Source organism: Ovis canadensis, chromosome 13 (assembly GCF_042477335.2).
Source record: "Ovis canadensis isolate MfBH-ARS-UI-01 breed Bighorn chromosome 13, ARS-UI_OviCan_v2, whole genome shotgun sequence".
NCBI classification, from domain to species: Eukaryota; Metazoa; Chordata; class Mammalia; order Artiodactyla; family Bovidae; genus Ovis; species Ovis canadensis.
The window spans coordinates 72,194,526-72,338,704 of NC_091257.1; the positions used below are offsets into that span (position 1 = coordinate 72,194,526).

General features: G+C 45.1%; 1 protein-coding gene across 2 annotated transcripts; it reads right to left on the reverse strand.

Annotated features, from left to right (window-relative positions):
• Nucleotides 1-16,506: 16,506 nt before the first annotated feature.
• On the reverse strand, nt 16,507-107,070 carry ZNF831 (zinc finger protein 831). 2 transcript variants are annotated; one of them, XM_069546804.1, is made up of 6 exons: nt 106,740-106,819; nt 84,696-88,255; nt 83,471-83,610; nt 71,075-71,226; nt 19,376-19,536; nt 16,507-18,596 (listed from the first exon to the last, which is right to left on the reverse strand). In XM_069546804.1, exons 2-6 carry the CDS (start codon nt 88,218-88,220, stop codon nt 17,760-17,762), a joined length of 4,815 nt encoding a protein of 1,604 aa, XP_069402905.1. In that variant the 5' UTR covers nt 88,221-88,255; nt 106,740-106,819; the 3' UTR covers nt 16,507-17,759. The 2 variants fall into 2 exon arrangements, with proteins under 2 accessions (XP_069402905.1, XP_069402906.1); XM_069546805.1 differs by lacking the exons at nt 16,507-18,596; nt 19,376-19,536 and adding an exon at nt 63,050-63,367 and having other exon boundaries at nt 106,740-107,070.
• Nucleotides 107,071-144,179: the final 37,109 nt, after the last annotated feature.

Genomic DNA, 144,179 nt, shown 5'->3' on the forward strand with positions numbered 1-144,179 from the left:
AGACTGGGGCTTTTTGGTCTCTGTGTCTCCCTGTACCCAAAGTCTCACCAACCTATGTTGGAGAGGACCTGGAGAGAAAGAACGCTCCCCTAGGACTGCCCCTGTTTTCGCATTCAAGGAAATCAACAATGGCCATTTTGGAAGAGTGCTTCCAAGGTTAAGGTGAAAATCAATGTAAAACACCCTACAGGTGTTCCTCTCGGCCTCTGGATTCCACTGAGAGCTCTTTCAGAAGGATCCCCTCCCTTCTTCTACTTGTCTCCACTGCATGGTGAGCGGCGGCTGTGTAAGTTGCCATTCCTTTGTCTGTGGGGCTGTTCATCCCAACCAGAAATTGCTGTGTTGGTTCATGTTCTGGTTTCACACACACTCCAGTTGCCAGCAGTTACAGCCCTAACTCAGAAATAGCTGAAGAAAGGCATTGTGAACAAAGCATTATGGATGGGAGTTGGAGGTGGCTGTCTACATTCGTGACTGGAGTGTCCTGGAGGGTAGGAACGGGGGCTGGTTTGTCTTTGAAACAGACACACAAACCGACAAAGTGAAAATCCTCAGTAACCACTTGGTCCATTGTTAGTTCATTTGTCTAATCATCACAGATTTTCTAGGGGCCAGGAACTCTTCCAAGCAACTTACAAGCATGATATCATTGAATCCTCACAGTGACGTTCCATGATCAAACTACAGGATGGCATTAACTCCTAATATGATGTGATGAGAAGGGCCCTTCACCTATGTGATCCCCTCCACAAAGCCCACCACCGCAGCTTAATCCCTAGGAAAACACCAGGGAAGCCCCCCAAAAGTATTAGTCACTCAATCATGTCTGACTCTTCGTGACCCCATGGACTGTAGCCCACCTATCCATGGAATTCTCCAGGCAAGAATACTGGAGTAGGTAGCCAGCTGTTCCCTTCTCCAGGGATCTTCCTGACCCAGGGATCAAACTCGGGTCTCCTGCATTACAGGGAGATTTTTTTTTTTTTTCTTAACCATCTGAGCCACCAGGGACGTCAATCATGAGGAAAACATCAGACAAACCCAAATGGAGGGACAAGCCACAAAACAGCTGACCAATCCTCCTCCAAACTGTCAAGGTTATCACAGCCCAGAGGAGCCTAAGGAGACATGATGATGACCAAATGCAAAGGGGCAATCAGGATGGGGTCTTGGACATGCAAAGGGACACTAGGTGAAAACTAGTGACATCTGAATAAACTGTGGAGTTTCATACATAGTCCCATGTCAGACCTGTCACTGTCACCAAAGTACTACAGAAATGAAAGATGTGAAAAATAGGGGACATTGGGTAAAGGTTTATGGACACTGTCTATACTATCTTTGCAACTTTTCTGTAAATCTGAAACTATATTAAAATAGAAAACATGTTTAAATTAGAAAGCTTGCTTAACAAAAAAATAGAACCCTTTAAGGTAGGGATTTTTAACTTCCCCAATTTGACGGTGAGACTACTACCCAAGGGAGTCAAAACTCATTGTCTCCTAACATACTTAACATTCTAGCTGCTTGTCCCACCCTGCTCTGAGGCTCCTGTTAACACCACAGAAACCTTCCCAAGGCTCCTGAGAATTAAATGTGAGAGCAGATCTTGAAGGGGTCATTTCTCTGCTTGAAAAGCTGAGTCACCCAGGTTGCTCTGAAGGGCAGAGAGCAAGCCGACAAGGTCTGGGAGCTCAGGAAAACATCGCCAGATTGATTTAAAGGGATGTTCAGAGACCTCCTCAGAACTCCTGGGAAGTCTTGGATGTCTGAGGAGGTTGAAAAATCATTTCAATTCTGTGAGGCCTGGGCAGCAGGAAATCATCCAGAGTAACCTCTCACACCATCGAAACACCAACTTTTCTGCCTCTCTGCGAAGTCTAAGACCCACAGCTGCTTCCAATCAGGATAAGCAAACCCTCCTTCCGGAGCATCTCACTCCACGGTCCCCATGGCCAGCTCTTCAAAGCATACTCCGTCGCCCCATGCAAACAAGAAAACACACACCCTTTCACCACCTGGGGCCCGTGGTCCCTTCCCTCTTTTCCCTCTTCACCATGTTATTTCTTTTCTGAGTCCTCAGCAGCTCCAGCCTTATCCACTGGGATTTCTTGGAAGGTCCCCTTGCTTCTGGTGTTTGTGTCATTCCAGTGAATTTCTCCCAATGACATTCAGATCTATAAACTTCCAGTGCTGCAAAAACACGCCATGGACCATGCTGGGACTATGGGTTCTGCTTCCTCAGCATCCAGTCTCCCTCTTCTCCCATGACAGCTTGGGAGGTACTTCATCCCCACAGCTGGCTCCTTACCTGCAAGGTCCTTTGGGAGAGGCCTTCCCTCCCTTGTTCAGGCCTGGCTTAATCACAGTCCCAGTGAATATGGGTTTGTGGGAGGGGGATGTGAACCAAGAAGATTTGCCTGGGATTTTGTCACCAGCAATGAGGGTCCTGAGCGCTCTTCAACGCCAAGGAAAGTCCCCTATGATACCCCAGGGAGCTTCTGTCAGCTGCTGAATGATATGACCCTGCTCCTTATGACACCACCCTCCCCCGAAAAAGTCAACCTTTCAACTTACCAACTGCTGTGCGATACATTGTCCTGTGTATTCCACTGTTTTCCTCTAGGCTCTGTTCCAACGCATTATTCCTTCTTGTTTGTTTTTATAAAAATGGGGACATCTGATAAACACTCTTATGCTAAACTCGGTGGCCCTTCCCTACCATATTTATCAATTGACTCATTCTTTTGGACCCTGAAACATGTCTTGAATGGATGTACTCTGGTTTATTGAACTTTTTACTTGCTGGTGGGCATTTATGCTGCATTCTACTAAAACTGCCTTGGTGCTCCTGTCAATGTACTTTTTTAAGACAAAGTCTAGAAGTAGACATGTTAGTTGAAAGGGAAAATGTCAGTGACCACGCCACGGATGGACCTCAAGGGCCCTGCCGTCGCACACCTTGACCCTGCCCCTCTGTGGCCACCACCTGATGGTGCCCTGAGTCTTGTTCTGTGAAATTTGAGGAGAGGGCTCATGGTAAGAACCTTCTGTGTGTCAGGCTCTGAGCATTTAGAATTTTATGTGCATTTAACCCTGTGAAGCCAAAACAATTACTATCCCCATTTACTTTGTAACTCTATGGACAGTAGCCTACCAGGGTCCTCTGTCCATGGGATTCTCCAGGCAAAAATACTGGAGTGGGTTGCCATGCCCTTCTCCAGGAAATCAACCCAGGGATGAACTCACGTCTCTTGCATCTCCTGCCCTGGTCGATGGGTTCTTAACCATTAGTGCTGCCTGGGAAGCCCACATTTACAGATGAGAAAACTGAGGCTCAGGGAAAGTCAGTAAGTTGCCCCAAATCATAGATCTGATATATGCGGGAAAAATGGAATTTGGCTCCAGTCTTGCCTGACTTTGTAGCCTGTGCTCAGCACCCCCACCTCCCCTTCCCAGAGGCTGTTGGTGGATGCATGGATGATGGAAGGGTGGGTGATGGATGGATTACCTCCACAATAACTGATTAGAAATCAGAGAAATTGGTGTGGGGTAGGTGTGAAGTTCTCTTCATCTGGTTTGAATTATTATGAAATCAGGATTATGTTGTTATTTTTCAGACTACATTCTGAAAGACAGTGATTACTTTCTTTTATTCATTTATTTTCTTTTTCTATCCGCATTAGCTACTAAATCCTCCTCAGTATAACCTTCTGGATCTTCCCAGAACTGCACAGGAAGAGGAGGCTTACTGTGTTCTAAGCCGTCGACTTCTAGGGTGGGTCAGACGTCCTCACAGACAGACGGGCCCTTCTGAGGTCATTGCCTTTGGGGCTGTTTTGTCCACAAACTTCTGGCTTCTCAGGGAAAACACATTTCTATATGTGGAGAAAAAGGAACCCTCGTGTACTGTTGATGGGAATGTAAATTGGTGCATCCACTGTAGAGATCATTATGGAGGTTTCTCAAAAAAACAAAAACCAGAACTACCATGTGACCCAGCAATCCCACTCCTGGGTAGGTGTCTGAAAAACAGAAAACCACTAATTTGAAAAGATCCATGCACCCCAATGTTCATAGCAGCATTATTTACAATAACCAAGACATAGAAGCAATCTAAGTGTTCATCAGCATATGAGTGGATAAAGATATATAAATATGTACTGTTAGTCACTCAGTCAAGTCCAACTTTTAGTGACCCCATGGACTGTAGGCCACCAGACTCCTCTGTCGTTGGGATTCTCCAGGCAAGAATACTGAAGTGGCTTGCCATTTCCTCCTCCAGGGTATCTTCCCCACCTAGGAATGGAACCCGGGTCTTCAGCATTGTGGGAAAGGGCCATAATGGGCACAACGTGTGTGATATCAGAGACTTGGCAAATGCAGGATGACCAATCTTCCTATTTTGCCCAGAACTGAGGAGGACCCTGGGATGTTACACTTCCAGTCCTAAAATTGGGGAAGTCCCAGGCAAACCAAGACAAGCTGGTCATTGTGGCAAACATCTCTATCCTGTTAGGGATAAAAGAATGGATGGAGCTCATGAAGGCTCAGACTGGACCACTCCCCAAAGCTGGACCACGTCCCTTGAGTCTCAAAGGCACATTCTAGAAAAGTTTGGTGGAGTTTGGGAATGCAAAAAGAAAAAAAAAGAAGAAGCTAAATATTAATGACTTTCCTCCCTGCCTAGGTGCTTCTGATTGAATCTAGGGTGCTTATGTCTGATAGGGGGCTTGATGGTAATGAAGTCATATCACCCTGCTATCCTGTATGGGGCAAAACTCCATTCCAGGCAACCACCAGAGCTAAACCCACTAGCCACCACAGTATATGGCAGGGCCTCAGAAATTGCAAAGCATTATGCAAATATAAGTAAGATATTATTTTCATCCTAGTTTGTGAAGGTCCCTTGTGGTATTGGCAATTCTTATATGACAAAGATCTATGTTCCTTTTATGCTGAATTAATAATTCACTTATGCTAATAAAACAAAAGAAATCCATTTGCCAGGGTCTCAGAACAACCCCATGTCCTCCCATGAATTCTAATATGCTGGTTTTTCCTTTTTTTTTTTTTTCCTTTGAACCAGCAAATGGGAACAGGTGAGTCGCAAACTCTTGGCATATTTTGAGCCAAAAGTGGTCCACAGATTTTTTTTTTTTTTTAAACGTGAGACACATGCCTCTGCTTTTGCTTGGCCTCAGAGCATACCGCCAGCTGCAAGTCATTTGAATCAACTACCTACGTTTTTGGTCAAAGCATGAGAGACCTGTGCTGATGTGACCTTTCACCCCTCTCCCTTACATGTGTATGTTTTGTTTGTTCTCCACAGATGTGCAAGCCGGGTGGGCCCCATCACAACATTAGCATTCCAACTCAGGTGGATATAACTGAACATATCTTATTTTGAGCCTTCCCGTTAGCAGAAATAGGTCTAACTTGGTCTTGGAATCTCGGATGTCCAGAAAAAGGCTGGACCCACAGTAGTTACTTGGAAGCAAATCAGACATGCCTGATGATTTTGAGGGGTCTCTTCTCCATGAAAGCCCAAAGACTTTCTTGTTCAAAGAATCAACCCTATCACAAAATCCTTGTCTTTTGAATACCAGAAGAAATACCTGGAAGCTTAACAGAAAACCATCTTTCAAACTTGGATGCTAAAGAATTCATATTAATTCAGAAAAACCTTCTCTCGTTGACCTTCATCTTATCTCGACATTTAGTGAACCCCTGAAAGATCATTTAAATACAGACACAATCTGCCTTTTGTCTCTCTGACTTGCAGGGTAGAAAATGGCTGGATGCCCCCAGAGGTATTTCATATTCAAGGCAGATCTGCAGTCTATTCAGGCCAGGGCTACGGCAAAGGCTTTGCAGGAAGGACATGGCTCTAAGAGAGAGATGACCAGGTGGGGTTCTTACAGATGGGGGCTTTTCACCACCTGCCTGAGCCCACCCCTGATGCTCTATAATTGCACTATTTTATCGGGTGATGTGGTTCTGCCCAAGTGCATCCAGAGATGGGCTGTAACTGTCTATCCACACAAATCTTTCTCTCTGGTACACCAGGTGTCATCTGAAATTCATATGTACGTAATTGAAAATGACATTTCCTCCCACTAGGCAGGAAAACACCAAGCATTGACCTTAGGAGTGATTAATAACATAGCTCCTCCCATCTCACCCCCTAGCTCCTAGGTTTAGGGTAGAAATCAATTAGACTTCCACCTTGAAGCTCCCTGCTGCTCCAAAGCATATTATTTTATTCAATCTGTCAGTAATTTCCAACAATCTGGTTATAAAATCAAAGTACAACCCATAGGAATTTTTCCCCTCCATTCATACTCTTAGAAGCTCTTTCTCCCTCAGATGAAATTGTGTTGAAATCTGTGTAGTGAGGCTCTGATCCTTAGTCCTATATGCCCTTTGCACATTCCCAGGTCTGTGGGAATCTCTAGGCAGAGAACCGCTATTTCTCCTGCTCTGTTAATGTTTTGTGGCAGACGTGTTCCGCAGGAGGGGGACTACAGCTTTGCTTCCTGCACCGCTGGTGAAAATTGAGTTGTCACAGCACAGCGAGTCCACGATCATTTCTAATCACCCCAACCCCTGGTGGGAAGCATTTAGCTTTGGGTCAGTTGCACAGACCAAGGCAGGTGTGAGGACAACCAGGGCAACAAGCGCATCTTCGCCACCCAGGTGCTTCATGTGGCCGTGAAGCCACCGGGAGATAAAATGTTAAATGTCCTTCCTTCTCAACAGTTCTCTTAATTAAAGACCAATATGTGCCTTCTGTTCCCTTAGTCCTGAAGGGTTCTCTTCTGACACTTTGAACGTAGCACATTTTGAAGTGCTTTTTCCCGATGCCTTCCTCATTGGATGCAGACCATTTTTATAAGCATCAAACAAAAGATGACTCATGTACACTGACCCAGGAACTGGTTTTTTTTAATTGGGTGATCTCTATGGGGGATGGGGGAGGACTCAGCCACTAATGGAAAAGGTTAAGCTTTTCAAACTTTATGTGAAATCAGAATGAAACTGGCTGAACAAAATAAAGCACCTCAGTGGGCGGGGTATTCTGAGTGAGTCCTGGGTGAGACCACACGTCAGGTAGAACCACTCCTTCTCAAGCCAAAAACAGGCTTGTTTTTCAAATGCTTCCCCATCTCAATCAAGAGAGAATGAGAGAGAAAGAGGAAGACTCCAAATACAAACCTAAGCCTCTTGAATTTTATCAGATCCCAGTGTGTCTCACTTCTGTCCCTACATAAGTGAGAAGAGATCGTCTCGCTCCATATATCTCACAAGATTCAACACTGGACAGCAGGCATTTGGATTCTTCTGTTATTGCAGGGACTTTTCCCCTTTCATCTTTTCATCCAGATGACTGTAAAAACTGCAAGGCGATTAAAGTCATCTACTCCTTTATCAGAGGGTTTATGGACAGCAGTTCTCAAGCCTTGGGGTCAATGGACCCTTTAAGGATTTTGTTTTAAGGCTTAGATTATTCACATATTAACAGTTGGGGAGAGCAGTTGTGAAAATTAAAGAAGGCGGGGGGAAAGTCAGGTTAAACCAGATGCCTACACAAAACCCTAAATGGGTCCATATAGAGTTTTGCGCAGTTCTACACATCTCCTTGAGCTGGTTGGAAGATGCTACTTTCATCTTAGGTACCTCCCATTCTCAGGAACAGTATACACCTTGTAGACAGGAGTGTGCGTTTACATTTTAGGTCAATTTTCAGCTTTTCAGTTCCAGAAGAACCTCCTTCTTGGATTCACCAAGCATGGTGTGGATTTCTTGTTCATAGCATTTAGGATAAAATATACTCTAACTCTGCCCATAAAATCCTCCAGGTCCAGCCTTGCCCCCTGCAGTCTCACTTCCTGCTCCCCAGTCCACTCACCTGTCCCCCTCTGTGCCCGGGGCCATACCGTTGTCTTTTCAGTTCCTGCCCCTCAAAGCTCCCTCCACCTGGAACATCCATTTCCCTCTCATGCTAATTCATCTTTCAGCATTCAGTCTCAAGGTACCCTGATTCTGTGGGTTCCCCCAGTTCTTTTCTCACCTGGTATGGCCCCTTTTAGCATTTGAAAAATGGTAAGTAAATAATGTGTAATATTTTGTTTCACGACATCTTCTCTACCAGGTTGTGCCTGGCAGATGGCAGGCGTTCAATAAATAGTTTGTTGGATGCATGGAAAGAAGGAAGAAGGGGAGGGAGGATGGAAAGGAGGGAGGAAGGGAGGCTGGGGGAGGGAGGGAAGGAGAGAGCGTAGATGCACCTGCAGTGGAACCTCACTGTGGCTGCTGTGAAGTACCACCAGATCTGCTCCAGTGAAGGACTGTTGCCCCGGCCCCTGGAAGCACTATCGGCACTGTTGGTCCCTATGGCAACTGCCTCAGCTGCATAGAGCTGCCTCCCCAAGATCACACCCCTTCTCCAGAGTGTTCCACAGGTTGGCCAAGGCTGTCATAGTCTGTGTTAGAGTTCAGCTTCTCCGTCTGCCCAACGTGTTTCCTCATTCTCCTTTGCACAGGGCTGGACCTTAAGAGCATTTCCTGGTAGACCTCAGGCACTAAACTCTGTTTCAGAGTCTGCTTACGGGAAAAGCTAACCTGAGACTCATAAGCCTCTCCTAGAAAATGGATGCCCCTTAAGGCTAGGGTGGACCAAGCCCTAAAATTCAGGCTCCTGGTGGCGGTGGACAGGGGGACACTCAGTGAAATTCCCAGCTGCATCTCTAAAGCTGACAGTTTAGGCAAAAACCTGAGAAGAAGGGCCTTTCTAGAGCTGTTGGAATCAGCAATGAGGCACTTGAAGTTCTCTACTGAAAGTAATTTTAAAAGTAGAAAAAGTCACAGAAAGTCCTGGTGCCTGGCAACATACTAAGTACTCAGCAAATGTTTGTTGAAACAGTGAAAGCTTCTCTTTTTTCCTCCTGTTCTCTCTTTCTCCCCTAAGAATTTAAAACCGGAGAAAGATAATAAGACTAAAACATTCAGCTCTATCAGTAGTTTTCTCTAAGTCACTTGTTTTTAGCATGAAAGTGATAACTATTTGTAATGTATTTTTCCATTATCTTCTTTGTGCAGGAGGTTTTTAAATTAATTTATTCTCTCCCTGCATCAGGTTGTCTTATAATTGAAGGCGTGAAGTGTTTGTCTTCCAGATGCTTTTGGTGATGTCTTTTTTGCTGTTAACATCTTCTTTGTCTACGCTTGTGAACCCTGGCAAATTGTCCACAGAACAGCAACTCAAGTACATAAATTATGGGACCACATAGGCACCAATCACATCTATTTGAGTCCAAATGTCTTGAGAGAGTTTTCTTTTTGCAAAACCAGCACAATCACACCTAGATTAACTGGAACATTTGGAGGATGAGTTAGTCTGGATAATATATTTTTCTGACTGATTTCCAGTTAACCAGAACTCCATTGATATTTCCCAACCCTGATGCAGAAAAACTTGATAAAATGTATTGATCCTCTTGACGCTCTTATAGAGGAGAGTGGAGATAATGGACAATTTCAGAGGCAGAATCTGGTCATGTCATGGCAAGCATGTTGGACTTTGAGGCTTTGATATCAGTCATATCCTTGCTTCTGACTCAAGCCAGGACCACATCCTCAGGTTCTCAATTTCCTCTACAAAGAAGAAGATGCAAAACAACCTTTCAGATTTGGTGCATCCCCATCAATCCCAAAGGAAATCAACCCTGAATATTCACTGAAAGGACTGATGCTGAAGATGAAGCTCCAATACTTTGTCCACCTGATTCGAAGAGCTGACTCATTGGAAAAGATCCTGATGCTGCAAAAGATTGAAGGCAGGAGGAGAAGGGGCAGCAGAGGATGAGACGGTTGGATGGTATCACCAACTCATGGTGATGAATCTGAGAAAACTCCAGGAGATAGTGGAGGTCAGAAGAGCCTAGCGTGCTGTAGTCCATGGGACTGCAAAGAGTTGGACACGACTTAGTGACTAAATAAGAACAAAACCATATCTGAAAACTCCTTGGTTCCCAGCAGCAGTATTCATGCTCTTTCATTCCATTTGGTTATAGAGGTCAATGAAGACTGTTTGGGACTCTGAGTTGCATCTACCCTCACAGTAAAAGCTGATCTTTATATCTATATTTGCTGGATGTCTAGTCAATATTCAAACATCTGTTCACATGGACTTAAGTTCCCATGTCTTAGTTCTTTCTCCTCAAAGTGGAATGAAGACTGAAAAAAAAATGAAGTTAATTGGACCATAACCCATAGATGGTCTACAGTGTATGGATTCAAAATGCATGTCCTAATGCCTCTTGATGAAAGTGAAAGAGGAGAGTGAAAAAACTGGCTTAAAATTCAACATTCAAAAACTAAGATCATGGCATCTGATCCCATCACTTCATGGCAAATAGATGGGGAAACAATGACAGACTTTATTTTCTTGGGCTCTAAAATCACTGCAAATGATGATTGCAGCCATGAAATTAAAAGACTCTTGCTTTGAATTTAAAAGATGCTATGATCAACCCAGACAGCATATTAAAAAGCAGAGACATTACTTTGCCAATAAAGGTCCATCTAGTCAAAGCTATGGTTTTTCCAGTAGTCACATATGGATGTGAGAGCTGGACCATAAAGAAAACTGAGTGCCAAAGAATTGATGCTTTTGAAGTGTGGTATTAGAGAAGATTCTTGAGAGTCCCTTAGGCTGCAAGGAGATCAAACCAGTCAATCCTAAAGGAAATCAGTCCTGAATTTTCATTGGAAGGACTGATGCTGAAGCTGAAGCTCCAATACTTTGGTCACCTGATGCAAAGAGCTGACTCATTGGGAAAGACCCTGATGCTGGGAAAGATTGAAGGCAGGAGGTGAAGGGGATGACAGAGGATGAGTTGGTTGGATGGCATCACCGACTCAATGGACATGCATTTGAGTAAGCTCCAGGAGCTGGTGATGGACAGGGAAACCTGGCATGCTGGAGTCCATGGGGTCACAAAGAGTCAGACAGGACTAAGTGACTGACCTGAACTGAACTGAACACAACTGGGGAAGTTCCAGAGGTAATGTAACAGAAAGCATCAGGACTGGGATATGGAGACTAGACTCTGCTTCTGGTCCTGCCAAGGCAAGTTTTTCTCCCCATTCTAGTCTTGTCATCCAGTCCAAGTATAAGGCTGCTCTGGGATCTCTAACAGACTGTGACCTCACCTTCTTAGACCAGAGTTTCTGAACCTCAGCAGTATCGGCCCTGAGACTGGATACTTCTTGGTGGGGACCATTCTGTGCCTCATAGGATATTGAACAGCATCTCTAGATGACTTTGTCTCTGATAATGAGGCGATAATCAGAAAAGGGGTGGAGCCAAGTCATGCAACTTAGACTCTTTCTTTTTTCCCCTTGATGCCTAGTGAGCCATTTCTGTTCCTTCACTTAGCAGATGTACATTAATACTTGCTATGAACTAGGCATTGTCCCAGTTGCTAAGAACCTCAAGACACCATGCCCTGCCTCCAAGGGCATATCTTTGGGGCTGTTTGTGTGGCTGTCTCATTATGTACTTCATGGACCTCTACCACCCAGCTCTTTATTTTAACAAGAGGGGACTTTCTGAGTAGAGTATGGCTTACGTGTGCACACATGGGCATAGGGTGAGACTCCTTAGAGCAAACATGTCTAATGGGAACTCTAACATATAGAAAAAAAACAAGCCTAGATACCTGACCTTTTATTTATGATGAAGTCTAGGGACTGTGTCTGAATTTCTGCTGAATTCTAATAAATTCTTGCCAGTTTCATGCAACATACACATAGAAGACAACTCGACTCCCACTAAGGTCAGAGACAGGACTGAGTCCCATCCACAGATACTGCACATACAAAGCTGCCAATTTCCTATTGGAAACCATTCACACCTGCATTTATCCAGAGACTAGTTCCTCTACTTATGGGTAGAAATCACATGGACTAATGCTTGATCCTCAGAGGTAAAGAGTGTTGAATTTGCCTCTGGCAGAAGCTGAGGGAGACTGAGAACAGACGTCATTCACAGCTGGGGACAAATGTCTTAGATGCTACCAAGCAGTTCCTTCTGCATTTGCAGCCTAAAGATACGCCACTGGAGACTTGTTCTCAGTAGCTGTTAGCACAGCCAAATCCATTTGCTTCAGATTCAAGAGTAAGGAAGCTGGTCTTTCATCAGAACTGAAGGGACTGCTGGTGGTTCAGCATGAATCCCTAATACACTTTTTCGTGTATCATTCTATACTCATTAACCAACCAACCAATAAAAAAACAAAACATTAAAAACTATATTGACACAACCAGCTATTATATGATTGTTCCTTTGAGACTAATAGATATGAGCGTCCTTTGACTTGGAATGTTAATTGCTCAGCTGTAAAGTTTGACTGAAGACACTTATCTGATAAGCCTACAGTGCGACTTGCCCTCACCAGTTCTGTTGGCTTGAGAGAGAGCTGAGCTTAATAAAAACTGGAATAACTCAAGAAACTAACACAAGTATCTGTTAGATTAGTTCCATGTTTCCTCCCAGAGTGTGTGTGGGGGAGGGGCTATCCTGGGTAGTACAAAGAAGATATTTAACTGGTATGCGATGACCAATCTTAATACTTTTAATTCATATCGGAAAATACACACACCTACCAAATAAAGGCTGAGATTTCACAGATACTATAATTTACAAAAAGAGTAGCTTCTTTAAACAGAGATGATTTAAATAAAAGTATTGAATGAAGAATGTACCCACGTGTGGACAAATATGGCAAAAAGCAGTAAGATGGTTCTCAAATGATGGAAGTTTGTAAAGAATAGATCAGTTTATGACTGTAAGTGTTTGATGAGTTAGCAAAAAAAAAACTATGAAAATCCATCATTCAGTATATCTGCTCTTCCCATGTTTGCATTCACACTTTTCCTCCCAATGCATTATGTCTCCATTGACTTCAAATGGCTCCGGGAGGTATAGACATAGAATACTGTGTTGGTATGTAAAAATAAGTCTACTATTCTTGCCAAGAGTACATGATTTATACTTTTAAGGAGGCATTGTTTTTGAAGTAAGGATGTTTTCTTGGTTAATGAATAATATTAAATATCCAAGTAACATCAATTCCACAGGGAAAAGTTTGGGATTATTGCACTGTGGATAGTGCCCTCATGTGGCCTTAAAATCTAGCTACATTTAAAAACACATTTCTAAGTCATGAACCTTTAAATATGGCAGACAATGACAGAAGGGACACATGAGAAAAGAGAATAACACGAGAAAATGTGATAATTTGCCATTACCCAATTCTTTCATTGAGTAGAATGGGATACCAATATGGCGGATGAAATGTCTGGTCAACTTTTCAGGAATATTCAGATATCCAACTTATCTAGGATGTATTTTTGATGGTAGTCTGAGTTAAAATGTTAACAAATCAAAAAAGACACTTTATTTTCAGTTTTATTTTTATCAAAACAAAATAATTTAACCATATAAAGAAGGAAATACATTTAAACAAACAACCAAGAAGCCAACAGCTTCTTGATTCTGAACAACGGATAGTGTAGTAAGTTCTAAAGAGTTGGCTGCATATATAAGTACTGAGTCATCCTCTAAGGCTCCAAACGACGGCAGCTAATTATTTTCCCTGGCTCTTCTTTCAGTGGTGAACTAATACACTCAATGTCCTATACTTCAGATTGAATTATGTGTATTCCCACATACATACAAAGCATGGATGAAAAGGATTGTACAGGGTACAGATCTAGCACATAGGATTTCTTGGGTCTTGCCATCTAGGTTTAATGAGTATCTGGGAAAGAAGAGCAAAAAGCTGTGCTTACAGATTGAGAAATGTAGTGTTTCAAATGCCAAAGAGTCTCCCTCACAAGAGTTCTGGGAGTCACAACTGAAGATAAAAAAAGCACATGAGCCCTGTTTGCCATCGCCGTAGAAATATGACCTCCATAGAGCCAGGCAGGTCATTTTTTTCCTCACCAGATTAAATTATGTCTGGAGATTTGAGCAGCGGTACATTCCAATAATGATGACAGCTTCCATAACTACAAAATCTGCTGCACCAGGCAGATTTTTGTGCAAAATGCAAATTTCTATGCTGGGAGGAAAAATGAATAATGTGGTCATTCTAAGTAATGAATGTAAATGCAAGGAAATACATTTTGGCATGAGACAGAAATCATTCATCTGTCATGGCAAGAGCTGTGGTCACAACACAATTGTACAAGGCCACTCTTCCCATCTGAGCTCTAGAGGCGGGATTTTAGGAGAGGGAAGTTTAACCTGCCCTTAGTTACCCATCATGCCATTGACAGGGTTTTGATTCAAACACAGAAGCACCAATCCCCTGTCTTTTTTTTTTTTTAACCTCTTGGAAGATGAACCATAGGTTCTCCTGGGTTGTGAAATGAGGGGATATTAGCTTGGTCCAGAATCTCAAAGGCCATGAATTGTCTCTATCATGAGGCATGAGTTGTCTCTATCAAGTCTTACAACAAGGAGGCATGAGCTGTCTCCATCATGCCTTACATCAAGGAAGATTCAGGTTGTCCATCAAAAAGGACATGACATTAATTAAGAGCCACTTAACAGTATAGTTTGCCAAGAGCGGGGGAATGTGAAACCTGTTTTCTCTATGCATTGTCAACAAATGAGATCTGGCAGGGTGTAGGTACAGCTGGAGGGGCATACTTGGTGGTGTCTTGAGTATCAGAGTTCATGGCATTTGTATACCTTGCTCCAAGAAAATAGGGAAGAATTCCAAGTGCACTTTATCTTTATCTATGACAGCATCCTGGGAGTTATTCTCTGTGGGAGAAGCTGAGACACTCATTGGTTAAGACTCTTACCTCAAGCTACAATGAAATTAACAGCACTGGGGAGAAAGGGGAATCCCTGATTTTTAGACTCCATTTTGCCCTGTTCTAAAATAAATTTGCTTTCCCTTAACCATTCCACGGCACACACTTGTACGGTCATAGCAGCAATGACCAATCAATAATACTGAAATTTTATTGTCAATAACCCAAACTGGGTTATATTTCACCAATAATATCCTTAAAATGTACCCTTACAGTTGCAGTTCACTTTAAGAAAATCCTTAAGAACTTGAGAAAATTAAGACATAAAATCAGAGATTGTCTGTTGCTTTATAAAAGAATTTTTCATTAAAAAAAATATTTACCTTGGGATGATTTTCAAGAGCCAAGTCCTCTAGGGTCATTCAAACTACACTTTTAAATTTTTTTTAATCCACTCAAATACAGCTTTTCACAAATTCATGTTGATATGAAGTAAGGTACACTTGTAAACATTGCCACCAACTAGTTAAAAGGACCATCGGAGAGAGGAAAATTGGTGATCTGCTCACCTTTGCATGAGAGGCACAGAGAATTAGGGATGAAATCAGCATTCTGCCATGTTTGAAGGAGGTTGGGATGTGGCAGCCAGCAATGATGGGCTGTAGAAGGATCAAGCTCCCACCTGATTCTCCCGAGGTCATGCTATTGGGAGCTGTGATGTACTGACTTCAGTACAGTGATGCAGCCAGCAACTCAGCAACCACCCAGGAAAGAAGGATCTAGACCATAGTTTTCCCCCCTGACCGGTGCCTCCCAAGACAAAGTAACTAGTTCATCCTACAGACATGCTGGCTTCCCCCTACACAGTAGTGTTCTGTTTTTGCTTCTAATTTTTACATTATAAGCCACCATGTAGAAATGGGTTGACTGCACCCCCCTAAACCTGGAACTCTGGGGGAAAAATTAGAAAGAGCTTCCCTGAGTCCACATTCTTCAAAATAATAATAATTGGGTTTAGTTCCCCACATCCGCCTTCCAAATTTCTTGGGTGCAAGACTACTTCTCATGAGGCCCTCCTCCAAGCCACGCTCATGAGAATCAGGGCCCAGAGCAGCATTCAGTGCATCTAGTCTTACTCTCTCCTTCCCAGAAGGAGAAAAAGGTGCCGAAAGGGCGTAAGTCTTCACCAAGATTCCCTAGCCAGCTCTGCACAAGGTCAGGCCTTCTCTCCCTCTTCCTCCAGGACTCAGACCACTTTGCTAGACCTTCTCTCACTACAGTGGCAAGGATAAATCAAAGGGTAGATAATTACATCACTTTTGTTTGGTTTAGAAAGTACAGGAAGCAAACGCCTAGCTTCCTTCTTATCTTTTCCTTGACTGGACTTGAAATTACTAGGCTACGTCGAAGCGCATCTGAAATGACTACAGACATAAGCTAAGTCATCGGGAGAAGCTGACCCTACCACCAAGTTTCTGTATAAACAACCCTAAAATTGGAAACTTCACTTGAAGACTCTTGAAATCTGACCGTCCTTCATCACAGACAAGGAGGCATTAAAACATCTTCGTACCATGCGAGATGTTGCCTTTGAACTATGTCGTAGGAACATCCTTACATCAAAGTGAAGCCAAAAAAGCTGGGCTATAAATTCCAAATGGTACAAAATCATACCAAAAGCAAGTATAAAATTTTATTGAAATGCAGCAGTGTAGATCTCCTGAAGTTTCTCCTCTCCCATTTAAAGAGAAGAGTGTGGTAACTTGGAGGCTTTGCTCACCGCTGACGTACATCAGCTATTTTCTCCTGCACAGCGGTGCACGGGCTTGGAATCCTGGGGAATTTTCTCTGTGCTGTTCTGACTTGCACAATACAGAGGCTGATTTAATTTGACAGCAAAGTAACACCAAGCCCCCAAAATAAAATTACCAAGATGTAAAACAGCGTCAAAACTCCAATTAGTTTTGTAACCTTGAAGCTTCTGGAGGAAATCTGAAAGGCTCCCATCACGATGAGCAGGCGTCAATTTAAGCTGCAGAGATTACTAAAATGTAACCCTCTAATTGAAATTGCTCAGAGCACAATATGACAGAGAGAACTGGAGGAAAACAAGTGAATTTTCCCCCTCAAAAATGACTCATTACAGAGTCTGTTCTATCAACTTTTAACACAATGTTCCTTTTGCAAGAGCTAGAAAAACCAAGGGTTCCAGAGGTCTCCACAGAAAAGGCACCAGGAACACAAGCTAAACATGCTGTGTCATTAAATCACACGTAAGCATTGACCATGTGTGCAACATTGACAGACACTCAGTATTTCACCAGATCATAGGCATTTTGAAGTATATTTACAACTTCCACCAAGGAGGCAAATTATTGAGCCCAAACTTCAGTTTTTGGAGGAATCCGGAATGAACAGAAGTATCTCACGGCCCAGTTCACACCCCAGATCCTTTGCAGGCTTCCCCAACCTTCCCAAGTACCATTACCCTCTTTGAAGCCAACCCCAAGCTCACTGATGGAGGAGACCTGTCACCTTGACCCTGGTTCAGAAGCAAGTCAATTGTGGCTCTCTGGGTCAATGCCAGTTTCCTGGGTAAGGCAGTGAGGAACCAAAGCAGAGGACACAGCTAGAAGTCAAGCCACAGTCCTCATACAGGTCAACCCTTCTTACACTTTGTTTCACTGCCACCTTTGTCCTGCTGGCACCTTGTGAGCAGGGCATCTGGGGAGGAGTGAGGCTGAGCTTGGGTTTCAGAGTGGGTTGGGGACATCTTAGAAAGACCCCCAGATGGCTTTCCTCTCTGCAGGGGCTTCACGAATAGAGTTCATTTCTGCCGCCCACTTGATGGCATTGACTGCAAAGCATCAACCATCTTTCCCTGGAAGTGGAGAAAAGACAGACACCATCTTTCTCTGGAAGCATCAGATTTCTATAACTAACCGATCTTCATCATCGCTGCTGGTGTCGCTGGACTCCACACGAGTTTGCTTTCTCATTCCTTCCAAACTTCTCTTCCTGAGGGTTTTCAAAGAGGCTGCAGGGATCTCTGTGGGCAGCCCTGGGTTAGAAGGGATGGCATCATCCTTTAGAGCCACGAATCCTGTTCCTTGACATTTCACGCTATCCGGTCCTACCAGAGGGCAGGGGACCAGCCCTTCCCTACACCCACATTGCCCCCCAGAAGGAAAACATGACTTGTGTTTCCCTTCCTCTTGGTGTGAACTAGCTGAACCTGGTCCTAAAGCTGGTATTTCAAGATGAATTTTTCCAATGGACCCTGGTGTAACTGAACCTGAAATTCTCTGCCCAGATGAAGGCTTCCCTGGCAAAAGGTTTGGGGACACACCCTCTGCTATCGTTTTTCTGTCTGGAGAGCTTTGTGTGAGAGTCTCCTCTTCACCCTGGCTGTGGTCTTGCTGTTCCACACTGTGAATTCCCAGGGTTGTGTGGCCTGCTCTTGCCCCCAGGGAAGGACAGACGGCAGCTGCAGAGGTAGCAAGGTCATGGCCGAGAGAGGTTCCTTTGGACACAAAGGTAGAAGGCTCTTGAGCATCTGAGAAAACGCATGGTGTGGGGTCTGCTGAGATGTGCTGCTGAGAGGGCAGCAGGTGAGTCTCCAATGATCCCACGTCGAGACTTTTGCTGCATGCTGGAAGTCTGTCATTAGCCCCTAAGGAGTCAGATGGCAGAGATAAACCTGACCCCACAGCTGTGATTAGAGGACAACCAGCCCCATGCTCACCAGCAGATGAAATCTCCTGCAACAAAGTGCAAAGGAAAGTAAATGGAGGGAAAAAAGGTTAATTGTTACCAAAAAACTTGTGATCAGAGATGTGGTCCTCAGTGAGAACAAGGTCTGGAGGTCCTGATTCTGTGAACCTCAATGCAATGTTCTCCTCAGTTTCCATTAATAACTAATAGATGCATTAACTCCAGGAGAGTTCCCTGTTGACACACAATAAGCTACTGAGACCGCTCTGTATGTTTATCTGGACTTAAGAAAACTCAATCACTCAGTTATCCAACCAGCTCTGAGCATCCGGTTTTAGATCATTACTTAATGTGTACTACTCAATGTGTGTGTGTATGCTCAGTCCTGTCTGACTCTTTGAGACCCCCTGACTGTAGCCCACCAGACTCCTCTATTTTGGGGGATTCTCCAGGTGAGAAAATGAGTGGGTTGCCATTTCCTCCTCCAGGGGATCTTCCTGACCCAAGGATCAAACCTGTATCTCCTGCATTGGCAGGTGGGTTCTTTACCACCACCACCAACTGGGCAGCATCTTTATTCAAGTATGAATTATAAAGGGACTTGGGATTTTTTTTTTTAATCGACTGTGAGATCATCCCAATGGTTCACCGTCCACTCATTCAGCACCACGACTGAGGCATCTGTTTGCCTCGAGGGGCTTTTTATGCCAGGAAACTTCTCTAGGTGTCCTGAGTGAGTTCCACCACACTGGACACTAACAAGAAAAAGAGAGGCATAAATCTAGACCACAGATGGGTACAGACAACCCCAAATTTCAATTCCCACCTTTGTGATTGGTCTGTCTGTGTCCCCGATGGTTCTTAAGCTCGTGTTAGGACAGAAACTCCGGGAGACGTGTCCGCTCTCCTCTTCCTCCTGCTCTCTGTTCTCAGGGCAAACAGATGATCCTGAGGTGACACAGGAGGGCTCCCCTGACGGAGTCACACCTGAAATGCGGGCACACAGATACACGCCTGAAATTACAAAATCAGCCAATAGCCACTTCCCAGGCGTTGACCAATGTCTTCGATACCAGCTCCGAGCTCATCAGCTGCATCCTACATGGCACATCCACCAACTTGATTTACCTTGAATCAGTTCACACGGTCAAATAAAACGTCTCCACTTCTGCTAAGGAGAGAGATGGAAAAACCAGTTCCCAAGGTAGAAAAATCCCTTGATTACAGATTTTTAAAAAATATTTCATGTGGATTTTTTTTTTCATTAGAGTCATCTTCCTTGCCACATTGGTTAATTTTGGATTGGCTCGAATTCTGTGGTCATTTAGCTGAGGCCAGAGTGGAAATATTGAGAAAGGAAATTTCCCTGTTATGTTGGATGTCTTGATCCCCATCAGAGCACTGACAGCAGGAAGGTGATGGGTTTTTGCGTTGCTGTTGTTTGTGGTGATTTTTGTGATGAGTGTGGGAAGAGGGGCGACAAAGACATGGCCTTGACTGTCCCCACAAAATATCATCTCCCTTTCAAGGGAACCTTACTCTCTCTTCCATTTTATCATTTTGGCCTGGGATACAGGTCAGAAGGATCATGGAATTTCAGAGCATGTAGATCCCATCATGAGAGCAGAGCAGAAAAGCATTCTCTAAGAACTGTGTTGCCAGAGAAAAGGGTTTAAACCACTTTTCAGTTTATGAACTTTAAAAACACTTTGCGTGCTGCAGTCCATGGGATCGCAAAGAGTCAGATATGACTAGGCAGCTGAACAACAACAACATAGCTGATTTACAGTTTTGTGCCAATCTCTGCTGTACAGCAAAGTGACTCAGTTATACACATATGCATGCTAAGTCACTTCAGTCGTGTTAGGCTCTCTGCAACCCTACGGCCCATAGCCGGCCAGGCTCCTCTGGCCATGGGATTCTCCAGGCAAGAATACTGGAGTGGGTTGCCATGCCCTCCTCCAAGGGATCTTCCTGACCCAAGGATCAGACTTGCATCTCTTATGTCTCCTGCATTGGCAGCCGGGTTCTTTACCACTGAGCCACCTGGGAGCCCTAGACATATGGACATTCTTTTTTATATTCTTTTCCATTATAGCTTATCATAGAATATTGAGTGTAGTAGAGCTCCATGTGCTCTACAGTAGGACCTTGTTGTTTATCCATCTTATATAATAGTTTACACCTGCTAATCCCAAACTTCCAGTCCTTCCCTCCCCCACCCCCTCCCCCCTTGTCAATGTACTTTTAAATCTGCTTTTATTTTGATTAACATTACACATGCACAGGGTTTTTTTTTTTTTAAGTTGTCTTTCTACTTAAGAAAAACAGCCACACCTGCCCACCCACTCATTTCTTCCCACTTGGGATTCCTTTCGTGTTTATCTCCTTCTCTCCTAAGGACAAGCATGTAGCATTACTTCTAGATTCCCATTTTCCACTTTGGAGAACAGCTGATGATGTCATGAGGGGAGAGGCGGGTTTAGAACCCTCATCCACAAGCCTTATCACCCCCGCCCCTGGGCACACATCCCTCCCCTCTCTCCTCTCTTCAGTTATATGTTATATGACTATGCTGTCAAGATTTTGTTGAGGATATACAATGTTTACATCATTATGTTCAGGAACATGCTTTTCACCACCAAGTCAGGTGGTGTACCATGATTACATTGCCTTTCTTGCCAACACTGTTTTTCCTGGAATCAATCATTATTTTGTCTTCTTCTTCTGCCTAGTTTTTTGTACGAAATTATTACCAAAATCACCTCCCATTTCCTTCCCAATTGTCTTTTATTTCATTTTATTCATTCATTTCATTGCCACTCAGAACTTTCTGACCTATTCCCAGTGGACCACTGCTCCCTAGGCCCAAAGTGGGGCTGAGCCAATGCATCTCCCTACACCCCCATCCTAACAATTTTCTTCACCTCTGGTTCCTGGACAGCCCCGCCCCCGCCAAACACACACACACACACACACACACACACACACTTCTTTTTCCTGGGTTTACTCTCTTTGCGTTCTTTCCTAATGCAAAACTTCTGGCAATTTCATGAGAAAGGGTGAAATAGAATTCTTTAGACTTCAACTAGTGGCTTGTCTGGATATAGCTGTCTGAATTAAAATTCGTCTTCCTTCAAAACTGAAGATGTGGCTCCACAGAGCTCTAGCTTTTGAGAAGTCTGGAGCCAACATGATTTACTGTTCCCAGTCCTTTGGAGGAAACGGTTTTGTTTTTCTCTCTGGAAACTCCTAAGCTCCTTTTTATGACAGTGTCACTATGATCCTGAGTCTATTTGCATTCATTGTCTGTACACTTTAAATGGGTCCTTTCAATCTGAACCATGTCTTTATGTTTTACAAAAATATATTTTTTCTTTGATATATATTTTTCCTTATGTTTTTTCTTTTTTAGCTAGAACTGCTCTTTCTAGGTTATTAGACCTCTTGAGTTAACCCTCTATTTTTCTTTTCTCTCCTATTTTCTATTTCTTCTTCTTTTCTTTTGGGAGAATTCCTTCAACTTTCTACTCCAACTTATAAGTGTCTGTGTCTGTTGTTGTTGTTCAGCTGCTGAGTCGTGCCTGACTCTGTAATTCCACAGACTGCAGCGTGCCAAGCCTCCCTGTCCTTCACTATCTCCCAGAGTTTGCTCAAACTCATGTCCATCGAGTCAGTGACACCATCCAACCACCTCATCCTCTGTTGCCACCTTCTCCTTTTGCCCTCAATCTTTCCCAGCATCAGAGTCTTTTCCAATGAGTTGGTTCTTCACATCAAGTGGCCAAAGTAGTGGAGCTTCAGCTTCAGCATCAGTCTTCCTTAAAGGAAGGATTGATATGTCTGTATCATGTTTTTAATTTCCAAGAGCCCACTCTTAGAATAATTAATTATTTCAAGATTATTAATTATTCCAACAATTAATAATAATAATTTATTATTATTATTGTCCCTTCTTTATAGCATCCTGTTACTACTTCATGGCTCCAGCATCTTCTCACCTGTCTCAGGCAAGATGTTGCCATTGTTATTGCTGAAACTTGCCTGTCCCTACACTGTCTATCTTCTAGGTTCCTTTGTTTCTGTTTGCTTTAATCTCTCTTTCATATTTAAAGGCTTCCCTGAGATATCCAGCAATCTATCCGCCCATGTTTTAGAAGTAGGTACTGAAAAGCTGGTTAGAAACTCTACAGATGTAAAGTGTCCATCATGGATCTCCCTGCAAGGTTATCTTGTTGCCTTGTTGACGTGGAAAACCCTGAAGTCATCCACTCTGGGTCTCCACACAGGCTAGTCGACTTTTGCAGAAGGAGTTCTCTGATGTCCTGCCTGGAAATTGTAAGGCAGGTGTCAGCAGCATTCTGCAGTCCGAATTGAGATTGGGCAGGGAGGGGTTCAGCATCCGGTGTCAACCTCTGGTTAAACCCTCTGTTTTCAACCTAGTCCCCTTGCTCCTCAGCATTTTGTAGGGTCTCCAGAGACTAAGCCCCAAGCATTATTTGGGGGTGAGAGTGAAGGATGTGACCAGGATCTGAGAATCAGTGGCAGGGTAGAGGTTTTGGGGGGTTGGGGAGTGGTCAACCAACAATCCTGTTTTCAGTCCCACCTGGTGCCATGAATTTCTTAATATCCAGGACTTGGCCACTGTTAAATCAGGATGAAGTTCGCTTGGGTCTGCTACTCAGTGACCATTCAGCCTCTGCATTCCAATCCCCACAACCATGGCACTCTTTCTTCTCTGCTTACCTCGTGCCTGTAGACCTGGACATTCCAAACGCATTCCTCACTAACTTCTGAGTTTTTAGAGGAAAGTGGAAGACAGTGAACATGCTCTCTCCTCCATCTTGAACCCAAAGGGACAGATCCACTTCTTGTATCTTCGGGACAGGTCCCTGGATGACCTGAGCACACTAATCTTGAGCAAATCAGCTTAAACATCCATCCAAGTTGCAATGATTTGGCAAAGGAAATTGTGATCTTCCCTTTAATACAATCTTTACTTGAGTACCATAGTACCACAATCATCTAAAAACAGCACCAGGATTTTGGTATTTCATTCATCCACTCAACAAACATGTTTTGGGCTCCTTCAAGGAACCAGGCACCATGTTCAACCCTAAGGAATCAGAGAACGAGACCAAGATGCCCTGGTTCTTATGAGACTTTGCTCAAGGAAGAGAAACAGAGGCATGTAAGGTAATTGAGGTTGTGATGGGGGTCAAGAAGGAAAGAAATGAGGGGTAGGTACTCCAGGGAGGACCAATACAGAGGAGGCTATGACAGAAATGCAGTAAACAGGGAAGGGAGAATGATACTGAGAGTAATAATAAACAGAGTATTATAGAGAGTAACAGTATCCAAGGGGCAGTTTACAGAGAGTAACTGGGGGTGGGACTGTTAACTGGCTTGCCTAGTAGAGGAAGGTATCTCTGATAAGGTGACACTTGAAATGAGACCTTCAGGATCAGGAAGAACCAGCCCTCAAAGGTCATTCCAGACAAAGGAGAAACAGAGGCAGGGGCCCTGCAGTGGGATGGAGCTCAGAGGATGGACTCAGTGGAAGGAGGCTTTGCTGGAAGCACAGTGGAGAGCAGGGGGCTCAGGTCTTGTAGGATGCAAGAAGTCCTGGGAGGGGGTTAGATTTTATTCACCATTCATTGTGAAGAAACCAGTGTTTCCATCAAGAAGTCTACATTCTCTAAAGATGCACATGGTTACTATACAGAGACTAAATTAGGGGAAAGGGCAGTGCAGTAGGAAAACCAGTTACAAGGTTCCCAGGGTCATCCAGGGGACTGGGGGGATGGCCTGGCTAGGGCAGTGGGGAGAGAAATGGAGAACATAGATTTGAGATCATTTTCATTCTCACCTATGAAAAACCATCCAAACACAATAATGATGAAAGACGTTTCTAGAGTCCCAGAGTCTACCAGGCCCACGCGCCTCACTCTAAGTGGATTAAGCCGTGTCCCCACAGTGACAAAACCACCAGGCAATTCATTCAATTCAATGAAGAATAAAAACCAATTAGTATAGAGAAAATAATCAGATTGGTCAAGCATCTTCTGAGCAGGTTGTTTGGGTTTTTAAGCTTAACGAAAAGGCCATGTGTGCCTTTGACCAATAACTTCTGACTCATCGGAGAAAGCGAGGGGAGAAAATCCATTGATTTAATTTGCTTGTGACCTACAGTCTACAGAGAAAAGAGAGTTATCTTTAATCATTGTGAAAAATGCCCAAATAATGTCACTAAAGTGTGTTAAATGAATTGAGATTCTTGGGAAAGGACAGCACCCTTGCTTTTAGATGGATGGCCCATTTCAAAAACTTTTCAGGTCCAACGTTAAAGCACAGAACCAGGTCCTGTTTATGTTCTGGCATCATTCTATGAATCACTTCATACATCTTCAGAAATCGTGGATTTCTATGTCCTATGGCAATCTTTGCAGATTCAACTGCTCTTATGCAATCATCAGCATCTTATTATTAGAGAACTCATCTCTCACCACAGCTCTGTATGCCATTCTGTTCCCCTATTGCCATTAATGGCTTCATATTTAATAATTTCCCTCAGAAATAACATGCTTCCCTGGTGGCTCAGACGGTAAAGCATCTGCCTGCAATGCAGGAGACCCAGGTTCGATTCCTGGGGGGAAGATCCTCTGGAGAAGGAAATGGCAATCCACTCCAGCACTCTTGCCTGGAAAATCCCATGAACAGAGGAGCCTGAAAGGCTACAGTCCACGGGGTGGCAAAGAATTGGACACGACTTCACTTTCACTTTCAGAAATAACTGCCAAACCACGTGGAGAGAGGAAGAGACTGATTAATGTGGCAACAAATTTAAATTTAACCAGCTTGAAACAGCAATAGGGAACTGTAAATAATTAGAAGGGAAATGGAATGAAGAAATGACACCATGAAATTTACAGCTTAACTGTTGACACCCTTAATGCCAAGCCTCCTGCCAGCTATGTCATATGAAAATGCTAATAGACATATTACTCAAATATCATTATCTGGAAATGTAAGAAATTCATTGCCTTTTCATCAGTTGCCCCAAATCACCCCAAACCTCCGTGAATTTAGAGTCCAAAGATGATGAATTATAAGAAAGGAGTAAAAAGGAGTCTTCCATGTGGGCCTCGTTAAGTAAACTGTAAGTATCAACAAGATCCTAGGAGTAATCACCAGACTACTAATTTATCTGAGATGAAATTGTTTACAAGCATCCCTGACACTGAAATATGCACAAAGTGCTAGCATTTAAAATTTGCAATTACTTCAGGAAAGCCAGGCAGAGCTCCAAATGGAGTCACTATGTGGGCAGTTATTTGCTCATATTCCAAATACTAGTTGAGCCCATATTTTTGAGTCCATATTTTTGTTTTGTTTTGTTGTTGTTGCTTTTTAAACTTGAAAAAATATTTATTTTTGGCTACACTGAGTCCTCATTGCTGCAGTTGGGCTTTCTCTAGTTGCAGTGAGCAAGGGCTACTCTTTGTTGAAGTGACTTCTCTTGTTGGGGTGGCTTCTCTTGTTGCGGAGCACAAACTGTGTACCAAGGCTCAGTACTTGTGGTCCACAGGCTTAGTCGCTCTGTGGCATGTGGAATCTTTCCAGACCAGGGATCAAACCCGTGTCCCCTGAATTGGCAGGAGGGAATCTTATCCACTGTACCACCAGGGAAGTCCTTGAGTCCCTGTTTCTTGAGCTATTTATGAGTCCATGTGACTGTGCCTAAATATTCATTACTGACCACAGTCAACACTCTGCCAGGAACTGCGCTGAACATAGGCAATTTATTCAGTGACTGAAGCAGACACCTTTATGGAAATGACAGTCTAATGGGGGAGAAATTCAGCCAGCAAATCATTACACCAAAAAAATGATCTACAATTAACAAATGCTAGAAAAGATGTGGAGAAAAGGGAACCCGCCCGCACTTGTCAGTTGAAATATAAATTGGTGCAGCCACTCAGAAGAACATTGTGGAGGTTCCTTAAAAAACTGAAAGTAGAGCTACCATATGATCCAGCAATCCCACTCCTGGGCATATATCCGGAGAACACCATAGTTCATAAGGATACATACACACCAATGTTCATTGCAGAGCTGTTTATAATAGCTAAGACATGGAAGCAACCTAACTATTCATCAAAAGATGAATGGATAAAGATGATGTGGTATATATGTACAATGGAATACTACTCAGCCATAAAAAAGAACAAAATAATGCCATATGCAGCAACATGGATGGACCTAGAGATGATCACACTAAATGCAGTCAATCAGAAAGAGAAAGAAAAACATCATATGGTACCACATATATGCAGAATCTAAAATATGACACAGATGAATTTGTCTACAAAACAGAAACAGGGTCACAGACAGAGATCAGACTTGTGGTTGCCATGGGGGGACAGGGGGTCCTTGGAGGATAGAAGGATTGGGAGTTTGAGATTAGCAGCTGCAAACTATTATATACAGGATAGATAAACAACAAGGTCCTACTGTACAGCACAGAGAACTATATCCAATATCCTGTAACAAATCATAATGGAAAAGAATGTGAAAGAAATATTTCAAAATATAAAATTTCAATTAAAAAAATCACCAAGTAGATGTAGCAAATGCTAGAAGGAAAAAGCCAAGGGGGCAATAAGATTGTGCAAGGGGGTCCTGACCCCACCTGTATCCATGAACAGGAGTAAAATCACCCACGTTGTAAAACTGTTAACCCACACCACCTGTTTGGGGCTGGTTTTCTCTCTACCTAGTCTGAATCATTCATTTGAGTAAGTTATTCAACCAATAGTTTTAAGGCTCTCAGACTGGACTAAAATTTTTTGCAAGTAAATCCATTCATTTCTGCAATTCTATTACAATTTCTGTTGTAAGGAACTCCAGAGAAAAAAAAGTACAGCTGAAAATGATGGAAGGAAGAAGCTTTATTTGCAGGCAGAGGCTGGGGACATTCATTCCAATCAGAAAGTGATCAGAAGTGGGTGGGCCATGGGCAATAGGGAGCAAGCAGTGCCCGATTCTAGTTCCATAGATGGACAGAGACTGGAGAGAGAGAACCAGGAAAAGGTATTTATCCAGAGCAGCCTTGAGCATTTTTGTGCTATCCCAGTGCAATCTTTGGAAAGTTGGCCTCTAACTAATCACAAATGAATTTTTTATTCAGAAACACTTTCCTAGTGGCTCTCATCTCTTTTCTATTCCTCTGATGAAAGGCAATCAGGACAAGAAATCTTCCCACACAGAAATTCTTTACCTAAACTATGTTTAGCGGAAATTGCTGTTTAAAATCGTGCTTGAAGTTAACAGTTGGATCCTGTCCAGACAACAAGAGAGAGACTTTATAATGGAGAGTGAAAATAGAATGATGAAATCATGTCAGGAAAAGAGATGATCAAAGAAATGGCCACCTGAGACTTTAAATGCTGAGACTGAATGCAAACCATCCATCCTCCGTATCGTTATTTTAAAAGTTTCCTGTTGCTAAATGCAATTGTTTACAAAGGTCCCTTTCAGGACCTAACTGATATACTCATGATGGCTTCTCATCTTTCCTGGAGATTTACACCTTGGAAGGAAGGAGAAATTACTCTGTTTCAGCAATTCCAGAGCTTGGTGACTTAACTATTAATAATAGCTTTAGGGAAAGAAAGGATACTTCTCTATTAATTCTAATGAGAAAAGATGTAGGAAAGTCATTAGCTTCTGTCAGAGGAGGAGAGCAAAGGCAAAGTGGGAGAAGAGCCCAGGAGAGACCCCTCCTCCTCTGCCTTCCAAATTCTTTCAGATGCTCAGGAACATGCTGAGGACTCTTGTGAGAACAGAAGGGGAGAAGGTTGCCGGCCCGAGGCCCTGAATCACAAAAAGAAACTGCTGCAGAAAACCAGGAAAAAAGGCACAGTCACCCTTTATTCTGGGGACGTATTCAAGCCTCTTCATCCAGTGTTTGGAAATTGGCCCTTTTATGTGTGTGTAATTAGAAAGAGTTTTTACTTGAGAAACCACCTGTAATCATGGCCATGTCTACACCTCTGTTCCTGAGATGAAAGCGAAGCATTTTGATCACATTCTCCATTCAGATATTTTCTTCCAACTCTGCAAACAGGGTTGGTTTTAAATCCTTCCGTGACATTAAAGCTTGGTCGTGTACAGAGTTCAACAATGTTCCTTCAGGAAGCAAGACAGATGCCTTCGGGATAAAGACAAGTAATGAAAGCAACTCAGAAACACTCTTGGAAAAGCTTTATCTGAACAACTACTCAAGAAAATGCATCTAGTAGGTCAAAGACAGTGGTTTTCAGCCAGAGGTGATGTCTAGGGACTTTCTCCAATGTGAGGTGCACAGGATAGACCCCCATCCCATTCTGGATGAACCCAACCCCAAAGGTCAACAGGGTCACCACTGGGAAACCCTGTTGAAACCAAGAATCATAAACTCAAAAGCTACAGGGCCAGATCAGTAACAGAAACGAGGGCTGTGGATGAAGAAGAAAGACTGGCCCAGTCCCAAGAGCCAGGCTGCCCCTCAACCCCCACTCACCGAGACCAGCAAGGACCAAGAGTCCAGTTTGCTGGAGCTATCGGTTTTTCATGAGAAACCAGAAATCTGAGCTTCATGGTTCCCTTTTACACACTGATAAATTAATTTTCAAACCACATCACTGTACTAACAACCAACCTATCTGTGGCCTGAATGCCACCAAGAGAGGCCAATGAGTGACCCTTTGTTGGGGAAGAGGTTCAGGGGCACCAAGGATGAAGGCAAGGCTTTAGTCTCCACTCAGCCTCTGCTCTTTTGCAGAAGAAAAGTTTCTTTTTAAAAAATACTGTCAAAAAGATATTTATGGGAGAGTAATCCTGTTTTTGAAAAGTAATTTAGTAGTGTCTTATAAAATGAAATTTATAATTATAAAACGTGCCTTGATGCAGCAATTGCTCTCTGGGAAATTGAGCAAGAATATTTACTGCAGCAATAGCTGTGGTAGGAAAACCAACAGCAATCAACAGCAACATCCATCAATAGAGGAAGAGTTGAATAAATAAATTATGATACAGCTATACTGTAGGATTTTTGTGCCATTATTAAAATGATCTATCCATCAATCTGTAATATATGCCTAGAGTTACATACAAGATATATTAAGAAGAAAAGAGTTGTAGATGACTGAATATGGTATGATCTCTTATTTTGTGTAAACAACAAAATAAAGTGTCTGTCCATATTTTTCTGTATGGATGTGTGATGGTGCATCAACCCAACTCTGGCAGCCTCTAGGGCCCACGAGGCTGGCTGGGGATTGTCAGATTTTCCTTGCATATGTCAGTGTTGCTTTCTTTGTTGCAACAAGTATGGTATGGTTTTATCAGTCTGAAAGAAAAATTAGAGGCCAATAATGTCATTGGCTTTAAAACTCAGACTGAAAGTCATGAGGAAAAACTCCAAAGTGTGCAGGGCAAATCATTTCTATCAGAACAAGGAAGACCATCATACTCTCGTAACAATAGGTCAGTTTCTCAGGCTGAGAAACACACAAGGTTGAGAGACGCACAAAAGGAAAAGGAAAATATATTTTTCCATCTTTTAACCAAATCTGAAGTACTTCTGTTCTATCCTTATTTTTTGTATGAGATTTTTCTGCTTCCAAGTAATCATTTTCCAACCTCTTTTTTTTTTCTCCCAGAAACCACTTTTCTCTATGGTTTAAATCTCTTCTCTTTCTCTGATGAAAAGCAATCAGTTTGAGAACACTTCACTTACCACTTTCTCCAGAAAAACATATTTAGTGGGAAAGTATGCTTATAATCTTTTGGTAAGTTGAAACTTTAAATCATCCTCAGACAAAAAGAGAATGCCTTAAAATAAAGAGAGGACAAATTGTAGGGAAGAGGGAAAATGAAATGAAGAACAAAAAAAAAAAAACCCCAGCTAATATTATTTGAATTACTTAATGCCAAAATTGAATCAAGAGAACCTACTTTAGAGATCATTACTTTCAAACTTTCTTAACTCTAAATGAAAATTGTAGCAGAAAAAAAAAAAAAAGAAGTTCAGGCTTTTGGAATATAATTGATGTGTTTAGGCAATTGCCTCATCATTTCTTAAGATTTACACCCTTAGAAGGAGGTGTTATCCTTGTTTCAGCGATTCCGTAAGCAATATTACTTACTAATGGCTTTAGGAAAAGAATATCTCCCCATTAAATCTGACAGGAAAAATAATGGTACGGAGCCATTAGCTCTAGTCAGAGGCGGAGAGTGAGTTGGTGGGTGAGGGAACCCTGGAGTTCAGGCTGCCATTTTGTTTCTCTCAGGGAAAATGTGGAGGTGATTTGTGACAGAGGGAGCAGGTCACGAGTGACAGGAAGTAAACCAACCCCCCCGCCATCTCCACCAGTCCCAGTTCACTCATGACTAACAGAAGCTGAAAGGGTGAAAAGATAAAAACAATTCAAATGTACTTAATTTCACAGAATTACTTCACCATCCTCATATAATATTGAGCTATCCCACCTTTTCAGTAGGATTCAGTAAACTTTTATTTCAAGAAGTACCTGTCAGAGAAGTTCTCTTTACCTTTTTTTTTTTTTTTCAATGAAAGATAGCTGCTTTGATAATGTTTGCCTCAGAAGAATTTTTCCTAAACTATGTTAATGAAAAAAAATCAGTTAAAATATTTCAGTCACTTAAAAGCTTAGGTATGGACAGAAAATTCAAAAGAAGAGATTCCAGTGAGAAAGAAAGCATAGAAGTGCCTCCTTCACCCTGGAATTAAATATGGGTTTATTGTCAATGATTTAAGCAGCTCAATTCTGCCTCTCTGATGTAGTGTGCATGTAGCTGAAGAGAAGAAAATTAAGACATAATTACATAAAGACTGGTATTGCGGTAAATGCCACAAAGGAGATGGGTTATGAATCACGGCACAAGGACATCTAATTAGGCTTGAGAGGAAGTGACCAGCCTGAGGAATCAAGAAAATGTCACCTTGCAGAACCATCCAAGGATTGCACTGCATCTGTAGATTGCCTTGGGTGGTATAGTCATTTCAACAATATTGATTCTTCCTATCCAAGAACACAGTGTCTGCTTCAGTTTCTTTCATCAGTGTCTTAGAGTTTTCAGAGTTTTGCCTCCTTTGGTAGGTTTATTCCCAAGTATTTTATTCTTTCTGATGAGATGGTAAATGGAGTTGTTTCCTTAGTTTCTCTTTCTGATCTTTCATTCTTAGCTTACGGAATTGCAACAGGTTCCTGTGTATTAATTTTGTATCTTGAAACTTGATCAAACCCATTGATGGGCTTGAGTAGTTTTCTGGTTGCATCCTCAGGATTCTCTATGTATGGTGTCATGTCATCTGCAGACACTGACAGTTTTATCTTTTCCAATCTGGATTCCTTTCTTCCTTCTCAGATTACCGTGACTAGGACTTCCAAAACTATGTTGAATGAAAGTGATGAGAACGGACATCCTTGTTTCTTTTCCAATCTTAGAGGAAATGCTTTCAGCTTTTCACCCCTGAGTGTGATGTTAGCTGTGGGCTTGTCATGTGTGCCCTCTATTTTGTTGAGGTAGATTCCCTCTGTTCGGGAAAGGAGTAGTATGAAACCTCAGCTGGGTTCTTCAGAGAGAATACAGTTGAAGGACCCACCAGAGGGACAGAAAAATACATTTACTAAAATCCCACTCCATGCCAGAGTATTTCTCTCTCCTAATGCAATTTTCTAAGCAATCATGTTTTCCTTCAGAAACTACTCTTAGCAGTACTTACTTCTCTTCTTTGATGAAAGGCAATCAATTTAAGATTTCCCTCTCAGAGATTTTTTTTTTTTCCCCTGAAAGATGTTGAGTGGAAAGCTGTGTTTAAAATCAACCCTGAAGTTGCAAGTTTGTTCCCAGACCATAAGCATGTACCTAAAATTTAGAGAGCCACTGTGGGCATGAGGTGAAGGAGAAAAAAAACCAAAAACAATCATTGAAAATTTGGAATTTGTAACACCCAGATCGAAATCAAGAGTATATCCTCTTTGAATTATGATTCTCAATGTTTCTTTATGAGCCTATAAAATGAGGCTGCAAAAGACTGTCCATTTCTTGAAATATAATTGAGATATTTGAGAAGCTCAATTTGTCCTCAAGATTTGCATTCTTAAAAAGAAGAAATTGATCCACTTCAATGATAATAACTGAGCAGAAAGAGCATTTGTTTTCTCCTTCATTAATCCTGACAAGGGGGAGAAATGGACTAATTTCTAGCTAGAAACAAAAGCAAGAAAGAAAACATTGGCATTGGCCTCAATCCGATTGGTTTTCCAATCACTTCAGGAAAGAAACATTGTAAGTTTAGCCTCTGTGAAAGATAATATCCAGGGAGAATCTCTGTCTTCTCTCAAACCTAAAATGCAGTAAAATCATTAAGACAAGAAACCCAGGAAACAGAACGAGAGAACATTTTTCTGTTTTTGTAACGTGTTTGGATACTACATCGCATGTGCTACTCGGGCATTTTTTGTCTTTCTCCAGACCACCTGCCTTTACTTTTTTTTGAGGAAAGGCAAGTATTTAGAAAGCTGAAAACTTTCTCTCAGATATTTCTTCTAAACATTAGTGAAGGAGCCAGCGTAAAATATTTCACTAATGTGAAATCCTGTACCCAGAATTCAACAGCATTTCTTAAACTCTATTATAGAGGAGCAAGGGGGCTGGGAGAAAAGGAAAGGAATAAAAGCAACTCAAAAGACTCTTTGAAAACTTTTCAGACCAAAATTTACTCAAGAATGTATGCTTTCAACCGATTTCCTAAGTGTGGTTTTCTTAATAATGAAAGAAACTTGACTGGGCGGACTTTGCCCATAATGGAAGGACTTTCAACTTGGCTTCAGCTTTTCTCAAGATTTCCACCTCAAAAGAAAAGAGCCCTCCTGCGACTGCAATTCCGAAGCAAAGAGACTCAAGGAGTGTGTTTTGAGCAAAAGCTTCGATGTGGTTTCTATGGAGGCTGGAGAAAAATAAAGGGGGACAGTCATGAGTTCTTTCAGCTGAAGCAGGAAATGAAATATCAAGGGTTGACTCTGCCCTGTGATGAAGAGGCTCCAACCTCAAGGTTACGTGGAACTTGGAAGCGTGTGTAACAAAGGGGAAAGAGTACTAACAGGAAGAAATGGACCCAATTCTTTCCGAATCCTAGGAAGTCAGTCTTTTGTCCTCCCAGCAGCTTTAGAAATTCTGCCTTTTATAACAGGAAACTTAAATTACAGGATTTTTTTTTTTTAACTTCAGAAACTCTCCCAGTCTTGGAGTCATAGACTTTGTCTTCCTCTACATTTAATCAGTCTGGTTAGAATGCCCTGGAAATGTAAAACCTCAGTTACACAACTGAAAGCATTCTTGGAAGTACAGATAGGACTCCCAAAGCAGCAGGAAGGAGAAAGAGAAAATAAAAAGGAAAGAATATCCCTCCCTAGAAATAAATGTATAGATGCTCATGCTACCAAATTCATTAAGAAATTTGATTTCTAGATTTTTAAGAACAGCAATTGACATATTAGAACCATGGAGAAAGTCAAGGCTTTCAAGCATATAAGAAATCTTTACATCATTCCTTGAAGATTTCTCCTCCATCACCCACAAAGGGAGTCTTTCACAAGTCAAGAGCACTATAGGAAGGGAGATCCAGATCTAACAGAAAGTGGGAGATGCTTCTAACTGTTGCCTGGAAAGGAGTATAAATAATGTCAGGAATCCAGAAAATTCCACGTGGGGAAGAGGTAAGGAATGGAGTGGGAGACGAGACTTGGAGCAGATACAAAATTCTGCACTATATACAAAGACGAAGGGGCTGAGGGAAAAAATAGAATTTAAAATAGGCAAATCTTGCTACAGGGAGAGAAGACAGTCTTTACAAACTCCTGTCTTCCAGCAGTCCCTGGAATCCTCCCTGGGAGTGGTCCCCGGCAGGGTTGGGTTTGGGGCACCTGTGCACCTGACCACACAGCTGGACCCTGGTTATTTTCTTTCTTTATTTTCTAAGTCTATTGAATTAGTTACAATATTACTTCTGTTTTTTTTTGTGTGTGTGTGTGTGTTTTTTTTCTTTTTTTTTTCTTTTTTTTTTAAGATAAAATATTTTAGTTTTTTATTTTTTAAAATTTTAAAATCTTTAATTCTTACATGCATTCCCAAACATGAACCCCCCTCCCACCTCCCTCCCCATAACATCTTCCTGGGTCATCCCCATGCACCAGCCCCAAGCATGCTGCATCCTGCGTCAGACATAGACTGGCGATTCAATTCACATGATAGTATACATGTTAGAATGTCATTCTCCCAAATCATCCCACCCTCTCCCTCTCCCTCTGAGTCCAAAAGTCCGTTATACACATCTGTGTCTCTTTCCCTGTCTTGCATACAGGGTCGTCATTGCCATCTTCCTAAATTCCATATATATGTGTTAGTATACTGTATTGGTGTTTTTCTTTCTGGCTTACTTCACTCTGTATAATCGGCTCCAGTTTCATCCATCTCATCAGAACTGATTCAAATGAATTCTTTTTAACGGCTGAGTAATACTCCATTGTGTATATGTACCACCGCTTTCTTATCCATTCATCTGCTGATGGACATCTAGGTTGTTTCCATGTCCTGGCTATTATAAACAGTGCTGCGATGAACATTGGGGTACATGTGTCTCTTTCAATTCTGGTTTCCTCGGTGTGTATGCCCAGAAGTGGGATTGCTGGGTCATAAGGTAGTTCTATTTGCAATTTTTTAAGGAATCTCCACACTGTTCTCCATAGTGGCTGTACTAGTTTGCATTCCCACCAACAGTGTAGGAGGGTTCCCTTTTCTCCACACCCTCTCCAGCATTTATTGCTTGCAGATTTTTGGATCGCAGCCATTCTGACTGGTGTGAAGTGGTACCTCATTGTGGTTTTGATTTGCATTTCTCTAATAATGAGTGATGTTGAGCATCTTTTCATGTGTTTGTTAGCCATCCGTATGTCTTCTTTGGAGAAATGTCTATTTAGTTCTTTGGCCCATTTTTTGATTGGGTCATTTATTTTTCTGGAGTTGAGCTGCATAAGTTGCTTGTATATTTTTGAGATTAGTTGTTTGTCAGTTGCTTCATTTGCTATTATTTTCTCCCATTCCGAAGGCTGTCTTTTCACCTTGCTTATATTTTCCTTTGTTGTGTAAAAGCTTTTAATTTTAATTAGATCCCATTTGTTTATTTTTGCTTTTATTTCCAGCATTCTGGGAGATGGATCATAGAGGATCCTGCTGTGATTTATGTCTGAGAGTGTTTTGCCTATGTTCTCCTCTAGGAGTTTTATAGTTTCTGATCTTACATTTAGATCTTTAATCCATTTTGAGTTTATTTTTGTGTGCGGTGTTAGAAAGTGATTTATGCTTTGTTTTTTTGGCTCAGAGGCATATGGGATCTTCGCTTCCAGGTCCGGGATCGAACCCGCACTCCCCGCATTGGAAGCTGGAAGTCTTTAACGCTGGTCCTCCAGGGAAGTCCCCTTGGTTATTTTTTTGAATCAGAGACAGCTGGATCGATAAGACCACCATCCCCCTCCAAAATTTTCTCCTCTTAAAAGTCCCAGAGTCTGTTTAAAATGCCCGGAGAAAGAAAGGACAGCTCATCACGTATGTAGAACTAAGGTCCAATAAAAGGAGATTAAAGAAGGAGCTGGGGGGGGTACCCAGAAACGTCAGCAGTTATCATTGAAATTTTATTCAGGAAATCTTGACTTCTGTTTAAAATATGTTATTACTAAATTCAAATCAGAAAAAAGAACACGTGGCTTAAATTATCATGGAGTAAACTAACATAATGGTTTTGAAATAAAGTAGTTTACACGGTTTCTGTGAATGCTGACAGAAAAATAATGAGAAAATTACATGAACATCCATCAAAGAACAAGGGCTAGAAGCGTGAAGAGTGGTTCTCTTGGCTTTCTCAGCCAGACCCCTCGTGGGGAGAGCAGAAGAAAGACTTGAAGTGGACTGAACCCCAGAGGATGCTGGTACCCAGAGAGACAAGATGATTGCAGACTGCCACGGAGGGAAGTCATAAAGTTCCACATCGCAGAAACTTTCTGCCCCTTCAAGGAGTTTTCAGCTTCTCTAGGCAAAAGCAACCTTCAAAACTTCTATCTTGAGAAATGATTAGTCTACCTGATCTGGAAAACAAGCCTGACCATTTTCCTTGCAGAATATCCTCCAACCCTGTATATTCACTGTGAGTGTCTGCCAAGTATACTTCATTATTATGAAAGTTCTCCCAGGGAAAGAAATCCATACCCAGCCTCTAATAAATACAAGAGGTGGGGAGGGCAGGAGGAGATGAAATAGCATGAGGGAGACAATAAAATTTAGGTTTGAGTGTAGAGATGTACCATGTCTAGAAGATCGAGGCTTGCCCCTGATTACAGCTTCTGAGTGTATTTTCTTAGCCAGAACTGACAGATTTGATGTCACCTCCCGCATGAATTTCTGAAAAAGAAATTTAACCCCTTTCCTTCCAGGGTTTGGCTTGGAAAAGAGAGAAAGTGAAGGCGGCCTGTCATCACTGGTGGAGTAACACGGCCTGGAGGATGCCTGCCCCTGCCACTGACTTCATTTGGGGTCCAGGTGACTTGATGAGTGGCCTCAGACCACAGGAGGAAAAGCCTTAACCAGGGGAAGGAGCCAGAAGGCAGAGATGGACAGAGACACAAAGGGAAGGAGAGAAAGAAAGAGAGAGCAAACAGGACCAATTGCAGGGCAAATGGGGAGATCCATGTGCCCAGGTGACCCAGAACGGGTGATCCGACCAGCTGACCCTGAACCAGCCTCTTCAGCAGTAACAGGTTAGGAGTCTGAACAACAGACAGCCCAGAAGCCAACCCATCTGCAAGAAAAGGTGGTGCCCTGCGCCCCCCAGCCTGGGCAAGGAGGACAGGGCACCACCACACCGATCAAGCTGCAGAAGTAGAATTTGAAAGAACAGTCAGGTGTATTTTCAAGTAGATGGAGCCCCCCTCCTGCAGGATGGTAGAGGCTGGAAATGGTGGTCTGAGGGCCTCAGGGAAGGGTAGTAGATGAAACGGGATGCCGAGTTAAACCGGAACATCAGGTCAACAATGGATCATTTGTAACCTAAGTGTATCCTACTGTCATGCTTGGGGGCATACTTATGCTAATATATATAACACACACATAGAGATGTGTATATGTATGTATGTGTGTTTGTGTGTGTGTGTATTTAGAGGCTTTCCTAGTGGCACAGTAGTAAAGAAGCCATCTCCCAATGCAGGAGACGTGGGTTTGATCCTTGGGTCAGGAAGATCCCCTGGAGGAAAAAATGGTAACCCACTCCAGTATTCTTGCCTGAGAAATCCGATGGACAGAGGAGCCTGGCGGGCTACCGTCCATGGGGTTGCAAAAGAGTTGGACATGACTTAGCAACTAAAAAACAACAACAACTATATATATCAGTTCAGTTCAGCTCAGCTCAGTCACTCAGTCAGGTCCACCCCTTTACAACCCCATGAATTGCAGCATGTCAGGCCTCTCTATCACCAACTCCCGGAGTTCACTCAAACTCATGTCCATCGAGTCGGTGATGCCATCCAACCATCTCATCCTCTGTCGTCCCCTTCTCCTCCTGCCACCAATCCCTCCCAGCATCAGAGTCTTTTCCAACGAGTCAACTCTTCCCATGAGGTGGCCAAAGTACTGGAGTTTCAGCTTTAGCATAATTCCTTCCAAAGAAATCCCAGGGTTGATCTCCTTCAGAATGGACTGGTTGGATCTCCTTGCAGTCTAAGGGACTCTCAAGAGTCTTCTCCAACACCACAGCTCAAGAGCATCAATTTTTCGGCACTCAGCTTTCTTCACAGTCCAACTCTCACATCCATACATGACCACTGGAAAAACCATAGCCTTGACTAGACAGACCTTTGTTGGCAAAGTAATGTCTCTGCTTTTGAATATGCTATCTAGGTTGGTCATAACTTTCCTTCCAAGGAGTAAGCGTCTTTTAATTTCATGGCTGCAATCACCATCTGCAGTGATTTTGGAGCCCCCCAAAATAAGGTCTGACACTGTTTCCACTCTTTCCCCATCTATTTTCCATGAAGTGATGGGACCAGATGCCATGATCTTCGTTTCCTGAATGTTGAGCTTTAAGTCAACTTTTTCACTCTCCTCTTTCACTTTCATCAAGAGGCTTTTTAGTTTCTCTTCACTTTTCTGCCATAAGGGTGGTGTCATCTGCATATCTGAGGGGATTGATATTTCTGCCGGCAATCTTGACTCCAGCTTGTGCTTCTTCCAGCCCAGCGTTTCTCATGATGTACTCTGTATAGAAGTTAAATAAGCAGGGTGACAATATATAGCCTTAACGTACTCCTTTTCCTATTTGGAACCAGTCTGTTGTTCCATGTCCACTTCTAACTGTTGCTTCCTGACCTGCATACAGGTTTCTCAAGAGGCAGGTCAGGTGGTCTGGTATTCCCATGTCTTTCTGAATCTTCCACAGTTTATTGTGATCCACACAGTCAAAGGCTTTGGCATAGTCAATAAAGCAGAAATAGATGTTTTTCTGGAACTCTCTTGCTTCTTCCATGATCTAGTGGATGTTGGCAATTTGATCTCTGGTTCCTCTGCCTTTTCTAAAACCAGCTTGAACATCTGGAAGTTCACAGTTCACGTATTGCTGAAGCCTGGCTTGGAGAATTTTGAGCATTACTTTACTAGCGTGTGAGATGAGTGCAATTGTGCGGTAGTTTGAGCATTCTTTGGCATTGCCTTTCTTTGGGATTGGAATGAAAACTGACCTTTTCCAGTCCTGTGGCCACTGCTGAGTTTTCCAAATTTGTTGGCATAGTGAGTGCAGCATTTCCACAGCATCATCTTTCAGGATTTGAAATAGCTCAGCTGGAATTCTATCACCTCCACTAGCTTTGTTCATAGTGATGCTTTCTAAGGCCTACTTGACTTCCCATTCCAGGTTGTCTGGCTCTAGGTGAGTGATCACACCATTGTGATTATCTGGGTCATGAAGCTCTTTTTTGTACAGTTCTTCTGTGTATTCTTGCCACCTCTTCTTATATCTTCTGCTTTTGTTAGGTCCATACCATTTCTGTCCTTTATCGAGCCCATTTTTGCATGGAATGTTCCCTTGGTATCTCTAATTTTCTTGAAGAGATCTCTAGTCTTTCCCATTCTGTTGTTTTCCTCTATTTCTTTGCATTGATCGCTGAGGAAGGCTTTCTTATCTCTCCTTGCTATTCTTTGGAACTCTGCATGCCGATGCTTATGTCTAGTTCATCTGAAATTCAGCTTTAACTAGGTGCCTTATATTTGCATCTGCTAACTATGTCCCCACCCCTACAGAGTGTGGGGAAGGGAATCTGACTGGGGACTGGCTGTGCAAAAATATTTCTCCCCCTAGATGAGGCCCCAAGGCAACCCATTTTCTACTGAAATCACCCTCCCGCACTGCCTTGCCCTTGATGGCAGAGAATCAAGTGTGTGTTACCTCATGATGAGGGTCCTCTGAGGGGAAGGAGGCTGTGCCCACCTGTGCTCATAAATTCAGGGAGAGGAGATGAGAATGGATGCAAGAGTACAGGGTAAAGGATAAAATTCGAAAGAGGTTTCAGCATGGAAATGTACCCAGTGGTTCTTCCCTTTTTTTTAATAGATAACATCACTCCTCTGATGATAGGTTCTGGGTCTATTTTCTCAGCGAGTATTCTCATGCACTTCCTATCAAATATTTTCAATGAAAATAAAAGTAATTTACTTTTCCAATCAGGTTTTGGTTTGGGTAGAGATGATAGTACTTGGTCTTTGGTCATGGCTCCGGGTTATCTTTGTTCTAGAAATAATAATGACATCATGCATCACAGGGACAGGATGGGGTGAATGGGGAGTCTTTAAGGCAGAGCTTGCAACCAGTGGTGGAACAGGGATGCAGAGGCCATCCTTGGTATAACCAGGAGAGAGAAGCAGAATTCCTGTGGGTAAAAAGTCCAACAGTGGGAGCAGGTGTGGGATAAGTTGACAAGAGAGCCTGAGAGACCTCAGCCAGGTGATCAAGGTCAACATCAGTAACGGTTAGTCATGTGATGGCACACCCTTGATAGGATGTGACAAGAAGATCAATTTACCTCCAGAGTCTTGTTCACCAAAGCCACCCCCCGACCCCAGTCTAACCATGATAAAACCATGAGACAAACCCCAGTAGAGGGACACCCTCCACAACACGAAGCAAGAGTCCTCCCAACTGTCGAGGACATCGAATGCAAGAAAAGTAGAGATGCCGTCAGACACAAGAGGCACCTAAGAACCTTCTGGAAGTCCAGACTTCTCTTATTCTTCAGATCTTAGGTCCACAATGCAGCTTTTCTCTGAGATAAGTCAGGAAAGCATTTTTCCTTCCTTGATGGGTCTTGAAGTGAAAAACAATATATGTATTTTTTCAGTTCTCCCATTTCAAACCACTTTCTCTAACAGTATCCAGGGTACTATGCTGTCTGCCCAAACTATGTAATTTGCAGAGCTCACTGAGCATGAAAATGTGGGCCCTTATTTAAAATGGTTAAGAATTTCAAGTCATACATTAGCCAAGATATGGAAGCACCAATAGATGAATGGGTAAAATGCCCATCATAGACGGATGAATGGATATTAAGATGTGGTCTATACATGCAATGGAATATTAGCCGTAAAAAGAGTGAAATCTTCCCATCTGCAACAACGTGGATGGACCTAGAGGGTATCGTGCTTAGTGAAATAAATCACACAAAAACAAATACTGCATGATATCACTTACATGTGGAATCTAAAGAAAACCGTGAACAAACCACCAAACAGATACAGTCACAGATACAGAGGACAGGGATGGGGGGGCGGTGCACAGAGAAACAGGTGAGGGAGATTACAGGCTACCAACTTCCAGCTACAAACTAAATGAGTCATGGTATGAGATGTACAGTGTGGGGGACACAGTTACTAATTATGTGATATCTTTGTATGGGGACAGATGGCAACTAGACTTATCATGATCGTTTTGAAATGTATAGAAATATTGAGTCACTATGTTGTATAATGGGAACTAACATAGTGTTGGAGGTCAATTATACTTCAGAAATAAATTCATAGGAAAAGGGATCAGTTTTGTGGTAACCAGAGGCAGGGGATGGAAGGAGGGGGAGTTAGATGAAGATGGCCAGAAGGTCCAACCTTCCAGTTATAAAATACTAGGGGTGTAATGTACAATGTGATAAATATAATGAACGCTGCTCTATGTTATATACACAGAGTTCTCTTCACAAGGAAAACATTTCTTTTAAATTTCTTAAATTTTGTATCTCCTTGAGAGGATGGATGTTTGCTAAACTTATTGTGATCTTTTCATAATGTGTGTAAGTCAACTCCTGATGCTGCCTACCTCAAACTGATACAGTGCTGTGTGTCAGCTGTATCTCAATAAAACTGGAAGGAAGAAAGAATTTCAAGTCAGCCTAGCGAAGCAAGCGTGAGGCCTTCCGAGTTTGGCCCTGCGTGCTGGGCAGCTCCCAGGCACACTAGGCTTTCCCTTAGCAGGTATTGACTGCTGCGGAACAAGCCCATCTTCACATCAACAAGGGAAAGAACCAACAGAACAATCCTTCAAGGACAGAAAGAGCTGAGGAATGGAGCTTCTGTAAAAAGGCATTACGTGGACCGAGGTGTTTCAAATCGAGGAACACACCTCTGTGTGTTGTCAGTCCCCAAAGGACCCCAAGACCCCCTGACCCCTGGCTGACCTTTCTTCTCAGGGAGGAACCCAAAGTCCATAATGGGGAGGGAGGGATTCTGTGAGAAGGAGAGGCTCAGTTGGGTTGTTTTCTCTTTTATTCATTTTCAGAAGGTCTGAATGGGTGGTGGTTGTCACACACATACACACACACACACACACTACACACACAAGGATTAACTTTTCGACAGTGGGCACATGATGAAGGCAGTTGTCAGTTTTGGCCCTCGGGAAAATTGGAAAGGCCTTGAGAGAACACTTCAAAGTCTGTCCCCAATTCCTGCCATGTGTTTGGGATAAAGCACAGGTAGGCTTTAGGTATGATAAATAAAACTGTCATCCAACCACAGTCCCTGTGTTTATGGAGTTGTGTATGTGTGTGTTCAGTAATGATCCACTATTTGCGGCCCCCCTGGACTATAGCCCACCAGGCTCCTCTGTCCATGGAATTCTCCAGTCAAGATCAAACTCGCATCTCTGGCACTGGCAAGCAGATTCTTTCCCATCTGAGCCACCAGGGAAGCCTGTTTATGGAGTTGTAGGTTCTTTAACAGATGCAGTGGAGTTCCCCTGGATTCTGGCAAGGCCACCTGCACCCTTGCTACTCAAACTCCTCCTAGCCTTGTACCCAGAGCAGCAAAAAGGCAGACGTGGGGAGGAGACCACTGGCCACAGTGGCCAACCTGTGAGACATAAAGCCAACTGTTCGGCAGTTACTGAGTCAGCCAGGAGCTATAAGGATTTACTCACCTCCATGCACAGATGCCTTCCCTCTGTGTTGCTATATCCTCGTCTGCGCAGTGCAAGGAACCCGGCACTGCCTATTGGGGTGCTTGAGTTAGATGAGTGGGTACCACACACACCATGCTCAGGACCTGGGATAAAACTCAGGTCTGTATTGTTATCTTAGTCATTAATTTGTGGTCTATAGCCCATCTCCCTCCACCTAGAACATCAGCTCCAGGAGGGAGGGGACCTGACCTGCCTCAATGGTCCCCATTTCTCCAGCACCTAAAGGGCTTGAGGGAACAGCACATATTAGCTGCTTGATGAATACCCTTGGAATGAGCTTACAGAGCGCAACCTTGTTGGCCTGACTCTGAAACTTGGGCCAGATGCTGCTTTTCACCTTCATTCCTCCCAATGGCAGCTCTCACTCCTGCACAGAGGTTTCTTGCCCTTTGTGACTGTAGATGCATCTCCAGGGAGAAGTTCTGCAAGGGTTAATATGTGTGCAGCATCTCAGCGCCTCAGGCAGGCGTCCCAGGGCGCATCCCCAGTTGGTCAGGCTTTAGAGAAAAGCTCATTTTCTGATGAATTCACAGCAGTCCTTCCATGCCACCCCCGTGAATGAGATCAGTAATGATTTGACTCTGCTCCACTATTCCCACTGATTATAATCATATTTAAAAACCCTGATCATTTTTTTAAACTGCATTTAATGTCAATTTGCATTCATCAAGAATTTTTTTTTCTTTAAAGGGGTTGTTCTCTTTAAAAGCTCCGTATGAATTTTGAAGGTAACGGGCTCTGAGCCTGAACGTAATCTGAAGAAGAAGATAAAAGGTGACCACAACCCTGTTTTCCTCAGGAAGAGAAACAGAGCCTTAAAATTTACAAGCCAGCTCACGTTTTCGCATTCCATACAGCTTCTACCCTCTCTGTTCCATCGAAATTAATTTTCTTGTCAGGGATACATAGGTATAACCACGAGCTCTCCCTGGTTGATGAGTGGGGAGGGCGGGGGTGGGAGGGAGTACCAAGAAGAAACAGTAGGATACGTGTAGATAATGGGACACCCTCACGCAGTTATGACAGTTTGATGTCTCGTTCTGGGTAAATAACAGCAAGGTGTTTTTCCTACTCTTATTACTGTAGCTCACCATATAATTTGAGATTCCATCAGTGGGCGACATTGAAAAAGCTGCAAGGACCTAACAGAAGAGAAAGGATGAAGCCAGGCACTGTTAGATGTAGGCTCTGGATCTGTGGGGACCTAGGAGGCAACCTGGTTCCTTGTTTGGCCATTGCAGGGGTGGTGGGAGCATGCCAAAGGGATTCAAAGCAGAAGCACATGAGACTGAAAGAACTTGGGGAGGAGACATACCCCCGAGCTTGTCAGCATGAACACGGGTGTTTAGTAACAAGATTCTTGAAGCGGTATCACTTGCTCTCTGGAGATAAACAAACAAAAACATGTTTTTTTCTCAAACTAGAATTTTAAAGTTCTGTCTTGTGATGGAGAGTACGATAAGGAATAAGATGTCACTGCTGCCCAGAGAGATGAGCTCAGGAACAGAGAGAAAATCTTAGCACATACACAGCACCTGGAGAATGGCATTTCTGGCATAAATATTAATTGAATTTAAAGTTTGGACTTTTACCCCATCTATATCTCTAGCCCTTGTGGCAGAACCTGAGAGTTGCCTCCTTATTTCTGATCCTTTTTCTTAGCAATGAAAACCCACTTTCTGGATGGGGTGTGCTGCTCTGCTAAAAACTACATTTTCCAGTTTTTCTTGCAGCCAAGTATGACTAGGTAACTAAACGTTGGGCAAAGAGATGTGAGAGGATATGATATATGCAACTTCCAAGGCAGGCCCTTGAAGGAAGGGCTGGTCCCCTTTCACTCCTCCTTTACCTTTCGAGTAGCTGGAGTGCAGATGTGATGGCAGGAGCTGAAGAAGCCACCCTAGACCACAAAACAAGAAAAGCAAGGAGACAAGGAGAGCAGAGCAACAAGACAGGAGGAACCTGGGTCCCTACCACGAAACCACCATCCTAGATTGTTCTAGTTACACACAATAGTCATTTGTGAGAGGAATAAAGCTTTTCATATCCCTTTAAATTCAGTTATTTTCACTTTCCAAGAGAGAAGCCAAAGCTTTATCACACTTAGTACCACAGTGATGAGAAATATTCTACTGTAGGAGTCTAATAAACTTTAGACTATCACCTAAACTTTGGTTAGAGTGTGTGTGCATCCTCAGTTATGTCCAACTCTTTGCAACCCCATGGACTGTAGCCCTCCAGGCTCCTCTGTCTGTGGGATTCTCCAGGCAAGAATACTGGAGTGGGTTGCCATTTCCTTCTCCAGGGGATCTTCCCGACCCAGGGATCGAACCCATGTCTTCTGCGTCTCCTGCATTGGTAGGCAGATTCCTTTCCACTGAGCCACCCGGCAAGCCCTAAACTTTGATTATCCCCATACAGTCTTGACAAATTTGGTTTGCCTGTTGACCAACAAATATTAAGCCTTCACCCATTTTTTCATATCTACAAATTATCTGGGCCAGGGATCAGCAAACTACAGCCTGCAGACCAATCCTGACCCTCTGTCTACTTGTATACAGTTTTATTGAAACACAACCATGCCCATTCATTTACACATTGTCTGTGGCCGTCTTCTCCCTAACATGTCAATGTTGAGTTGTTGCAACAGAGACTTTACGGTCAGCAATGTTAAAGAAACATGTATTATCTGACCTTTACGGAAGAAGACCACCAGCCCCACTCTCCCTGCTTATAGCCAACCAACTTCCAGGATGTGAGTGATGCCATCCTAGATTGGCCAGTCTCAGCCATTCCCACAAGGACCCCAGAGATGCATGACCAAACCCAGCAAGACTCGAGTGCCAATTCAGCCAAACCTGATAGCCCACTAACCCAAAGATTCATGAGCAAGAATAAATACTCATAAACTACTGAGTTTGGGGGTGTCTTGTTACACAGCAGTAGCTAACATATCACAGGTAAACCTATGTTTGACATAGATACTGCTATATAGTAAATATATGTGTCATTACATTTGATACAAGAGATACATATTTATGATGACTCATATGCATATTTTGGGATGATACAAATTCCTTCAGAATATTTGTTTATAAATATTGGATGTAAATATATTACATTTAGGGATGTCCAATGATAACTAATGAGATTGGGAATGAGAAGCATAACATTTCATAACCTTGGTCTAGTGGCAGATTGCCTACGTGTTTTAGCACTTGCTTGCTGTATAATCTTATTTCTGCATCATTAAAATGAGTGTAGGAGAGTATAATTATGGTTGATTTGCATTGTTGTATGGCAGAAACCAATACATTGTAAAAATTAAAAAACAACCCCCAAAATTTTAATGAGTATAATTTGAGCACTTTTGTATTTCCATCAAGAATTTTACAAGAGATAATAAAAGGGCTCAGAATAGCGACTAGTGATGGGGACCACCCATCAATGTTAGCTAAGATTATTCCTATTGTGGTTCTTATTAGATAATACACTGCAGACAAATTATAATATGGCTGAGCAATGAATAGAACTGAAGTCTGAGAATAAAAATGTTTATAATAAAAGACTTTGAAATGAATGACTTTTTAAAATAATGAGTGTTAGTCACTCAGTTGTGTCCCACTCTTTGCGACCCCACAGATGTAACCCACCAGGCTCCTTTGTCCCTGGGATTCTCCAGGCAAGAATACTGGAGTGGATTGCCATTCCCTTCTTCAGAGGTTCTTTCCGACCCAGGTCTCCTGGATTGGAGGCAGATTCTTTACCATTTGAGCTACAGGGAAGTCCTTTTAAAATAAGACATGGGCTTTGAAAACAAACTTACGTTTGCCAAAGAGGAGACTTGATTGGGGGGGAGGGATAAATTAAGAGTTTGGGATTAACATATACCCATCACTATATATAAAATAATCAACAAGAACCACTGTATAGCACAGGGAACTCTACTCAATATTCTATAATACCCTATATGGGAAAAGAATCTGAAACAGAATGGATATACATATATGTAAACTGAATCATTTGGTTTCGAAAAGGTGACAGGAAGGAGGACCTTGAATACACATTTAGTCATTTTTCCTGGTGGTGACGACACAGTTATAAGCATTGAGTGTTGTTGCAAACAAGTCCCTTGAAGATTGCTTTAAAAAGCAAAATAGGATGTGTTTATTTGGTGGAAATTTCAAACAGGCACCTACCTGAGAAATGAAAGTGACTGTCCTAATGTTATATAAATAGGTGCTCACGTGGTGGATAAATTTCTATGATGGCATTGTGCTCAGATTCTAAAAGTACTAAATTTCAAAGAGCTGGGTTGAATGTGAAGATGCTGTGCTCAGAAATCTCTATTAGGTGACTCAAACCAGGGGCTCTGGCGATGACAAAAGCCATCTCAAAGATTCATGCTACAAGTTCAGCTGGAATGGCTTTGTGAAATGTGAGTAAAAAACATAATGTCCCTACACCGATCTTTTATGTAATGTGTGATTTAAAGGACTGTGTGCAACTAGCTGAATACAGAAAACAGTATAAGGAGAAGTTTGCCTACTTCATCTCCATCTTGAGGTTGTATTTCACGTTGGTCCAGAAACTCCTTTGGATCTTTGTGTTGAGAAAATAGGAGACAGCCTTGTTGTTCACTTGCTAAGTTGTGTCCGACTCTTTGCGACCTGCTAGACAGCAGCACGCCAGGCTCCTTTGTCCTTCACTATCTCCCCGAGTGAGCTCAAATTCGTGTCCATTGAGTCAATGATGCTATCTAACCATATCATCCTCTACCACTCCCTTCTCCTTTTGCCTTATATTAAGGCAAAAGTGGTAAACATTAATAGCTGTGATTCACAATCTGTAGATAGTCGGTGTCTTGCACTCTTGTGTAACTGACTTATCGAGAAGTCAGTTATAGAAGAAACTTGAAAAAAGTGAGAGAATCCAGAAGTTTAGACAACAAGGATTTTGGGAGATGGCCACAGGGGGCTCTGGAGAACAAACCATAATCACAAAACTCATTCTTCCTGAAGGCAAAAAGCCTGTCCCTCCATCAATCAATCAATCAATCAATCAGGGACTGTGGACCAGCCTCCAGCAACTGTGTGTATGTTCAGTTCATTCGCTCGTGTCCAACTCTTTGCGACCCCATGGACTGCAACACACCATCACTAACTCCTAGAGTTTACTCAAACTCATGTCCATTGAGTCGGTGATGCCATCCAACCATCTCATCCTCTGTCGTCCCCTTTTCCTCCCACCTTCAATCTTTCCCAGCATCAGGGTCTTTTCCAATGAGTCAGTTCTTCCCATTAGGTGGCCAAAGTATTGGAGCTTCAGCTTCAGCATCACTCCTTCCAGTGAATATTCCAGACTGATTTTCCTGTAGGATGGATTGGTTGGATCTCCTAGCTGTCCAGGGGATTCTCAAGAGTCTTCTCCAACACCACAGTTCAAAAGCATCAATTCTTCAGCACTCAGCTTTCTTTATAGTCCAAGTCTCACATCCATACATGACTACATGTATGTTGGGGGGAAGTAATTCCCAACAGTCAAGGGCCAATCCCTTGGAGAAGGTACAGATAAAGAGGGAAGCAGCCAGGACACAGGGGTGATGGGCACCCAGCCTGAAAAGGGATCTGGGCAGGACACAAGTGGCTTTCACCAGAACAGTCACCTAATAGTACAGAGTGAAACGGTCTTGCTCTTTGCTCTCCTCTATGAGGAAACAACACTGGGCTGTGATAGACGTAGAGAACAAATGTATGAATACCAAGGTGAAAGGTGGAAGGAGAGACGGGATAAATTGAAAGACTGAGACTGACATGTATACACTACTATGTTAGGTAGCATCACCAACTCATTGGATATGAATCGGAGCAAACTCTGGGAGATAATGAAAGACAGGGGAGCCTGGAGTGCTACAGTCCATGGGGTCATAATGAGTCAGACACGACTTAGAGACTGAACAATACCAGCGATGTACAAGACAGATGACTAATGAGAACCTATTGCAGAGCACAAGGAGCTCCACTCAATGCTCTGTGGTGACCTAAAGAGGAAGGAAATCCAAAAAGGGGGGATGTATGCAGACATCTGACAGAACGTGGTTCACTGGAGAAGGGAATGGCAAACCACTTCAGTATTCTTGCCTTGAGAACCCCACGAACAGTATGAAAAGGCAAAATGATAGGATATTGAAAGAGGAACTCCCCAGGTCAGTAGTGCCCAATATGCTACTCGAGATCAGTGGAGAAATAACCCCAGAAAGAATGAAGGGATGGAGCCAAAGCAAAAACAATACCCAGTTGTGGATGTGACTGATGATAGAAGCAAGGTCCAATGCTGTAAAGAGCGATATTGCATAGAAACCTGAAATGTTAGGTCCATGAATCAAGGTAAATTGGAAGTGGTCAAACAGGAGATAGCAAGAGTGAACATCAACATTCTAGGAAACAGCAAACTAAAATGGACTTGAACGGGTGAGTTTAACTCAGATGACCATTATATCTACTACTGCGGGCAGTAATCCCTTAGAAGAAATGGAGTAGCCGTCATGGTCAACAAAAGAGTCCAAAATGCAGTACTTGAATGCAATCTCAAAAACGACAGAATGATCTCTGTTCGTTTCCAAGGCAAACCATTCAATATCACAGTAATCCAATTCTATGCCCTACCCAGTAACACTGAAGAAGCTGAAGTTGAACGGTTCTTGTTGACCTACAAGACCTTTTAGAACTAACACCCAAAAAAGATGTCCTTTTCATTATAGGGGACTGGAATGCAAAAGTAGGAAGTCAAGAAACACCTGAAGTAATAGGCAAATTTGGCCTTGGAATACAGAATGAAGCAGGGCAAAGACTTAATAGAGTTTTGCCAAGAGAATGCACTGGTCATAGCAAACACCCTCTTCCAACAACACAAGAGAAGACTCTACACATGGACATCACCAGATGGTCTACACCGAAATCAGATTGATTATATTCTTTGCAGCCAAAGATGGAGAAGCTCGATACAATCAGCAAAAACAAGACTGGGAAGCTGACTGTGGCTCAGATCATGAACTCCTTATTGCCAAATTCAGACTTAAATTGAAGAAAGTAGGGAAAACCACTAGACCATTCAGCTATGACCTAAATCAAATCCCTTATGATTATACAGTGGAAGTGAGAAATAGATTTAAGGGACTAGATCTGATAGATAGTGTGCCTGGTGAACTATGGACTGAGGTTCGTGACATTGTACAGGAGACAGGGATCAAGACAATCCCCATGGAAAAGAAATGCAAAAAAGCAAAATGGCTGTCTGCAGAGGCCTTACAAATAGCTGTGGAAAGAAGAGAAGCAAAAAGCAAAGGAGAAAAGGAAAGATATAAGTATCTAAATGCAGAGTTCCAAAGAATAGCAAGAAGAGATAAGAAAGCCTTCCTCAGCGATCAATGCAAAGAAATAGAGGAAAACAACAAAATGGGAAAGACTAGAGATCTCTTCCAGAAAATTAGAGATACCAAGGGAACATTTCATGCAAAGATAGGCTTGATAAAGGACAGAAATGGTATGGACCTAACAGAAGCAGAAGATATTAAGAAGAGGTGGCAAGAATACACAGAAGAACTGTACAAAAAAGAGCTTCATGACCCAGATAATCACGATGGTGTGATCACTCACCTAGAGCCAGACATCCTGGAATGGGAAGTCAAGTAGGCCTTAGAAAGCATCACTACAAACAAAGCTAGTGGAGGTGATGGAATTCCACCTGAGCTATTTCAAATCCTGAAAGATGATGCTGTGGAAATTCTGCACTCACTATGCCAACAAATTTGGAAAACTCAGCAGTGGCCACAGGACTGGAAAAGGTCAGTTTTCATTCCAATCCCAAAGAAAAGCAATGCCAAAAAATGCTCAAACTACCGCACAATTGCACTCATCTCACACGCTAGTAAAGTAATGCTCAAAATTCTCCAAGCCAGGCTTCAGCAATACGTGAACTGTGAACTTCCAGATGTTCAAGCTGGTTTTAGAAAAGGCAGAGGAACCAGAGATCAAATTGCCAACATCCACCGGATCATCAAAAAAGCAAAAGAGTTCCAGAAAAAAACATCTATCTCTGTTTTATTGACTATGCCAAAGCCTTTGACTGTGTGGATCACAATAAACTGTGGAAAATTCTGAAAGAGATGGGAATACCAGACCACCTGACCTGCCTCTTGAGAAACCTGTATGCAGGTCAGGAAGCAACAGTTAGAAGTGGACATGGAACAACAGACTGGTTCCAAATAGGAAAAGGAGTACGTCAAGGCTGTATATTGTCACCCTGCTTATTTAACTTCTATACAGAGTACATCATGAGAAACACTGGGCTGGAAGAAGCACAAGCTGGAGTCAAGATTGCCGGCAGAAATATCAATCCCCTCAGATATGCAGATGACACCACCCTTATGGCAGAAAAGTGAAGAGGAACTAAAAAGCCTCTTGATGAAAGGGAAAGAGGAGAGTGAAAAAGTTGGCTTAAATTAGCTCAACATTCAGAAAACGAAGATCATGGCATCTGGTCCCATCACTTCATGGGAAATAGATGGGGAAAGAGTGGACCCAGTGTCAGACTTTATTTTTGGGGGCTCCAAAATCACTGCAGATGGTGATTGCAGCCATGAAATTAAAAGACGCTTACTCCTTGGAAGGAAAGTTATGACCAACCTAGATAGCATATTCAAAAGCAGAGACATTACTTTGCCAACAAAGGTCTGTCTAATCAAGGCTATGGTTTTTCCAGTGGCCATGTATGGATGTGAAAGTTGGACTGTGAAGAAAGCTGAGCGCCGAAAAATTGATGCTTTTGAGCTGTGGTGTTGGAGAAGACTCTTGAGAGTCCCTTGGACTGCAAGGAGATCCAAACAGTCCATTCTAAAGGAGATCGGTCCTGGGTGTTCTTTGGAAAGACTTATGCTAAAGCTGAAACTCCAGTACTTTGACCACCTCATGAGAAGAGTTGACTCATTGCAAAAGACTCTGATGCTGGGAGGGATTGGGGGCAGGAGGAGAAGGGGATGACAGAGGATGAGATGGTTGGATGGCATCATCGACTCGATGGACGTGAGTCTGAGTGAACTCCGGGAGTTGGTGATGGACAGGGAGGCCTGGCGTGCTGCGATTCATGGGGTCGCAAAGAGTCGGACACGGCTGAGCGACTGAACTGAACTGAACTGAGGTAGACATTTAGCTGTTTGACTTTGCTATACAGAACAAACTGATATAACAGTGTAAAGGAACTACACTCCAATTTAAAAACAAATAAAAATAAGAACTAAAAAGAGTGGGTTGTGATCAATATCTTCTGTTCCTTGATTTCAGCAGTCCTTCCTCCACCTTCTTGGAACATCTCTTCTCAATATAAGTGGGCTGGTTTATGACCAATCACCACTTCTCATCTCCAGGAGCAAGCAAATTCCACTCATTTGGACAAACAGAAGGCTCAGGGCTAGATACATGACCCAAACCTCACTAAGTCAGAGTTGGTGCTGGACTTCAATTCAATTCAAATAGGACACTTCCTACTGCAATTGTTAAGATGGTATGATGCATGCCAGGGGGCCACCTCATGCCAGGGAACAAAGCACGCCCCACTCACCCAACCAAGAAGGCCAGCTCAGATAGGAAGAGGGATAAACAGAGCCCTGGTGATATTGTTTGAGTCTCTGGGCTTCTTGTTTCACAACCAATTGCAAATCTTTTTGAGTTGGATTTTGGTCCCATGCTACCAACAATTATATCAATAAGCCATGACAAACTGTTTTCCTGACTGTTACAGACGCTGCTTACTTTCCTTCTGCCCCAGCAAAGGAGGTGGGTGGGTGCCATGGGTATTCTCCCCCCTCCCACCCCAGCCCCTTCCTAACCATATTCAAAGTGGGATTAAGAATTTACCAAACCTCGCCTAATGACAGACTTAAAATTCAAAGCTTGATTGTCTGCTCCTAGTCCCCGGAAAACCATCCAACGTGGGACACATCATGACTTCACTGAAAGGAGCCAGTCTCTTCTATAAAGAGGCACTTCCAATGGACAGTGATTAATCTAGTTTCCCATTCTTCTAAGCAAAATAATAGAAAAATCATCATTTTCTTCCTTATCTAACTACGCAGATGACGGCTTCATGACTCCTCAAATTTATTGAGTAGCAAAACTGGAGGCAAAGAAGAAATATGTCCTCTGTCTTCAGAAGCACTGAAAGCCTCAAGCTGTCAGAACCAACACAAGTCTTACTAAACAAGCTGCAGAAAATCCAGGAAGAGATGGGAAAGGTAAACAAACACAAAACCCAAAAAGAACTTCTTCCTCTTCAAGGAAACTTCCAGACTAAACAAGGCTACGTGGTTTTACTTAGTTTTGATACAGGATGACTTAAGTCACTAAATAATGTTCCTCATTTCTTAATTTACAGAAAAATATGGATGCATTGAATCTATAATGAAATGTTACTTAAATGAATCCAAATTAATTGAAATTAAGCATCATAGAATGTAGCATTTAAAATGTATAGCAGATAGAGATTAATAAGGGAAAAATGAAGAGCTTTCCCCCTCCCTCCACTTAGCAACATGCAGTATTCTGCTCTGCAGAATGAAAAGGGAAAGAAAAAAACAAACCAAACAGACCCAGAAAGCAGTTTTAAAAGGAAAATAATTGCTTTCATATTAAAACATACAAAACGAATTTCTTTTGAACCACTAATGTGTGGATTTTAAAAAATCAATAGCATACTCTATTTAATCCATTGGAACAAAGATAAATGGGAATTCGTGTCTCTGGTTCTCAGTCGTCTTCTCTCTCATGCTTTTTGGAATCACTGTGCCATGTAATTTCTGTTGTTGTTTTGTCTATGATACTTGGAGAAGCTCAGGTCTCAACATTTTTGCAGACAAAGGGAGCTCAGTAAAATGGGCTCGGTTTACCCGTCAAACAATGTAACAGCACAGAAGATGCTCAAACAGTGGCCCTGAGTGCGTGGAGGACCGAGTGAAGGAAGCGGGGCCATGTGCAAAGAGCAACCAGCTCATCCAAGCAGTAAGAGTAGATGGGCGCTGTGTTGAGGCATCAGGGCAGAAGGGCACACCAGTCAGGAGTGGACACAGGAAACCCAGGAGGGGCTGGGCAGAGGGGAGGCCTCTCCTAGTACAGGAACACGTGGTAAGCCAGCCTGGCAGATGATGCCACCAAAACCAGGACAGAAGCCAAGAACACCTTGAAGCACCACGGTTGAAGAGCACACACATATTGGGAGGGGCCAGCGAGGTCTTCAGGGACAAGTCCCCCCTTCCTGCATCTCTGTGGTTGCCCACATGCATGCCCACATACCACATTCCACTGAAGTGCCCCTCCCACATTCTTGGGGAAGGGGGAGGAAAAGGGGTCATTTCCCTCAAATCCATTCACGCTAGAAGAACTGTGAGCACACTGGCTTCAGCATGTAGGGGTGGGGGCTGACATAGGGATGGGGGCAGCCTTCCCAAGCCCCCTGGCAGCTGGCAAAGGTCTCAAATCTCCTGACTATACTGGGGCTTAGACCAGTGTGTATGTATGAGCTTGTTTTTTTTAATGTGAATTCACTCTTGTCATGTAAAAATTGGGAGATTTAACTTAATGGAAAATTCTGGGTTTCTGGTTCCTTGGTAGAGAGAAATTAAAAGTCATGATCTGGAATGCTCATTGTCAAATAAGATATTAAGCCCTGTTTTAAATGATAGACATAAGTGATATCTCAACAGCCCTACCAAATGGATACTGTCATTTGTCGTCTTGGAGTTATAGACAGAGAAACTGAGGTAATGGTGCCGCTGAGACCAGCCGAGGACAGAGAACCGCACAGCCTCCCTCCAAGCCGATCCGGGAGATGCTGTCCCACTGGTGCCCCTGCTGGGCTGGCTGCCTCAGGCTCGCTCCTTCCCTGCATCTCTGGGTTAGAACATTTGCTTCTTTCTTTCTTTTTTTTTTTTTTCATATTTCTAATGCGTGCTTCTTAAAAACATGGTCAGCTTTGAAGGAGAACTGGTTTGTTTCCAAGCTGGGGAGGATAGAAACACTTCACATACATGACACAGAAAGACTGAAAAGTCCCCTTTGTTGTGCAAGGAGCCAGGAGTCTGCGTTTGCAGCAGAATCCTGTATCCTGCTCACATACCTTGGGACAGGGAGCCGGCAAAGGTCCTGCAGCCCACCCAAACCCCCGGCCCGCCCCGTTTAGTCCTTTATTTTACCCTCATCGTATCGCTCTTCTCTTTTCTTTCCCCTCTCCCTCCCTCCATCCTCGGCTGGCGCTTCCGCCTCCTCTCTTAGCATTGGTTTTTATTCTTGCACATCTGGGTGGCATTTCTCATTTATAATAAAAATGAGAGAACAGGAAAGAGCCGGGGTCGCCTGCATGCTGAAACAGTGGCAAGGGTCACTACTTGAGCAGGAGTGGTCCTCCCTATTTCAAAAATGGGGAGGGGAGGGGGTCCTAAGATGAAAACCTTCCTCTCCCATCCCTGCACTGTAGTCATCTAAATTTCAAAGAAAAGAAAATAAATTCGTGCCGAGGGGTCTTCTGGTAGTCAGAGCAGTCCCCCTCCCCACGTTAGTCAGGGTCTGATCCACACGGGACCCACAACTGGGCGAGATCAGAGTCCCCCACAGAGGGACCCCAAATTTGAGCTTTCAGCAGGGCTCCCGGGTGGAAAAAGTGATCCTCGGTGCCTGCTCCTCGGCGCTAGGGGGCACCCTTGAAGCTTGGAAGACAATTTCCATCAAATAAAAAGTGCCTTTTTTTTTTTTTTCCTCCCGCTTCGGTAATAAATTCACAGGGTTTGTTTTTTAACCCCCATTAGAGGTTAGAATAGTTTCATAAAAAAAGTTTTGGTAAATTCATGGGCAACTTTTGAGGTTATATGAGGTTGTTGTTTTAATAAAAAAGAAAAGAAAAAGAGAAAAACAGCTTTTCTCTGTACTCATGTAAGACTCAGCATCACCGGGCGTGAGGGCGGACGGGAGGGGGTGCTTAAGTCTTCTGTATTTTTCCACAAGGGTCCGCGCACAGCGGAGTTCTGGGGGGGCGTGAATCCCTGCTGCCCACCAGCTGGGGGGGCAGGTCCCCCGGCGAGCAGAGTCCCAGCTCTCTTGATCACCTGCTCCGGTGCCACAGAGCCGCCCGCAGCCCCAATGCCCATCAGAGGTGCCCACCCGCAGTCCGGGCGGGTGCTGGTCACTGCTCTTGCACTCTTTTCTTCCTGGCAGGGAGTCGAGAACAAAGCGAAAAAAAGTTCCAGCCCCCACCCCCACCAACCCCAACTCTCTCGAGTAGGGGTTTATAAGAATAAGAACTTTATCTCAGATTGATAAGAAAGGAGACAAGAGGAGGCAGAAGGAAAACAGCGCGGTTATGAGAGGGGGCGTCGTACATTAACTATGATTCAGAAACTGAGATGCAGTGAGTTCATTTTTCAATCTGCCTTTTGCGAAGGGGGAAAAAAAATCAGGAAATTATAGAAAATTGAGAAACAAACATCTCCGAGAGTGCTTTGCACCCGGGGGTGCTTAATGAACACTTAATAATTTCAAACGCGAGTACTTAGAGAAATAGCTTTTGTCCATTCCCGGCATGCCAGGTGCCTTGTAGCGAAAAGGGAGAGCTGCAATGACTGAAAACGATCGCTAATGTCTGTGCAGAGCGGGTGGGGGCACAAAAAGTACTTCTTCGTGTCTCTGGAAGTTAGGGAAATAAACAAGCAAAATATAGAGTTTTAGCAAAAGAAAAAAACCTTAGAATGGAACTTGTGTTTCTTTTCCTCCATGTTTGAACTTGGGCAGGACTCCTAAATAGAATGGAGAATGGCCTTGACGTCCCCCTGCTGACCCCAAAGGGCCATATTGAAAATTATTAGAAGAAATTCCAGTGCTCAAGCAGGAAGCAAAGCTTGTTGGACACGATTCCCCTGTGCTCCCTGCCAGCATCCAACCTTGGGGTAAAGGCCACAGTGAATGCATTTATTTAGAGAAAGGCAGTGTCCCTAAGCAGAACTCATAGTGCCAGGAAGGCATGAGATGGGATGGGGCCAGAACCCAAAGGATTATTCAAATAACTTTGTCCCCTCTACCTTTGGGGCCAGTCATACTCACAGGCCATCTGTACCCAGGTGCATAAATTCATGTGCCCCCAAGCATCCACTGACTCCATACCACCTAGCTCTGCATCTGAATTTCACTATTCCTTGATTCATCCCCTTGACCTGTAGAAGTCTTTCCCAGACTTCGGTGGAAGGATAACCCACAGCCCCCACTGTCAGCCAGGATAACCACTGTGACACCCACAAAGTCCTTTCAATGGGTGACACAGCCTCTTTCTAACTCACCATCTCCTGTAGCTTGAGTATCTTGACAGTCCCCTGGACAGATGAGTGGGCTATCTAGACTGGCCTCATGGGCTCTTCAAGTGCCAGGTTAGTGAGTCTCTGATACATATGGACTCAGACGTGGCCCCATTTTACAGATGAGGATCTGAGGGAAAGAGAAAGGATGACCTTGGCCATCCTTTCTAGGATGGAAGTAGCAAGAAGAAAAGTCAGGACTTGAATTCTTCAGACCCCAGAAACAAAGTTTCTTGCCCTGCACTACTACTGGCCAAATGAGGGGCTGAAAGAGAGGGAGAAAGAAGGAGTGTTTGGCACTTTTTAAATTATTTGGCTTTCCAAGGTCTATTGTAGGAAGCAAATGGGTAGGATGAAGTAGCTGCCCTGTACCTGTAAAACTACAGACCCCCCAAAAAAAACAAACCCAGAACCTAGTTCTCAAATTCTAGTTAGAGGTTGAAACCCAACCTCTCTCAAGACTTAGCCAGGCAGGTGTTAAAGACGTATTAGCATCAAAAAGGGACTTCCTTTGTGATGTAATGGAGAGGCTTACAAAGGAACTGAGATTGACCTTCTCCTTGTGACTCAACGCAGTTGGTCTCCTTATCACTTCAAAGTTGTTGACGCCATTCAGGCCTCACTTTGCTACTAATCCCTTAGTTAAAATTCACCTTTGAAATTAACCCTAAAGGCTCACCTGTCCCCCAAAGCAAAACAGCCTAGCCCCTCCAGAAGATCAGGTCCCAGATGGAGGTGAGAGAGGAAAGACCCAACTAGGCGACCGGAAACGTCCATGGTTTTGTCCCCCATTGGTAGGTCTGTTGAAATCATCACTCCTCTTGCTTCATCCTCTGATGCCATTTGTCTACCAGTCCTTCAACATAGAATATTCTAGAACAAGACTCTTTTTGAGGGTTCTGCTGAGAAGAGGCTCCCCCAACTCCAAGGTGAGGACAGTCTCCAGAAAGCCCTCCCGAAGCAGAACAGTCTCCAGTTCAGGTTTGTGATCAAAGGCATGTGCCTCTTTTATTTTAAAAGAAATTTTTTAACATAATAGTTGATCTTTCCAAATCTCAACCTCTGTAAACGACTCTATGGTCCTAACCTCTGGCCTCCCCAGTGGAGCCAGGCACGAGTGCACCACACACTCTCGTGCTCCCAACTTCTGTTGGTGCAGAAATCGGAATTCAGGATGTGTCGCTCCGTTTCTACAGGAATCTATTAGCAACTGCCAAGGGAAACACTTAGCATCTTAGATAAATAAGTAAATAGTAGTTAAGTGTTGACGCCTCCACTTCCAGCAGTTTACTGTGGATAGCAAAGATTCTTTATGATCCAAGGAGGAGAAAAAGGGATGATGCAGTGACAGGCTGCAGGTCTCTGTAGGGGGCCGCGCTCCCCCTGCTGTGGGGGCCCGGATGGAGGGGCCATGGGATGTGTGGCGGAAGCGCGGCCCCCTCCTGTTTTGTTCCTGTTTTGTTCCTGTTTACGCTAGCCCACTCTCCCTTCCCCGCTCCAGTCGGCCCTGTCAGGATCTCTCATTTGGAAGCTTAATCATATCAGCGAGCTTACCGCATTGCATGTGTAATGACTTGTTTACCAGTCTGTGCCGGCTGCCTCTGCCAGACTGGGCTCTCCCTAAGGACAGGGGCCGTGGCGTGTTCTTGTTTGCCTCTCTTCCTGCTCCCACACACTGCCTGGCACAGAGCGGACCCCACTAATTGCATATGAACTCTCATCTACTTCACAAAGGTGTCTCGGTCCACCAACCGGTCCCCAAGCTCCTTAGGAGAGTACTCACGGCATCTTCTGCTTCTCCCCACTCTAAGGGCATAACTCTGACACACAGAAGCTGAATCCCATTCAACCATGAGTAAGAGGTGGTCTGGACATCTGGGCCCCTCTCTTTTAGGAAACTGTCTCTCCTCTACTCTTAAAGGTCCCAACCCATCCTTCCTTACAAGGGCAGATGTGTGACTTAGACCTGGTCACTCAAGTCCCCAGTGATTGGTTCTGGAGAGATACCTGCTCCCAACTAGGCCACCCAGACTCAGGGATCTGGGGTTACAGAAAGGAGTCAAGCATATTCAGGCAAGGCAGGCCCTAAAGGAACCAGTGATGATGCCCCAGGAGCAGATCCAAGCGATGGACAGAAACTGAATCCGGATGACATCATTTGTACCCCTAGATCCAGCCAAGCCTGAAGCCCCTTTCTCTGTTCCCTGAGATAATGTTTCTGTCTAGACCAATTTAAATTGAGTCTCTTTCCTCACAACCCAAAGATACAGGCATCCACTGCTGGTAGCAGCATTTCAGAATAAGATAAACAAGGTGTCTGTTTGGGGATAGTCAAAGCTTGCAAAAAGAAACATTGCTATCATATTCTCTGCGAGCCTTCTCATTTTATTCCAGGAGTCTGGACTGTGGCCCCAGATCCCACAGTAAACCAGAGAAGGCTGAGACATTCATCTCTCCATACATTCATCTCACATGTCTCTCCAGACATTCATCTCATCCATAATGAGGGATGAAGATACCACTCAGGTTTTGACTAAAGCCTCACATATTGCTGTTTGCTTGGTCGAGTTCCCAGGTGGCCTGAGCATTCTGGGAGGTAGCTGAGTAATGCTCAGAGCTCAGCAGCCTGCAAATCAATTAATCTCTTCTGCAAATTGCTCACCAGGTCTAATGAATTGGCTCGGCACAGAGGAAGTCCTGTGTGGCCTTGTGTCCTCTGCAGTGACGGACTTTTCTCAGAGCAGACCGAGGCATCGTGCCTCAGCCGAGGAACAAATCTATTAATATTTGGAGAGAACATCAAATTGTACCCAGTGGACTTAAAGTTTGCTCAAGAGAAACTCACTTCTCTGTGATTTCAAAACAAGATAGTCTATTCATCCCTCCATGTTTTTTTCCACCAGATTCTGCCAGCCTTCCTCATGGTCTGTTTGGCAGTGGACCCCCTCTCCCTACAGTGAGATGCAAGATTGGGGTGGAAAGGCCCTCCTGGTAACAGGCTTTCCAGTTAGCATCTGTTACACATCTTGGGATTTTTTTAAGCTTGATAAGATCAAAGAAGGAAAAGGTACTCTAATATAGGAAAGGTACTGATGGGAATGTGAAATAGAAAGCAAGTTGGAAATATCTACTAAAACTGCGCAACATGACTAAACTACAGTGAGGTATCACCTCACACAGGTCAGACTGGCCATCATCAGAAAGTCTACAAACAATAAATGCTGGAGGGGGTGTGAAGAAAAGGAAACCCTCTTCCATGTAAACTGGGGCAGCTACTCTACAGAACATGGGCCTCCCCCGTGGCTCAGATGGTAAAGAATCTTCCTGAAGTGCAGGAGACCCAAGTTCAATCTCTAGGTCAGGAAGGTCCCCTGGAGGAGGAAATGGCAGCCACTCCACTATTCTTGCCTAGAGAATTCCATGGACAGAGGAGCCTGGCAGGCTACAATCCGTGGGGTTTAGAAGAGTCGGACATGACTGAGCAGCTAACACTTTCACTTTCACTATAGAGAACAGTATGGAAGTTCCTCGAAACACTAAAAAATAGAGCTACCATATGATCCTGCAATCCCACACTTGGGCATATACCTGGAGAAAATAATTCAAAGAAATACATGCACCCCAGTGTCCACTGCAACACTTACAACAGCCAAGACATGGAAGGAACCTCAATGTCCATCAATAGATGAATGGATAAAGAAGGTGTGGTGTATGTATACACAGTGGAATATTACTCAGCCATAAAAAGGGATGAAATAATGCCATTTGCAGTAACGTGGATGGACCTAGAGATTATCCTACAAAGTGAAATAAGTCAGACAAACATCATACAATACCATGTATATGTGAAATCTAAAAGAATGGTACAAATGAACTTATTTACAAAAGAGAAACAGACTCACAGACATAGAAAACAAACTTACAGTTACCAAAGGGGAAAGAGAGGGGAAGGGTAAGTAAGGAGATTATATATACACTACTATACGTAAGTAGTCAACGTATATATACTACTATTCATAAAGGAGATAATCAACAAGCACCTACTGTATAACACAGGGAACTGTACTTACTACTCTGTAATAACTTATGGAAAAAGAATCTGAAAAAGAATAGGTACATATATCCCTTATATATCTGTATAACAGAATTAGTTTGCTGTACACCAGAAATTAACACATTATAAATCGATATTCCAAGATAAAATAAAGTATTGTAAACGTGCAACATAACAAAGACTCAGCAATTCTTCTTGGGTCTTCCCTAGAGAAACTCCCTACCTGGGCCTGGGAGTCATGGACAGTGGGTCCCTGTAAAGTACTAGGAATAAGATGAACTATTCATTGTTAAGAGAATGACTGCCTAAAGTCACAGCAGCCCCACCCAGAGAGACTCTGTCCCTATTTACAAGGCTGAGATAGCTCTGTATGTATTAACGGTATGGGAAGACCACAAAATGGCATTGAGTAAAACGAGGCAAGTTGCACAATGAGATGGGTAGTGTTGTATAATTCCTATTAGACACACACACACACACAGAAACAATACTCTGGCAGGTCCCTTCCTATTCCAAAGTGTAGTTTCATCTGGGGGGCTGTGGGGGGCATGGGGAATGGGGGTGGTGGTCAAAGTGAACATGAGCCTCATTACCATAACTGAATGTGTTAAAAGATGTATGATTCATCATTACTCACATAATTAAAAACTAAACTTTTCTGTTCCTCTAGGTGGAGCATCCCTGTTTTCCAATTTCATTTTCAACACAAACCTGCCCAACTTGTTTCAGGAACTTCCTCATCTGCCTCCTAGCGTCCACTCTACCTGCCCCAATCATTTCTCCACATTCACCTACAATGGATGGTCTGCTCTCTGCCCTCCTCATCCTCCAATGGCCCCTCACTGTCCTCAGGAGAAGGATGAGCCCCCACCCAGGTCTCAGATGCTCCTGGTCCCTCCTTCTCCTCTCTCTGCACCCTGGGCATTTCCCATCATCCCTCCTTTGGTCACAGAAGGCTCTGGGTCAGCATCTCAGACTTATAAATGCAGAGTCTGAACCTGCCTAGGACACCTCTGACACCACTAAGCTCCCACCCCCATGAGGCAGAAAAGGTTCAGTCTCCAAGAAGGGTCTTTGCAGAATGTTGGTCCACAGCTTCTCCAGCCCAACTCTGATGAACACAGAGTTTGAGCTGATACAGGCGAAGGCCTTACAAGAGTTGAGGAAATCCTAGCTAAGACAGCAGAAGCCAAGGGGATGTTACTGACAGAGGAAAGCAGATGTGACAGCACAAGAAAGTCCAGGGAGGGACTCAGACCCCCAGTGGCGGGTTAGTCGCAAGCTTAGCATTGAATAAAATGGAATCACCCGATGAAAAGGTTGTTCTCCCTACAACCCTCTTATCAGGGAAAGAAAGTCCCAATTGGATGCTAATGTATCTCTAACGTCTCCTTAAATCTTCCAGGTCGCTTTTTAAGCAAAGAGAGTGTATCTAGGGCTCTCACCCACAACCATCTAGACAGAATTTATTTGCCAGGAAAACATGTTCATAGTGTTTTCTTTCTATAAAGTTCTCTTAATGGCATGTGATACTGGCTTTCCATTTCCAGCATTGATAAGTAGTTTCTATTGAAAATAAAAGAATTTATGGGTTTTGCCAGTGAGCTTAAGTGGATCACATAAGCAAATAATCACACAGATGACATGCAGATGGGACATTTCTGAAGATGGTCCATGAATTATTGAATTCAGGAAACACCGTGGACCCCGGATTCATCATCTGGGTGGCACTGGATGACTTGGAGACTCTGAGTCCCAGTTTCGCCCTCTGAAAATGAAAATGAATCATCTCAAGTCTGTTGGGGGGATTAGATGTGGGTGCAGCTCCTGAACTGAAAGTGCCTTCTGAATTTAGTTATTGGGAGATTTCTCTAAAATCTCACTTTGAAATGTTACCCTGAATCTCACGGTGTTTACTGCCAGAAGCCAGGCCAGCTGCAGGAAATTGCAAAACCAGAAACTCTATGGAGTTCTTATCGTTCAATAAAGCATCTCTCTCAATCAATATGACTTCAGATGTGTCATCTGGGCACAGGGCCACGCTGGGCTCCTCTTCAGCGTTCCAATTTTAGTCTGTGTACCGGCAGAAGCAGCACGACTTCCAATGTGCCCACAAAAGTCCGAATAATTAACCTCAACCACATCAGCGTTCTCCATTCAGTTCCACGAAATGCGTTTCTAAGGAAAGGTATAAGAACACTCTTTATACCAAGGAGTGTTTTAGTGTATCCGCACATCAGAGTACATAGAACAGGATTCAGTTAATGGAGCAGATCCTTTTGACACAAAGGATTTCAATAATAAAAAATAAATAAAAGCTGATATGTCATCTACTAGAGAGAAAGAAATGTGCACATAAACACAAAAACAGGACAAATCTCATTATGAGATCCTTTTTTGCAGCCCAGGGTCAATAACTGTGATATTAGGAAAAGGGTAATAGGCTGACTGCTGATGAGTTTTAAGCTCCTGGAGACTAGAATGTCCCATTTGAAATGCAAATAGAATTGAATGATGTTGAGTTCATCCCCGCTGCTCCCCATGTTCTGAAAAGTATTCTTTTGAAAAGTCTTCTTTTCAGAGCAGTGACCTCATCAGGAGAAACACATCAGGAATTGTATAACCACAACAGAAGCGAATCGGTAGGGGCTTTTGCTCAGGTAGTTTCACCCACTTTGTATGGACATGTGAGTTTTCAGTGACTTTTTCTAATGGAAAAATAACACTCCAACGTGAGAAGACAAATGTGCAAGCTGTCACACAACACACACCTGCAAAGCTTCCTTTCCTAAGTCCCTAAGACCCTAACCTGGGAAATAAACAGATCATTTTCATGACAAGGCTTAGTAGTGAACTTCTCCTTCAGGTACAAAAGATGGCCTTTTACTGACGTCAATTACATGGAATAATTGCAAAATGGAAAACAACTCCCCCAGTTCTTCAAATGGCATCAGGCAGATAGGTGCTCAGGTGAGAAGAGAAACCACTCCAGCAGGGACCTATCGCACATTTAACCTAAACCCTGATTTCTGAAACACGACCTCCCACACCACGCAGAAGACACAACTCCAATATCTTAGTTAATCCCCCAACAAGCCAATCCATTAAGATGTCGTCACAACTTCAGACAATTAACGCAGAAACTAAATGGCACACACCTCATGGGCATGCAGGGACATTTGAAAATTCCTCACTAGAAACTGCTGTTTGTTGCCAGGGCCACCTGGATGGATGGATCACCTTTCTGCTTACCCTCCTTGCCCTCAGTGGTTGTCAAACATGTTATGCGTAAGAACCTCTGTTCAGAGTTGTAGACACCATTCCTATTCTTATGCTTGATAAGTGTCTGGTAAGTCAAGGCTACTTGAAATCTACAAAGAAACTTTCAGCTCCCCTCACTCCTTTGCTGGAAACTTGGATGGTGGATCACTGAATTTAGGTTTTAAACAAGTTCATGCAACATCACTAATTATTAGAATAATGCAAACTGAAACTACAATGAGAAATCACCTCATACCAATCAGAATGACCATCATCAGAAAGTCTACAAATAATAAATGCTAGAGAGAGTGTGGAGGAAAGGAAACCCTCCTACACTGTTGGTGGGTATGTAAATTGGTGTAGCCATTATGGAGAACAGTATGGAGGTTCCTTGAAAAACTAAAAATAGAGCTGTCATATGACCCAGCAATCCCACTCCTGGGCATATATCCAGAGAAAAATCATAGTTCGAAAGATACATATACCCTGGTGTTCACTGCATCACTGTTTACAGTAACTAAGACATGGAAGTAACCAAATGTCCATCAGTAGATGAATGGATAAATAAGATGTGGTATATGTGTGTGTGTATGTGTGTGTGTGTGTATGCAATGAAATACTATGGGACCATGAAAAAGAATGAAATGTTATTATTTGCAGCAGCATGGATACAACTAGAGATTATCATACTATGTGAAGTATGTAAAAAAGAGAAAGACAAATACCCTATCATATCACCTACTTTTGGAATCTAAAATATGATGCAAATGAACCTATCTATGAAATAGAAACAGAATCAGGGACTTAGAGGATAAACTAGTGGTTGCCAAGCCACTAGTTTGGGAGGAGAGAGAGTTGGATTGGAAGTTTGGGATTAGCAGCTGCAAGCTATTACATATAGAATGGATGAACAACAAGGTCCTACTGTATAGCACAGTAAACTGTATTCAACATCCTGGGATAAACCATCACAGAAAGGAATACGAAAAAAATTTAAATAAATAAAAGGCATGTGACATTCATACCAGGAGAATGAAATAATGCCATTTGCAGCAACATGGATGGAACTGGAGATTATCATACTAGGCGAAGTCAGTCAGAGAAAGACAAATATCATATGATACCAGATACCACTTATATGTGGAATCTAAAAAAATAAAAAGATACAATATTACTAATATTTATAAAAGAGAAACAGATTCACAGACATAGAAAACAAACTTATGGTTACCAAAGGGGAAAGATGAGGGGGAGGGATAAACTGGGAGTTTGAGATTGACATAGACACACTACTATATTTAAAACAAATAACCAACAAGGACCTACTGTATGGCACAGGAGACTCTGCTCAATATACTATAATAGCCTAAATGGGGAAAGACTTTGAAAAGAATAGATATATGTACACATATAACAGAACCACTTGGCTATCTATACACCTGAAACTAACACAACATTGTAAATCAGCTATACGCACGCTAAGTCACTTCAGTCGTGTCTGACTCTTTGCAACCATATGCATTGTATAGTCCAATATAAAATAAGATTTTAAAAAAATATTATTAAATTCAGTGGTGTTGGAAAGTCAAAAAAATAAAAATAAAAAGTTCAGTTCTCAGAAGAGTCTCAAAGATGCCAATCATCATAAAATCTTATAAATTAGGTCTCCATCCTTCATAACTCCTCTGGCCTTCTGCTTGCAGAAGACTTCACTGCCAAGCCATCTGTTAATTCGAATGATTAGTCCCAAGTTATTGGAATAGTTGAAAGAGGGAAATTAAGCATCCTTTTAAAAAATATTTTTCAAAAACATCCTCTCTGTCATCTTCATAAATTATTGACAGGAAGATTCTCCAAAAATAAAAAGGAGAAAGAATCCATAACAACATCTTATTTCAGGCCCTGGACACAAGTATTCCTGGCCACTTCTTTGAAAATGTTTTGCTGATTTAGCTGACCTTCAAAGATGAGGGCCAAAGGTTTTCTTTCCCAGATTTGAATTGGGAAATTCCACCCTGCACCCCCATCAAAAGATTACTCTCCATTTCATTGCTGGGTTTCAAATTCCCCCATGTTATAGCCCCTCAGATCACCCCAAACAAACCACCCTATCATTGCCGTGCTGAGGAAACCAGGTCCTCCCCCCTCAAAAATATACATGTTTGCACACACTCACAAAATCATGTGTGCACACTTGCACGTGCACACACACACACACACACACACACACAGTGGGGTCAGCTCTCTCACCAAGAAGCCAGCTCTGATCTCTCTAACCAGGACCTGCCAGGTCAAAGAAGACAAGAAAGTTGTTTGTAAATCGTGGGTGACCAAGGCCTATCTCTAGGTTCCTTTGAAGTTATTAACGGCACTCCATCTTCAGACACCCAACACTTTCAGAGTGTCCGTCACTCTGCTGTGAAATATTGGCTTTGGGTGGTGGTGGCAGTAAGCTCTCTGAGCTCCTTTGATTCCCAGGGGGTGTTTATTTTAACGCATTCCACCCCCCCTCCAACACAACGGTGTCCATAATGGCCCATTCACCCCATGCTTGTTGGTTTATCGGACCTGACATCCGTGCTCCATCTTTGACACTTCAATCAGGAACGAGGGGTGATTAATATTCCCTGGGGCCAATGCTTAGACCACACCCCACAGACTCCCACTGCCCTTAATGGACACACTCCATGTGCTTCGTAATCGTGGGGGAGGAAGCCCTTTGAAAATGGGCACCTGTGACCTAGACCTCTGGCTCAACTGTTCCAACAACAAACACAAAAGCACAGTCATCTGTTATTACCACCTGCTCTGCTGCTGCAACATTATTACCTACATGGGGGTGGGGGTGGAAGGGGACTATGTTCCCAGTGGGCTTTGCCCTGCGTTTGGCCTCCCAATCTTAGCTCCACATTTAGATTTTGTTGCTGATTTTTCTTTTCTGTTTGGGCCTGGTTTTATCCCCCATTCCCTGGGTTTTGGTAGAACAGGCTGGTGTTGAGATCAGAAAGCTACTGAGTGTGATGTTCTCAACATGGAGTGGCAGGGCTGGTCCCTGAGGTCGAGAGAAGCTTTTGAAGGGAAGACAGGATGAGGAGGACCGTGAAAGATCAGAGACTTTCCAGCTGGTCTCTCCACTAGTACTGAGGCCCCTGGGTCACCATGAGCACACGGGGTACACGTGCATCTTAGGAAGAAGTGACCACATCCATTGGAGGACGTATGGAAGATGCCTCCACCCTCTCGGGAGGAGAGAAGAGCTCCCTGCTTTGGGCTGACAGTTCCCCCAGGCAGAGCAAAGGGCTGGACCAACAGGTGGTGACTGCATTTCAACCACATGTGGAGCCCTGCCTGCCCTCATCCAGACTGCCACCAGGTCTTTCTCCCAAAGAGAAGCTAAGGGGGCCCCCTGACCCAGCACACCGGTCTCAGGATTGAAGCTCACTTGGACCACATGCCTGCAGGTGTGAATATGTCCTACTGGGAGGTGGGCTGCATAATCCTGTTTTAATGAATGCATATTGATTTAGGTTTATAGAGAACTTTCCTGCCAAAGCCATTTGCACACAAGGAGAGCACAGACGATGAGTGTCCATGAATGCCACTGCCTTTTCCACTTAGAAACACATTTTGAGGTCCCTTCTGTTGGTTCTCAGATGGGGGAAAAATTGTTGAGGTGGTTCGTGATTGAATTGTGCCTATCCCTCCAAAACATATATATCCAAGTCCTAAACCCACAGAACCTGTGACTGTGACCTTACTTGGGAAAACATCTTTGCACATGAAATTAAATTATGAATCTCAAGGTAAGATCATCCTGGATTTCAGGTGAGCCCTAAGTCCAATGGCAAGTGTCCTTATAAGAGAAAGACTGGAGAACATTTGACCCACAGAAACACAGGAGAGAAGCTGTGTGAAGATGAAAGCAGAGACTGGAGGGGTGCAATCAAAAGCCAAGGATGCTTGGAGCCCCCAGAAACTGGGAGGCTGGGTAGGATCCCCTCTTGGAGGCTCTGGAGAGATTGGCAGCTTCTGGCATCCAGAACTGAGAGAGAATACATTGTTGTTATTTTAAACCACTGCGTTTGTGGCAATTTCTTCCGCAGCCCGAAGCAATTTACCAATCCAGAGAGCATCTGTTCTATTCCCCCTATGTCTGAACATGCAGAAGAAGCCATCTCTCTGCTGAGAAATCGCCCCCTTGGGCTCCTCCCTGAAACACTGACCTCATCCTTCACTAAACAACAGGGACACTGAGTACCATGCACCCCACGTGCTCTCAGCGCTCAGCGTATGCTCTGGGCACTCAGTGTGTGCTCTCGGCTCTCAGCGTATGCCGGACCCTACACATGTGTGCATGCTCAGTCCCTCAGTCGTGTCCAGCTCTCTGCGACCCCATGGACTGTAGGCTGCCAGGCTCCTCTGCCCATGGGATTTCCAGGCAGGAATACCGGAATGGGTTGCCATTCCCTCCTCCAGGGCATCTTCCCTCACCCAGGGATTGTACTCGTGTCCCCTGCATTGGCAGGTGGATTCTTTACCACCAAGCCACCTGGGAAGCCCCAGACCTTACACACGTATGCTTATGATGCTCCAGAGCTAAGAATCAACATTTCTCATCTACTTTAGAGTCTGAGAGTTCCTTGCTGTACGCAACCTTGCTTGACCCTCATCCTGAGCCACTGTGGGGGTAAGACCTCTATCAGCGTCCTCTCTACAGACAGAAGGTTCCCAGGAGGGAGCTTGCTGACTTCCAGTGTCACTCCCCACATGATTGAAGCAAAGGATGGACAGCGAGCCTGTCTGTCTGTCTGTCTTTACCCTGTACCTCATTCATCAAGGGCAGGCATTGTCTTCTTCTCCTTTTCAGTTCTGAGCATGGAGCTTAGGAATAGAAACATGGTGGCTGACGTGAGTTTCCAGGACCAGCTTGACTCAGCTCTCTATGGTGCTGGAAAGAGAGCTGGTGGGAAAGCACTGCCATTTGGGGCAACTGGCAAAATTCTGGTGGGTTCTGTTGGGCTTTCTTGGGGGTCGTATCACCCAAGCACACCCTAATGGGCAGGTCCCTGGATTGGATCTCCTTGAGAAGGAGGCAAGTAATGGAGTTCAACGTGAGGAATCACAGAAAATGAAGAAAGGGCAAAGCCCAATCCCCTGACTGCATTTTTGTCTGGCCCGCTGCCCAGCAACAAGGTCTTAACCCTTGATGTTCCATCAGAAGACAGTGCTTTTCCTTCCACAACTGGCCATCCATTGGAACAAATACCTACTTTGACTTAAACTCTCATTGAGGAAAAAAACGAGTCCTCATCCTTGCCTAGGAGAGGGCACGGGGATTGCAAGGGTAGGGCGAGGGGTCAAGGGGCAGCATGGAAGCACTATCTTCCTGAGGGGGTGGCGGGGCTTCACAGAGGCTGAGAAGAGGGGACCCTACCCAACTGTCCCCACCAGCAGGCAGAACCCCGGGTCAGCCCTTGTGCCAGACGGACAACAATCAGCCACGAAAGACAGTTCATTCAGTCACCACTGGCCAGATGGGACCCCACCACCTTCTCACACAGGGTCTTGGTCTGCCTCCATCAAAACACTGCCCACAAGGCTAAGGCTGGGCGCACGAATGTCCCGTGGAGGGAGGAAGGAGGGGAAACTGCAGTCCAGAGAAGTGAAGTGACTTGCCCAGTGATTGCAACTCAAAATAGCCCATTTCCAGGAAGCAATCTCCATTAGTTCAGCCTTTACTTCCGAGCATCACGAAGAGCCCCTTTTGTAAGCCTCCCATGGAAGCAATGTTCCCAGCCGCTCTCTCATTACAGCTCCTCCTGCTACTTTTATTTCACGCTCACTTGAAAGCCCATCCATTGACCCATTTAGCCTCACAGTGGCCCTGCAGAAAGAGTCCAGTGAGCTTCTTCTTCAGAGAAGAAGATGGGGGGAAGATGGAGGCACCCAGAGTTCTGACTCAGGCCCTCCATACTCAAGGATGTTTGTTGCGTCTCAATGTTTGATTCCCAATATCCCCCACTCAGGACCCTCTCCCCCAGTTTAGGGTCTTGACCGCCCCACAGAAGTAACACTTCTGTTATCACCCCATAAGTATCCATACCCTTGCTGGATGTCAGGCTTCAGACATCAAGGACAGTTGCCTCTGCTCATTTCACGTCCCCAGCAGCATGGTGCCCAGTTTGGATCCACCTCCAAGGAGAGCAAGTCTTACCTGCCATTTCTGAAGAAGCTTGCCCTTGGGTCCTGCAGGAGTCCAGGCCCTTGGCTCGGGGTGGATGGCCATCTTTTCTCAGACCCCAGTGTGGCTTCCGCAGTCTAGTGACTCTCAGCTGGACACGGCTCTGCAGGAAATTCCCTCTGTACCTGGGGAACAAGAAGCACAGGCGGCAAGAGCACCTTGGAAAGCCTGGACCCTGGGGCTCGTGGGCACAGAAATTCCAGTTGGGATGCTCGCAGGGAAAAGTCCAGGCTCCCATGGGGAGTCTGGGAGAGCACAAAGGGCATGAGGTCCAGGCAGCTCGTCAGCTCTCAGGAACCCCTCTTCCTTCCAGTCCTCATTCTCCTGCCAGGATGTGAGAATGACAACAGGACACAACTCAGGCGGCTCTGTAAGCATGAAATGAGACAGCATCTGGAAAATGCTTCCCACACCACCTAGCACACAGCATGTGCTTAATCAAGGTCAGTTGCTGTAACTAAACACTGAATATATGACCTTGACTGCTTATGTGACAGGCTGTCCCGTGGAACTTTATACAGTAATGAAAGCCTTCTGTACTCTGCATCGACCAACATGGTAGCCACTAACCACAGGCATCTCTGTAGTGACTGAAATGTAGTTCATATGTCTGAGGAACTGAGCTTTCTGGTCAATTTCATTTTAATGGGATTAAAGAGCCACAAGTGACTAGTAGCTACCATTATTGGGCTGGTTGGGTCCAAAGGGTCTCCTCTGAAAAAAATGGGCATCACGGACATTCCCCCTAGAGAAGTCCTTCCAGGTCATCTGGTCTAACCTCCAAAACAGAGCCTTCACATCCCGGGGGAGGGGGAGGTGTGTAACAAGGGCAGAGAAAGAAAATACTGAGCTTCTCAACATTGCTAACTATTAGAGAAAAGCAAATCAAAACTGCAGTGAAGTACCACCTCACACCAGTCAGAATAGCCCTCATTAAAAAGTCTACAAATAACAAATGCTTGAGAGGGTGTGGAGAAAAGGGAACCCTCCTGCACTGTTGGTGGAAATGCAAACTGGTACAGTCACTATAGAAAACAGTGTGGAGATTCCATTTTTAAAAAACTAAAAATAGAGCTACTATAAGCTCCAGCAGTCCCAATCCTCGGCATATATCCAGATGAAACCATAATTTGAAGAGATACAGGCACCGCTGTGTTCTTAGCAGCACTGTTCACAATACTCAAGACATGGAAACAACCTCAGTATCTATCAACAGATGAAGGGATTAAAAAAAAGATGTGGTGTGGGTTTATACATATAGTGGAATACTACTCAGCTGTAAAAAAGAATGAAATAATGCCATTGCCGTGACACCGATGAACCTAGAAAATGTCACACTAAGTAAAGTAAGTCATAAAGAGATACACAAAGACCATGTGATATCACTTACATGTGGAATCTGAAATAGGACACAGATAAAACTCATCTATGGAACAGACTCACAGACATAGAGAAGAGATTTGTGGTTGCCAAGACTTAGGGTGGGTGTGGGAGTTTGGAATTGGTAGATGCAAACGATTATATATAGGATGGATAAACAACAAGGTGTGACTGAAGAGCACAAGGAACTATATTCAATATCCTGTGACAAGCCATACTGGAGAAGAATAGAAAAAAGAATGCATAGAGTTCTTGTTTAGTTGCTAAGTCGTGTCCAACTCCTTTTGCCACCCCACAGACTTAGCCTGCCAGGCTCCACTGTTCATGGGATTTCCCAGACAAGAATACTGGAGTAAGTTGCCATCTCTTTCTCCAGAGGATCTTCCCCATGCACATATTGAACCCACATCTCCTGCATTGCAGGCAAATTTTTATTGCTGAGCCACAAAAGCCTATGTATATAAACTGATTCAATTTGCTGTGCAGCATAAATTAACACAACACTATAAATCAACACTACTTCAACAAATTAAAAAAAATACTGAGCTTCTGTTTACAGTTATTTTCACCTAGAGTTTCTTATATCTATTGTTGCATGCCCTTTATAATGTACATAATACTTTAGGGGAGTAGAACATATGTATAATTAACTGGTAAATAAACAGTTATGCATTTCTTGCTGCTGCTACTGCTAAGTCACTTCTGTCGTGTCCAACTCTGTGCGACCCCATAGACGGCAGCCCACCAGGCTCCTCTGTCCCTGGGATTCTCCAGGCAAGAACACTGGAGCGGGTTGCCACTTCCTTCTCCATGCATTTCTTGGGTGCAGGCTAAAGATGTTTTACCAGTAGGAATGTGCAGCCAAAAGCAGACCCGCAAGCTAGTCTAGCACCCCCTCGTGGCAGGTGAAGGAACTGAAAGACAGACCAACCACCTGTCATGTGCCCTGACTCGCAACCCTGTAGCCAGTTGGGACTCTTAACTCAGGTCCCTGCACCATTTTGACCATTATCAGTGGTCAGCTCTTTGAAAAGACATCTGCACCGCTTCTAGCTGCCTGGTCAAGCTACAAGGTCTCCCTTCCCAAGGCTCAGTTTACAAAAATTCTGTTCCCACCATGATGCTCTTAAGAACCACCTGGTGGCAGAGGAAGGTGAGGCAACCTGCTTGGCGAGTTTCCTTTCTCACTTGTCTGAGCTGTTGCCAACATCCAGCCGCAGTCCCCTCATCACCAGGGCCATTGGCAGAATTTTAAATAAGATCTGCAGAGTGCCGTATCCTCCTGGGCACTGATTTTCACGGCAGCAACAAGGACAAAGTGACTTTTTCTTCATCTTATTCATGTTTGGAAGAGGCTCCACTTGCAAGCACTACTGCCTCCCTGGCCCTGGGCAGGAGCTGTCACTCCCCATGGATGCCTGCCTGGTTCTTTGAAGCAACCCTTTCCTGTTTGTCAAGACCTCACTTTCAGGATCCTGAAAGTGTGATCTGAGCCCAGGTGAAGAGCCACAGGGCTGCTGTTCTGATAATCATAAACCCGTCAAACCAGCCTGGGCTGCTGCAGGCCCTGGGGAGAGTGACTTCCAAGTACAGAGACATAGGCAGGATGGATGGTGCAGGGATGCGGGAACCTTCCTCGCCTATGTGCCGTGGGTCCACCTTTGCCCCCAGTCAGCAGGTGATCGACACGAGCTCACAGGTGTTAAGAATGGCACAGTTTGAACTGCAGGGAGGTCTGCTTTCGGAAAACAGACAAGAGCGAAGGACTGCATTTGATGGAAATAACTAGGAGACTGCCAGGAGAGCTGCAGCCTCTGGACTCAGGTCTTGCTGCGGTGGAATCTAGACCCTTTCAGCCCTGGGGGAGAGCCCAAGTGGACCTTGACAGTATCTTCAAAGCAAGTTTTGTTTAATCGTGGGCAGGGTCAATTTCTTTCTCTCCTGGGTTCTCCAGAACATTGTGTGAGCACCCCTCCTAGCGCAGCATCCCCCCTGGGGTGGACAGCCAGGATGGGGCAGGACTGCAAGCTCACCATCACTGTCCTGTGAGGCCCCTCCTGCTCCAGCAGGTGCCAGCTACTGCCTTGGCTACTCGTCCATGTCAGCTGTTGGGGTGCCAGCTGCTAGGGACGCACTCTTACCACCTTCTCAAGAGCGCGGCCCTTGGCCAGTGGGAACCGGCTTGCCTGGAAGGCCTGGAGGAGTGTGCACACCCCCAGGAAGGGCCCTGAGCCATTGTCACCGGGTGTGAGACCCCAGTCTTTTTGCTTCAGAGCAGGACAATCTCTGTGACATATGTCACAGTCTAGCGCTCCCGTGGGGTCAAGCACGACTGGACCTCTGACCCCATATCTCTTCTGAGTTCTTCCCTCACCTGGCCTGCTTCCCTCACCCCTCACGAGCCTCCTGAGAACCCTCCCTAGGTGAACCACTTGTACCAACACCCCCATCTCAGGCCCTTCTTCTGGGGAGCCCAACCTCAGATGCAAGATTCCAGGGTCATCCCTGCTCCTCCTCCTCTCAATCCTGCCCGCCTATTTCCCCCAGCGGCACTCAGGCGCATTTACCAAATCTCCAATATGCATGTGCATGCTAAGTTGCTTCAGCCATGTCTGGACTCTGTGACCCCACGGACTGCAGCACTCCAGGCTTCCCTGTCCTTTTGCTCAAACTCATGTCATTGAGTCGGCTATTTAAGGGCCAGATTTTAAATCCAACTCATACCTGACACACCCTCTGCTCTCTTGGTCTCTCTCTGTAGGTCTTCCTTTAAGAGCTAACATAACTTACGTAAGATTAGCACAGTATCTTCACTGATAGACCTCGTGAAAGACCAATCAGAAAGAAGCCTTCTTGCTCTGGGTCAGCACCAGCTGGGGCCCTAATGACCGGGGGGCCAAGGCCACGAGTGCAATGGATACCAACTTTTCTGGAGTCCACTGGGAGGCTCACGAGAGCAGGCAAGGTAGGGCTGTCATGTATCTCGATGCTGGTTGAAAGCCACTGAACACCCCGCCTGCTCCAACCCCACCCTGGCCCTCCACTCCCACGGCCCTTTCTATCAGGCAAGTCTTAGAAGATAGATCCAAAGAGGCAGACTTGCAGGTCTGATACATGCTGATCCCAGAGAAGGAATACGTGGTCTGCCATGTGACCCTCTCTTAATCCTACAAGGAGCAATCAAGCAAACAGAAACGGTGGGAAGGTATGGCAGACCCTCAGCACCCTACCACGCAGGATCTGGAGTCGCCTCTGGTGCCGTGGGGAGCATGAGCCTCAGCACCAGGTCTGTGCCTCCACCTCACTTCAGAGTTATCTCATTGAATGAGGAGACTGTGTCATGACTAAGTGAGCAGACACACACACTTCCGCTTTACAAGGAAAAACACCATCAATTAGGAGAATTCTGCCGTCAGTGTTTTCGCCGCTTCCGTGATTAACGGGCATTTTAGGGTTTACAAAGCGCCCTTTGCCCACATAACCTCCAATCTCCTCCTTGTTCATCCCAATTCACTCAGGGCGTCACAATTCATTGTTCATTTGTCAGGAGCTTCCTAGAACCAGTCTCTGAGCGTTTCATGCTTCAGATAACACTGTACACAGTTACAAATTAATCAATAAAATCCAATTCCATGGTCCAGTGCCTGCTCTGGGCACGGCTGAGACATTTTCTGTGGACGCTCAGAATCTCTACACCTCTACTAGTTAACATCAGGGCAATTAGGTGTCCAAGTATGAATTTTTTACATTTTCCCATTTCCGCTCTGAAGACAGATCCTGTCTTTTCTAATCCCTCTCCTTTAACTCCTGTACTTTCATTAATGAAAACACCCATTTTCATTACATATTTGGAGATGGTAGCAGAGAGATGAGTGAAACAGAATAGAGGGCCCTGAAATAAACTCCAAGCATACACAGGAAGTTAAAATACAGCAAAAAAGTGAAAAAAGTGGATTAGACCAGAGGTCTATAAGCCTTTCGTGTAAAGGTCCAGATAATAAATATTTTAGACTTTACAGCCATATAAAGTCTATGTGGTCTCTACCACATATTTTTATGTGTATATATGTATATACACACACATATATTTATGGGCTTCCCAGGTGGTATTAGTGGTAAAGAATCCCCTTGCCAATGCAGGTTCAGTCCCTGAGTCAGGAAGATCCACTGGAGGAGGGCATGGCAAACTATTCCAATATTTTTGCCTTGAAAATTCCATGGACAGAGGAACCTCCTGGGCCCCCCATGGGGTCACAAAGAGTTGACACGACTGAAGCAACTTAACACATACATAAATACATATTTATATATAGGTATATGAAAGTGAAAGTGAAGTTGCTCAGTTGTATCTGACTCTTTGCAAACCTGTGGACTGTAGCCTGCCAGGCTCCACCATCCATGGGATTTTCCAAGCAAGAGCACTGGAGTGGGTTGCCACTTCCTTCTCCAGGGGATCTTCCCGACCCAGGGGTTGAACCTGGGTCTCCCACATTGCAGGCCGACCCTTTACCGTCTGAGCCACAGAGAAAGCTCATATATGTATACATTTATATATTTTTATGCAAATATCTGTGTATATACACATATATGCCTATATGCATTTTTCTAAATGTAGAAACCATGCCTTCCTCACAAGGGTATAAAGAAACAAGTCAAGAGCTAAATTTGACCCAAGGTCCATTGTTTTCTACATAAATATAAAAATAAATCCTTCTTTAATGTTAATACAGATAAAGAAAGAACATGAGAATATCATTTTACCCCGGGAGACTGAGAGTAAGGAAAAATTTCTTAGACAAGATCAGAAAGTCATAACCATGAAGGAAAAAGGAGCTCCATCTGACTATGTCAAAATATGCAACTTCTTGATGATCAGAGAGGTCTAAGTGTTGAGTGTTAGTCACTCAGTCGTGTCTAACTCTGCGACCCCACAGACTGTAGCCTGTCAGGCTCCTCTGTCCATGGAATTCTCCAGGCAAGAGTAGTGGGTTGCCATGCCTTCCTCCAGGAGATCTTCCTGACCCAGGGATCAAACCGGTGTTACCCGTGTCTCCTGCACTGCAAGCAGATTCTTCACTGCCTGAGCTACCGCAGAAGCCAGAAAGGATAAACAAGGTTAAAAAATAAGAAGTCCATTTCCACAGTACAGTGGGCTAGCTACTCTGATTGCCTACCTTCCTATTTACCCTGATACTGAAACCAACTAAAAATGCAGATTAAAATATGAAAATATTTACAACTTATTTTTAAATGTACTGGTGTTCTGATTAGGAGGTAAGATATATTTAAAAGTCAAATCGCAGCGCTGTTTATAATAGCCAGGACATGGAAACAACCTAGATGTCCATCAGCAGATGAATGGATAAGAAAGCGGTGGTACATATACACAATGGAGTATTACTCAGCCGTTAAAAAGAATTCATTTGAATCAGTTCTGATGAGATGGATGAAACTGGAGCCGATTATACAGAGTGAAGTAAGCCAGAAAGAAAAACACCAATACAGTATACTAACACATATATATGGAATTTAGGAAGATGGCAATGACGACCCTGTATGCAAGACAGGGAAAGAGACACAGATGTGTATAACGGACTTTTGGACTCAGAGGGAGAGGGAGAGGGTGGGATGATTTGGGAGAATGACATTCTAACATGTATACTATCATGTGAATTGAATCGCCAGTCTATGTCTGACGCAGGATGCAGCATGCTTGGGGCTGGTGCATGGGGATGACCCAGAAAGATGTTATGGGGAGGGAGGTGGGAGGGGGGTTCATGTTTGGGGAATGCATGTAAGAATTAAAGATTTTAAAATTTTAAAAAATAAAAAACTAAAATTAAAAAAAATAAAAAATAAAAAAAAAAAGTCAAAAACCCAAGTGAAAATAGAAACCTAAAAAAAGTGAGAATGTTTTCATTTTGAGGGCATTTGCCAAACCACAGGAGCCTGTTGTTTCATGTTCATGGTCTGGTGGGGCAGTGTGGGGTGCAGAATTCAAACCCAGAATCTACCCTGTGTGGGAGGTGGCCGGAAGACCCGAACTCTTGTCCTGCATAAAGCTGAGACCTCAGAGGTTATATCCTCAATATCTCGGTGAATTAAGAATAATACACCCTACCCCCAACACCAGCCCAGAGAACTTTTTTTTTAATTCCAATCTTATCACTGAGTAAAGGGGGCAAAAGTCTCTCCTGTTAATTTTATAACACTGAGTCTATCTTCTCATGAGTTTGCAATCTGAATTCACACTACACTGGGACATGGAAAAAACTACAAGCAAGAATTTTCTTTAAAGTAACGGTCAATGGGTGCTCCCAGGTACCTAACAGAAGCAAAACAAATTACTGGAGAAACCCACCACAAAGTTCCCAAAACCTCGGCTTACTGGCTTCCCTGGTGGCTCCGTTGGTAAATAATCTGCCTGCCAATGCAGGAGACACAAGAGATGCGGGTTCAGTCTCTGGGTAAGATCCCCTGGAGGAGGGCATAGCAACCCATTCCAGTATTCTTGCCTGGGAAATCCCCTGGACAGAAGAGTTGGACACAACTGAGCCTGCATACACACAGTGTCAAACAAGCAAACAAATATTAGAAGCCCAAGAGATTCCTAACAGAATAATTTAAAGTGACGTGTATCTGGAGACATCAAAGTAAAAGTATGAAACACCAAAGATTAAGGAAGATCTTTAAAAGTAGCCAGAGAAAAGAGACCTTCAAAAGGTAGATGAGTAGATGAATTGCTGACTTCTCTCCATAAAACGGAAACTAAATGATGATGCAGTAGGAACTTTGATGGATTAGGAGGAAATAACAGTCAACCTAAGACTGGAGACACAGCAAAAATATTTTTCAACAACAAGGATGAAATAAATGCATTTTCAGACTCATAAAAAGTGAGATTTTTCTTCTGTAAAGGAAGCTCCCAGGAATATGCTTCAGACAGAAGAAAACAATCCCAGAAGAAAGATTTGACATGCCAAAGGCAATGAAGAGGCAGAATGTTTACAATTCCATGGGTAAATAGAAATGCATGGGCTTAAACATCAGATAACAGACTTGGAAAGTACCTGTAGTTATGTATTACAGACAAAGGATATATGCAATTCTAGGATATATATATAATCCTACACATTCTGGGTGGGCAAAACATGAAGAGTCTGCTCCTGACATTAGTAAGAAGAATATAGGAGCATGCAAACTCTCACACTGTCAAGTTGAAAATGTAATTATCTTATAACCCAGTAATTCCACTTTAAGGTATATTTCTTAGAAAGCCTCTCACATTGTGTTTAAGGAGGCATGCATAAGCATGTTCACAGCAAAGTTAACACATACACAAAAAACCGAAAACAATGTAAATGTCCATAAATATGGGAATGGAAAACGCAACGTGTTATTCTCATGGGATAGAATACTCTATAGCAATTAAGATGAATAAGTTTTATCTGTATGTATCAACATGGCTATATCTTCAAAACTACAATATGAAGTTTAAACATCAGACTGCAAGATGATAAATTCAATGTGATATATATATAAATATACACATATACATATATATTTTAAAGACACTAAACAATTTATATATTAGTGGATACATTGATTATAAGGTATGAACACATGGATGGAAATAGCACCAAACATATAAAGCTACCTAATTATCTTTTTGTTCTATTTCCTTTATTTTATGTAATATTTACATACTACATAAAGTAATATTTTATTTGTTTTATTTGTTAAGGCTCAGAAGCAAATATGATAAAATGTTAACATCTGTTAATTCTGGATCATCACCCATGAATCTGTTATAGATTTTCTAAAATTTTCCGTATTTTTCTTTATTCTTATTTTTTCAAAAAAAGAGAAAAAGATGGGAATTCCTTGGCAGTCCAGTGGTTAGGACTCCACACTCACACTGCCGAGGGCCCAGGTTCAATCTCTGGCCGGGGAGCTAGGATCCCACAAACTGTGCAGCACAGCAAAGAGAGAGAAAGAGAGAGAATATGCTGATACATGAGTTTCATAATACTCTGTGAGCTGGGACCCATAGGGGAATCCGCCACAGTATTTCATTTCCTGTAGAATGTTAAAGACAAATGGAGTGAAAATGGGGGCATGAACTTAAAAATGGGCTTCTTTCTTAAGGAGAGAACACACAGGTTGATAGATAGATAGACAGCATAGCTAGGTGGATGGATGGATAGATAGATAAACAGATAGACAAGGTAGATGGATGAATGAATGGATGGACAGACAGATATCAATATATCAATAGTCAAGGTAGGTAGGTAGATGGATGGATAGATATTGATAGATAGATATAGATATGCAAGCATACATACATATGTGAGTGGGTAGATGGATATATAAATGGATACACACACCCTATAATATAGTCATTCACATCTAGGGGATGGATGGAGACAGAGAGTGTGGTAGACAGATTAATACCCACTCACCCCTGCAGAGATGGCCCTATCCTAATCCCCAGAACCTGTGTATACGCTACCTTCCATGGCTAGAGAGACTTTGCGGACGTGATCGTGATGAACATGTGTTCAACCAGTCTAGTTCAAGCGTTGGGAACAGAAGGCTATAAACGAGGCACCCCCAGCCTTGCAGCCCTCTCCACATCTCCTAGGACCCTGACTGAGGTCTGGAGATTTCAGGCTTGCCATTGTCACTTAGATGTCGTGTAGTGTGTCGTTTGCTATGTGGGAGCAAAGCCACACACCTGTGCTCCTGGGCTGTGGTCAGGGTGATGTAGCATTGCCCTCTAAGCCCACTCTCTGGACCAGCATCCTCAGCATCACTGAGGAGCATGTTAGAAGTACAGACTCTCCAAAGATCTCTCTCAATAAATGTCATATTGCACTTGAAGATATGTGAAAGTGAAGTGAAATCACTCAGTCGTGTCTGACTCTTTGCGACCCCATGGACTATACAGTCTATAGGTTTCTCCAGGCCAGAATACTGTTGTGGGTAGCCATTCCCTTCTCCAAGAGATCTTCCCAAACCAGGGATCGAACTCAGGTCTCCCGCATTGCAGGCAGATTCCCTGCAGCTAGGCTACAAGGGAAGCCCAAGAATACTGGAGTGGGTAGCCTATCCCAGAATATGTTTTGATATTGATCGCTAACATAATTTAACAGTGATGAGAACAGACTCTATATGATTTCAATACCTTTAGACCATGAAATTTTTGTACCTGGTCTTATGTCCCTGGATATGTTCCAGTGCCCCCTAGTTTACAGTCTATGGGAACTTGAATAGAATTTGTACCCTACTGTTGTATGAAAATTGTATAGATCTCAATTATGTTGAATTGGTTCATAGTGCTTTTCAGGTCTACTCTATCTTTCTACTTCTCTGTATAATCACTCTATTAATGTTTGAGAGTTTGATATGGAAAATCCAACTAAAAATTTTAATTTATCTACTTAAAAAAATAATATATCATGGAACTATATGTAACTTTGTTCTGCATTTTCCAAGTCTCCTGTAACTGTGTTATATTTTCATAATTTAAAAAAATTAAAAATAGAATTAGCATTGTAATTATCCTTCAATTAAAAACAAAGAAAAAATTAATTTAAAAAATTTTAATAAAATTAGCAAAAATAAATTAATAAAAATTTAAAAAAAAAAAGAAATGCAGACTCTTGGATAGCACTCAGACCCACTGAATTTGACACAGCATCACAAAAAATCTCCAAAAAATGCTATGCGACTTTCTTGTCTGTTATGGGCTGGGAACACCAGGGCAAGCTGTTGTTTCACACATAAGCACTGGAGGAAGGCTTGCTGGTTCAGATCTGGGTCCTTGCGGAGGCTGCCCAATCTCTCTGTGGGTCTCAGTGTCCTCATGAGAAAAATGGGGAGCCTGGCACACAGTAAACCTTCAGTGAAGCCAGCTGTGGAAACGTGGTCCTGGCAGACATGTGAAACAGGCAGGGGACTCAAAAGAGGGTTTGTCATCTCCAGCCACGGAGACTCTGAGTAGTTGAAGGCAAGCATTAGGGATTTGCGTGGCCTCTTGATGAGCACCTAGGTCTGGATCAAACACCTACAATAAGAGGAGAAGGCCAAGCACTCCTGGAAGGAGACATCGTTGGGGGGGCGAGGTATGGTGTGGAGGTGCAAGAGAGCCTCAGGGATCTGGGTTCAGAGTGTCAAATGAAGAATGGATGAGGGCTGGGACCACAAGTCACACTGAGGGGGAAGGGAACAACCATGGGAAAACGGGACAGAAAAACTTTGCAGCGGGTACAGGGCAGTGTTGCTGTTTAGCAGCTAAGTCGTGGTCCTGATTAAAGAATTTGCTTTTTAACTTGCACACAGTGGGCAATGTGAAGGGTTTTGAGCAAAGAGGCAAGACAATCAGAATGTCATGCTAAAAGAGGAGTGTTAAAATCCATCTGCCCCTACCCCCCACCTCATTTGCAGTTGGGAGTTTACGTATGCACTCAGAGCACAGAGAAAAGTCTAGAAGGGCACACACCTAAATGTGATTGTCTCTGAATGGTGAGATCACTAAGATATTTTATTGTCTTCTCCTTGTTCATGTGTATTTTCTAATTTTTCTGCAAAGGACACGCATCACTTGCATAATTAAAAAAGCAATAAAATCTGTAAATAATTAACACGCTCTCTCTTCAGGACTTACACTGAATGGATGTGTTTTCCACTCAGTTGTTTCAAATATTTGCTGGATGCCTGGCCTTGAAAAGGGCACCATTGAAAAACACAGAGCCAGTGGATTGATGGGGAAACATTTGAGTCCTATAACCATGAAACTCTACATCCCAGTTCCTAAACAGGACTCTCGCTCTCTCTGAGTTTCTCTTTCTCGCTCTGTCCCTTCCTCTCTGGGCACAGAGATGCCTTTTGAATCCCTGGTGAAGTTTTCTCTGCAGGTTTATTGAAATTGCAGTTTGCAGCGACAGTGTCACATGGGGAAGTGACAGAGGAGGCCACACGCCCTACCTTTTAGAGTGGATGCTCAGATGTTTCCACCTGCTGCTCCCACGAGGTATCTTCGCTCTTCTACGAGACCGTCGTTTCTTCCACTCTGGCTCAGACACCCGGTCCCAGGACAGCATCCCTTGGGCTGTTGGGTCAGAGAGCTGAAAATACCAGTGATGCTGGCGTCATATTGCTCACAGCCCTTGTGGTGGGAACAACACAGAGGGGTCTCCCACTGCAGACAGGATGCCTGTCTGGAGAAACCAGGCATCAAAATACTGCCTTGCTAAATGGTCTGTGCATTCCTGGGCAGAATCTTCTGGAAACTGCCTGGGCTGGATCCGCAGAGGAAAGCCCTGACCTTTGGTGATACCGTGGCTGTCTCCTTGCCCTCCTCCAGCAAAATCCACGCCCAGTAACTGATTGCCTTTTGGAGGAAGGAGGCTAACTCAGGTTCTCTCTCAGGCCCAGCACAATCTTTCCTAACCCACCACTCTTGGGATGAAGACAATACTACCAGGGAGAGCAGCCTGTAAGCTCTGCTTACAGAGAACCAGGCCCTGTTGTTCCACATGATTAAATTAGGACAGAGGCTACAGGACCCTCTTCAGTCACACTGGTCCAAGACATCCCAGGGTGGGACAGCATCCTCAGGGATACAATCCAGGTGCATGGGGTCCCTCTAATGGTGGGACTCTAAGCCTTTTTAATCACCAAGGATTAATCAACCCTCTAGAGCACTCAGCTCCTTAATCTTTCGCCACGGCTCCCAGTAAACTCGGGAATCAGTAGAATCTGATTATAACTATTTTTTCTGGAATCCCTGGAATGATAACGCTCTCCTTTGAAGAGTTTTTTTCCTGGTGTCTGTCTCTCAGTAAGGGTTTCTGATTTATAATTGTTGACTACCCAGAGACCTCCCCTGAGGAGCATTTCATTTTTACTTTTTGCCTCTGCTACCAGGAAGCTCCTAGTCAAGGTTTATGTCCTGTTATGAAAAAGATCTCACCCAGAGTGGTAGGTACAGTTATTCTTTCCTTTGAAACTTCTTTTTTTCATGATTTTCTTTCATTTTATTTTACTCTTGGGGCCTCTATTCACTCCCTTGGAAGTGGGCTGAGAAGACATTCTACAGGACAGCGGAGGCTATACCAGACAGCCTCACACTTTCTCTCCATCATCACAAGTCCTGCCTGCCAAACATCCTCCCTCGGCTCCCAGGGCCCTGGGGCAAAACTGGTATTACCTTCGATATCTGCATCTGCCCTCCATCTCCAGGGCATATCCTGGTCCATGCTCCAGACACTGTTTTGCTCACCAGCCAGGCGTCCGGACCCTCACCCTGGAGGCCACCTCCAGGCAAATGTAAGCCCAGGTACACAGAAGCATCCTTCTCCTTCTGTTCCATCGGCAGGGGGAGGCTGCGGCTCAGGCAACACCACGTGAGCCGGGGCTCGGCTCTCAGCGATGGAAAAGAGCCCTGGACCCCACGGCTCCGGGCAGGCTCTGCATTGGTGCACAAGGCCAACTCAGGCCAGTGGGGAGCCGTGCTGGCCGAGAGACAGGAGCCAGCCTGGTGGGAGCAGCAGGGGCTAAGCTCTGCTGGAGACCCCGAAGGAGGGGCTTGAGTGGCACTCTCAGAAGGTGCCCGCAGCTCCCCAGTGGGCTCCCAGGAATTGAGGACACCCCCAGAGGGCCCAGCCCTCGCCACAGTGCTGCTCCTGGAGGTTTCTAGGGTTTCATGGGTCCCACTCCTCCAGGGTTCGCACATTGGGGCAGGCAAGAAGGAGGCTGACCCTTTGAGGGCGCTGGCTGTTGGTATACCAGCATTCAAGCCGCCCCTCTCCTCTCTCTGTACCCCCTTTCTCTGGTCCCATGACCTGGACCAGCTGGGGTATTCCCAGCAGCTGTCTTCTCCAGCTAGGGCCTGGCCTGAGACAGGACAGGGAGGCAGGAGGGCCCCCTGCCCTGACTCAGCAAAAGATGTCTGTACCTCAGGCCCCCCTCTCTTGCAGATAGAGTCCTGGCCTTGGTCTAGCTTCTGGGGGACAGGCGACAGGGGGCAGGTGTCTCGCTGGGGAAACCTGAGGAGGTACTGGGGAGGAAAGGCCATGTCCACCGGGCCAGTGAGGGTGTGAGGAGCTGGAGGGTGGGAGGCCATCTGGGAGGGACACCCAGGGGGACATGGTGGAGGCTCCGTGTCTTGAGAATCCTCCCACCTCAGGGCTCCAGACATGACCCTCTCTGTGAAGTTGCCACTTCCAGGCAGCCCCCCTGGCTTTTCCCCGGGGTTAGTGTCCTGGTTCTGAGGTGGTGGTGAGGCAGTCTGCATGGGGCCACCAGGAGTCTCTCCTCCTGCTCCCAGGAGCTCCTGGCAGCTTAGCTCCTCTACCTTCAGCTTCTTCCTCTCTGAGGGGAGCTTGTCGTCCAGGGGCTTAGGCTCTCCTGAGCTCCCGCCAGGCCCTCTCAGGACCACATGGGCCTGCTGACAGGTTTCCGTGGTGCCCTCACCACCACAGGTGCCACCTTCCAGCCTGGAGTCTGGCCTGGGAGCCTCTAGATCACCCCCTTTGCGGGGACCAGGTGCTGGGAGCTGCTGACACTCCAGCTGTGGGCCCTCATGTGGGGGAAGCAGAGGGCTCCTGCTGCCTAAACAGAGGGCTTCTCCACGGCTGAGGGCGGGGGGTGAGGAGGCCCCGTCGGAGCCCAGCTGGTCAGGGCCTCCTGTTCCGGCCACTGTCTCCCCCTGCTTGTGGGGCTCAGTCACTAAGAGGCCTGCCAGGACTGGCGGACTTGCCCACGGCCCTGGCTTGGCCCCCATAACAGTGTCCCCACCACCCGTGGCCTCTTGCTGGAGAGGACGCTCCAGTGCCGCCCCACCGCCCACTGTCGCCTCGGTAGCCTTTCTGCCTCCACGGTGGCTGGCTTTTGCTCTCTGGTAGATGCTCTTGAACGTGTCCTTCCCATACACTTGCCACTTCTCCTGTGAGAACATCTTCAGCTTCCTCTGGCCGCGTTTCTTAGCAGCTGCCTGGCCCTTGCTGGCAGACACCTCCTCAGCAGCTGGTCTCTTTCCCTCTGGGTCCTCCACGGGGGCCAGGGCATCTGCAGTCAGGGGGCACGGCAGGTCCTCGACCGCTGCCTGTCTGACCAGGGCCCGAGGGTGCCCGCCTGGGGCATCGGCTGGGCGGGCGGCGGTGGGCTTGGGGCTCAGAGGTTTCTGCCTCCGGGGCCAGGGGTCCTGAGGTTCCAGCGGCTCCGGCCACGTCCCGGTGCCCTCGACGAAGGGCAGTGAGTTGCTCCTGGTGACTGGCACGCAATCGGTGCCAGTGGAGAGCTGCGTGGGGACCGAGTGGAAGAAGAGGGGTCGCGCCCTGTCTGGGGGCGTGCAGGTGGAGCGCGCGGCACGCAAGGCGGCCGGCAGCCTCCCGGGTCCCGGCGGCCGCAGATCGAAGTGGAAGGAGTCCTTGTAGGTATAAGGCATGGGCAGGTCAATGCTGCCCTGCTTGGACAGTACCGTCTTGCGGGGCCGCACGTGGGCCAGCTGGGGGTCGTCCACCACAGCCTGGTTGTGCGAGATGAGCCTGGCAATGCGTTCCTCCAGCCGCCTCTTCTCCAGCTCCAGACCCGCCACCCGCTCCGCGCGCCCGGGCCCGGGGCCGCCCTCGCCCTCGGACTCGTTGCTATGCTCCGACAGGCTGTGCAGGGGGCTGCCGGCGACCGGCGGCTGCTCAGCGCTGTCCGAACGGGACAGGTAGCCCGAGTCGGTGCTCTCGCACTTCCGCAGCCGGCCCTCCGAGGGCTTGGCGTCTCCAGGCTTCTCCACCTGCTGTTGCTGCAGCGCTGAGCTCGGCCTACTGGCCGTCGGGGACCGAGGCTCTGGCAGCTTCCACCTCGACTGCGGGCTGGCCAGCGGGAGCCCGGGAGCAGAGTCTACAGGGGCCTCCTTGATATCAAACGTGGACCCCCGGCAGGGAACAGCGTCCAACTTCCGATCCAGGTTCTTGGCAACCAGAGACACATGCGCGGTGGGCACCGCGCAGTGCCCAGCGGCGTGGGTGCCAGGAGAAAGGGGTCTTTGTGATCGCGCCCGGTCGGCCCCCGTGGGCTCAGCGGCCTTTTCGCTTTCCTCTAGGAGGCTGCTCCCCCCACCGTCGGACTCCGAGGAGAGTCTGGAGTTGTTGAGGTGTGTCTGGGTCCGTCTGTGCTTGTATAAGTTGCTCTGGGTCTTAAAGGCAATGCCACAGGTGGCGCAGGGGAAGGGCCGCTCCCCGGTGTGGGACCGAATGTGCTTCTCCAGAACGCTGGGCTTCAGGCAGTCCCGGCCGCAGTGTGGGCACAGGTACCTGCCAGCGTTGCGCACCTTGCCTGGGCTGCCCAGAGCGGGCCCCAGGCCCGGTGACAGGATGGGCAGAGCGCCCACGATGTTCACCGTGAGCCCCGGGGCCACCGGCTTCCCTGCTCGGGTGGGACCGGGCCCTTCAGGCTGCAGCAGGGGGCTGAGAACGAAGGGCAGGCTGCCCCCGTCCAGACTGCCTGTCACGAGCGGAGCACGCGGCTGGAGCCCTCCGGGAGGCACTGTGTGGTACAGCGGGATGGGCAGGGCCTTCAGGAACACGGTGGGGGCCAAGCCCTGCTCCCGAGGCAGGATGACGGGGCCCAGGGTCAAGTGAGGCGATGCTTGCCCACCCGGGGCCCCTGGGGGGGCAGAAGCAGGTGCCGGCTGGTCCCTGGCAGGCGAGGTAGGACAGGCGAGTTCTGGCACATCCATCCCACATCATCTGGGTGGCCGGGGTGCTGGGAAACCTGTGAGCAACAACCGGACTTTACTGTGGGTATCTCTCTTCTCTCATTGTACAGTACACACTTGCCTGCCCGCACTGGGCATTTCATCACCTCTACTGAAGCCACAACAATCCTCCCTCAAAAAAAAATGCCCTTACGCTCTTGTAAAAAAAGGGGGAAACTGAAGCTCAGCAAGTGGAAGTGACTTGTCGTGAAGCTGAAACATGACAGGGCAGGGTTCAGACCCAGGTCTGTCTGAATCCTGTCTTTTATTTAGTTTTCCAAAGAGAACTCTTGATTCTTGCCCTGCACACAGGTATGCGGTGGGCTTGTCACTGGCATCCCCCTACCCAGCACAGTGCCCTGTGCAGAGGAGACACTCAGAAAATGTGCTGACTTCGAGACAAAAGAAAGTCGTGCAGCTCATCAAGGGCCTCAGAGTCCACAGTGACCCCATGCACTGGGGCAAGTCCCTTTCTTCATTTGGGCCTTGGTTTTCAGATCTATAGAGTGGGCAGAGAATCAGCATCTTCCACTCTGGAGTGCTGAGTCTCTGCTGTTGGATGAGGACAACAGGGAAGAAAACCGATCTGAAGGGATGCTTACTAGACTGAACAAATGAAAATATAAAACTCCCAGCTAAATTTGAATTTCAGATAAACAATTCGTAATTCTTTAGCATGTATATATGTCTCAATTCTTGCATTGGTCTTGCTTACACTAGACAATTATGCATTATTTGTGTGTGCGCATGCTTAGTCATGACTGACTCTTTGCTATCCCATGGATTGTAGCCCGCCAGGCTCCTCTGCCCATAGAATTCTCCCAGCAAGAATACTGGAGTGGGTAGCCATTTCCTTCTCCAGGGAATCTTCCCGACCCAGGGATCAAACCCAAGTCTCCTGCTTGCAGGCAGATTCTTTACCATCTGAGCCACCAGGGAAGCCCAAATGTGCCCACAATTAAAAGTTAAATTATGTAAATCTGCAATTCAATAAAGCATGTTAAAAGCAAAGTTACTACAACTGGATATTCACATGCGAAAGAATGAAACTGAATCCTTACCTCACGCTACATATAAAAATTGACTTGAAATGGATCTAAAGCCTAAATGTAAAAACTAAAACTATGAAACTGTTAGAAGAAAACATCTTCTTGACTTTTAGAGTAAATCTTCATGACCTTGGATTTGACAATGGGCTCTTAGTTATGACACAAAATGTACAAGCAATTAAAATAAAAGGATAAATTGAACTCTTTCAAAATTAAAAGCTTTTGTACATCAAAGGACATTATCAAGAAAGTGGAAAGACAACTCACAGAATGGGAGAAAATATTTGCAAATCATATGCAGGATAAATCCAGAATATGTAAAGAACTCTTATAATTCAATAACAAAAAGACAAACAACTCAGACAAAGAGTGAGCAAAGGGTTTGAACAGACATTTCTCCAAAGAAGATATCAGTTCAGTTCAGTTGCTTAGTCGTGTCCAACTCTTTGTGACCCCATGAATCGCAGCACACCAGGCCACCCTGTCCATCACCAACTCCCAGAGTTTACCCAAACTCATGTCCATCGAGTCAGTGATGCCATCCAGCCATCTTATCCTCTGTTGTCCCCTTCTCCTCCTGCTCCCAATCCCTCCCAGCATCAGAGTCTTTTCCAACGAGTCAACTCTTCACATGAGGTGGCCAAAGTATTGGAGTTTCAGCTTCAGCATCAGTCCTTCCAATGAACACCCAGGACTGATCTCCTTCAGGATGGACTGGTTGGATCTCCTTGCAGTCCAATGGACTCTCAAGAGTCTTCTCCAACACCACAGCTCAAAAGCATCAATTCTTCGGCGCTCAGCTTTCTTCACAGTCCAACTCTCACATCCATACATGACCACTGGAAAAACAATAGTCTTGACTAGATGGACCTTTGTTGGCAAAATAATGTCTCTGCTTTTCAATATGCTATCTAGGTTGGTCATAACTTTCCTTCCAAGGAGTAAGTGTCTTTTAATTTCATGGCTGCAATCACCATCTGCAGTGATTTTGGAGCCCCAAAAAATAAAGTCTGACACTATTTCCACTGTTTCCCCATCTATTTCCCAGAAGATATACAAATGGCCAAAAACACATGTAAAGATGTTCAATATCACTGGTCATTAGAAAATGTGAATCAGAGTCACAATGAGATATGACTTCATGTCAACTAGCACACTGTTATAATAATAATGAAAATAACATGTTGCTGAGGATGTGGAGAAAATTTTAACCCTAGTGAGAATGTAAAATGATGCAGTTCAGTGCAGTTCCATTCAGTCGCTCAGTTGTGTCCGACTCTTTGCAACCCCATGAATCGCAACATGCCAGGCTTCCCTGTCCATCACCAACTCCCGGAGTTCACTCATACTCACATCCATCGAGTCACTGATGCCATCCAGCCATCTCATCCTCTGTCATCCCCTTCTCCTGCTGCCCCCAATCCCTCCCAGCATCAGAGTCTTTTCCAATGAGTCAACTCTTCGCATGAGGTGGCCAAAGTACTGGAGTTTCAGCTTTAGCATCATTCCTTCCAAAGAAATCCCAGGGTTGATCTCCTTCAGAATGGACTGGTTGGATCTCCTTGCAGTCCAAGGGACTCTGTGGAAAACAGCTTGGCAGCTCTTCAAAAAGTTAAACATAGATGTACTACCTGACCCAGAAATTCCACGTCTTCGTATATACCCAAAAGAATTAAAAATAGGTATTGAAATAAAAACATAGACATAAAATTTGATAGCCACAATTCAAAAGAGCCAAAAGGTGGCAACAACACAGGGGAAAGATACTCTGGAGAAGGAAGTGGCAAGCCACTCCAGTATTCTTGCCTGGGAAATCCTATGGAGAGAGGAGCCTGTATGATCCCTACAGTCTATGGGATCATAAGAATTGGACACAACTTCATAGCTACATGTCACATTCATAGCTTGGGATTGGCTTCAGTGGAAGTATTTATACCACAGAAATTGGAAAATGCTACAATTAATCCTTTTTCTCTTTTTTGTCCCACGACTGTCACTCCCATTCTCTGTTCCTCATAAACCTGTCTATGTTGTAGATCTCACAGATTTGAGACCTTGTAATTTTTTAAGGAAAGACTTAAAGACAGAAATCCCTAGGGAGGGGTAGGAGCTACTAGAATTTCTAAGCACTGCTATGAAGGGAAGGTGAGGCTTCCTTGAAGGTGCCATGTCCTTTCTACTAGCTGAGAAATTTCCAGGTGCTTCCCAGGAGAACCATCAGACCCGCCTTCCTATCTCTGCTCACCTGGCTCCCAGGTCACTCGAGCGCAGCTGCTGGGAGGATCGGATGAATGACGTGTATGGAAACATCGAGGGTGGCATCAGGCAGGGAGGAAGTGCTTGGTTCATCTGAGTTTCCAGTGATACGCCATAATATTTTGAACTGTTAATGAGCGAATCTTCCCCTCCCCACCTTCCCTCCTACCCCTTGTCTCTTCCCCATCAGTCAGCGCAGCCAACTCCCTTCAGAGCCTCCGGGAAGGGAGGCTGTCTCAGGTGCAGTTCCCAAGAAAGAAGGCCATGCATGATAAGGATTCAGTTTAGGAGGTGATTTCAGATAACACTGACAGGGGAGTGGGAAAGCAGGGTGAAGGAAGCTTTAAGGAGTGTACTATCCACAGATTAAGTTAACCTTAAAAATACATTCCAATATACATTAGATGCAGACACATACTGTCTGATTCCACTTGTACAGGGTACTTAGAAGAGTCAAATTCATAGAGTTAGACTGTAAACTGATAGATGCCTCAGGCTGGGGAGGTGGAGAGGAGGCAAGAGGGGAGGGGTAGTTAGTCTTTAATGGGGACAGAGTTTCAGTTTGGGAAGGTGAAAAATTCAGGAGTCGGATGATGGTGACAGTTGCATGACAATGTGAATATACTTAGTGCCACTGAACTATACAGTGAAATATGTTAAAATAGTAAAATAGTATGTTTTATATTATGTGACTTTTACCACAATAAAAAATATTTTTAAAAAATAGAGTGTATCATCAAGCAAGTCCTCACTGAGGGCCCTACGTGCCCTCACCTAACCAGGTTGGGGAACAATAGATCATATAAACATGTTACCCCACTGGGGGCTGAAGGCACAATGGCTGGCATGTCCAGCTGACCAAGGAGACACACCCAGTGGGCTCTGTGGCCCCAGAAAATCTCATCCCCAGCAAGACTGCCTGCAATTTGTTCCTAAATGGTAAATGTAGAGAAGGATGAATGGCCAAGGCTTCCAATGGAGTTATTACGGCAAAAACAGAGGACAGACTTGTAAATTCCAAAGCCTAAACCCTAAGGGGACTCTGATGAGGACCATCCTTCGGTTGGGAGGAAGTGGGAAGGAGAAAAGCCAGAGGGAGGTGATGAGACCCAAAATAGCAATAGCTGCAGCCACAAGTCCAGTGGGAGGGATGGAAGAAGCCCCCAGGGTTCTATGCCCAGAACCCTAGAGCCCAGAGGGCTACAGCCCAGAACAACTCCCAGAGTACCCAAGAGGGGTCTGAGAGTGACCCGGAAAGTGGGTCAAACCCAGGGCAATGCAGGAGAAGGGGTGACTCAGTGAGGGGGGCTGGCTTGTGAGGGGAGGTGGGGGCTGAGTGAGCACCACCTGTCTCCTGAAATAAGCCCATCATCAGGGGAGAGAGAAAAGAAGTCCAGAACTGACTGCCTTGAGGTGGGAGGAGTGAGGCTTCAAAATAGAAATTCCAGAAAAAGAGCGCTACATCTCTGACACACCTGCCACAATGATTATTTTGCTCTCCGCAGCCTGTTGCGTGATCACAGCAAAATTGACGCCTTTTAGTAGCAGCTGATCACTGCCAGGGAGGTAGCAAGCCCACCAGCACCTTCCGGAGGTTGGGGAGCAGGGACATGGCACTTTTCCCAGGAAAACTGCAAAGGACTGCGCTGATGATTCTCACTCTGAACCAAGGGGGTGGGAAGCCATCCTATCGCCATCAAGCATGTGCCCCAGGAAGGCTTTAGGAGGACCACCTGCTCAGCTAGACCCACTGCCAAGCGCTGCCCCCGCCCCCTCGCCCTCCTGAGGGTCCACCCTGCGGAGAGCTTCTCGGACTCCTCGCTTCCTCCATCTGTCACGTGTGGGCTTCCCACTCACCAAAGCTATGTTCCTCTAAGCTTGTGTGTGGCCCCACGGGGAGATGAACAGAAAGGTGGGAGGAACCTGAGGAAAGTGACTATTTCCAAAGGACCCTTTCTTCAGAGCAACCCACCAGGGGCCCTGGGCAAAAAGACAAAGTGGGCATGCTGCAAATAGGTTTTAAAAACTCACCTTCCGGGCCTGAGAGACAAGACTATGAAGATGGAATTTTCAGCAGATGGAACTTCCAGAAAGAACGTGGGTACCAAGACTGTCATTCTAGTTGCAAGTTTTCCAAACGTCAGTCCATCCTGGCTGCCTGTCACCTGCTGTGCTGTGTGGGGGAACCACTTGCTTCCCCCAATCCCTGGGCACCTGGGCTAGCATTACTATAACAGGGAACTATGTGCATAAGACTGTGAATGTACTCAGAAGCACAGAACTGCACTTTAATATGGTTGAGATAATCAGTTTTATGTTATGCATATTTTACAACTTTTGAAAAGTAAAAAGAAAGGTGATAATATATCACCGGGCTTCCCTGGTGGCTATGATGGTAAAGAATCTGCCTGCAATGCGGGAGACCCAGGTTGGATCCCTGGGTTGAAAGGATCCCCTGAAGAAGGGAATGGCCACCCACTCCAGTGTTCTTGTCTGGGAAATCCCATGGACAGAGTAGTCTGTCGGACTACAGTCCACGGGTAACAGAGTTGAATGCAACCGAGTGACTGACACTTTCATTTGTTTCACTATATCTACCCAGTTAGCCAAAAGTTTATTTTCATTCAAAAGCCTGCAAACAGGTTTAAAGCAACAAATGATTCTATTTATAACTTTCTAAATATTCTAAATAATCCATAATATTCTAAAACTTAGAAGCAACCAGGATGCCCTTCAGTAGGTGGGTGAATAAGTCAATCATGGTGCATCCAGACAGTGGAATATTATTCAACATTAAAAAGAAATTATTTTAATTAAAATTTAATTTTAATGACAAAAGACTGGAGCTATCAAATCATAAAAAGAAATGAAGACACACAAATGAATATTTTTAATCAAAAGAAGCCGATCTGAAAAGGCTATATAGTTGGACTGTATGATCCAACTATATAACATTCTGGAAAAAGCAAAGTTATGAAAACAGTAAGAAGATATGTGGTTTCCAGGGGATGAGGGGGAGAAAGGGATGAATACATGGGGCACAGAAGATTTGAAGGGCAATAAAACTGTCCGGCATAGTACTGTAGTACTGGGTACATGTCATTATGCGTGCATGTTCGACTCTCTGTGATCCCATGGACTGCAGCCCACCAGGCTCCCCTGTCTGCGGAATTTTTCAGGCAAGAACCCACTGGATGGGTTGCCATTTCCTTCCCAACCCAGGGATCGAACCTGTGTCTCTTACAGCTCCTTCATTTCAGGTGGATTCTTTACCACTGAGCCACCAGGGAAGCCCATTTATAAACTTAAACCACTCTTTTAAATTTGTCTATTAATTTTTAAAATTAAAAATAAAAGCAATTAAGTTTTTAAAGACACATGTGAAAAGACATTTATTGTCACTGGCCGAGAAGTATGAGGCATAGATCATCATGCCGTGTCTGCTATCAGTTAAAACAAAAACAACCAACAAATAAATGCTTATAATAACTGGAGGGGAAAACGAAGGAGAACTATACAATTACTCAAAAGAGAACCAGCATGCTCACCCTCAATATCAATAAGGCCATTCATACCCATGGGGTCAGCGGAAGCCTGTGAGGAGCCATAACACGGCATCCTATTTTCCAGGGAGACACCCATGACAACTGAGTGGGGAGCCAGGATGACCACCCCATGAAGCAGTAATGAGGAGCTCACCCTTGGGGGTCAGTAGAAATCAGGTGGGCAATCTGCACTTCTCTCCATTTTCTCCCCCTGCTGAGCAGCATCAAAGGAAGCCAGTAAAAACAGAAGGTTTAATCCATCCAGACTCTCATAATGTAGTACCCAAGTGACTAAGTTTTGATCAAATCACTTTCCATATCAGGAAGATGTCAAACTGAGTAAAGAAAGATAATTCCCATAAATGCCAATACCAAGATGCAACAGGTGTTGGGATTATCTGACAAAGATTTTAGAGGGCCCATCATGAAAAAAATGTCTCCATGAATACTTACAAATAGGATTGAAACAAATAAAAACAGTCTCAGGAAGGAAATCAAAAGTAAAAGAACAACCAAATAGACATTTTAGAACTGAAAAATACTATAACCCCAAATCTTAAAATTCAGTGGGTGCGCTCAACAGCACAACAGAAGGGAGGGGGAAAAAAGAAGCCATGAACTTGAAGATAGAACAATAGAGGTTTCCCAGTCTGAGCAATAGAGAGAAAATAGGCTGGAAAAATAAAAAATGAGCAGAGCCTCAGGGACCTATGAGATTAACAAAAGCTATAACATTCATATCATCTGAGTTCTGGAAGGAGCCGAGACAGAGGACTGGGATAAAAACAATATTCATCGAAATACAGCTGAAAACTTCAGTTTGACAAAAGACATATAAACCCATGGAATCAGGACACTAGTGAATCTCAAACAGAATAAACCAAAGAAATCCTCACCAAAACACATCACAGTCAAACTTCTGAACTCTTAAGACAAAGAAAAATTTCCTCAAAGCCGAAAAAGAGAAATGACAACTTTCCTATGGGGAAAAACAAATCCTAATGCCAGCAGGCTTCCTGTCTGAAACTTGAGGTCAGAAGGAAGTAGCACAACATTTTTCAAGGGCCTAAAGAAAAGAACTGTCAACCACAAATTCTATATCCAGCAAAAAGACCCTTCGAGAAGGAAGGGGAAATGAAGGCATTCTCAAATAAAACACAGAGAATTTATCATCAGCATGAATGGCTAAAGGAAGTTCTCTACATAGAAAGGAAATAATAAAGGAAGGGGGAGTTCTCTGGTGATACAGTGGTAAGGACTCCACACTCTCACTGCCAAGTTCAATACCTGGTCAGGGAACAAAGATCCCACAAGGCATGTGGTGTGGCAAAAAATTTTTCAAATAAAATAGCATAAAATAAAAAGTCATTATAAATTAATGGTGTGATCCATTCTTGTAAAAATAACATTACTACTACTAAAAGAAGGACACTTGGAACTTCAAGAAGAAGAAAGAACACTGGAGAGAGAGAAAATAGAGATAAATTCAATATTTCCTTTTGAATTTTCCAAATGATGTTTGAAACAGAAAACACTAATGCATTTAGAAGAAATATTTAAGACAGTTAAATATAAGTGGGAGAAGGTAGAGGAGGTAGTTTCTACATTTCACTTCAGCTGGTAAAGCAGTGACACCAATAGACTATGATGAGTTATGAATCTATAATGCAATACTAACAGCAACCACATAATCAATACGAGGATATCCGACAGAGCCTGCCTGAACCACAGGCCACAGATGCCATCTCTCTGCAACCATACACAGAACCTTGGGCTGGAAAGGATGTGGCTGCAGCCTTCCTGACAGTGAAACTGGGTACCCATCCAGGCAAAGCACAACTGTCTATGGCTGGGGCTCCATACAGACTGGCCAGTCCCTCTGCAAGCCCGACTTCCCTCCACACAGCCCATGAGCTCTGACTGCCTCTGTCCCCACTAGTGTCTATACTCCCAGTGCACACTCACATCTCTTGTCATTGCCTGCTTCTGACTCACACTCCAGAAGGTTACCTATTGTGTGCTCAGCAATTCCAGACCAGCTCCAGTCGGGCTAAACTAGCCAACATCTCTGCTGTTGGGTGACTAAGTCACAACTTCTTCACTGAAATCTGAACTCCATCCAAAATCTGCCCTTTTGTGGACAATCTCTCGCAATCCTAGGGACTATAAACAATGTTCTTAAGTCTTGTGCATACGTGCGTGCTAAGTCACTTCAGCTGTGTCTGACTCTTTGCAACCCTATGGACTGTAGCCCTCCAGGCTCTTCTGTCCATGGGAATCACCAGGAAAGAATACTGGTGTGGGTTGCCATGCCCTCCTCCAGGGGATCTTCCTGACCCAGGGATCAAACCCGCATCTCTCTTGTCTCCTGCACTGACAAGGCAGGTTCTTCACCACTAGCACCACCTGGGAAGCCCTCTTACATCTTATAGTTACTCTTTTATTTTAATCATCCTTATCCTAAACTTCCCCCATGTAACCAACTATGTGATGTCTATCTCCTGATTAGATATACGTACTACAGAATCAGTACTGGAAGGGGCCCCAAGAGACAGATCCCTAAAGATGGGATCATGCCCTTGAACTTAAGTGTGAGGTTAGATCCTTGCCTATGAGAAACGGGATGCTTGCAACCCATGACAAGCAGTGCCATCACAGTTAATCAAGTTATTACCTGTGGTTGCTCATGATAAAGTGCCAATGGGGGCACATGCCTTGGGAATACCAGCCACACATCAGTGACGATGACAATCAGGAATGTGGTATGAGATGAATTTTTCTGACTGCCATTGAGCACTTAGAAAACTATAAACCCGGGTCTATTAACTCCCACCTCAAGTCATGATCTGAGAATCAGACAGCTTCCACAACAGCCCTGAAAGAATTTATTTCAGGGCTGACATGACAGAAGATCAAACACAAAATTTAATGGTGCAAGTTGTACATTTAAATGGCAGCTGGATTCACAGTCTCACTAAGGGTCTAGGGTGAAAATTAGGTCAGTAATCAGGTAAGAATGAGATCCTGAAACTTGGAATAAGGCCATCTGATTGGACCTGGAGAAACTGACAGCAGCGACTCCAAGTCACTCTGAACCTCTCTGACCGGTAGCAGTAGCTTTTCCTCCAAAGTCCAAGAAGACCAATCTTCCTCAGCTTGAAAACCCCATGGTATGCTCCCTTGGGGCATTAATAGATGCCTCGAACGGGGATGCCCTCTCTTCTCAGAGCCCACCACAGCCCCCCACCCTCTTGTCAGTAACTAGAGATGCATGTTGGCATGATTCAGGGAACAGGTACAGGCTATGTTATTGTTGTTTGTTGTTATTTTATTGTTTTTATTGTATATTATTGTTGTTGTAAGTCTTGTCCGACTCTCTGTGACCCCATGGACTGCAGCACACTGGATTTCCCTGTCCTTCACTATCTCCCAGAGTTTACTCAGACTCATGTCCATTGAGTCCATAATGCCCCTGAGCTTTACCCAGGAGGAAATAGCTTATATACCAAAATAGCTGTAGATCCTTGATAACACATATCAGCAGAAACCTGGGAATCCATGTTTGGGAGTAGATCCTAAGAGTGTTATAACAGAAGGGATAGAAAGACCATCAGTGATTGGGCCACTTTCATTGATGAGGTGCTTATCAGAAGTTCTCAACTTAATGTATTCTTTGAGTGGCTGGATGTGGTTTTGTAGCTTCCTTGGTTGGTTAACAGAAACTTGGACCCAATGGTGACCTAGATTTCATGAGACTGAGATGCCAGAACTCCTCTGGTCTGATATGGAGGCAGGGATTCAGCAGCTCAGGTAACTAGGAAGGCTGGCCTGGATGTACTGTGTGCCACGTTCAGACCTACCCACCCACTCCCCAACCACAATTTTCTAGAAGACCCAAAGGCCCTCTCCTCTCTAGGGCATTGCACTCATATCCCTGAAAACCTCTGTGGTTGCTCTCTTTTGAGGTCACGTATGTCTAGGGGGTGTCAGCCTTGAGATGGGCTCCCCAATTTCACTGGGGATCCCAGGAGAGCAGAGGCCAAGTGGGAGCACTTAACTGTCCATGAGAAAGTGGGCGCATCCAGCACAGGGCCATGGGGAGGGGCCAGGAGTCAGAGTTCCTTGGATCCTAGACATCTTCCATGGTAGCTGATTGACCAGGGTGCCACTGGGGGTAAAATAGGAGGTCAGTCCCTAGGATATGGCTTGATCTGGATAACAAGAAACTCTATGCATGGTTGTGTGGTCACTAGTAACCTGACTTGGCCCTTCATCCACTCTTCAGAACTTAGTCAGTTCACAGAGCCAGAGGCCTCTGATTGAAGGGAAGCCTAAGTGCCCTTCAGAAAGAACCCTGTACTATTGCTCTATAGTCAAAGCTATGGTTTTTCCAGTAGTCATGTACAGATGTGAGAGTCAGACCATAAAGAAACCTGAGCACCGAAAAATGGATGCCTTCTAATTGTAGTGCTGGAGAAGACTCTTGAGAGTCCCTTGGACTGCAAGAAGGTCAAACCAGTCAATCCTAAAGGAAATCAACCCTGAATATTCATTGGAAGAACTGATGCTGAAGCTGAAGCTCCCATATTTTGGCCACCTGATGCGAAGTTCCAACTCATTGGAAAAGACCCTGATGTTGGGAAAGGTTCAAAGTAAAAGTAGAAGAGGGTGCCAGAGGATTAGATAGATAGCATGACCAACTCAGTGGACATGAATTTGAGCAAACTCTGATAGTGAAGGACCCAGAAGCCTAATGTGCTGCAGTGCATGGGGTTGCAAAGAGTCGGACACAACTTTGCAACTGAACAACAACAGGAGAATTTCCAAACACTTGGAAACTAAAGTGCAAACTACTAAATAACCCACAAGCCAAAAAGGAGGTGTCAAGGGAAGTCCAAAACACAGCGAATGAATGAAACTGGAAATATAACATCTCAGAACTTATGGGACACAGCTAAGGCTGTGCTGAGAGGCCATTTATAGTATTAAATGCTTATTCAAGAAAAGATAGAATCTCAAATCAATAACCAAGCTCCTGTACCAATAACCAAGTAAAGGAAACCCAAAATAAGCAGAATGAAGGAAATAATAAAGAAAAGGAAACAAAATGATTAAACTACAACAGAAAACTAATCAAGTCAATGAAAAATAAAGCTTGTTCTTTAATAATATCAATAAATTGATCTTTATGAAAACTATTATGTATAGAATGGATAAAAACCAGATCCTACTATATAGCACAAAGTACCATATTCAATATCCTGTAATAAACCATAATGGACAATAACTTGAAAATAAATGTATATACCTATATATATAACTGAATCACTTTTCTATACAGCAGAAATTAACACAACATTGTAAATCAAGTATACTTCAATAAAATAAATTTTTAATAAAATTTATCTTTAGAATCTCTACAAAGATTTAGAAAGGAAGAAAGACAGAAGACACAAATTACCAACATCAGGAATGAAACAGAATATCATGACAGACTCTGCAAGTATCAAATGGACAGCACAAGGGTTACCATGAATAACTCCATCCACATACATGTGATAACGTAAATGAGATGGATCAATTCCTCGAAAAGCACAAGTCAGCAAAAATTCACCAGATATAAAACAGATAATTTGATTAGCATTGTATTTATTATGCAGACCAAATTTGTAATTTTGTTATCTTTTTAAAATCTTCATTGAATTTATTACAGTATTTCTTCTATTCTTTGTTTTGGATTTTTGGATGCAAGGCATGTGGGATGTTAGCTCCCCAACCAGGGATCAAACCCACACCCCCTGCATTAGAAGACAAAGTCTTAACCACTGGACCACCAGAGAAGCCCCCCAAATTTGTAATTTTAAAACACCCCAAGGAGAAGTCTTAAGATCCTGATAGTATTACTGAAGAATTCTACCTAGAATTTAAAGAAAAATTAATACAAATTCTATACAACTTCTTCCAGGAAACAAAAGAGGAGGGGGCATTTCCCCATTAATTTCATGAAGCTAGGTATTACCCTGACACCAAAATCAGCAAAGACAGTCCAAAAGCAAAACAAAACAAAACCTACAGAGCACTATCCCTTCATGAATATAGATGTAAAATCCTTCATAAAATATCAGCAGCTAGATTCTGCAATATAGAAAGAATTACACAGCCCATGACCCAGGGCCCTGGGCCTGCATCTGTTTAATCTATCATATTTACAGAGGAAAGAAGGGGGGAAATCACATGTATATCAATTGCTGGAGAAAAAGCTTTTGACAAGAGTCAACACCTATTCATGATAAACTTTCTCAGAAAATAGAAATAGAGGGAAAGCTTCTCAGCTTGATGAAGTGCATCTAAAAATGTTATCCTTAATGATGGAAAACTGAATACTTCCTCCTAAACATCAGAAACAGGATTATACAGAGATCACTCAGCACTTTTATGTAACAGAGATGTAGAAATTCTGGCCAGTGCAACACAGCAAGAAAGACAATAAAAGACACAGAGGCAAGAAAGGAGGAAACGAAACTTTCTATATTTGCAGATGACATAATCATCTATGTAGAAAATCCCAAGAAATCAGAAAAAAAGAGAGAGAGAGAAAAGGAAAAAAGCTTTTTAGAACAAGTTCAGCAAAGTCACACAAGAATCAATCCCACTTCTGTATACTAGCAATGAACAATCAGAAACCCAAATTTCAAATGCAATGTCATTTACAAGCACTCAAAAAACTGAAATACTTAGATGTAAAATTAACAAAGCATAACCAGGACCTATATGCTGAACACTACAAAACACTGATGAAAAACTCAAAGAAAATCTAAAGAAATAAAGAGATAGATTGTGTTCATGGTTTGGAAGACTAGCCATAGTAGAGGTGTAAAGATATCAGTTTTCCCCAGAGTTTTAGAGAGACTTAATTCAATTCCTATCAAAATCCGCATAAGCTTTTTTTGTGGGCATAAAGAAGATTATTTGAAAATTTATTGAGAAAGGTAAAGGAACTAGGGCAACTCAGTTTGGGAAAAAGGATAATAAAATGGGAGGAATCAGTTTAAATTTTCAATAAATTTTAAAACTTATTACAGCACTACGGTAAAAAAGACTGTGCCTTACTGGTAGAGATACGGACACATAGATCAACTGAACAGAATTTTAAAAAGGAAAAAACAGAAATAGACTTGCACAAGTAGGCCCAACAGATTTTTAACAAAAGTTCAAGCAATTTGGTGAGGGGAGGGTAATCTTTGCAATAAACAGTGCTGGAGTAACTGACATCCAGAGATTAAAAAATAACCTCAACTACACCTCAGACCTTACTTATATTAACATTAACTCGAAATGTGAAGTTTAAATGGAAACTATAAAACTATAAACTCTAGAATAAAAAAACAAGAGAAAACTCTTTAGCATCCAGAGCATAGGAAAGAGTTTTCAGACTTGACACCAAGAGCATGAGCCATAGAGGGAAAATGTATAAATTGAATTCCATCAAAATTAAAAATACCTGCTTTATGAGAATCCCTGCTTTGAAGAGGATATAAAACATCAGCTATCGACCAGGAGACAGTTTTCGTAAGCTATATATTAGACCAGGGAATTAAACCTAGAGTATGAAAATCTAACATAAAAAAATTTTAAGTTTAAAAAAGATTCAAACTATATGCCAATATACAATAAAATTAAATGTAAAAAAAAAAATTCAACAACCGTCCAATCAAAGTGAGCAAAAGACATGAAGAAAGACCCATCGCCAAAGGTATACAGATGGAAACAAGCACATGAAAAGACGTTCAGCACCACTAGCCATCAGAGAAATGCAAATGAAAACCACAGTGAAATATCACTGCACACCCATCAGGATGCGGAAATGAAAAACAGTGATAACACCTAGTGCAGGCGAGAATGTGGAAAGATGACATGAATGGCTGATGTGAAAATGAAGTGATAAGGCCATTCTGGACAAAACTTTGGCAGCGTCTTAAAAAAAAAAATTAATCTGCCACTACCATTTAACCCAGGGATTACATTCCTGGCCTTTTATTCCAAAGAAATGAAAACTTAGATTCACACAGGAGACTGTGCAGAAATGGTCATGGCAGCTTTATGTGTAATAGCCGATAATCGAAATCAGCCCTGATGTCCTTCAACAGATGAACATTTAAATTAACTGTGGTCCAGCCATGTCATTATTACTCAGCAATCAAAAGGAGTGAACTATTACATGGAACAGTATTGATGAATCTCCAGAGAATTATGCTGGGTGAAAAAAGCCACACCCCAAGGCCAGACACTGTAATTTCATTTACATGACATTCTTCTTTTTTTTTTTTCTATTTTATTTTTTTTTCCATTTTAAAATGGACATGTAGTTGCTTTATAGTCTTATATAAATTACAGGTGTATAATATAGTGATTCACAATTTCTAAAGGTTACACTCCATTTCATTATTATAAAGTATTGGTTGTAGTATCCTTGTTGTAAGTATACCCTCGTAGCTTATTTTATTGCTGAGAGTTAGCACATCTTAATCTCCTAGATCTGTGTTGCCGCATCCCCCATCCCTTTCCTCACTGGTAAACCACTAGTTTGTTCCTATATCTGTGAGTCTGCTTTTTGTTGTTATATTCACTGGTTTGTTGTATTTTGTTAGATTTCACATGTAAATGATATTATACAGTATTTGTCTTTCTCTGACTTCACTTAGCTATGATCATCTCTAGGTCCATCCATGTTACTGCAAATGGCATCATTTCCTTCTTTTACGGCTAATATTCCATTCTGTGTATACACCACATTTTCTTTATTTATTCATCTCTTGGTGGACACTGAGGTTGCTGCCATACCTTGGCAATTGTAAAAAAAAAAAATGGTGCTATGAAAGTTGGGGTGCATCGATCTTCTAAAATTAATGGTTTTGTTTCTATACCCAGGAGTAGAATGGCTACCTCTTAATGGAAGTTCTTTTTTTTTTTCACTTGTATAATAGTCTTGAAATGACAGATTATGGAGCTGGAAAACAGGTGAAAGGTTACCAGGAGTTGAGAGGAGAGCGGGGAGGAAGTGGGTGTGGCCACTGGATATCCCTGCGGTGATGAAACAGTCTGTATCTTGACTAAATCAACATGCAGGCTGTGATTTGAAAGATGTTACCATGGAGGGAACCTAGCTAAAAGGTTCATGGGATCTCTTTGGATTATTTCTTACGACAGCATGAAATAAAGAAAGTGAAAGTGTTAGTTGCTCAGTTATGTCTAACTCGTTGCAACCCCATGGACTGTAGCCCGCATGGCTTCTCTGTCCATGGAATTCTCCAGGCAAGAATACTGGAGTGGGTTGCCATTCCCTTCTCCAGGGGATCTTCCTGACCCAGGGATCAAACACAGGTCTCTTGCAGTGCAGGCAGAGTCTTACTGTCTGAGCTGCCAGGGAACCCCTACAGCTGCATGGGAACCTACAATTATCTCAAAACAAAAGCCTACTTTATAAAAATAATAAATATAAATAAACAAAAAGAAAGAGCACTGAAACAGGAAGTGACCTTCGTCTCACGTGAGCCCATGTTATTTACTGCAGCATCTAGAGACCTAAAACCATATCCCTAGGCCTGGGCACCATAAGGCTGCCCTTGGAGAAACACTGACTTGATGCATATCATTTTCCTCTGCATCATTTTCTTTAGGTCAATTCACTTGTCCTCAAGTGCCCTTATATTCATTTTTACATCACTGCCGTAAACGGCAAGGCTCCACCATTATATGAGTGCAAATGATTATAATGACAATATGACATCAGTAAAGACCCTCAAAGATTTCTCACTTCATTGCAAGTCAAAGCAGAGGAAAGGCTGCCCTGACAGACTCTGTAGAGGTTCCTGACTGACCATTCAGAGAAACTCGGTCATCCTTGCTCAGCCACACCCAGAAGGACAGAACTCCCAGACCTTGGAGACCATACCTGTCTTTGACTCTTTCCTCAGCTCCCTTCAAACTCTATGATTTTGTAAACTATTTTTTAAAGCACTGTAGGGCATCACTGGCTTCCCCAGTGGCTGAGCAGTAAAGAATTCACCTGCCAGTGCAGGAGACTCAGGTTCAATCTCTGGGTCAGGAAGATCCCCTAGGGGAGGACACAGCAACCCACTACAGTATTCTTGCCTGGAGGATTCCATGGACAGAGGAGCCTGGCAGATGTAGTCCATGGGATCACAAAGGGTCAGACACGACAGCACACACGCATGCACATACAAGGCCTCGTCAGCCATGCCACACAGCTCGTGGGATCTTAGTTCCCCGACCAGGGATTGAACCCGGGCCACTGCCGTGAAAGTGACAAGTCCCAGCCACTGGTCCGCCAGGGAATTCCCAACCTCTTGTGGCTTTGGAAAAGTCACCTCGACTCTCCTTGCCATGTTTTCCTTCTCTGAAGGTCAGGGCTTATGCCCACTTGTTCAGAGGATCAGACAACTGGTAAATGTGTATGGTGGTGGGCACTCTGCGCTGGGTGTTTTTCTCTGTGTTAATCCGACACAGACCTCCCCATCCCCCTTCTACAGTCTTGGTTCTCTGCATACATGCTTGTGGTTTCTACCATGAGAAGGGCCTCTGGCTGGTACCCACTTGGCCCTCCTGGCAGCCTCATTTCCCCTCGGCAACTAAGCAGTGATTATTTAAGTTTTGGGGGGTTCCCCCTCCTCTGTCTTTCTGGTCAAAGTAAAACCAAGGAAGCAAACCTTCATCTCTTGGCTTCTCAGAATCTTCCCACAGTCCCCAAGCCTCGTGCAGAACCCAAACACTTGCTCTGATGGGTATCAGTCTTGTGATCTTAAAAGCTTACCCTTAGCTAGGGTGCTAGAATTAGTTAAAAGGCACATTATTTTAAATTGGCCCTGACGTTGATTCTGCTTTTCCCAGTCGCCCAACGTTATCGTTCTTCTAAGTTGCATCCTGTCTCCCCTTGCATTCCGGCAGATAACATCTCGGCTCTCATTCTTACAGGAAGATTTGCGACGGGAGCCCAGAGGCATGCCACCTCTCAGGACTTGGGCTCCAGGGCTTATCTGACAGACCCTCCAGCTCTTAGCTATTTTGGACGCTGGGAACCCAAATATATGTATAAATACATGGTGCCAGGTCCAGGGTCCCTTGTAAATCTCATTGAAAAATGCTCCCCTTGGGTGGTTGCTCAGTAGAGCTGCTATAAATAGTATGGCTCTCAAATACCTTGATACTTAGATTATACTGTATGTTTTCTTTTTCTAACTCTTGGGCTAATAGAACTAATGTTCCTAACCAATTCACACCTTCAGTTTAATTAGATCCATCACTAAAAAAAAAAAAAAAAGAACTGCTTACCAAGCAACAGCAACAAATTTACTTATAGGTTTTTCTATGTTCAGTAGAACACGGATTGCGGACTCAGTTTCTGACAGCCATTATGATTTGCAGTAAATATTTTGACAAAAAGAACAGTGATGGTAAGCACACAGGACAATTACTGAACTGGGTCAAGCCCAGTTTTATGTAGTATTTTCTTTTTAACTGTATGCTTGAAGATAAATACATCATTAAGAGTACAAGGTAAGGAAAAAAAAGAGTTTGTTTTTTTAAAAAACTAGCATCATCTATAGGCTTACCTCGTGAAGTATGTTACATACCTTGATGAAGAGAGATGTACCTGCAGCCAGTGGTGCTCCGACTCAAACACGAATGACCTGGCCTGAAACTGGGGAGACATCTGTGACCCCAGAAAAGAACTCAGAGCAGAGAGGCGCTGGCATGGCCTGCCTCCTACCTTCTTTGCTGAAATGGTGCCCACTCTATAGGCAGCATCTCAGAGGGCAGAGGCATCCTCTTTGTGTACTAGAAAATAAAGTAAAAGAGGATGACCTCCCGTGGCTTGGCCTTGGAGTCAACACCAGGTTTAAGTGAGAAAAGCACCATTTTGAACAACCTGGAGGAGACGCATGCAGAGATGAAACTTGGTCTGGCTCAGAAATAGGAAGTCAATTCTTTTCTATACATCACTTAATGTCACAGTAACAACGTTTAAAAAACAGGAAGAGAGAGATGCAGAGAGGGAGAGAAAAAAAAAAAATACACCCTCTGCTGAGGCCTTCAGTAATTGTGACTATTGATCTAACAGCGCATCTACTGAGCCTGCTGCTGGGAAATGGAAGTGTGGCATCCCGCATATCAGAGCCGTGTTTGTTCTATACAGGCTGGTAAGAAGTAGAGCCAGCGTGGTTGTTTTCCTGGAGGTGGGGTTGGAAGAAGCATCCAAGAACCTCCCCACAAAACACTGCAGGTTCTCAGGGCCCAGGTAGAGTATTTCCACCGCAAGTGAAGAAGGCCTGACAAGGATCTCTGTGATATTATCTTTATTTAAAATATTGCTAATTTGCTCAATTTGGAATCACTTGCATTAATTTTTTAATATTTTTTAATTTACTTTTTCAATTGGAGGATAATTGCTTTACAATATTGTGTTGGTTTCTGCTGTACCATTAATTTTTCAATACATCACATGAAAACATTATCTTGATGACTTCAGTTTGGGGCACCCCTAAATTCTGCATCCATGGTGGAGTTTTCTCTGACTCCCCACTCTAGTCCCTGCCTTGCTCTAACTTTGGAAGGAGAAAACACAGGAGTGATGAAGCATTGAAAAGTATAATAAATACAATCCATAAATATGTAAAAATACAGTATGTACAAGTTCAGTACATAAATAATAATTATTCTCAGTGGTAGAAATTGAGAGGCAAAATGAATCTCTAAGTCACATAGAAAACAAACTTACGGTTACTAAAGGGGAAAGGGTGGGGAGAGATAAATTAGAAGTTTGGAATTAACAGATACACACCACTATATATGGGTTTCCCACGTGGCTCAGTAGTAAAGAATCCTCCTGCCAATTCAGGAGCCACAGGAGACAGGTTTGATCCCTGTGTGGGGAAGATCCCCTGGAGGAGTAAATGGCAATCCACTCCAGTAGTCTTGCCTGGAAAATTCCATGGACAGAGGAACCTTGCGGGTTATAGTCCATGGGGTCTAAAAGAGTCAGACGTGACTCAGAGACTGAGCACGCATGCACCATTATGTATGAAATAAGTAACAAGGACCTATAGCACAGGGAACTATATTCAGTATCTTTAATAATCAACAATGAAAAAGGACTTTAAAAAGAATACATATATACATGTGTATATATATAAAGTTAAATCACTTTGCTGTGTACCTGAAACACAACATTGTAAATCAACTTCAATTTTTTTTTTAATTGCAGCTATTGATATGGTCAAAAAAAAAAAGTCTCAGGGCTTCCCTGGTGGTCCAGTGATTAAGACTCTGCATCTCAACCTCCAGCTGGTCATGTATCTAAGCCTCACGCTGAACTAGATTGGGCTTGGGGAGGAATTTTACCTGGGTGAGTGAACTGGTCTTTGGAAGAACCCCATCCTGCAGATTCATGTGGATTCCACTCCCTCTACCTCCAGCATCAGTGCTCAGGTACCTCCCCAGCTATGTGAGCCACCAGGTGTGCAAGTGGTCACAGGTAGTATGCAGGTAAGATGGGGAAAGCCGGAGGCAGTGTTTCAGTGGTGTAGCATGAGCACCGCTCCAACGGCCCTTCCCCTCCCCGGGACCCTCCAGCATCCCCGGATCCCAGCACTGCCACCAGCATCCAATCCAATGTATTGGTACCTACAGTTTTCCCACTGTTAAATGCCGTAGAACCACCCCCCTGACCATGACACAAAAATAAAGCATCATGGAAGCCCAGGGAAAGACAGTTTGGGGGACTTCTTGGAGAAAATAGATGATCTGGGTGTTGCAGGATGAAAAAGAATTTTCTGGGCAAGGTGTAGCAGCAAGAGGCAAGCTGGGAAGCTTGGAAACGCATGAAGGTCAAAGGTTCATGAGTGCCCGGCTGTCCCCGAAAGGGAGAGAGCGGGCCATGGGACAGCTGTGGACCAGGGAAGGGAGAGGAGAAGACTGGAAGAGCTGAAGAGCTGGGCCTGCCCCTGGAGTAAGGCAAAACTCCCAGAAGTAGAGAGCCATCGGGGAGGATGTAGAAAGGGCTGAGAAGCCGGTAGACAGTCCCCCATAACCAAGGAAGCCCTCAGAAAAGAATCTGTCTCTACATCCGGAAAGGACTTTGATTTACTTTTTCTTTTTCCTCCTAAGTTACAGTGTGAATACACTTCATGAAGACAGCTTAATGGGAAAGCTTTCCTGTACAGAAGTAACTTAAAAAATCATGACTTTGGAGTTAATTGAAAATAAACATATCAATGGATGACTAGATTAAAAATCTCACATATCTATGCCATGGAGACATGAGGCAACAGAAGAATGAAATCCCTACCCTGCAACAACGTCAGTGGACCCCCAGCTACACTGAATGGACCCGCAGCTATGCTGAGTGGATCTCAGAACTATGCTGAGTGGACCCCAGAGCTACTCTGACTGGACCCCAGAACTATGCTGAGTGGACCCCAGAGCTACACTGAATGGACCCCAGAGCTATGCTGAATGGACCCCAGAGCTACGCTGAATGGACCCCAGAGCTACGCTGAGTGGACCCCAGAACTACGCTGAGTGGACTCCAGAACTAAGCTGAGTGGACCCAGAACTATGCTGAGTGGACCCCAGAACTATGCTGAGTAGACCCCAGAACTACGCTGAGTGAACCCCAGAGCTATGCTGAGTGGCAGAAGCCAGACACCAAAGACGACATGTCGTCTGGTTCCATGTATATGAAATGTCCAGAAAAGGCAAATCTGCAGAGACAGATGGTAGAGTTATAGCTCCTTAGGGCTGGGGCTAGGGAGGGGAGTGACGGCTGCTACGTGCAGAGGTTATTTGGGATAGGGGAGTGGAATGTTCTGGAATTCGATCATAGAGATAAGTGCACAACTTTGTGAATACACTAAAAACCACTAAATCATAGACTTTGGAAAGGAAACATTATGGTATGTGAATTATATCTCAAGATAATAAACAATGGCTCCCCTTCCAATTTTTCTAAGTACTGTCACATAATTCAACTGTCCAGATTGAGCAGCAGATAACCAACCCAGTAAGCCTGTGACAACAGTCACCAAAGAAAAAGAAAAATCATTTCCGAATTATTGTGAACTTGCTTTCTTGGGCCTTTTTTTTTTTCCTCTCTCAAGGAAACAAAAAAAATATGTCACTCCCTTGCCAAGAGTAAGGCTCGTTTGGCAAAACTGCAGTCTGTAATGACAGTTCTCTAAAGTACAGCTCTCAGGTGCAGCTAAAAGGAAAGACAGCAAAACCAGGACAGGACGGCAGATGTCCCGCAGGTCTAGGAAGACTGGGTGGGAAGAGGAATTTACACAAGGGTCAATGCTGCGTGGCCCCTGTGCCCCTTGACACACATTCCCTTCCAGCAGTGGGGATGAGGGGAGTCCAATGACCCCCTGCCTCTGGGGTTCAGTGACATTCCTGTCCAGAAGTGGGGCCGGGGGAGCCTAATCACTTCTTGCCTTTGGGGTTCAGTGCCCAGAATCTTCCCCAGCCCCCAGAGATGCAGCCACATGGCACAAATCCCCAGGGTGGCTGCACCTGGCCCCCTTCTTGAAGCTCTGAGAGCAGCCCTCCCCCAAGACTGCGCAGGAGGATGAGTCTGTGCGGGAAATCTGGGGCCCGGGGACCCGGCTCAGCCTCACCAGCAAGCAGGGCGCTAAGAAGATCTCCTCGAGGCTTCGGATGAGTCAAATCTGAAGTGACTGCAAGACGCCTCCAGGTGCGGTCCTCTCTCCACATCCTGCTGCCAGCCCTTCTCTCCCCTTCCTCCAGGGGCCTCTGCAAACCCTTGAACTGGGCCTAGAGCAGATCGCAGTCCCCAGGGCATGTGTTAAACGAAAGGAAATGCGTGGATGTATCTGTTTGTTGTTTGCTTGTTTTCACTTTTGTGCGTGCAGCAGGACAACTTGTGAAGAAGAGACTACGCAAGACCAGTCAGGACAGACAGCCACCCTTCTCCTTCGACTCTCCTGAGATGGGCCCCCGCATTTCTCATCCCTCTAGGGTTGTCTTCCTGGGGTGTCCTAAGTAATTGTTTGGGCTTCCCTCTGTCACCTGATGGCCTGCATAGGGTCAGCCGGAGGACACTATCTAGCCAGAGACAAATGCCATCAAATTTCTCCAGCCTTGAGCCAAATCCAGACCTTGCATGGGGGCCCATAGACACCTACCAGCCAGGTGGGACCTGCCGGGATGGAAAACCTTCAAGTCTCCAAGCTTATCAATTGCAGAGTGTTCACAGTGGGCTTCAAGCGGGAGGCAGGGGCGCACACATGCGCTCTTGGGAACATGCAATAGGGTTTTCATTTAAGCCTCTTTGCTCTCTGGATTCTGTTCCCCTTAACATTCTCCTTATCAAAAGAGGTTTGTAACTGCAATCCCTGTGTAGTGAGAAATGAGGTTCACCTGTAGAGCTCCTTTTGAGGGGAGCCCTCCACAGGGCTGTGACGCGTGCCCACGGCTGTTGTTCTCATTTCTGTGCAGATGGAAAAGCTAACCCCCCTGAAGAGCAGTCGCAGGAGCAGCCCATGCTATTACCTGCCTCTGGGTCCTCAGGGCCACTTCAACCACGTTTTTATGTAAAACACGCAGCATCCAGCCAGTTTGTGATTATCCATGATAATGGGAGTCAAGGGTCAGCTGAACAATTGAGATGGAAACTTTATTCCCACCAGAGGATCTCTTGCACCCCCACCTCCACCTCCTGCCTTCCTCCTGCTGAGGAAGGAGGCGCTGTTGGATCGTGGAAGAGCTGCTGGCCCGGGGGTCTCCCTTGGGCCAGTTTCATAGTCGGGATTCTACAACCAGATTTCTGGGGGACCCTACACCATGCCCTCCCTTTCAGTCGGGGGGAGGGCAGTGGTGATGAAAAGGAGCCAGACCACTGCATGCCGGATCCTCATCCCCAAGCTGAGCGTCATCTTCATTTATACTTAGAACATATTTCTTCAAACTGACATGTTTTTTGTCATTTAATTGTTTACAAACTGTAATCACAGTTGATGTGGTCATGATATACTTCTGCAATACCCATTAAAATAACTCCCTTGGTAGTCACTTTTTAAAATGATATGTCAGACGATACCATTTGACCCTCGTCTGGATCCTAGAATAGAAAGCCAACATCCAGGGAAGACTGGAAGTCTAGATAAAGTCTGGAATTCAGTTACAGTCGTGCGTCAACATATTACATCTCTGTCAGTGTGCAGCCCTGTGTGCATGTCAGATGCTCACAGTGGGACAAAGGGCTAACTTTGCAACTTTCCTGTAAACAGAACATGACTCCAAGATACAAAGTTTATCTTCAAAATGTTTAATAGAGATGCAGATGTAGAGAGCAGACTTGCAGACACACCTTCTCCTGAAGACGGTGGGACGAATTGAGAGAGTAGCATTGACCTGCATACATGACCACGTGTAAACCAGAGCCAGTGGGAAGCTGCTGTCAGCACAGGGGGCTCAGCTCGGGGCTCTGTGAGGACCTACAGGGGTGGGGTGCAAGGGGAGGGGGATAGGGGAGGGAAGCCCAAGGAGGAGGGGATACCTCTGTACATGTATATAGTATAGACACAAATGTATATATGTATAGCTGATTCAGGGCTTCCCGTGTGGCGCTTGTGGTAAGGAACCCTTCTGCCAATGCAGGAGACAGAGACGTAAGAGACAACAGTTTCAATCCCTGGGTCGGAAAGATCCCCTGGAGAAGGGAATGGCAACCCATTCCAGTTTTCTTGCCTGGAGAATCCCATGGACAGAGGAGCCTGGCAGACTACGGTCCATGGGGTCACAAAGAGTCGGACACGACTGAAGTAACTTAGCATGCAAGCACGTAGCTGATTCACACTGTTGTTCAGCAGAAACCAATACAACATTGGGAAGTAATTATCCTCCAATTAAAAAATAATAATAATATTTAGTGGTTCCACCTAAATTTACAGAAGTGAGGAAATTTAAAAAAATATATATATAGTACCCCAGGTCTAGATACCAATCTTGGGAAATGTCAGGTCAGACACTGTGCCAGCCCCTTAGACTCTTCTGATACCGGGGATGGGCTGGGTTTGGGTTGGTTTCTCTGGTCCAGATCCATTCAAGGGAGGGTTGAATGAGGAAACAGGAAGATACCCCTGGCCGTGGTTCAGTGGATGGGGGCACAGGTTCATCAGGACAATGTCCTTCTGACTCTTGAGACAGTTTCCCCAAAACTGTCCTCCTCCACCCCTAGTCAGCAAACAAACGCCCCCTTCCTTTTCCAGAACAGCTCCCATCACTCCAGCTTTCCGGCTCACACCGGGCTATGATCGTACTATATCTGGGGAAAGATTCAGAGCCTCTGGGGCCCATTACTGCCTTGTTGCTGATGCTCCTGCCATAACTGCCTGAACAGTTCATTTCCCCAGACTGTAGCCCTGACTCTGCTTTCCCAGAGCTAGAGAGAACAGAAGCGCCTGAGTGGCAGACCAAAAGCCAGGCGAAGGCAATGTGCATTTCATTCTCTCCCCATAGTATCCCTATTTAGGAAGGCGTGCTGGGGCTCTTGAGCACTTGGCTGATCTGATTTTTAATCATCACCTGAAGTGATTTTTGTCGGCATCACCCACTGTTTCTGTAGATTAATTTTTTAGACCAGAAAGAATAAGCCCTACATTTCAGAGATAAAAAGAAAAACTGGTTCCCCTCTTCCACCCTCTGTCAAAAGTTTCTTATGTAAGGAGTTTGTTTTCTTATTTTTTTTTTTTTAAGGGGAAGAGTTCACTGATCCAGATGGGGAACAAAATGGCGGTGCTAAGACCCCCACCCCACCCACCCCTTGGGAGATGGATTAATCAGTGTCTTTCAGATGTATTTACAAAAATGATATGTTTAAACATTTCAATAAACAGATTAAAACCAAGATTTGTATATCAGCCTCTGCCAGCTACTTCTCCAAGCCAAGTATCCCTTTGTCCTCAAGAAACCGAATGATGACTGTTCCTCAAGTCCAAGTCCTGGCCTAGGAGACCCCAGGGATTTTGTTCTCTTGGTGGCCTCTGAGCTCATGTTCTGGCTTTCTTTTCCACCGTCCCATCCTCAGGGTGTGTCCCTTACGTGTTGTTATTGTTCAGTCACTAAGTTGTGTCCAACTCTTTGCGATCCCATGGACTGCAGCACACCTAGTTTCCTTGTCCTTCACTCAAACTCACGTCCTCTGAGTCAGTGGGTTGGCTTGTTTTCCTGTCCAGGCGAAGCTGTGCTTTGTCCAGTCTGCCCTGTCACCTCCCACTGCCCAGAGAAGGTTTTGCCATCATTGAACTGTTCTTCATTGGAAGGACTGATGCTAAAGCTGAAGCCCCAATACTTTGGCTACCTGATGCCAAGAACTGACTCATTGGAAAAGAACCTGATGCTGGGAAAGATTGAAGGCAAAAAGAGAAGAGGGCAGCAGAGGATGAGATGGTTAGACAGCATCACCGACTCAATGGGCATGAACCTGAGCAAATTCTAGGAGATAGTGGAGGGCAGGGAAGCCTGGCATGCTCCAGTCCATGGGTCACAGAGTCAGACATGACTGAGGGACTGAACTGAACAACAAACTGGTCTTCGTCTTTTCTGTGATGCATGTTCAAGATGCTGGAGGAAAAATAAGGACAAAAACCAAACAGGCAGATACCAACCAAAAAAAGCCATGAGGAAGAAAACAGACCCACTCCTGGGAAATTGCATTCCACAGCTAACTCACACATTCACCAACTATTTCTTGAACACCAAACAGGTTCCAAGTTTCTGTTCTGGTTCAAAGGATCAGGGGAAAATAAGATAAGGCCCCGGCACTTATGGGCTCACCTTTTGGAGTAGGAGACAATCATATAGAAGAAAACACATAAGTGAGTGAAGTCATTTCAGATAGAGATAAGTGATAAAGAAAAAAAAATGGAGTGCTGTGACACATGAGGATAGCTGAAATGCAAGGATGATTCAGCCAAGGGGGAATCTGAGGGTGAGTTGTTCCAAATGGAGGGAGTTTGATGTGCAAAGGTCCTGGGACAAGTACCCACTGGGCAACTTAAAACCAGCAGGAGGCTGATGGATATGCAGAACAATAGCAAAGAGGAAGATGCTACAAGATGAAGCCAAAGTCCAATCAGAGGACAAGGGGTGTAGAGCTTTTGAGGCCACAGGTGGCTCCGATGGTAAAGAATCCGCCTGCAGCACAGGAGACCCAGGCTTGATCCCTGGGTTGGGAAGATCCCCAGGAGAAGGGAACGGCAAGACTGAAGCCCCACTCCAGTATTCTTGCCTGAAGGATTCCACGAACAGAGAAGCCTGGTGGGTTACAGTCCACAGGGTCGCAAAGAGTCGGACATGACTGAGCGACAAACAGTGATGTTAAGACGTGGCAGGGACTTTGGGAAATCGGTTGAGAGAAAGAGGGTCAGGACAGAGGAACAAGCTTTTCATCAGAGTTTGGAGAAGAGGAACACTGGAGGAGGGAACGTGGACGAAAAAGAAAGAAGAAATGTTACAAGTTTTGCTGTGGATCATGAGACTCCTCCCCAGCACTGAAGAAACTCAAGCAAAGGACCTTGCTGCTTGCCTATCAGATAAATCATCTGCTGTCTCCTACAAGCCCCTGTCTGGGGCTTGTAAAGCTGCTTTGAGACTGGACCACATGAGTTCCTGTTCCAAAGTTGTTATATACTTGTTCTACAAGCTCGACCCATGTGTATGACTACATTCTGGACTCAAGATTCCTCTCCCTCGAGCAGGAAAAGGTGATCCAGCCTGTCTAGATGTTGCATCCTCTGTGAGGCGTGACCCAATCGTCCAGGCACCCCAGGGCCTTCTCCTCTCTCAGGGAGCCCCAGTAGCTTGCACATCCTTCCCCATGCACTTCAAACAGCATGTTGCAATGACTGGTTTACCCAACAGCTTCTGTCACCAGCTGCACTCCTTGAAGGTGGTGACAAATTTTTAACTTTTTAGCCCAGTTCCACAGGGCTTCCCAAGCGGCACTAGTGATAAAGAACCTGCCTGCCAATGCAAGAGATGTAAGAGACATGGGTTCGATCCCTAGGTCAGAAAGATTCTCTGTAGGAGGGCATGGCAACCCACTCCACTATTCTTGCCTGGAGAATTCCATGGACAGAGGAGCCTGGCAGGCTATGATCCATGTAGTTGCAAAGAGTGGAACACAACTGAAGTGACTTAGCACACACACATGTAGCCAGCTCCACGCAGGTACTTGATAAGCAACTGTCAGATCGACTTCCCAGCTGTGCTGGGAGAGCAAAGGTTGTTTGTAGCTTTTTTCAGAGAAAGAGTTCCCCCTGGCACGAAACAGTGGGGCAGTAACTCCCTCTCCAAGGCTGGGCTGGCCAAAGCAACTTCCTACCATGTCCTTTTCCCTCCAGGACCTTCCTGTTCTCCAGAGCTTAGCATGGCAGGGATGCTCAACCTCTGACTTGTCCTTCCTCGGGTGCACTTGGTGGGGGCAGGGGTGGCTAGAACCATCAGGTGTGTTTGTCCAGTCCCCTGATCAAGTCTGGGGGCGGCATCCTGCACCATGAAGCACTTCCCCCACTGGGCCTGGGAGCAAGACCGCTCCGTGAGGCAATCAGTTCCTCCCACCATGACTTCTGCTCCATGGGAAGCCCAGCCCAGGGAAGTGGGGGCCAAACAAAAATCAGGCCCTGACCTTCTCAAAAGTCAGGCAGCAGGGCTCAGGCATGCTTAATATTGCACTGCCTTCTTCCTGTTCTCGTGGGGTCCAGTTGTGCCGAGTTTGGCCCTGAGGGGAAGAACTCAGGGCAGTGTGGGCTGGGAGCCAGTGCACGTGTTCTCTGGAGGCGGGAAGGAGAGAGAGCCAAGAGGGGTGAACTCAGGAACACGGTCTGCAGGGGCCGCTCAGCCTGCTGGGCTGTGGGTGGAGAAGGCAGTCGAGCAGGATGGGAATGGATTGTGTGCCCACCAGCAGCAAAGGTCCAGTGATCGCCCTTCACCCCCAGGCCCCCTGTAAACACCACACTCCTCCCACAACCAGAGGGCTGATTTCCAAACAGAATCCCGTCCAGCGTCCTCACTCCGGTCACAGCTCCCTGAAGTAGCCTCCCTGCATGGTCGCCAGGGTGCTGGCCTCTGCACACCTCTGCGGCCCCGTCCCAAACTCCACTTCCTGTTTGCATCCCAGCCCACCATGGCCTTTCAGCTCCTGTTGGCATGGGGGCCCCACGGGAGCCACTCCCAGCCCTGAGGTCTGCGTCCGTCCTTCCGTCTGCACCACATCACCTTGCTCCAGACCTTCAGACCTAACTCAGATCTGGGGTCTTCTGGGGAGCCTGAGAAGAGGCTCACGTCACCATGCTTAGCCATTAACCCGAGCTCCTTTCTTCAGCAGACAAGACAGATGGGCTGGGGAAGTCCACCCCTCCATCATCGGTCCCTGGGCTCAGCTGCTTTCTTGGGAAACATCTCTCAACATATGGGGGTGCAGTTGGCACCAATATTTGAGGCCAACCCTGTTAACTCTAAAAGCACAAATCCCAAACCATCTCACTTAAAACTTGCAAATCTCCATGAAGACTTTCCCGTGAGAATTCACTCTCTCCAAAAAGTCTGTGCCCAAGATTCAGGTATCAGTCCTCAGTGGACAGGGCTCTACCAAGCTCCCAAAATCTCAGAGCAGGGGTCTTAGGGCACCTAGGGTTGGACCTGGACTCCATTCTCTCTAGTTGTGGACAAGTTCCTTTATCTTTCAAAGCCTTCATAGACTGCTCTGGCAGGGATGATAATAACCCCAGGCACTTGGGTCAATTAAGTTCATGGTGCTCCCCAAAAGGCGGGTGGACCTCTAATCCCAGTCAATGTTAATGGGAGCATTTTTGTGTGTGTGCTCAGTCATGTCCAACTCTTTGTGGCCTCATGGATTGCAGCCCGCCAGGCTCCTCTGTCCTTCTCCAGGTTTTCGTCCCAACCTGGGGACTGAGCTGCGTCTCCTGCATGTCCTGCATTGGCAGGCAGATTCTTTACCACTGAGCCACCTGGGTAGCCATGGTGGAAGCCAGTGGGAACATTACAGCTGCAACTATTTCATCAACAGCATCCATCCCAGGTGTCTTGGCAGAAGGATGACCAGAAAGAGGGACTGTCTCTTCCTCTCTGGAGAGAGATCCCAGGGGAGCCTAAGGAGGGCTTATCCTGAGAGACAGGAGCTGTGTGTCTGGCTGGGCGTGCACAGATTACAGTGGCAAGTCACGCACACATCAATGTGTTCCCCCCGAATGCATCCACCTCCACACCAGCCCCCTTGCATCCTCAGCTACACCAGAGAACACGTGTGTGTACTTGTTCACACACACACACCTCCTGCCCCAGGCCAAACATGTTCCAGGAATGTAGACCTCACCAGGTCCCAGCAGCGCTCAGCCCAGTACACCTGCCATAGCCAGAGACCCAGGACAGTAGTGGGGTGCAGGTGGGATGAGCTCATGGCCTCCCACAGGTACACACTGCCAGGCGGCCAAGTGTATTTGAATATAATTTGCATGTGTTGATACAGCCTTCCCATCTCTGCATAGAGCGTTTCCAAGCTAACCTGTTATTACTGCTCCTCCAAAGCTTGATTTTCCTAGGCGCTTGTGCTGCTTACCCACCCACTGTCAGAAAGTCGTAGGCAGGGAGGCAGAATCTGAGCACCTGGAAAGTCAGGCCAGCATCCCTGGGTCTTGGCTGCTCCCCGGGACAGCGAATTTCATCATGCCTCCCCAGGAAAATCCCAAGGAGACCACCCTGCATATAAGATGTTACTGTGTGCCCAGAGCCAGGTACCCACTACAGCACATAGGCAACTTTATTCTCCTCAGGGCCCAGGGAGCTAATCTGATGGAGAACTTGACCCCAGCTCCTCCCAGAGCAAGTTTTTCAAGTTTGCGTGGGCATACCCTGTACTATAGATACTACTACTGAGTGAGAGAGTGAGTGAGTGAGTGAAAGTCACTCAGTTTTGCCCAACTCTTTGCGACCACGTAGATAACACAGTACATGGAATTCTCCAGGCCAGAATACTGGAGTGGGTAGCCTTTTCCTTCTCCAGGGGACCTTCCCAACCCAGGAATCAAACCGGGGTCTCCTGCATTGCAGGTGGATTCATTACCAACTGAGCTATCAGGGAAGCCCATACTACTACTTGTGGCAAATATATAAAAATGCAGAATGCACTGAAAAAATATATATGTATATGGGTATATATATATATATATCTTTAAATGAATCACTGTGCTACACACTTGAAACTAATATTGTAAGTCAACTATACATCAAATTTTAAAAATGCATGATGGGGGCCTTTCCTGGTGGGCTCAGTGGGCGAGAATCCACCTGCCACAGCAGGAGACATGGGTTCAATCCCTAGTCCAAGAAGATCCCACATGCCAAGAAGCAACCAAGCCTGAGTGCCGCAACTACTGATCCTGTGCTCCGGAGCCCGGGAGCCACAACTACAGAGCCCACATGCTGCAGCTGTTGGAGCTGTAGCTCCCTAGATCCTGTGCTCTGCAGCAAGAGCAGCCCTGCATGTGAAACCTAAGAAAACTGCGCTCCTCGAGTAGCCCCTACTTGCTGCAACTAGAGAGGAGCTTGCACAGCCAAAGACTCAGCACAGCCAAAAAAAAAAAAAATAATAAAAATAAATAAATAAAATTTTTTTTTTTAAAGGAAAAGGAAAAAATGCAGAATGGTGAGTTTCCTGGTGGTCCAGTGGCTAAAACTCTGTTTTCCCAATGCAGGGAACCTAGGTTTGATCCCTGGTTGGGAAACTAGTTCCCATATGCCACAACTAAGAGTTTGCATGCCACAACCAAGACTGAATATCCTGCAGACTGCAAGTGAGAACTGGTACAGCCAAATAAATAAATAAAACTAAATGTTTTTAAAGTAAAAAATTTAAAAAAGACAGGATGCCTAGTTAAATTTGAGTCTAGAAGAAACAACAAAGAATAAGCTAGTGTATCCTGTGCAATCCTTATAGTATAAGAGAATTCACAGCATCCCTGAAGTCCAGCTGGGTGCCTGTATTCTATCGGACAGCCCTACCTAGGACCCCAGATCCACTGGTTTCTAGTATCTAGAAACTAGAAACCCATTGATTTCTAGTATCACTAATACCATGTTTTCTCCCAGCTTTTAGCTAAGACCAGAGGAACAGGGCTTTACTGCCTAATTGTCCAGCTTCCCACTGTAGGACAGAAAGCGAGAGCAGAGGCTCCACATGAGGTCAACTGAGAACTGCCAGAAGGATACACGGGGGAGGGAGAACACGTGTTTCCTAATTTAGTTAAACATCGAAAACCTGTTCCTCTTCTGTGTCTGGGAGGAGCGCGGTGGTTATCACTGTGGACGTGAGCCCACGTTTCCTGTGGCGAGAGACACATGTGTTTGCATCAGCAGGCCCTGTTTCTAGGGACCCCCCCAGGATGTGAGGCCCATGGCGGCCACAGAGGAAAAGGGGGGCAGGGAGGGCCTGTAGCTAGGGGCCCTGGAGAACCCCACCCCCTCACGTGGGACGACCGCCTCCATGCTGGACCCCTGTCTAGTTTCTGCATCGCACTGCAGACAACTGGCCCTTCCCAGGATCATAGGTGACAGTTGCCTAGCTGCAAATCTTTGCTGGGGGTGGGAACTCAGCAGGAAAGGAACGGGGCTGGGGAGCCTTTGCCCTTCACCTGCCAGTGAGCACAAACCTGCAAGGGAGGCCACCCCTCCGGCCCCCAGGCCTCCCTTCGGCGGTCTGAGCTCTGGCTTTTCCGATGAGGCCCCTGTACTTCCAGAATAGGCAGGACTTCACCTGCAGACACCACAGGTAAACACGTGCCTCACCCAGGAGTGAGGGAGCAGAAAATTCTTCATCAAGCCTTGTTTAGGGGAAAGAGTTATTTTATAGTAAGATCGGTGGGTCTACTGTGGAAGGCATTGCAAAAAATAACATACATAAGGCTCCGTTTCCTCCTCCATCAGAAGGTGATGGGATGGCTGCAGCCTCCCAGGCATTACAAGGACTAGAAAAAGAGATGCAGGCAAAGCATCTCCTTCTGGCATAACACCGGGCAGTCAGAGTCAGCAGCAGCAGTCACCTTCTCTGATCATAGTTTTGGACTTATCCCTTCAACTGGCATGGCATATCAGACCTCTCTGCACTTAAACAAATTACAAAGCTGCTAAAGACTCCAGGTTTTCAGCACCGGGGGAAGCTTTCACTTCATTTTCTAAGGGCATCCTCTGGTCAGGTCTCAAGCAGGTGACAAGAGCCTGAAGGTCTGTCATCTGCCCTGTCTGATGTGCCCAGGTGGGCACCCATCTCGTACATCAGTGGCCACACACATGGCAAACCTGGAAGGAACCAGAGGTTCCCATTAGAACGGAATTCCCGTTACCCATCCACTGGATCCCCACTCATCACCCCCTGCCAGCTAGGTGTTCCCAGCCCAGAAAAATCCAACTGTGGTTGCTGAAGAAGCTTTGGTAGAGGATGTGATGGGCCATGTTCAAGGAGCTTGGTGTGGTCAGGAGGGCATGACTCACCCAGACACACACAGCTCACATGCGTGGACTCGGGATCTTTGAGTCCGCTGCCTGGGTTGAAGGACAGAACCCAATCTTGACAAAACACCTAAGTCAGTTCCCTGCCTACTTACACCCTCTCTGTGGTCCTGACCCTCCTTCTTAAGAACTTCTCAAATTCAGTGATACTAATCTCTCTTAAGGACCCGAGCACTGAACCTGCCCAGTGGCCATCAGAGATCAGCCACACTCTTTGTATTTCTTCACTCCATAGAGAGGTCAGCCACTGCCCTGGGATGTTCCTGGGTGGGGTTGTCCATGCCCCTGTCTCAGATGGACCGACCATGAAAGACTCAGGAGCTAAATCAAGACCATACATAGGCGGCTCTGAACACCTACTCATCAATGACTGAGTCTGACTGTAGGGTCGTGGGGGGATATTTGGATTAATTTAAGAAAGGATAAGAGATGTCCTCTCGAATCAGGGGCTGGGATGCATTCGCACTTTCTTACTGACCTAATAATTGTTGCAAATGTACAAACAGTTGGCTCAATGGTTCCACTACTGCTCAGCATTGTTTCTCACACTTGCCTTTTCCTCATGCCAGCTGTTATCCTGTTTTCACCTCAGAGAGCAAGGCACCCTGCTCAGGACAGCTCTTGCATCTAAACTGCTCTTTCAGTACAGCCTGGGCTCCAAAATATGAACAGGCGTTTTCAGGGTAAGTAGCCTCAGGTGAGATTTCAGCCAACATCTGACCACTTCCAAGCCCCATGATGAGTTCCTGCTAAAATATTACACTTCGTCCTAACTACCTTGGGAGCGATTCTCTGCTTACAAAACACGCTTCGTCAATATTCACCCAGTGTGGAGATTAGGGAGCCCCGTCCTTCTTCTCTGTGGTGGTAGAGATGCCCCTAAAGCCATTTTTTTTTCCAAGCCATGATCCAACATCTTTTTCCCCCAATTTCGACTCCGTACAGCCTTTCCTTTTTGAAAAACAAAGCATAACAATTGCAATTCTCCCTTGGCCAGTGGCCAGACATCCACGGGTTGGAGCCAGGAGATGAACGGATACACCCGGAGAGGGCAAGGTCAGAGAGCGCAACATTCTGGACTCGTGTTTGTGCAGAGACCAGACCCCAAGGCCCGAGAGCACCCAGACATGAGGGTCAACACCTCCGGGTTTGAGTGACACGCTGAGGACCTTCGGAGTCTGAAACACGCCTATGACATTAATTAATGCCAGGCAAACTGTAACAGCAGATCTTAGAGACTAAAAATAAACCTATGCCAACTGATTCATCCCTCACTGCACAGAATTCGGAGCTTTTTTTCTCTGCTTCTCTTCTCCAAGTACGTTACATTATGGCCTTTTTCCTTTCCTTCCATCTTTGTCGCTCTTCTCTAATCCCTCTTCTTCTGGTCCAGAGATTGAAAGTGTCCAGAGGAGATGTCCCCACTCAGCTCCCCTCCGACCCACAAACATGCTTAATAAGCAAGGAAATCATTTCTTTTCCTGGCTCCCATGGCGGTGAGCTATGTAATTTGTCCTTAACATTTTCCATACGGATGTTGCTGCCTGTTGCCTCACACACACACAACTCTATAGCTTCATTTCCGATTACAGTCCGTTCTATTTTAAACTTTGTTGATTTCTACTGGGAAGGAAGCCTATTTCATAGAGATTAGCTGGACAGCTGGGTCTGATTGCTTCTGATTACCGGGCTTGGGGCCACTGGGCAGACAGGTTTCCCAAAGCCCCATAGGTGGAGAACCACTCTGTAGGGACCCACTTTGGGGTCAGCGCTCACTCCAAGGAGGAAGGTCAGTGGCCTCAGTCGGAAATCAACAGGTCAAGCCAAAGGCAGGGTCAGCCCTTAGTCCACGTCTCGGCTCAGGAGGCTGTGCTGAGAGGTGGAGGAGGGGGCCTGAGAAGCCCCCTGACTCCAAGGTGCTCACAGGGACCTGAGTGGGGGCTTGTGTCACAGAAAACTGTGTGTGCTTGGGAGAGAGCATCCATCATGCTTGCCTGATAGAATCACTCGGGAGGTGACAGACAAGGCTCAGTGATTAAGCTCCCTTCATCTGGCCTTGCCTCCCAGACCTCCAGGTGCACAAAGAAATCACAAAGACCTCTCTCACCTTGAAGTGGTCAGTCCACAGGCAGGTGGGGGCTGCCGCGCTCTCCGGAAAACCGGTGGCTCCGATGAGGCAAGAGTTTCCTCCCTCCTCGTCCCATGTCTGCCTTTGCTTCTCTTTCTGCCTTCTCTAGAGGAAACCGAGTGCTGGAAATTTTTTTTTAATTGTGTGTGTGGAGGATGGTGGGTGTCAGGGGTGCAGGGTGGCGGAGGGGGGGAGGTTTGGAGGGACCCAGGGGGTAGGGGTGCAGCCTGCCCTGGTGTGGGTTCGGGTGTAATGGCCGATGCTGGAGATACGGCTTGCCTGCCGATGCTCAGTGGTACTGCAGCTCTGTGTGTGGGCGGCGGCAGCTACACGGCTGGGTTTCAAACCATTACACTGAACATTTGCAAACAGATAAAAAAACAAAACCATCCGGTACAAATGGAATCTTCTGTTTTTCTTTCCCCCTGCACACTCTCCCTTGCACCTCTCTTCTGGAGTTTCAGAGAAGGTGAGCAAGGGTGGGTTTCTCTCTCTCCAGGCTCCCCCTACCCCATCACCCCATGTCTTCTGGCCACACCATTTACCCTTAGGGCCACTGAGCTGGACGGGAAGGTCAGGTCATTCAGACCAGCCCCCAGGCCACAGTGGGCATGCCCAGACATTTGGGAAGGATTTTCTCTTCTCTGGGGTCTTGCCCTGATTCCAGCCACTGAGACTCATCACACCCAAGGAGGGTTTGTACATCTGTATTTGGCCACCTGGATCCCTCCTGGTTGCAAAGCTACCTTGGAACTGGCTGACGAAGGGGAAAGAGGTGCACTTTCATATCCAGTGAACGCCTTCTCAAGGAATACTCTGAATGGTGGCATAAGATACTCCATGAAAATGGGAAAAAAAAAATCCTGTGGACAAATTACCTTGGAAACCATTGCATCCTGTATCACTCTAAGATAGTCACAGAGCATGTTGGCAAGTAAAGACTCTGAGAAGTCCTTCAGTAAAGAATCCTGTGTAATGTTGTCTAATCCAGTATTTCCAATACATGTAGACCTTAGATGAAAGAATCCCCTCTCCCCAAATACCACCATCACCCATGACAACACACTCATATGTATGCACACTTTGTACACACGTTCATGTACCCCACCCCCAGTGGAGGCCTGATCCCAAATCAACCCTTTCAGCCAAGAGAGGACAGGTAATGCGAGATCCTGGGAACCAGGCAGGTCAGAGGTCACCATCTCAGAACACTCTAAGCTTGTTACTAACATGGGTGCTCTGGCTAGTTACCCATGAACTCGAGACTGTGCTTCTAGCTGGACAAGGAACACGAGGAAAGTGGACAATTTCCCCGGGGCTGTGTGGAGCTGAGTCAGTGCAGCTTCTCTCCCCTTCCAGGGGGTCTCCACCTCACTTTTGCAGCCCAGGGGTGGGGTTTGCCTGAGGTCAGAGCTGACCCAAACTAGCAGGGTGGCAGAGGTGGGGTGGGGGCACAGACTCCCTGGGGGAGCTTTCTGACACCCTGTTCAGACCCCTGATGGACACTCTAAGGATCAGATGGCACATCTGATCCTGGACAGTGTGAGACTTAGGGAACCAGAATAGAAGAGGTGTGAAACACAGAAATTCCAGGAGAGAGACCTGCTGCATAGAGACGCTCAGGTCAGAAAGGACCATGATGGAGGGAGTTGAACAGGAGTAGGGGAGGAAAAGACGGTGCACCCTACTGGATTCGGGGGCTGCTGGGCCCATCAGTGCCAAGAGACTCTAGCTCTATGGCTCACCGTCGATGGGGGCATTGGGCATTGGGCGTTGGCCTCTTCATGTGAAAACTCCTCAGCCAAGCGTGATCTTGCCCTCATGGGCATTTGAGACTATCTGAGGACATTTCTGGTTGCCACAACTAGGGACAGTGCTACTGGTGTCCGGTAGGTAGAGGCTGGGGATACTGTCGAACAGCCTATGAAGATGGACAGGGTGGCCCGAGGCAGAGAATGATCCATCCTGAAGGTCAACAGCCCAGCAGAAGTGAAGGACCCAGTCTGAGTGAGTCCTTCAGCCCCCTTGGTAGGGCTCAAGTGAGACCATGCGCACGAGGATTCTGAGTAAAGCAGAAAGCAGTTATGTTACATTTGGTAAGAAAGAGACTTCCTTATCATTTAGGTGGCATTTCATCTCTGATTGGGGGGCAAAATGGAAACAGATGGGAAGTCGTGTAAGAGCTTTCTGCTTCAGACCAAGAAGAGAGAAAGCCTGCTGGCCTTGTAAACACTCCAAATCACATGATTAAGCAAATAAATAAATAAGAAAAAGAAAAGAAATGCTTCCTCTTGCTCAAGTACACCAGAGAACTTGAACTCCACGTGAACAAAGTGAAACGGGTGCAGAAGATCTTTAAAAAGCTCGCAAGCACTTCGACGGACAATCATTGGTAATTAGAGCATTTTACAGAATCCATTAAAGAAGCTTTAAACAAAGCTGAAATTATTTGTTGACCTTTCTCTGAAGGACGGTAACGGTTGTGCTGACAACACTAATGCATCGGGCCTGGTCGGGGGTTTTCTTTCAAAGAAATCTTGGGCCGGGCTTGCCATGCAAGCCCCAGCACACAGCAAACTATTGGAGGCTGACAAAAGGAGAGTGAAATTCAAGTTCAGATGTGTATTCCAGATGACTGCCCAACCTCGAGGAAGAAAACTGGCCGCTTCTCACTCTGCACCCCAACTCCGGTAGGACCCCGAGGGCAGGACCCAGGGCCTTGGCCCTGGAAACAGATTTTCCTGGATGATGAAGAAGTACAAGTGGGTGGGAGCCTGGGAGAGGCAGGTAGGGGCTGTCCTGCTGTGACTGGAGTGAGGGTCAGGACCAGTCAGGCTATCCCAAGAGAGAAGGAAGGGAGGATGTGGGGGTGGGGGATTCCAGGCTGAGACCAGTGCCCTCACAAAGAGGCTTTCAAGGAAAAAACAACCAGCCAGCTTTCTGATGTGGACACAGAATGGGACCCACAAGCACCAGTTACATCAGCTTCCTCCAGGAGCCAAAGCAGAGCAAGGCCGCCTGCGAGTCTGGATATCCCAGTGCCTCCCCAACCACTGAGTGTGTGTTAGTCGCTCAGTCGTGTCTGACCCCAAGGACTGTAGCCCGCCGGGATCCTCCATCCACGGGATTTTCCAGGCAACAGTACCAGAGTGGACTGCCATGTCCTTCTCCACCCTCACCACTTACCCATTCACTAACCAGAACAGGCAACGGCTGTGTATTGGAGAACTTCCCTGTGCCAGCACTTTGGCACTAGGAGCAAAACGATGATGGATAAACAAAAGCTAATCTCTGCTTTTGTTTACATGGGGTGCATAGTTAGGTAGTTTGAGATGGACATGTACACACTGGGTATGTTTGAAATGGATAATCAATAAAGACCTACCACATAGCACAGGGAACTCTGCTCAATGTCATGTGGCAGCCTGGATGGGAGGGGAGTTTTTGGGAGAATGGATATGGATATGTATGGCTGAATCCCTTTGTTGTCTACCTGAAATTATCACATTGTTAATTGGCTATACTCCAATACAAAATAAAACGCTAGGGAAAAAAAACAACAACAACAACAGAACCTAGTGCGGTTATGTTTAATGGATTTTACAGTGTGCCTGGTGGTCTAGCTCTGCCCCCCTCCCTGTGAGGACAGGCCAGAGGAGGTCCAGGATTCCCGCTCAGGCGTGTCCCACTGGGGAATCAGCTGCTCTTCACAGGAGTGGCTGCTGCTTCCTGAGTGTCTCGTTCCCTCCTATGTCCTCTCCCCCATGGCTGCCACCCTGTTCCCACCAGCAGCCCCCTTCCCCTGACACTCACGCTTTCCCAGGGAGTATCCAGTGGCCTCACTTGGTTCATAAAAGACCTTACAGTTGAGCAGAGCCTACCTTCTGGGCCAATTCCTAGGCTTCAAGCCATCCTGTAGATGACTGTGAGGTCAGCCACCACTGAGCCAGCCCTGGGTGAGGGAGCGGGGTCTTGTGTGTTTTCCCAGGGAGCACCACCGGCATTCCACAGAGAGCCCCTTTCCCAATACACAGGTGCCAGGAGGGAAGGGTCTGGGCCAATCGAGTGGCTTCTGAGATCATTTCACATGGTCTTCAGCTGATTTTTATTTATTTGGTTTTGTTGCACTGGGTTTTTGTTGCTGAGCAACAGCTTTCTCTAGTTGCATCAAGCGGGGGCTTCCCCTTGGTGTGGTGTGAAGGCTTCTTGTTCTGGTGGCTTTCTCTTATAGGCGTGGAGGCTTCAGTAGTTGCAGCACACGGCTTAGTTGCTCCATGTCATGTGAATCTTCCCAGACAGGGGATCAAACCATTGTCCCCTACACTGGCAGGTGGGTTCTCATCCACTGCACCACCAGGGAAGTCCCAGGTGAGTTTTTCAAAATTGTACTAGTTATATTTTTAATTTCAATAAAAATAACAGATCCAACTTGTGTATATCCCTTTTAAATGCATCTTAATAGCCAATTTAAATAAAAATTCTATTCTGAGACTTATATGGAAATCCAAACAAACTAGAAGACCTAAAGTGATTTTGAAAAAGAATAAAGTTGGAACAATCACATTATCAAATTTTAAGGCTCACTCTCTCGCTACAGTAATCAAGACAGTGCTGTATTGATGTAGATAAACATGAAGATCAATACAACTGAACAAAGAACCAGAAATAGAGCCACACAAATATGCTTGACTAATGTTGACAAAAGCACAAAAGCATTTAATCGAGGAAGGATAATCTTTTCAACAAATGATGTTGGAGCAATTGGATATTCTTGGCAAAAAAAAATCTATGCTAAACCCACAATTTATACAAAAAGTAACTCAAAAATGGATTGTAGATTTAAATGTAAGATATAAAACTATAAAACTTTTAGAGAAAAAAAAAATGAGAGAAAAGTTTCGGGACCTAAAGTTAAGGCAAAGAGTTCTTAGACATGACACCAAAATCACAATCCATAAAGGAAAAAAGCCAATGAAATTAGACATCATTAAATCTAAATCTTTTCCTCTGCAAAAAATGCTATTAAGAACATGAAAAACAGCTTTATTGAACAGCTGGTACTGGAACAACTGGACATCCACATGCCAGAGAAATGAATCTAGACACAAACCTTAGACTCTTCACAAAAATTAACTCAAAGTGGATCATAGACCTAAATGCAAAATGCAAAATTATCAAACTCTTAGAAAATAGCATAAAAGAAAACTCAGATGATATTCTGGAAAAGGCAAAACTACAGAGACAGTTTAAAAAAAAAAAAAAGACAAGCGATAGCAAACAGCTAAAGGCGTAGAGGGAGGGAGGAATAGCAGAGCACAGAGCATTCTCAGGGCATGTGTGATAAGGAAGCCTGTTTTAATGATGAGCACGTGTCTTTGTATATTTTTCGAAATTCAAGGAAATACAGCAGGAAGAATGAACACTAAGGAAAGCTAGAGTCTGTGAGTTGCAGTGATCTGTCAGCGTAGGTTCATCAGATGTGACAAAAGCACCGTCTGATGGGGGATATTGACCCAGAGTAGGTGGGTAGGGGGCATATGGGAACTCTCCCGACTTCTGCAGTTTTGATGTGAACATAAAACTGCTCCCCACAAAACAAAGTCTCTATTTAAAAAAAAAAAAAAGAAGAAAATATTTGCAAGCCATGTATCTGGCAAAAGACTAGTATTCGGAATATATAAAGAATTCTCAAAATTCAACAGTGAAAAAAAAAATCAAATTAGAAAATGGGCAGCAGACATGAACAGATATTCCATCAAAAGGACAGCCAGACGGCCAGAATGTATTTGAGAAGATGCTCAATGGATCTCCCACAAGGGATGCGAACTAAAACCATGATGAGACATCACTGTGCACCTGTCAGAGTGGCTAAGATGAAATTTTAAAAAATAGTACAGTGCTGGTCCAGATGTGAATAAACTGCATCACCCACCAGCGGCTGGTTTGTGTGAAAAATGGGTCAGTCACTCTGAAAAATGATTTGGCAGTTTCTTATGAAATTAAACATGCACTTATTTTTTAACTTATTTTGTATTGGAGTGTAGCCAGCCGATTAACAATGTTGTGATAGTTTCAGGTGACCAGCAAAAGAACTCAGCCATACATATACATGTATCCATTCTCCCTCAAACCCCTCTCCTGTCCAGGCTGCCACTTAACATTGAGCAGAGTTCCCTGTGCTACGCGGTAGGTCCTTGTTGGTTATCAGTTTTAAATATAGCAGTGTGGACATGTCGATCCCAAACTCCCTAACTATTGCCTCCCCCATCCTCCCCCAAGCCCAGCAACCATAGGTCCGTTCTCTGAATCAAACATGCATTTATTTAGACAACTCAGCAATTGCACTTTAGGGCATTTTGCCCAGAAAAATGAAATTTTATTTTCACATACAAATCCATCCATGTATGTTTATAGATACCTTCTTTGTAATAGCCAATAACTGGAAACAACCCAAATATCCTTCAACAGGTAAATAAATTGCAGTGTGTCTACACCATGGAATATAATTAAGCAATAAAGAAAAAGAGACTGGAGTGTTGATACACTCGAGTGTATCAAAAAGTGTATCAAAAAGTGTCGAGTGTTGATACACTCGACAACTTGGATGAATGTCAAGGGCATTATGCTAAGTGGAAAAAAATAGTTGTACATCCTGTGTGATTCAACTTAACATGACAAAATTATAGAGATGGGAGAACAGATTAGTGGACCGGGGCATTGCGGTAAGACCACGAAGGGGTCATCGTAACTGACAGTTTTATATCTTTTTTCCTTCTTTCTTTTTTAAATCATGAAAGTATGATAACACATTTACATAAGACCTGGAAAATATAGAATAGAGTTCCATATAGTCCCACTATATGTTACAATTATTTTTTAAGTAGATGAATTAAGATTTTTAGTTGGAGTTTCAATATCATACTCTCAAAATTTAGTAGAATAAATAGAAAAGTAGAAGGGTATAAGACCTGAAAAGCACTATGAACCAATTCAACATAAGATTTATGCAGTTTTCATACAACAGCAGAATACAAATTCTATTCAGTTTCCCACAGACTATAAACCAGGAGGTGACAGTTCTGTATCTTGACAGGGGCCACGTGTGATAAAATTGCATAGACTGTATTTGCACGTACAAATGAATACATGCAAAAACTGGTGAAATCTGACTAAGGTCTCCACCTTAATAAATTGTATTTTTAGCTTCCCACTTCTGATATTGTACTATGGTTATTATGATGTTACCAATGAAAGAGGGTGAAGAACCTCTCTCTACTCTTTTTGTAATTATTGAAAAAAGGTTTCCAAAGGGAAAAGTATTAACTCAATGATAGTACCAGGTGACTCATGAATTCAGTAGAAAATTTGTGATAGTAACATAAGACACACCCAAGGTCTAGGAATGGATGAATTTCCTCTAGGGGTTAAGGGTCCCAGTCCCATCCAGGGGCAAAACCTATGGGCATCCAAGCCTTAGGCACCCAGTGGACATTCAAAGCAAAATTCGAGCCCTTCTGAAGTTCTGAGGTGGTAACATTTAAAAGCAAAGTGCCTCTAAGGCCAAGTGAGCCAATTTTCTACATGGCCAGAGGTCTTGCTTAAACTCCACTGAAATGGAATTGAGTGACACAGCAGATGTGATTAAATAAGAGCAGCCCCAGCCAGAAATACCATATTTCATCAACTCTTAAGACACACAGTTGCAATAGGCACTGTTATTTTTCGTTCCACTGTGAAAGAAAAATACTCTGCCAATTAAACCATGATACAAATGCTTTCTTATCACTTAGAATTTTTTATTTTACTTATCAAAAGGGTTCTTTGAGACTTCTTTAGACAAATAAGATACATTCTGATTTTACCTATATGATCATGTGAAAAAATACCCATCTTCTAAATTGTTGCTGCTCAGTTGCTAAGTCATATCCAACTCTTTAAGACCCCATGGACTATAGCCCACCAGGCTCCACTGTCCGTGGGATTTCCCAGGCAAGAATATTAGAGTGGGTTGACATTTCCTTCTCTAGGGGCTCTTCCTGGAACAGGGATCAAACCCGTATCTCCTGCATTGGCAGGGGGATTCTTTACCACTGAGCCACCAAGGAAACCCCCCAACTTCCAAATAATGGAACACAATAAGTGGACAACTGAAATAATGTCAGTGGCTGTACATATTCTGAAGAAAACCAAGAAAAGACTTACAATCACAATTGGCTGGGAGGAGACAGACAAAGCAAAATATTCTGAGGATAAAATATTTGAGAAGAGTCTCAAAAATAAAAAGTCATTGGCCAAAGGAAAATCTGGGGAAACTGCCCCCTACTCTATCTGCAAGAGAAGTTAGGTTATGCTCAGAAAAAAACAACCTCCAAGTCTCTGTGTTGTAAGAAATAAAGATTTGTTTCCAATTTACACTTGGTGTCCATAAGCCTGTAGGCTGCAATATATCTTTCTCACTTCAAGACCCAAGGTTGATGGAGAAGACACTGTCTGGAAGATCTCCAGTTGCCATGGAAAAGAGAAAGGATGGGGGTGAATTTCATACAGATTGTGCAAGCTTCTGCCCAGAAACGACACAGGTTTCTCTGCCCATGATGTGAAAGCAAGTTACTAGGGCCACCTAGCTTCCAGGGGGTGGGGAGAGGAGTGCCATCTACCACGTGCTTCTGAGAAAAACTAAAAAGACATGGTGAACAGCAGAAATGGTGACCACACAGGCAGGCAGAGGAGCCAGCACCAAAGCAGTGGGCTGCAGAGAAGCATGGTGACTGGGGGGACAGGGGGAGGCCAGTGGACCAGTGGGGATGGAGGAACAGGGGGCAGAAGGCCACAGCACCCTAAAAAGCACAGAGACAGTTCTAAAGCCCAGCCATGCTCTAGAAACCACCATTTCATCCTAACTATGACCCTGAATGCCTGTAGACAGAATTAAGCAACTAATTGTATAATGAGGTGGTTGAATTACACCTAATTTCCTCAAACGCTTTTGTTGAACAAACATCGCAAAGCCAGAAGGTGGTTTTCAGTCATTTAATTAATCTTCCAAAATGCTCCAAAACCACTGTTAATCACCATTTTAAAATAATACATGGAATATGTCCTTAAATACTTTACCATGTCTTGGCATTAATCCTGCAACTAAATCTACTGAGTCACTAATAACACATTTGACACCTAGCGCCTGGGAATTGGAAACTAAGGCGTGTCTGGAAGCAGGTGACCAATGGGTGAAGCCCAGGGGGTGTTACTGACTTTCTTTGGGATGTCCTGAGAGGGAGTGAGGAGCCTGGCTCTGCAAGGGGGGTGGGCGCAGAGATGATGCAGGCATTAAAATGAAGGGCTTGGGGTTCCACACAGGTCAGAGGGACTCTGTTTTAGAATAACAAGCTGTGCCTAGAAGAACCTACAGGAATTTCTGGTCCTCCACCCAGCACTGGGCTGCTATAAATGCTCTGTGGATGATGCTCCCCTCACCTGGAGACTCTGCCAGGATGTGGCTGTGTTGGTGATGCTGTCAAATCAAGGATTGAAAACTGCAGGCGGGTTGTTTCTTCACAACTTCCACTCAACACAAGCACCCTTTTGCCCTAACCCCGCTTAACTGCTGAGGAGCTAACAGAAACTTCCGGGGGACAGAGTGTGGACCAGGACCCCAGTTTTGATATCCCCATAAAGTTTGAGCCACCAAGAGAATCTGAAAAGACTGAGTTTGGGGTTGAACACTTCTTGGGACCCAGAGACATCAGGTAATATCACTGCCCCACCTCTTCATCCCAACCTCACCAGTGGACAGAAGTAAAGAGGGATTTATCACACAAAATAGAAAAATGTCATGGAAATGCCAGTGTTTTGATACGGACAGCTATGCCTCATTGATTCACTCCCCCCAAAACAGGGTTTATAGAGCACATCTCAAAGGCATATTGGCATATATGACATGTCAACAACCTGGAAATGGCTGTCTTGGGGTGAAAGCTTTTACGTTTGTTGTTCAGTCACTAAGTTGTGTCCAACTCTTTGCAGCCCCATAGACTGCAGCACACCAGGCTTCCCTGTCCTTCACTATCTCCCGGAGTTTGCTCAAACTCACGTTCACTGAATCGGTGATGCCATCCAAATTTTGTAATAGAAAACCAAAATAACAATAGTTAAGTGAAAGTCGTGTCTGACTCTTTGAGACCCCATAGACTATACAGTCCATGGAATTCTCCAGGCCAGAATATTGGAGTGGGTAGCCTTCCCCTTCTCCAGGGGATCTTCCCAACCCAGGGATCGAACCCAGGTCTCCCTCATTGGAGGTGGATTCTTTACTACATGAGGCACAAGGGAAACCCACTAAAAAATAACAATGGCTTAAGCAAAATGAATGTTTATTTTTCTGCTGTATAACAGCTCTAACACTGGCCATGCAAACATGGGTGACAGATCAGAGAGCTGGGCTTCTTCTAACTGGTTGGTATGCTTTCCTAGCTTATGTCCTGCCCAAGTGACCCAAGATGGCACACCGTCCCCTTTCTAGATGGACAAAGGGATGAGAGGCAAGCACACTCTTTCCCTGTAAGGACTTGACTTAGAAAGTGTATATCTCATTCTCTTCATAGCTCTTCGGCCAGAATTTAGCCATAGGGCCATATCTAGCTGCAAGAGAAGATGGAATGTCTTATTTTTATTCTGGGTGAGCAGGTGTTCTTATAAAAACCAGGGAATCAGTTACCCCGAGATACAAAGGAAACATGATATAGGGCAACCCACAGGCTGTGCCACAATGCCCTCCAGGAGTGTGGAGTCTGCTGTGGCAGAAAAGCACATGGCTGGATTCCAACATTTCATCCTAGAATGAGCCAAACACCTATTGGAACGGAAGTCTAGAAGAGGGGAGAGTTTGGGGACTTGTATCCAGAGGGAGCTACAGGATCTACCGCAAAGGATAGTCAAAGGCTCAACATGAACTCAAGAGGACGGGGACAAGCTGGGTGGAGGAAGGAAGCATGGGTTCCAGGGTCACAGACCAGAGCTTGAACCCTGCCCCACCACATACTTTCAGGATGATTGTGGAAAGCAGGACTCAAAAGAGACATCCCCACCCCAGCCAAGATTCCAGACCCCTGCTTATTTGATCAAACATCAAAATGGCAACATTTCATTCTTTTTACTGGCTGAGTAGTACCCCATTGTGTTTGTGTGTGTGTGTGTGTGTATGTATATACATGCACCATATGTATACTCTATATGCACCATATATATATATCTACACCATACATATATACATCACATGTATACCATATATATACATATATATATATATATGGTGTATATAGACACCACATCTTCTTTATCCATTCCTCTATTGATGTAGTCTTAGGTTGCTTCCTTATCTTGGCAGTTGTAAATAATGCTGCTATGAACACTAGATGCATATATCTTTTCAAAGAGACAGAAACTATTTTAGCCCCATTTGCAAGAGAGGAAACTGAGGTACAAAGATATGAAATGATTTTCCCAAGGTTCTAGAGCTGCTCAGAGACAAAGCTGAAATGACACTGCAAGCTGTGTGGCTTCGAGCTTGGAGAGGCAGGAATGCTGATGTCCCCAGCCCACCCCCACTGTATAGATGACCAAAGAGAGGCTGGGAGCCTTGGAGTCCCACAGTGAGTTTGCAGTGAGTCAAGTGTGTCTTGGGTTGAGATAATGATGACCACAATCCTTCCAGCCACGGCCTACTGTGCAACTGATGGTTTCCTCTCATCTTTCCCAGATGGCAGGGAAGCCAGGGTCCCACTGCTCAGCTTCCACGAGCAGGCTGCTCAAGCAGAAAAGCCACAACTTCCATTTGTTTAAAGGCCAGAAGAGAGAAAAGCAGATTGAAAGTCCAACAGAGATCGTCCATGTATTCACCAATCATCTGGCCTCTTCTGGTCTTTGGTGCTGGGTGAGCAAGATGCACAGGGTCCCTGCAAAGCGGTCAGCACAAGAATCGAAATCACACCGTTGCTGTTGTTGTTGTTAAGTCATGTCCAACTCTTTGCAACCCCATGGACTCTAGCCCACTAGTTTCCCTGCCCGTGGGATTTCCCAGGCAATTTTACAGGAGTGGGTTGCCATTTCCTTCTCCAAGGGAATCTTTCCAACTCAGGGATCGAACCCATGTTAGCAGGAGGATTCTTTACCACTGAGGCCCCAGGGAAACCCGAGACCATTGTAAGTGACCAAAGCAAGGTAGGCGAGCCACAGGAGTAAATTCTATCACGTGGATAGAGGAGGCCTTTCTGGCCTAGGTCCTGCCGCTTCAAGGCCTGTGGGGGACTGCAGTTGGGGGTCTACTGGCTGCTGCCGTCACTACCCTCTGTCCAGGCCTCACTGTCCATGTAAGAGGGGTCTGGGGTGGCCTCCCAAGCCCTGGGAAGCCAGCATGAAGGTAATACCCAAGACATCCCTCAGGTACCAGGAAAGAGTCTGGGCTTCACCTTGTCCCCACATCAGAATACCATCCTCTCTGCTGACCTCAGTGACCCCAGCTTTATGGCAATGATACTGTATCTCTGGAAGCTGAGAATCAGCAGAATGGATGCTCAGCAGGACCTGAAGGATGAAGGTGTGTGAGGTCTCCAGCCAGCGCCAGCCTCTGCCACCAATTTCCCTCCCTCTCTGAATCCTGCTTCCCAAACTTTAGAATGAAAGATGGAAGAGAGATGCTTTTGTGGGTCCCCTTCACATCCTGGAGGCTGACCCATGCTTACTCCTTCCCAGTTCAGCCAGCCGTGGTCCCTGCCTGCCGCGTGCCCAGCCCTGCATTCTTAACTGGACATAGATGTTTGGGTTCCCTCTTCCCACTTGGCAGCTGTCAAATGGAGCCACACATGAGGCCACTGGCCCGCCCATGGGCACGGCTGTCTGGTTCTGCACGGAGGTGCCTGTGTGCAGATCTGCGTTAGCCTGCATCGCTTTAAATCACTTCGAAAATTGACTTTGGAGGAGAGCTTGACAGGTGAGGTGTGTTTTCCTACTGGAAAAACAAGCAGAGCAACAGCCCAAGGCAACCCCACAGAAGTCATGCAGGACCTGAGGTTGAATAGGCCCTAACAGATCAGTTGAGAAGCTTCCAGCTGCGGTCGGCAGCACAAGGGGACCCTGTCAGGTCCTGGGACCCTCAGCGGAGCCGAACCCCAGCCCGGCAGGGTCTTGCCTGGCTCACTGGGGCCTGTGTGGCTGCAAAAGCAGCCTTTCACCCCTCACTGGCTCTCCTTCCTCCAGTCAAAGCCTGGTTGAGATAAAGTTGAGAGTTTGCCAAGGATTTGGGTCAACTCACCAGTTTAACAATTTAGCAGTTTACAAATAAAGAACCCAGAATGGAGAAAGGTGTTTCCAGAAGGCACCCAAATGCACCAGAACACGATAAGATTCTTCACCCCTAGGACCACCAAGAGATAAGCATGTGAACGTGAGATCGCAACAAAGTAAAATATTGCTGACACTTGGTGTGCAGGGGTAGGGGAGAGACAGGCTTTCCCCTGCCCCACTGATAGGCATGGAAATTGGTCAACCTTTTGGAGTCCAACTTGGCACTGTTGGCACAGCGATCAATCATCTCAGAACTTTTTTCCCAACATCATGATCGGACAAATTCACAATGTGTTTGTACCACGTGGTTTGTTGAAGCCAGAAAATGCCCCCTGAAAAAAGTTAAAATCCTTGGATGGACCTAGGGATGATCATACTAAATAATTCAGACAAAGACAAATATCATAGGATATCACTCATATGTGGAATCTGACTTTTTAAATGATATAAATGAACTTATTTACAAAACAGAAACAGACTCCCAGATTTCAAAAAAAAATTATGGTTACCAAAGGGGAAACATGGCAGGAAAGGATAAATTAGGAGCTTGGGATTAACGTACACACACTACTGTATATAAAACAGATAACCAACAAGGACCTACTGTATAGCACAAGGGAACTCTATTCAATATTCTATAATACCCTATAGAGGAAAATAATCTGCAAAAGAATGAATATATGTATATCTATAACTGAAACACTATGCTCTACACCTGAAACTAACACAACATTGTAAATAACCGTATTCCATAAAAATGTTTTTAAAAGTTAAAGCCCCAACCAAAAAGGCTTGACCAGCTTCATCACAGGACATGCACACAAAGAAATGTGATGCAGTCATGTAAAATGCTGGTATTGCTCTACATTATCTGGCTGAGAAAGAAAGACACTGCTATTAGAGTATTGAGTGAGAAAATAGCAAGTTTCAGAGCAGGGCACAATGACAATCACATTTGTGCGAAATTGCTCCTGCAATGGGGTGTACGAGCGCCGTGTGCAGTCAGACCCTGCAGATGACAGGGCCGCAGTGTTATCCTCTGGGGGAAGAACTGGAGAGATTTTAGTGTTCCTCTTTATACTTTTCCCATGAGGTTTGAATTATTTGCAAGGATCATGTATCATTTTTATAATCAGAAAAAGTACAATTAAAAACAGGTTCCATTTGAAGAAGGGAGGGAATTCAGTAAGGCACAAAGAATCAGGCTGTGGCCATGCCTGAGTGGGAGGTAAATTGGCCCCACACCTTCCCAAACCAGGACCCTGCAAGGCCGCCCTACCCACTCACCCCAGCACACCCCATAACCACCTGTACCTGCTGCCTCAGACCTTCCACTACTGCCCCCCGAGTCCAGCCCCCAGCACACACACACACACACACACACACACACACATGCACGGGTTGCCACATGCGCCAGGAAGCAGGGCCCCCTGCTCCCCTAAGGGCCCTATAAAGACCCTTCACGTTCATGGGTCTGGGAAGTGCAGGACGAGGAGGTGAGGATCACCCCTGGGGCATCATTCGGGGTGGGTCAGGAAACCCAACGAAAGCCAGGCTTCTGGAGCCAGTCTGGACAGCTGAGCATCAGTGTGCAAGGAACTCCATCTCTGCTTCCATCCAGATCACATCAGGTGATCCCAGGAGCAGATGCATGAGAAGGCTGAGCACAGTGTCCACACCAGGGCCTGAGCTTCATGCAGGAGCAGATGGTAAGAAGGAATCACTATCATTATTAGGCCTGTGGTTCCTGCCCCACCCCCCCTGCCAAGGAACTCAAGACTGGCTGGAGGCGAACCTTAAGTACCTGGGGACTGGGCGTCAGCCACCAGGGACCTGGGCTGTGGGTGGGGAAGCCAGAGATGCTGGCAGGTCGGCAGAAACACAGCATCACTGCATCCCACTCACCCTCCCACAAGCTTCCAAATGGAGGCTGAGAACCTCCCATGCACCCCACGCTTCACACTCAGCTCTCCTGGGCCTCCCAGCAACCTGGGAGGTGACCAGGACTCTCCTTTCAGGGAGGGAATATCACCCGAGTGACAGCTGATGTAACAGGGCTGGTAAATGCAGAGACAGGAGTTCCACCTGGATTCTGGGTCCCAAGTCCTAAAGGCGGACACCTGGGAAAGGTCCTGACCTTTCGTCTAAGGACCATTAACAGTACCTCTTAAACCCTCAAATGACAGATGTTTTCCCACCCAGGGTGAATTAGGGGCATTTTATAATTTCTGGGGCTCAAATTTGGATTAATCCATTCCCCAGTGGCCTTCAAGGTCACTGTCAATCTCTGGGAGAGAAAATACCTTGCTTTTAAAAAAAAAAAAAAGAAATACTTCTTTATCTACTTTTGGCTGCATTGGGTCTTAGTTTTAGCAAGTGGGATCTTTATTATTGTGGTGTGTGGGCTTCTCTCTAGTTGAGGCACACAGGCTCTGTATTTGTGGCATGTAGGCTAACCTGCCTGCAGCCATGTGAGATCTTAGTTCCCTGGCCAGGGATTGAACCCACGTCTCCTGCATCGTGAGGCAGATTCTTAACCACTGGACCGCCAGGAAAGTCCTGAGAGCATTCCTTGCTCTTGTACGTTGGAAGGAGTTGAGCACATCTGCAGTCCCAGGGCACATCCACAGGGCCTGTCTTATTCACTAAGTTGGGGGAGCCCAAGTCCCCAGACAACCTGGTGTTCACCACCCCTCAACTATGTGTGGGGTGGAAGGAGACGAGTCAGGTGACCACCTGCTCAGGTTTGAAGGAAAACGGAGGGCGGGTAGAGATGGGGGCAATGGTCAACTCTTTGAAAAGATTTCAGATCAAGGGAACAGAGAAATAGGGTGATGGTAATGGAGAACGTGGATGGAGATTAGTCCTTTTATTTCAAGATGACAGAAATAACATTGAGTGATAAACAGCTTGGGAAGAGGGGAACTGACAACTCGGAAGAGTGAGGAGCAAGCCAGATACACACACATGGAAGAGCTAGCCATTGATGTGAACACAGACTGTTTAAGAAATTGTGTTAGCTAAAGAAATCCGTTACTTTCCAGCATGGATAATGATTAAAAGTAATTTCTCACCAAGCATGCTCTGCCAGCCAGGAACGTGTCCATAGGGACACTCAATAAACATTTATTGATGGATTGATTTTCAAGTACAGTTCCTCCTGAACTTGAACACACTGAGGTTCATGTATAATTGGAAGCATCTCATCACCTCCACTTAGTAAGCCAAAGTCCCAACAACAGTTTGCTCTCAATCTTGCTCTCAGTGCAGCCAGTCTGGCCCTAGTTTAAATTATCACTTCCAAATTGGTGAGGCCTGAATTAATGAGATTTTACTGCCCTCATGGCTTTGGATGAAAATCAGTGCTGTACCCAAATGCAGATCGATGGAAAAGAGTTGGGGAAGCAGAAACTCGTCAACTACTCTCTCGTATGTTCCTTTGAGGCACCAGTCAAGGCCTCTGCACCTTTCTGTGCTTTTCCACAGCTTGTTGGCATACCTGAGATGCACCTGTCAGAAACTGTAGCCCTGACACCTGTTATCCTGTCTTGGGGAGAACCTGAGGCCATCACTGTCAAAACCAGTGTTCTCCTCAGGAGGACTTATTCCAAAAGTACAGCCTTTAGGGCAGGACTTCTCAAGCTTAGGTGGACGTGAATCACCTGTGAATCTCCATGAAGAGCAGGGTCTGGGGGCAGAGTTGAGAATCCACCAATGCTGCTAATCGGGGACCACTTTCAGGAGAACAGGGCACTAAGGACGCGCTGATGTGCAAGTAACAGCAGCCGGCACGCCAGACCAGCTGAAACTAGAAGGATTTGCTTTTATCTCACTTTACAAGAGACCGCCACAGCCGGGCAGGACTAGGGATGGCAAACTCAGAGCCCCTGTCGAGGGCCCGAGTCCTTCCCTTCTCTCCCTCTGATCTTGCAGCCCTGTAGTGCAAGCTTTGTCTTCAGACTGCCACAGTCTCAAGATGGCCAAAGCCACCCCAGGAGTTATATCCAGCCCCGACTGCACCCAGCCAAACGCAAGAGACTGGACCTTCATTTTTAGATAAACCCTTCCCAGGGGCCCTGATGGATAGCTTTGGTGCCTCATTAGCCAGACCCAAGACACTTGCTCCCTGAAGCTAGCACTGGTCAGAGCAATGGGCTTGTTCAAGCCGAGTGGCCCTAATCAGAATTCAACCCCAGAGTGGGGATGGGATTGTTACTCGTGAACACATTACTGACTTGGAGGGTGGGCACCCACACCGAATAGTTTCCACCACCAAGGATGAGGTGATCTGGCCAACAAAGCCTGTTGCAGCAACAGCTGCTGCATTCTAGGCTGGGCCTTGCCTAGGGGCCACGCCTTTCTGCGGAGGAAACTGAGCATCACAGGGAGGTGGCCTAACTGAGCCCTGTCTTCTGACCCTAAGCTCAGTGTTGCTTTGTGTCACCTCCTCCCAGCCCAGATGGGAAGCCCGGGAGGGAAGGAGACCCTCCAGGCATGCTGGACCCATCAACATGTTGTTTCTGATAACGTGGCTGTGTTCACTTCAACACATTGGTCCTCCCCATCAGAGGGTTTGTTTGTGTGCATGCTAAGTCACTTTAGTCATGTCTGACTCTTTGCAACCCCATGGACTGTGGTTCACCAGGCTCCTCTGTCCACAGGCTTCTCCAGGCAAGAATACTGGAGTGGGTTGCCATACCCTCCTCCAGGGCATCTTCCTGACCCAGGGAACGAACCTGTGTCTCCTGCATTGGCAGGCGAGACCTTACCGCTTAGCCACTGGGGAAGCCCATCTGAGGGTTTAGGGTCAACAAAAGTCAGCTCAGCCGCTAATCACGACTGTGTCTGAATGATCACAGAGCTTGAATCACTAACCCAGAGACAGATGGCGAGTCGGGAACACAAAAACAAACCCTGCGTGGCATGTTGCCGAGGGACAAGAGAAGTGACAATCTTATTCAAAACTGGGATGTGTAGCCAGCTGTGCTTCTAGCCCGCCCATCCTAACCCAAGGCCAGGCGAGGCCACCAACACAGTGACCATTCTTCTTTGCCAATGGGGCCTGAGCCACGACCCTGGGGGCTCACATTACAGGACACACACACAGACAGCCCTGTGTCTGCCTCCCGCTCGGAACCTTATGAAAAGAAACAGCCATAGGAAGAAAGTTTATTTTTCCTGAGTTGTTGGCCGATCAGCCGACATTGCCACCAACACGGATTACTTGGCGTCACAGGCCTTCCCTCCCCTGCTCCTAGCTCCACGCACCTGAACCAACACCACTGACCGTCAGCGGGAATATGGACACAGGAACTCCAGGCAGAAGGAAGGTCTGTGCTGCCTCCTCTCACGTGCCAAGCTAGTGGCACACGGATAGTGAAGTCGAAACTTCACTATCCTTTCAAATGGCCCCCACTTCAAAAAGAGTTGCAATTTCTTAATCTGGGTCTGTTCTGTGAACAAGCAGCTTGGGCAGAACCCAGAGGTTGTCCATAAGGAAGAGACCCAGAGCAGAGATGTCCATGGGAAAACAAGACCCTGCTGCTACTTGCTGACTCAGGCAGCTTTGGAAGCCCACCACCCCTCTAGGAATGGACAGGTGGCCCTCTCCCCTCCACTGTGTGGACCCTGCGACTGAAGCCCATTGCCCTTTACCCTGCTTCCTTCTTGCTGGAGCGGCTAATTTGCTCCACAAAACCATCCTTCCCAGATAACACCTTGGACCACTGTGGACCCCTCCTCTCCATCGTCACACCAGATCACGCACAGAAACCCTCCCATCTCCCGCCCCACCCTTACAAAACTTCTTAGCTCACGTCATTCCAACAGGACTGGATGTTCAGGTCTGAAAGTCGCCTCTGAATATGCAAGTGGTATTTGCCCAACAATTATTTGCTATGCATAAGATGTCCATGCACGGCTGGTGATTTTCTTGAATAAACAGATGTCCCAAACTTCCTTCCTCTCACTGTGTTAAACCCCATGTCTGGGCCCATCTGTGTGGATGCACGACTCTTCAGGGACAGCTGCCTCTGGGCCAGGGGGTGGGGGAGAGGAGATACAGTCTGGGGAACAGGGCTTCAACTCCCAGGGCAGATGGAAATTTCCAAGGGACTTTGTGCAATTTCCTCCTTGACAAAGTGAAAAAAATGAAGCACTGTGACCCCCTCCTGTGTGGCTGGCTAGGCTGCTACGAGAGGAAATGAAAGACATGGCTATTTCAAAAATTATAAGCTGTGACCTCCAACTGGAAGATACAGAATATGACAGTGGGCATCTTAAAAGACACCATCAAGCCTCCATGAGAAGATTCTGGATCCTGTAGGGCCTCCCCAGGATGACTTCCATGATGCTGAAGAGCAGAGGCAGAGTGACAAGATAATAGTAAAAATAATAGTCATCACTTGCTGGGTCAGACCCAGCTTGCTGGGCTAAGTGCCTTTTGTGCAATAGCTCACAGCATTCTCACCATGTTTGAAGTCATTATTATTACAGCTTCCATCTCACAGAGCAACTCTGCGAGGTCAGGAAGCTGCTGTAATATCACACACTACTCAACAGCACCAGGACATATACCCAGGGCTGGCTGACTCCACAGCCGGAGCACTTGGCCACTCCGCTAGACCAAAGTCCTAATGTCAGGGGACCTCAAGTAGGCCAAGCTCCCTCTGGACCTCAGTTTCCTTCTCTGCAGAAGAGAAGGAGCAAGGGACCAGATATTCCAAGACCCCTCCCAGCCTAGGCACGCTCTCATTCTTAGAATGAAACTTGTTTGAGAGCAAACTATAAACTCTTCAAGGCAGCAGTTAGTATTTTTGTGCCTTGCGCCACTTGCTGGCTGTGCAATTTCCTCCCACTGTAGGCATGGGCCATGGAAAGAGAAGCTTCCTGTTGCTCCCTTTTTAGCCCCCAATTCAGGCAATGCCTCCTTCTAACGGCCTGAGACTCCATGGAGGCAAAGTGTTGAAAGAGGTGAGCATTTCCAGGCTAATGTCGCCCCCCCTCC

Coding starts and splice junctions, on each gene's coding strand:
- ZNF831 (XM_069546804.1), bottom strand. CDS start 88,220: ATGGATGTGCCAGAACTCGCCTGTCCTACCTCGCCTGCCAGGGACCAG. Junction 71,227..83,470: donor CTGAGCATCCACTCTAAAAG/GTAGGGCGTGTG, acceptor CTTGTTCCCCAG/GTACAGAGGGAATTTCCTGC. Junction 19,537..71,074: donor AGCTTCTTCAGAAATGGCAG/GTAAGACTTGCT, acceptor CCCGCATTTCAG/GTGTGACTCCGTCAGGGGAG.